Below are 144179 nucleotides of genomic sequence, written 5' to 3' on the forward strand. Positions count from 1 at the left end.
TGTCGTGCCATGAAAAAGAGATTCATGTTGTAAAGATTAATCTTATCTGGTTCCTGCTGATGGTAAGGAGGAGGTACTTGCTTTGCCCCCATTGGAGAGCTGCTGAGCTGAGGCTGCCCATTAGTGAACACAGCCTAGCGGTGTCGGACAACACTTATGGCAAGATCAAAGTGCTTTAGCGTGTTCAGAAATGGATGGCGAAGATTGATGGAGTAGGGAGAGGATGGCTTTTCATGTCACGATTAACTACAAATTAAAGACTCTAATTTAGACAAATGCAATGAAATGCAACAGCTAGTTGAGGAATCATGCTCCAATTGCAAAAGCAAATACTGCATGGATTTTATGAATCCATTTAATTTAAATTGAATCTTAATCCTCTTTAAAATATACTTATGTTGTGGTCACATAGGGCTTTAAAAAATTTGACACTACTAAAACCCTCTTAAAAGAAAACCTTTAGATTATTTTCTCTGTATACATGACCTGTTTTATCCAAGTTTCAGCACGCTTGCATATTTTTGCAAAAGGCTGAGAGGAATGGACAAAAACACTAATTTTGGATAAATAACGAGAGGCCCTTGTAAATTACAAAGCTTATAAAATGCTAACTAAGAATCACAAGTGATTAGAATTGTATATATACAATACGTCCAGTAAATTGTTGTTTAGAGTCACCGATTAGTTTTGTGACTTGTCTTTTTCACCAGAAATTTATAGTCTAATGACTTCTTTTCTTTTCTTGAATAAAGATCACTTGAATAAGTCATTGCACAACTAGTTAAAGAGTGCTATCTTAAAATTGCATTTTTCTCAAAATTCTTTCACCTCTGATCAAAACCTTAGTGCTTTGAGTTTTCTTTCTTTAAATTCACTCACAAAGCAACTTTTAAAATGCCAACAATATCAAAAATTGTTGCACCAAAAATACCACTACCCTGAATATCTCTCACTGAACCTCTTACTAAAAAATACGTCATTATTCATGTCTTCCAGTGCTTAAGGCAACATGCAAACAGCTGTACTCTAGGTTTATTGTCCATGTACATCTTTGTCAGAAGTTTAAAAAGTTAAGTGAGACAGTATGTTGTATCAAAATGTCAAATGACAAAAAAGTTCATTTCACACTGAAAATGTCTCTGTCTCTTTTAAGGAATACATCTAGAGTAGCTCAGGTGCATCCCTCCTGGATTCATGTGATCAAATCTGCCCTTCCTGAGAGGCACCAGCACAGGTTTTACAAAACTCAGTTCCAAATACAAGTAATTTCACAAAGGCATATTCTACTTTCTTCTCTAGCAACGTTAAGATTTTGGGAAACAGAAATTAAGTGGTTCAAAGGACCAAAAGGTAAAAGTCAAGACCCCTCTTGCTCTCTAACTCCAGACAATACTGTTAGCAGATGACAATGGCTCAATACAAGCAAGACCATTTAGAAATCACTGATGATCATGATTTGGATTGATAATTAAGATCAACAGGATATCAGCTACTGAGGAGTTAATTTTGCTCTTTTGTATTCTGAGCCAAAATGATCTGCTTTGGGATGGAGTCTCAAAGGTTCTGAAGCACAAACAAACAAACAATGTGAAAAAGGCGAACCACCAGGAGTCAGGAGATATTTCTGGGTCCAGCTGCTACCAAGTAGTTAGGCAGCCCTGGGCGAATCACATGCCCTGGCTGTGAAAAGGTTTTGCCAGTTCCACTGTTCTGTGATTCAAACAAACACTACTAGCCGGCTTAAGGTATCCTAAATCAGATTTTCCCTTTGCTTGTCATTTTCATGAAGGAGAAAAATAAACTTGGTATATATCATCAAATTTGATGATTTTATACTTTCCAGTGAGAGAACACATATTTAGTGGAAAATATTAAATCTATCTAAATCAATGCAAACTATCATGTGGTTCTACCACTGATTAATAATAGTAACTTTAATTACTGAGTAGGGTGGAAGAAGTATGTGACATACCATAGGAATTAACTACTATTTTACTTGGTTATACCATTATTTCAAAAGTATTAGTAACGTGAATTCAGGTCAGCTCTGTGGAGTGTAGCCACTCTGTCTCATCCAAAGGGTGTTACAGACCTCTCTATTCGTCTCTATTATAATTTTCAAAACATATAAAAACAAAGAAATCCAAACAAACAAAGAAGAGGCTTGATTATGATATGAGAGATTCTGCTGTTAATAAAGTTTGGGAAGGGCAACACTTAACATATTATATCACAGGCACTTGCTCCTTCACTGAAATGTTTAACAAAACTAGAAACTCAGCTGAACTGAGGCTAAAGACAACTGTGGACATCCTTCTTAGAACTTTTAAATAAATCGAAGAGTAATTTCAAATGGCTCCCTACCTCCCTCCCCAGTCCCGCCATTTCTCCAAATCTATCCTCAGACTCCAGCTGTGATGAACACAAGAGACTGTTGATTTGGGGAGGAAAGGCCTCACTTGGAACCAATTCTCCTTCACCCTGACTGACTTTTCCAGACTGCATCTTACTTATTATTCAAAGAGTAGGCTAAAGAGCCTGAGCCATTTGCATTCAGAAAGTGGCACTTGTATCAAAGGTTACACTGCAATGGTTTTTACACACTTTCCTCCAATATGTAAAAGCTAGCTCCAAGCCCCCCTCTCTCTGCTTAATTTATAACCTGTCATTAGAATACCTTTAAGCTTCCAAGAACCAATTTTTCAGCTGAAAATGACAAATGGCTCAGTTTTAGACACTCAACCTAGAAGACAGGATCCTTGAGCCACAAAAAATGTAATGGGCACTTTACGTAATTTTTAGTATATATGCTGAGAAATTAAAGGTAAAGTCTAGTTTTTCAATCTACTTAAGGAGTGAAATTCGGGTTAATGTTTTAAGAAGTTCCCCGTTATTTTCAGGTAATTATTTCTCTCTCACAAAAAAATCCAGTAACGTGATTGTACTATGCAAGGTTAGATCTACAGGTACAAATTATACACATGTATGTTTATGAACAGGTTTTGGACACACTCAAAAGTGAGGCCTTTTAAATGTCTGCCTCAAGAAACCTACAGAAATATTCTAAAGAGAGAGAGAGAGCATATCAACATTAACCTGTCATGTTTTTCAAGCACATGTGTTTCTGTTTCCCATTAATAACATTTTAGTTAAAATCAAACACCACACATTACAGCAAAACACTATAGTATGTAAAAACCTAACACAACACACCACAATACAATACAATACAATAATGGGGGAAATGGTATTGGATATATTTGTTACATTCTGAATCAAACCAATAGACTACTGTGTAAACAAAACGGTAAGGTAACACTTCAAAACAGACCGAACATTTATCCACCAAGAATGCCACAATAAGCCAGCAGTCCACTGTAGAGATTCACTCAGCATAATGGTTATTGGAAAATCACAAAGAATAGTGTGATAAATTACAAAATGTTATGGTGTTCTACCTAATAATTCAAATAAGATAGATAGATGGTAGTTGTTAGTTTTCTGTTGGTGTTTTAACATCTCCATTGATTGTTTGATGCTTTGGTTTTTATTCGAATTTGTTGGTTGGTATGTTTGTTTTGTTTAATATATTGACTGCACCACGCTTATTGTTGTGTTGGTAGAAGAGGACATACGTGAATATATATAGAAAGGCCATATGGAGGTTCTCACGGAGAGATTCTGATACTCCATAACTCTGTTGTTCAGAATTTCAACTGAAATGGAAGAGAAAAAAAGAGTGAGAAATATTGGAGGGTTATTGAAGTAGGGTCAGGATACTTGGTTCTTGTTCCAGTTCTGTGTGTGAACCATATGCCAAGATATTCCCCACTCTGAATCTATGAAAATTGAGCTGTTGGAAATGCTCACTAAGGAGTCACATAGCATGACAGTCTGATAGTCTATGGTTCTCACTGAGTGACAGTGTGGACAGTTGCCCTAAGTTAACAGAGATGCACTCCGTCGTTTAAGGCACTGTCTACACCGTGAACATCCACCCATCCGTCCACTTCCTCCAACAAGCATATATTGACAAAACATACTGGATTCCATTTTGAAATATGCAAATATTAAACAAACTTTAAACTTTTTATCTGTATGTTTTGGAGCCGTGCAGGAATAGCCTAAGTGCGAATTCTGGGTATACAGTATTTTACAAAATTACATTTTTGCACTCTGGAGAAATTTTCAACATCTGTTACATATTGCAATGATTATGATGTGCCCAATACCTCTAAATTTTCTAATGGAATCAAGTAAAAAAGAATCACTATTCCCAAACATGTTCTGTTGGAAAGTTAACTATATTTGACCACTTTTGTTTACCTTGATGTGAAGCAGCCCATGAGAATCAGGCAAGTGTTTACAAAGCCTATTATTCTCATGTTCGGTGCTATTCCCAAGTTGCCACTATCCCAAATGATACCCCTGAAAACTATTACAATATACAGCTACTTCAGTTATTCCGTGTACTCAAAGACGTCTTTTTTAAAACACTCCTTATGATTGAAGGGACCTGTTATCTAATGTACAGTTATCTATATGCTCTGTCCAGAACAGTTAGTCTTCTGGGCCTGTGTGTCCTCAGCAGGAGAGAAATGCTAGCCAGGTTCTGGGGAACTAGTCCATCAAGAGAACAGAACTGTTGCCTTCTTCAACCAAGTGAAACACTCCCGGTGTGAGAACTTCAAGCTTTCAGTGACTAATGGATGCAACTCAGAATCAGTGTATTTGTTTAATAACTCCCTATAATTATTAATTAAGATGCCTCAGAGTCTTGAGTGACTTTAAAAGTCACACGTTCCAAGTGAACAACTGCTCAAATTAAGTGTGTTGTAGTACAGGCTCTGGACCAGGCAAAGGAAATCAAAGGTGAAGGGGGAAAAATCTGAGAACAACAACAAAAATTACCAAAAAAAAAAAAGGTGCCATGATGTGAATGAAAATAATGATTGAATTACTAAATTATGTCACTCAAAATTGAAAACAGCTGGAGCAATTCTGCTAGACTTACATGGGAAGCAACACAGTGGCAGAATGTGAAAGCACTATCTTCCATAATGTCTTTAGAAAAAGCATACTGCCTACTGTCTTTAAGATAACCGTCTTAATCAAATTGTGACAAAATTACTTTGCTTTATTTCAATTAAAACAAAGCTAGAAAAACGTTAAAAGATTAAAATTCAAAATCCATCTGTGCCTTTGGCTAACCAATCATACCCCTTTAATAATGGGAAAACATCTGGGAATTTGTAAGCTCATTGGGAAAATACAATACCAGCTGTCATTTTCATATTAAAAAAATCACATATTTGCTGTCCATATTTCATTTTGGACAATTTAGAATGCTTAAATCAAGCTCTAAGTTATAAGCAATGCCTAGTAATGAAAATATTTACCAAAGTCTTTAGCAAATGCAACTGTGTAGATAAAAGATATAACCTACAAATATTATATTAATACTTAAAGAGACTTACTGTTCTACTGGTAACTTCTACATCTGTGAAAGAAACATGCTGCTATTCAGTTCATCTATTGATAATGGGGGTATCTATAGTAGTAAAAAAGATTTTAGATTAAAATAGTTTCTTGAGAGAATTCCGTTTATTTTGTTCACTGCTTGGACATGGTAATCAATAACCGTAACCAATTTCACAGAAAAATTTAGACATACTAACCATATCCAATAATAGTTAATTTTGCAAAAAGCACAGGTTAGAATGTGGTTTGTTTCCCCAATGGATTAATGCTCTGTGTCCTAAATGTTTATCATACTTGTAATTGAAACAGCAGTGGAACTTGCAGTCTTTAAGCGTGGTTACCACTTTAATAAGGCAAAATGGCCATAATATTATACAATAATTATTGTAAGTATCGCCTTATAATTTCAAGACTCACCCCAAATTCATAATTTGCCTTGTGACTCTGCCTGTAAAAACCTCAAGCAAATGAAAATTAAAACAACACAAGCACATCTAATGTCGGTATGAGAAGGAATTTCTGAAGTCATCACTGGGTAATGATAAGCATATCTGTGCCTTGGAAAGAAACGTGTTTTCTTTCTTTCCAGTAGATCTAAAGGTAAAGGTGATGATAGTACTAAGTGAAAGTTCAAACGCAATAACCAAAAATGGTAGTAAACTAAAATAAATTCTCCTCTCAACCAATGAAGAAACATTTAAAAAATATTTAGTATATACCTTTGAGGATTGGTGTGGTAGCAACAACTGTATATATAAGATGTCAAGAGTGACATCTGTAACCAATTAAAAAAAGAGAACACTCTGCTGATTCATCTCAGGATGAGCAGCAAAGCAGGAACATCCCTCTAGAATATACACAAAAAGAAAAATTCTAAATGTAACAACGGCTAAAGAAACACATAAGAATAGGGACTAATGTCTCTCACCAATCCCAAAAGCATATACTGTGCCTTACCAACACACCGTAGTTAGCTAGGTCTGAACAGGTGAAATAAATGGCCAAACCTGATTGCTTGCAGCTGTTGCAGCGAAGGGAACGCTGGTGGCGGATGGTGTTGCTGCAGACACAGTGGTAGGTGTAGCACCGTGCATCATGGGCACTTTCAGTAGGAAATCATGGAAGCAACACACGAGGGGGTGGAGCATTTACGTAACCATGACATAAACGATGGAATGGGGCGTGGCAGGTATCACAGCAACAAGCCATGTAACATCATCATGATGGAGACACCAGGGTGCAACATGCAATCACAGTCAGTGCAAAGCAACACAGCATGGAAGGGGGAAATATTTAAAAAGAGAAAAGGGGAAAGCCAATTATAGTTACCATTAAGGAAAATGGAATCATTCTCAACATTTAGTTAGTTTTTGAGCAGAATCACACTGTAGTTGACTTCAAGGGCCAAATTTTCAGAAGGGGTTACAATGGGTACCTATGACAAATCTGAGTTTACCAAGGCTATCTCTGTGGACAGCTAGTCAAGCAGAAATCGCTATGAACAGCTAGTCAAGCAGAAAAGTAACTGGGCTGCGCATTCAAAACGGGAGTAGGGAACTGTGAATTGGTGTTCGGGTTCGCTAACTCATGACAGACATGAGTGCTGTCACTGGATTTGCAGGTGCAAAGGAACGGTTATCTATATATATACTTACCTGATCTGTATACAAAAAGATCGTAGTTTGCTTGGTGGGTATGTGGTAGGGGAGCAGATAAAGAATACAGCGGACTATGCACGCAGGTTTTTCAGCACACCTCTGGCAAACCCCTTGGAAACTTAGGCTACTTATGAAACAACGTAGGCCATTTATTTATTGTTTCATAAATAGCCGACATTTCCAAGGGGTACTTCACGGTAAATATCCGACAAAATCTTGTCTTCACTGCAATATTACAGCAACAATGACTAGCAGCTGCAACATCTCTTTCAGGCTGATTTCTCTTTGCCTTTTCTAGTTTCTATGTCATTTTGAAAGCTTCTGGGATGCTTTCCTTATTGCTAGCTCATTTTGGATAGCAAGCCAAGGAATTAATGTGTGAATGGCACGTGTGCATATGTAATAATTTGCATCTATAATATATCGACTGAATTCAGATTTTCTGAAAGTCTACAGAGAAAGTGAATGGCCTGGACAGAGGAAAATCAACACATGCAACGTCACAGAAACCACAAATGTACCCCAAATGGTGATTAACAGAAACTCTGTAGTTATCTCTCCTGCTCATCTCTAGTTATCCATTACCTATCAACATCCCTTATTGTAGCACATGCCAATTCTAAAAACACTCTTGTTTTCCCTTTGGGGGCACAACAACTGTGCAGGAAGCAGCACCACTGAAGCATGCAGTTTGCATTCCTACACTGAGCTCTTAGGTGAAAGGACAAGGGAGCAGAGTCACAAAATGGGAAGACGGAGACACACTTCACGAACTTGCAGAAGTATGTTCTTCTAATCATATGCATATGATGCTTCTGTTAGTAGTTGTCATTTTGACTTTTTTGTTTTATCTTGATAAACCTGTTAGTTCCTTTTGGGCTCTGCATCCACTTTGGTTGACCAATGGGACGGAGGTCAAGCTGTTGCGAACTCTCAAAAAGGATAAAAGGAACTGGATTGATATGAGATGGTGGGGTGAGGTGGGATAATTCCTCCCTGTATGGAACAGAGCTATTTTCTCCTGGTCTGTTCCTGGTGCCCATGGAGACTATAGGAGCTGTGAACTCCCTAGGAGTTCTGAGAGGGAAACAAGTCACTTTCCTTGTCTTCTTCAGTGTTAGTGATGTACAAAATGGTTTCGAGATGGCTACCATATTGGATAGGTGGCTAATTAAAGGATCTGTGTGCAACTGGTTATTAAAAATCACATACCCCCAAAGAGTCATTTTGAAATGATTCTCTAGTGCCTGGTTTCCGTGCAGATGGCACTTCATCCTAGAACACTATAGAAATCATCACAAAACACTACAGAATGCTCTAGCTTTGCTTTTTTGCAACATCTGAGTATTGAATGATTTTGATCTTATGGATAACTTTTTTTTTGGAGGAATTGTTGTGTTGTACTTTACAAATTATACATTTAAAATATTTTAAATACTTTACAATTTCTTAGTAACAGATGTAAAGCTAAGAATAAAACTGCCCATTCTGGCTAGATAAGGAAATGTTTCAAAATATTTCAGCTACTATTTTTAGGGTGAAAATACAGAAATGGCAGGGTCGGTATTTGACCACAGTGGCAACCAACTGTGAGAGTGTAGGACTGTTGTGATTCCACAAAGACGTGTAACAGACAGCGCCATATTAAACCTTCAATACTCAGAAAATGTCCAGCCACATCATCCAGTTGTTTGTCTCTTTCATAGTCACAACAGAAAAACACTTTTTTTCAGACTGTAAAAAGTTGAGAATTTTTGTACAAAACCTACCAATACTTGAAGCGGGTACCATGCACAGTATTGGCCCTGTACACCATGCAGAAAAGCGTGAAAAGTAAAGAAAAGAGATATTTCATTATTAAAGCTTTACTGATAGAAATAATTTCTAACTAGAAAGATATTCTTAGCAATATTAATGAATCAGCACATGCATATACAGTAATCTCCCATGCTCACAATTACAGCTTAAGATCCCAAACCCAGGTAATCAAAGTAATTCTTGGATTCTTAGGTATAAAAATGAACATTAACTTTTCTTTAAAGGCATTAGCTCACTTAAATTACATATTTATTCTGGACGAATACATCCTAAGGGATTTTTATTATGAAAGGGAGAATTTTAATTTATTATACATACAACTTTCAAAATATGCACCAGGATCTGGCAGCTGGTGCCAATAAGTTCTACTTAGGGCACTAATCTATTATCATTGCTTTCTCCACCTCGCAACCAAGGACTTGACTGTGAACATATGGCAAATAGGCTTTTCATCAAGAGGGGGCTCTCAGCCTGACAAGTTTTTCTTTTGCTATTAATTAAGGGGAAAGGGATTCTTCTGACGTTTTTGCTTGTAAATCTAGATTTTAAATTAGCCAAATCCAGCCCAACAAGTCTAAAAATTGTGTTTTTAAATGATATCATGAAGAACTATTGTGGTCACTTAACTAGACAAAAGACTGGATTTTTATGGCTTCTTTCAAAATTAATTAACTGATTAATGTATCAGTTAACCAATGGGTTTCTTCAAGTCCAGGCATACAATACTATGTGCTTAGTATGTTTATAATTAACAAGGTTTCTAAGTTAATTTTTAAAGCATGTAACTTTCATTTAACAGTTTCCAAACTGGGGCATTTATGATTCTGACAAAAAAAAAAAAATCTACTACTGTACTCCCGGGGGTTAGTATTTTCAACTTATTCCTAAGAGACTATATGCTTGTTCTTAAAGTACTGAACCACTGGAAGAAAAGTAATTCCCCTCATATATGATATTTGTTTGACTTCAGCTCTTCTGCTTCTGGGCCTACATGAATGCTGGTTTGAGCCCATATCTGGTCATGGAAATAATTTCATTTTGCCAGCTACGAATCAACCAGCGGCATGTGGGATCTTCCCGGACCAGGGCTCGAACCCGTGTCCCCTGCACTGGCAGGTGGATTCTTAACCACTGCGCCACCAGGGAAGCCCCCTATGATATTTATTTGAAAAAATTATGGCTTAAATTTGTCTTTTCAATTTAGTGCAAAACTGTTATGCTATTAAATATAGTTGAATGTAGGAGGTAATAAAATATGCCACAAAGTGTCAGGAAAATGTGATAAACTGCTATATATTTTATATTAACTGGTTTAAGAGTTAGAGGCTAAAACTACCTGTTTTATATATATACTATACTGTATTATAAATGTAAGGGTAGTTTTATGATAACTATCTTTGGCATATCAAAGATACATGGGCTACCTGTTTTTGCAATGCTGAAGCTTGGAAACTTTTTTTTTTGAGGGCAGACCATTGTCTTTGAAAGTGATACCTAAGAATCAAGGAATTAGTTTGAGACTGAAACAAGTGAATCAAACATGAGAAGCAAAAATTAGGAAATGCTCAAAAGAAAAATGTTGACAGTGTGTCCTAGTTTGATTTCAAAACCATTAATTTTCAGGAATCATAGGAAAACAGTTTGTTCCATATACAAACAGATTGAGCATAACTGCCTTGTTTTATTTCTAACCACAATACCTGTTGATCGTTCTCACATAAATGCTCTTTGGAAGCTGGTGGGCCCTATATTCATTCGCAACATCAAGCAACTCATGGTGCCCAGAGCCCCGTTCTCACCTGCAGGGATAAATGCCGGCTGTGGGAGTTGCAGGTTAGTCAGAGCCTGCTGGCAGTGGAAAACACTGGGATTAAAGACCGGGGTGGCACCACTGGTCTTTTCAAGTGCCGATCTCTTTGGTATCAGTTGAAATGCACCAGGCTGCAGGGCCTGTGAGGGAAGGATGGATTAATAAATAGTATTAAGGAAAGTAAAATACGTACTCAAACCAAGCAAGCAGCAGTTAGATGAGGTCTGGCCTGGGAACCCTTTGCAAGGGTTGCCATCGAGCAAGGTAACCAACTTCAGAGATGAAGCCGTTGACTATATGAGTACATACTCAGTCCAAAACAGAAAATAAACATACAGGGGGGAAAAGAAGCTTTTCAACTTCACTAATTTAGACAAATTAATGAAGCTGAAAAGGACCTCATCATGTGGGCTGGATGTGACAGGATGCTGTTGACAGCAAATAATCATTTAAAATTAACATCTAAAGGATGCTCATCTACTAACCTATTAAAATGAGATTAGCAGAAGCAACAGATATAGCAGGAAAGAAATTTTTGCTAGTTAAAATTCCAATATAAATCTAGGAGATAAATGGTATGTAGGTGAAAAAACAGATGTCAGTAGATCAGAGTCTAAAGCTCCAAAATCCAAAATTCAATTTATACAAGGATTTCAGGTCCAAACCCTATAACTGTATATTTCCCAACTAACATGTAAGGAAAAAGCAAATGAATTAATCTGCTCCCACCACCTCACCCAGATACCATAGATAGTTAGCAAAATGTACGCAATTCTCATTTATAGAGACTTGCTGTGCATTTCGATATGTATTGTTTGCTTTGTTGTAAGGTTTAATTCTGAAAGCTCTTAGCGTTTTAAAATCCTCCTTCCATGTCTACAATTCTTTCAAAATCCCACTCTGCTTAAAATATAGAGTCAAAGCTCCCCCTGGATCAGATTCATTGGAGAAATTTGACATTACTTTACATTTTTTCCTCAGCAAATTGCACAGTACTTTAAAAACTTGTCCCGGCAACAACGATCGGGTATGCTCCAAATTCTTAAGGAGACGGGCACACTTATGCTGAGTATCTAGCCTTCCACAAGCCGAAAAGGGGCATGCCATGACCTCCTTATTCCTATGGATAAGAAGGCCTAATGGTATCTCTATTTTCATTTGGGAAATAAATATCACCCCTTCAAGTCTTTCCTTTTAAATGCATACAAGCTGCTTTCAGTAAAGTCAACCCGAGCTGTGCACATGAACACGAACAGGGTAAAAATCTCTGCTTCACAAAGCATTTCAACTCTGAATCCTTAAAACGTAGAAAGCTTAAATTTCTTCATGCAGCCTCCTCTGTTTAATCTTACCTCAAACAAATTCCTATGGGCCAGTGTTACTTTACCTTTAAGACGCCGCTCTGATCAGTCACTCAGAAAGGAATTCTATGTTGACGTTCAAAAGTACCAGTTGAAGACCTTACTATATATAGTATGTTTAACTCTCTACATGGAAATTTGGGGCTGACTTATATGCATTCTACCAAACACACCAAAATCATCAGAAATAGGCACATACATACGAAGGCCCCATGACTGAGCATTGGGCAGGTAGGTACACCATGGCACAGACATGGCATTCCTTGTACATCCCACGCATATGAGAGCCTTTATTTTTAGGGGGCCAACTGTATTCCTCTCCTTTACAATAGGGTATGTTGTTTCTGAACTCTCTGCCACCAACAGAAATAATCTAACAATTGGAGGCTTAAATTCTGCATTGAATATTCTGGATACCTTCCTATTTTCATAGCTTAAAATTCCCTCATTCAAAAGAATTTAAGACAAAAAATATTTGGTGAAGTCTTTTTTAACATTCATTAACAAATTCTGCTATCCAGATCAAGGCAGAAAATAAGTTTGTTCTATTTTGGTACTCAGCTCTTTCACAAAGTATTGGGTTCAGTTCTGAGAGAGCAGGGGTACTGAGAAAGAGAACAAGTCCAAATTTGGGGTATTTGGCTTAGAGAAAAGACATGAGAATCAGGCTCCTATGAAATAGGGATTGACATGTTTTGCAATAAACTAAGTGTAAGTTCCAGTTACAACAAGATAGATTTTAACTTAGTATGAGGAAAACCTTCTCAACAAATAGGGATGTCTGAAAATAAATGTATGTCTCTTATGAAAAGGAAAGGTCTCTGTCATGGGCTTCAGGGTCATGGAGGTGATTTTTTTCCCACAGCCGGGAAAAATGAGGTTTCCTCAGGGTTTTGTCCCTTACTGGGCTTATACCCTATTACATGAGGAAAGGCCCAGACTATAAAAGAAATGAATAGCCCACAGCCTATCAAAATAATTGACAGCTGTGACAAGCATAAGACATCATAATTCCTATTTTTTAACCTATCACACTATAGTGTTATGCAAATATTTTCCTACCTCCTACCTTTTCATGGTTAACTAGGACTAACTTTTCCCCCAAATTTACTTACTAGGGCAACTCAATAGCCACGCCTCTTCTCCAACCATGTAGAAATTTCCCCCCAGCCTTGGCTGGCTGCTGACTTGAAATCATTAACCTTTGGGAAATTAGAACCTATTTTCCACCCCATCCTCCAAGTCCTCTGTTTGTGAAAGGCATTAAGGATGTTACCCAGCAAAGTGCCCATCTAGGTGGCTCACGGGGCAGAAAGGCAACTTCCTGCCTTTTTATGATATTAAGGTTAGTTAGGCTATAAAAACCACTCCAAAATAATTTACTGTTTAAGTTGTATAATTTACTCTTTCTTAAAAAATGGGAGAAAAAGCACAGTAAGTTAAAATCATTAGGAAAGATTTTAAATAGTTATCTTTAGAAAATTTTAGTGAACTAGAATAAATAGGTTCTCTCTTTTCCAGCTTATAACCTGGGCAATTCATTTTAAGGTCCCCTCATGACTATCCAAGATCATGGTTCCAGGATATTAGACAAATTGAGGGACATATGAATCATTTATCCCCAAACAGTCGACGAGTCCTGGCCTGTTCTTACCATCGCAGTGGCAGCTGAATGGTTCATCTGGTGATGAGCTGCCTTGAGTTTGGCTTGCAAGTGCGGAGGAGGATGAAAGTACTTGCATTTCTCCCGGGAGCATCGACCTTTGATATAATCCATGCAGATGGTCACGGTATTATCACTTGCGTCAATCATGGAAACATCTGTAGGGTGAGCATAGCGGCAATCGCTCTCACCACGGGTACAATTTCCACGCTGAAATTCACGGCAAACCTTAAAGAAAAAAAAAATCACATTGATGCTTGGAAGGTGATTAGCTTTTATTTATTTTGCCAGTGAACGTATAAGAGCAACAGTATACATTCTTTTGTCATCTATTTAGGAAAACTTTTAAAAGCTGAAGGATAATGTCGAGCCATATTCACTATGAGATGTAAACCTAAACAAAATTCCTATTCCGAGGAAGAAAAAATCCAATCTTCCCAAAGGAAAAGTTTGTCTGCTTTCCTTACATTGAAATGCAAGTATTGTTGAAAACCAGTTTTTAATCCTCCACTTGATACACAGCCTAAAGTGTAATTAGCTAAGTTTGCAAGAGGGGGTTATTTTGTTAAGCTCCAAGATGTGTCTTTATCACACAGCAATGTGCTTTCTTTTTTTTAAATTAATTTATTTATTTTTGGCTGCGTTGGGTCTTCGTTGCTGCGCGGAGGCTTTCTCTAGTTGCGGCAAGCGGGGGCTACTCTTCGTTGCGGTGCGCGGGCTTCTCATTGCAGTGGCTTCTCTTGTTACGGAGCACGGGCTCTAGGTGCGCGGGCTTCAGTAGTTGTGGCACACAGGCTCAGTAGTTGTGGCTCGTGGGCTCTAGAGTGCAGGCTCAGTAGTTGTGGTGCACAGACTTAGTTGTTCCACGGCACGTGGGATCTTCCTGGACCAGGGCTTGAACCGTGTCCCCTGCATTGGCAGGCAGATTCTTAACCACTGCGCCACCAGGGAAGTCCTGCAATGTGCTTTTTACAAGCAGACTTGTGGACCATGACTAAAGGACATGCACAGATTCCAGTTCAATACATGGCAAGGCATTTAAGGAGATGCCAATGAAGCTGACTTTTTGATTATTCTAGCAAGTAGAGACTCATCAACGAATACAGTAATCCCACTCTGCAAAGCTGGAGTCCGGCTAAAAGGAGCATTCCCACCAGACTTTCTGTGCCATAGCAAAGGAGATGCACAGTCTGCAGCTGGGTACACTAAGACATTGTTTGACCTACTATACAACCGTGCACTTCATAACAGGGTAAAATTGCAGTAATAAAATGTCTAACATTTCTCTGAGGTTATATTCCATAAGCTTAAAATTCAGATGGGGGCTTCTCTGGTGGCGCAGTGGTTGAGAGTCTGCCTGCCAGTGCAGGGGACACGGGTTCGAGCCCTGGTCTGGGAAGATCCCACATGGCGCGGAGCGGCTGGGCCCGTGAGCCACAACTACTGAGCCTGCGCGTCTGGAGCCTGTGCTCCGCAACAAGAGAGGCCGCGATAATGAGAGGCCCGCACACCGCGATGAAGAGTGGCCCCACTTGCTGCAACTAGAGAAAGCCCTCGCACAGAAACGAAGACCCAACACAGCCATAAATAAATAAATAAATAAATAAAATTTAAAAAAAAATTCAGATGTACTCATTTAAAGCATTCGAAACATTGGGCTCTAAGAATGTTTATGCATAAGGTTAATATCTACCCTATAGGGATTTATATATTTCTACACAAATACCTCCAGTTTATCTGAACGCATCGGTTTTGGACCAGGAGGTCCTGGCAGTGGGAGAGGCGGGTTTCCAGAAATCAGCACAGGCGCGTTTGGTAAAAGTTCGGCAGGGACCAGGCCCATCCCAGGATGAGGTAAGTAGGGATTGAAAGCCATGGCAGGATTAGCTGCCAGGGATGGAGTCACAGGAAAAGAATTCTGTATGTTTAAAAGAGAAAAAAAGGTGTTAGAGGTCAATAGATTATTCCTATTATTACACAAGGAAGCATTCTTTCAAAAAGCTCAAGTCATATCAAAAGTTACCGTTGTATTTTCTGCTTTATTTTTAGTCTCATACTAATTCCCATATAGGAGGAGTTCCTTTTAAAACCACAAATCTCTTTGAGTAACAAATTTATTGGTAAGCTGATACGCCAAGCCACATAATTTTAACAGTCATGAGTTAAGTAAATTAAATCCCACTGATGGAGTCTGTTCCAAATGTGTTTTCTCTAGCACTTCCATTTTTACCTAAAAACCATGGCACCAACGATATCATATACGTGGGCAATCTGCCTCATCTCCTCACACAAGCATGGCCTTTGCACACAGACTTCAGGTTCTCCCCCTTCATCCCACCCTCCTCCTTCCCTTCCCCTTCCTCGCAGTACTGCTTGGCTCCAAAGCTGCTGATCCTACCATGGTTCCCAACTGCCCTACCAAACACTTGCTTCTTGGCCCACTATCAATTAAGGAAGAAAGCAAGAAGGGAGGAAGAAAGGGGTAGATTCTGAAAAGTGAGAGCTGTAAGAACTTCTTGCTGTCTACCTAAAATGAAATTAGTACGGTCATTTTTTTTAGAGGTCTTATTTTACAAATGAATCTGACTTGCCTAGCCTTGTCTTTATCTAAGGGATCAGATGATGTGCACAGTTTAAAAGGGGGCCCTAAAAATGCTACGAGAATCCCTATTAGGCAGGAAGAGATAACAGGATTATAAGGTACATACACTAGAGTATAACTTGTAAAGAAAAGTCTTGGAAATGCAAAGGAATCTTACTGGCTTTTCTATTTTTTTTTAATTAACAGGTTATTTTATTTGACTCAAATCTTATTGTAAACATCACAAAAAATGTTAATCTCCATAAATACTCAACCTTTATGGAGACAACAAAAAACTAATTTAGGCTAATTGAAAATAAATTCTGAACTGACAAATACATATAATGTATGGTAACACAGCATAGTTATAAACACTTCACCCTAGATGATACACAGTTTTGTTATTAATTCCCATTTAATCTAAATTGAAATTATTGAAAACTTTTAGTCAAATGTTTGCTTTTTCTTTTTTTTTTTGACATCTTTATTGGAGTATAATTGCTCTACATTGTTGTGTTAGTTTCTGCTGTATAACAAAGTGAATCAGCTATACACATACATATATCCCCATATCCCCTCCCTCTTGTGCCTCCCTCCCACCCTCCCTATCCCACCCCTCTAGGTAGTCCTGATCTCAAAGAGTTTCATATATGTACTGCCTTTATTATCTGTAACCACATAATTTATCACTTTACTGTGCTGTTTTCCAGTTTGTTCCCTATGTGGGTGTCTTTTCTTCTCAATGTGGTCATAATTTCTTTGATAGTTCTCTTGTCTCCCCTATAGTACCCAATATATAGTGAATGACCGATTGACTGATATAATCAATGACATAATTTAAACATAAATGTAAACATTTTAATGAATGAATAACAAATCATGGTTAAATATAGTACATTTCTAATAGTGACTTTATAAGGCAGGTAGCGCATTGTCATGCACCTGGTGATGTCTCATGTATTACTAATAGCATTGTTCTCTCTTGCTTTCTTTTTATCTCTTTCACTAAAAAAATAATCTGTTGCACTGCCAAGCTATGCCCACACCTTCTGCTAAATCACATTAATAGGAACAGCTCTAAATGCAGGTAGAATAGAAGTCTATGGAGTATGAAGTGAGGGGCGATCTATATTCATGACGCCACTCCCTAGTCGGACTTGAAACTTTCAATAGCACAGCCTTCTCCGTGAAACCCCTGTTATAAACCATATTCAGCTTGGAAGGAAGGACTTCCCCATTAGCACTCTACCTTAGATGAGTTTATCATTAGCTAACTGGCAAATTAGGAAGGGCAGAAAGAGCATGCCCCCTCCTCCCCAAACTGGCAAGACTCACCAGGGTTAAGTAGAGAAGGCATGGTGGCCAAGAGCTTTAAGAGGAAAGGGGTGACACCAGGTGGCAGGAAAGATGACGGGGCAGTCAGGGAGGTGCTTTAAGGTTTGAGGACAAAAGCCAAGGGCTGACCCAGCCTAACTAGCGCTGTGATGTAACAGGGTATAGGGACATGTCATACTTCTCATGGAATGAGATATGAAGATCCAGGAATTAGCTGATGTGATATTATTAAATATATTATTAAATATTAATATATTATTAAATATATATATAATTATATATATATATAAATATATATATATATATAATTAATATATTATTAAAGTCTTTATCAACTCGATGGTTCATGGTTGTCTCAAAATTAGCAAGAATCTCGAATGGTAAAAACTCTATATTTGAACCACACAATAGTACTCTTTGTTTTACTTCTTTTTCCTCTCTGACTTTCATAATAAAATTTTTACCATCCTATTCTCCTTGTTTTTGTCTTTTGCTCTGTTGCTTTTGCTTGTCACAGAACCAAGAAGAGCCATTATTACATTTTTTAAAAACTATTGAATTAAAAGGAAAACTTGCAGGTGAGTGAATTTTCCAGATTAAAAATCATTAATCACTAATAAATAACCAATCAATTAATAATATTTAAGAATAATGTACATGTAAGCAATGTTTCCTATTTATAATAGCTCTGAACTTCTGTATTTTTTCCTTCCTTTTTCGGGGGAAATTTCCTGGTTAACTTCTGCTTTCTTTAGAATATGTTTTAATCCTCTTAGGTTTGTTATATGTTGCAATTGTATGAAAACAAGCTGAAAATTAAAAGTCTATATAAATAGTGCAAGGGACTTGCTGAAAAAGTTTAGGGTTTGTAAGGTTATACTGTGCCATGTTTAGGTTTTAAAGTTAGTATTGTAGATTTTATAACCATTTTCCTCCTTGGTATAAACTTCATTCTATAACTCTGTTTATTGAGAAGAAGCAGGTGTTTTTATTCCCAACCCTCGGGCACAGGGAGGAACTCCTGAGTTTCTTATTTATTTTCAAATGGACATTTCTGTTTCTCACCACCACCTCTGCCCCAGGGTAACTACTCCATTTTCATGAATTTGAACATTCAACTTTTTTTAGTTTAGTTAACAGCCACCTGTTATATCAGGCAGCCTGCAAGTTCACACATTCAGTTTTAATAAGCAACTTTAATCCTTCCTATACCTGTATTGCAGCCTTTGATGTCAGTTGAGCTAACATGAACCAATTAGTGGGGTAATCTTAATTTTAAAGGAAAAGGTACCTAACAGGTTGAATCTGATTTCTATTTACAGCCTGAATGGTCTGGGCACTTAAATATGTTTCAGATATTCACTCAAACCTAAATTATTTCCTAAATATTTGAAAATATGAGAAAACTTTTCCTCCTAGAACAGGGGGTATGGATTTTCATCTTTCTCTGAGACTTATAAAACCAACAAGAATGATGGCGACAACTGACTATATGAATAAAAAGATCACCTAGACAATTATTTACCCTCAATGTCTCTTGCAGTATTAGCTGCTAGGGTAGGAATTCCCGTGAGCTACCAGTTACTTGCACAGTACCTAGGAACTATCAGGGCCTTAGGAAATGCTTTCTAAAATTTGGTGAATTGCCTCTAGAACAGTGGCACCTAATCTTTTTCGAGTCCTGAACTTCTCTGAGAGTCTGATGAGAGCTGTAGACCCTGTCCATGGAAAAATTCATATGTGCATAAACTGCATGTGATCTCAAGAAGTTCAAGGACCTCATGAAACTCACCCCTGGTGTGGGGTTATGGACGACTTACTGTTTAAGAGCTTGTGTTCTAGGGTAACGGTTGGAAAACCACAGCTCCTGAACCAAATCCAGCCTGCCCTGTTTTTGTATGGCCAGAATGGTAAGAGTGGTTTCTACATTTTTATTTTATTTTATTTTTTTAAATTTTATTTGAAGTATAGTTGATATACAATGTTGTGTTAGTTTCTGGTATACAGCAAAGTGATTCAGTATATATATATATATATATATATATATATATATATATATATACACACACACACATATATATATATATATATATATATATATATATATACATACTACTTTTTCATATTCTTTTCCATTATGGTTTATCATAGGATATTAAATATAGTTCCCTGTGCTATACAATAGGACCTCGTTGTTTATGCATTCTATACGTATTAGTTTGCATCTGCTAGTCCCAAACTCCCAGTTCAACCCCCCCATCCCTCCCCCCTGGCAACCACAAGTCTGTTCTCTATGTCTGTGAGTCTGTCTCTGTTTTGTAGATAAGTTCATTTGTGTCACATTTTGGATTCCACATATAAGTGATATCATATGGTATTTGTCTTTCTCTTTCTGACTTACTTCACTCAGTATGATAATCTCTAGGTCCATCCATGTTGCTGCAAATGGCATTAATTCATTCTTTTTTATGGCTGAGTAATATTCCATTGTATACATATACCACATCTTTATCCATTCATCCATTGATGGACATTTAGGTTGTTTCCCTGTCTTGGCTATTGTAAATAATGCTGCTATGAACATAGGGGTGCATGTATCTTGCCAAATTATAGTTTTGTCTGGATATATGCCCAGGAGTGGGATTGATGGATCATATAGAAACTCTATTTTGTAGTTTTTTGAGGAACCTCCATACTGTTCTCCATAGTGGTTGTACCAATTTACATTCCCACCAACAGTGTAGGAGGGTTCCCTTTTTTCCACACCCTCTCCAGCATTTGTTATTCTCTACCTTTTTAAATGGTTGAAAAAAAGTAAAAGATGAGTAATATTTCATAACACATGAAAATTATATGCAATTCGTGTTTCAGTGTCCATAAATAAATTCCACTGCACTCACTCGTAGACCTATATAACAAAAAGTGTGGATATCTGTTTTCTCTCTTGTTACAGAAGTATCTACATAATATCCTCAACTTTGTTTCTTGTCCCACAAAGCCTCAAATATTTATTAGTCGTTTAGAGAAATTTTTGCTGACCCTCATTCTACAGGATTCCAAAAAATAAAGCACTCCATCAATTTCTGAAGTAAAGCACTAATTATATAAAAATCTATTGGTGTGAATTTAATACTTGTAGCAAGATTCCATAAGTTGAAGAAGTTGGACTTTAGAAACACATACTAAAGTATTCACTAAAATGTTCTTTTATGTAGTTAGTAAAATTCATGTTCTTAACTATTTGTTTATAAAACAATAACTACTCAGTGACTAAGAATGGGGAGATAGATGGACTCCTGTAAAGGTAAAATTTTAGGAGCCACAACATTTTGGCCTTAAAGGATTCTGAAGCACCTTTGAATAATAATACAACTCAGTGAAAAATGATGCCTCAAATAAATATGTCTAGTTTACATATACATCTTAGTAACACTGATTTATTACTTAAAATGAGTTATTCCTCAAGCTAGTATAAAGAAATAAAAATTAAATATTATGCTAAATCCACCTCTGTATCTCCCCACAGTCTAGATCTATTTGTAGTTACTTGAATAATATCCAAGGTCAGTTACAATTATTGTTGGATGAATGCAAGACACGTAAGTCACTTAGGCTAATCCTGGCCTGAAGTCAACATCATAATTGAGGTCTCCTCTCTCTAAACTCCTGTCTAAAGGTGGACGACTAAACATTTTCTTTTATAGGATGGTAAACATTTGGTAACAATTTGTTGACTTGATTTTAATACCAGAAAAATAGCACTCTTAACTTTAGCACTCATAAGACCTTAATTTTATTACTCATTTACAAGCATTTATATAGTACAAAAGGAAGCCCCTTTCAGCGTCACCATGCATATTTCTATCCTTAGATAATCCCAAAGCACAATGAAATGTATCATTTTCGTTTCCATCAGACTTTAGTAGCTGTTCACAAGGAGCACAACTGAATCGTTTTTGTTTCTCAGTTTTTGCTTGGTCATCTCCACATTCTCTGAGCATTGTTCTAGGGGGACTGAAGTGGCCAAAAGGCACACTGCAGGAGGCCCACATAACCTCCAGGCTAGTTAATTGGTCCCTCAATAATTGAGAGTGAACTTTATAAACAGATGCAAGCTGATAGTGGTGTTTATGTACTAATCACACTTGTTAATGAATAAGTCACTGTGGCCCAAGAGAGAGCGAAGAAAAACAAATACATTCAAGGGTCAAAGTGAATAGTTATCCTCACCTAGACCTGGCTTTTCTGACCTTATTAATCATGGAAGTCTCCAAATAAGGGGAAGCATTGAAGGAAGACAGGTAGGGGAAGGGTCGATAGATTATTGTGCGTATAAAAGGTGTAAAGTATCGCAAGAAAGAGGGAACAAGTCATGGTTTGGATCTGCCTGTAGGTGGTGGGAGAAGCTGCAGAGCAGGTCAGGAATTATAATCCACAGCTGATTCCTAGAAGTAAGGATCTGGCAGAAGGGTAAATGACTTCTTCCTCAGATGGGTGAGGGGATTTTAACTTTGCTCCTGAGACGTGAACAAGAACTGCCCTAAAAATTATTTGTTGGTGAATCACTATGTAATAACAGTGACAATTCAATTAACTTTAGTATACCACTAGGAAAGAAAAAGTATTTAAAAAATCAAGTGGTTACCCAATTTTAACAACGGGTATGAAAAAAGGAAGGGTTTGGGGGGAGGGGGAAATGGCAAGAGCTGAGAAAAGCAAAGAACCCACAGGAAGCCTGGAGACTAGAGACATCTCAGTGCAAACCCAGGATAAATGGATGCAAAGGGTTATAATTATCAGAGGTTCAACAAAGCACCACCACCACCGCCACCAAAACAACAACACAAACTAAAACAAAACCTTGCATGGCTAATATAAAAATAACTCTACGGAGGAAAAAAGAAAGCCCAAAGCTATAAAAATACGTAGGATCAGGTACAAAGCAGAAACGAAGGGGATCACGAAAACATTAATCCACCATTTCACTACTGTTAGATCATATATTCCTAGAGGGTAGAGACTGTTGCTAATTCACCTTTTAATCCATCTCTTACTCTTATAAAATGCCTGGCCCAGAGTAGATGCTCAAGAAATATTTAGTGAATTGAGTCAAAAGGGATTCCTAAGCCATTGATTACTTTTAGGTTTACCAGTTAGAAAAATCCAAATCAAAAATCACAAAACAAAAGAAACACTCAGGGATCGAAAGTAGTGGCAGAGAGATTGAAAAATCCATCAGTTTTGGTCTCTACTGGGGAAAACTTTAAGCAGAAGGCCACTCCCAAACGGTCTATTGAAATGCTAAACAGTATGAGAAGCACAGGCTAAATCATCAGTATCAAAAGGTATCCAATGAAGAGTTCTGGGGAAAAAAAAAACGGTTTAGTGATACTACAGACTGAAATATGCAACTTCTTATTACAAAATGTGTGGTTCCAGGGGACAATTGAATTGCTTATGTTTCTGATAGCCACAGAATGGTTTAAGAGGGGAGACTGGGCGAAGAAGGTTTTCAAATAATATTTAGTACATCTATAAAGATTATTATGGCAGATTAGGATTATTTGGGGGAAAGATTATTATCAGGTGGGGAGGGCAACCACATTTTTTCACACTAGGTCTCCTGATGGCCCTCTCAGTGACAAACCACTGAACTCTACTGATCTGAGCAAGAGGATGGTGATAAGAAAAAAAAATATCATCCTCTCTAGGTGAGATTGCCAAGCATTGGCTTTGTTTCTCGTTGCTGTTGTGATTTTTTATCCTCCGTCAGGGAAAACGATTTTCACAGATCCTCCCAACTTCCTGCCTTCACCTCACTGGTAGCTGCTGGAGCTTAGACTGTGACCCTGAGCAGGAAAGCTAACGGGCCCACGTGGTCTCATTAGCACCAGCCCCTCACCAACTGAGCTAACCAGATCCAGAGGAGGACACAAAATGGGCTGAGAGGAGATTACATTTTAATTTATCTCCTGGGAATATATGAGGGAGGATAAAGGGAGAGTGTTGAGATTCGTTCCTATCGAAGAAACTGCGCACCGTAAAGATATCGTGTACAAACGCCCTCTGTTTGACAGCAAAAGTGTAGCATTTTCATTTCACTTTTTAAAAAAACAGACTGCACATTGTATATTAAGCCGAGCTGGGGCAAGGCAGCAAACCTCCAGCTGGTGTGATTTATTTTGCTTTACTCTAAAAGGAGCTTTAAGCGGTGTGACATGGCACAGCCTCGGGAAAGGACCTGAATAACTACTCTCCTTTGGACAAGTAATTGCAATCAGGAGTGAATCCAGGATCTGTGGGGCCCCAAGTTTAGGCCTTCAGAACAAAGGATACACAAATATCTTTGGCAAATTTTACCAACACATTGTAAACACATTGCTACGCCTCCTCCCAGGGCCCTGGCACGTCACCACGCAAATGAGGGGCCCTGAGCCTTCACTAACCTCAAGGTAAGCCTACACCTGGGAACAATTTGTGGAACAAATACATAATATTAGGTCTCAGTTGCTACATCTAAAAGTAAAATCTTTTCTAATTTTTTAGAAAACTTAGTAAAATCTTGATAAAATTTTGGGCTTGTAGCATGGTATCACTCCAAACACTCCTGCTCAACCTCAGTCAATGTGGAATTTCACATGATAATGACAGTCATAATTATGTTAAGAGCATATTAATCTTATAATTACATAATGCCTGTCATCCACTGACTTGAACATTTTGCAAAAAATCACTTTACAAAACACTGAATGTCACCACATCGAGATGAAAGACGTAGAGGTCGTCATTCATCGTTTCATGAGTAGGTAAACTGAGAAACTCACTGAAGAACCTTCATTAAAATTCACTGTAATTTCTGTACTGACCATGAGACTGCTAATCTGGAAAATGGACAGAATTTCCTTTTCCACTAAATCTACAAAATGTCTTGCTCACCTTTTTAATGATAATTTTTTAATAGAAGAGCCCTGACAACAGGGAGATAGCATATATACTTCAGTCAAACTAGTTTATGTGAGCTAGAAAAACTATAACTCTGGATGAATATGCAAAATGTAGAATGTATCTTGGTGAGGGAAGGATGTTATCCTTTCATCTTTAACTACAAAATCATTTAACATTTTCAAAAATTAAAAAGTAAATAAATATTTTGCAATTTTACTTCTATTCACTTAAATCTGTCCCGGTCCAAAGTTGCATAGAGTAATATAATATCTTAGAGGTCCTATTTAATTAAAGAAGAAAAACATTCAAAACACGGGAGCCTAAAAATACTGAAATTATTCACTAATTAGTATATCTCCCTTCCTCTTATCTACTGCAACTTCCTATTTTTCCCCATTTGGTCCTGAAGTGTTACATCACCTTCATTCCTTACTATATTAATGTCAGACAGACATATAAGCTTGTTTCTGAGAAATATATTTGGTAAATAGAATTGTAAAAATGATGCAAAAAGGTGGGGAGGGTCCAGACAGACATCAGATGATTCTATCTGTGATAAAGAAAAAGACTGAAGTCCCGTGTTTATAGCCTCTGTGGTTTGGAACACCATGACTTGGCCACAGGAATGCAAGTCATGAAAAGCATACAGCAGACCAGAGGACTTGGCACACCGTGATGGCTGATCCAGTAATCTCTGTATGAATCATCAGGTGAATACACCCGACTGGGTCAAGTTTACCTGCGTGTAAAGAACTGCTTCCATGTGAATCACCACATTCAAACAGAAAAGCAAAAGGAATTTACTAGATATAGACAGGTCTAGATTATACAAAATGTCTGAGCCAAAAATATTTTTAATAGCCTTATAACATCATATCCACCTTTTACATGCATATATTACATCCAGCAGTGAGAATCCTTCCTTGGAAATTTCTTTCTGTAATGAAGATTCCAAGTTGTGAAAAGACCTGAAATTTTGAAACATTAGCTTTGCTTGAGAGTTGGAATCCAATGTGTCTGCTTGCCCTAAAATCCTTCTCCAGTGCTCGTGTCTGCCTCTTAATCATGCCAAGGGGAGTTCTTAATCGTACAATTTTTTGCTGTGAACATCAGCAACTATCTCTCTTAAACTGCACTGAAAAATACTAGGGAGTCACACCCTTTGCCTCACTTGCTAAACTTCCTCAATAAAGCTACCAAGAGCTTTCTGAGGTGGAATTTTATATGTGCAAATGTCAATTCAGACCTGTTAGATACAGTGAACAAACTTGCCTGCTACAGCAAGCATTCCACCCAAATTGACTAGGTGTGGCTTTTATTCATTGTTCAGTCACACTGAACAGAATCTGTTCTCTGGCTACATTTAGGGTGACATCCCCTTTATCTGGGGGCTTATAATAAGCAAACCATACTCAATTTTCCAAAAGCAGATGTGCTCTTCTGGTATCCTAGGAACAGATCAAAGTGTGCTTTGTGGGAAGACCTGAGGTCCAAGGCAGTGATACCAAATGGGTCTTAATATGCAGCCAGACAAACAGCAGGACTGGAAATTTAAACAAAAGCTTGAATATTTTAGAGAAAAGAATCAGATGATCAGGGCGGGAGGGGGGTGCGGTTAGAAGGGATAGAGAGTTGTTTGGGGAGAGTAGGTACCAAGGAAATGAAGTAAAATTATACGTTACTTCCATAGTAAAATCAAGATCCATAATAAAGAACAGTTCTTTCAAGTCAGACTAGTAAATGTCACTTAAAATTGCTCACACTAGCTCAATTACAACACGCCCACAAGGCAGCTCTCTAGACCACAAAAGAAGATCATATCAAACATCTCGAGGTTAGCTTTTTGTACACATAGTAACTACAGAAATCAATCTTTTATCAGTTTATCACATCACAATAGCTATTGTTAAATAATCTACAAGGTAGAAAAGCAATTTCCAATTGTTCCCTGGGGTCTTCTAAGCAATGTCTTGGGTCTTGTGATATGCTATAAAATAAATTGTACTCCTGTGAGTCATATCAGTCATATTCTGCAGCCTGAAATTACCCTCACTGAAGAAAAAAGGGAAATGTATTCTATTATAGAAAGCATGGAGGATCAAATCAGAAAGCACAAGAGGCTGAAAAACTCAATGGATCTCTCATTGGACTCTAAAAAGCCACTCCCTAATCAATAATGCATGAAGGGTTGAGACTTGGCATGGAGATACTTGACTGGAGGCTGAAGGGAAGATGAATAGTCTGCCTTCTGTCTTTACCCCTATTTTACCCCAGGCCCTTGCTCTCTGATTCCCTGAAATAGGGTAGTTGACTGATGATGAAAAAATATATGCTCCAGCTGTATAGGAAATGCTGGGCTCAGGTGTGTGATAAAATCTAGCTCCTATTCTTTGCTCAGTCTGAAATTGGGACATCCCACAAGAGGCCAAGAGTAGTAATGGTGGGTAAAAGGCTCCCTTGCTTTATTCTCCATCTACTCACATTTTCTGGACTCACCAAGCATATTCATTTCTCTGCGGCTTTGTTCATACTATTCTCAGTATCTAGAACACTTTCTCTTCCTTATCCCTTCAGGAGTAAGGACAAACTGAAATACTTCAGTGTTTGAAAGCTAAGGACAGAGTTTGAAGGAGTTCAACCATGTAAAGTATTACTAAAGATCAAAGAGGAACTCCAGGGAGCTCACTGGTGACCTTCTGGGAACGAATTTATCAACGTAATTAATCAGCACTGAATTCCAAGGCAAATGTTTTTGGCAAATGAATAGCGTAAAACATGAAATCTATTTATTTTACTTAAAATTTTCTAGACATTCTGGAAAGAGTATCATGGTACAAAATTTTAGTGACTTGTCAATGCCCCAAGCACCTGTTTTTTGCATTATCTATAAAGATGTACCAATTAAGGGGTGCCCTATCTATACAGATGTCCTTGAATTCTGAGAAACAACTTTCTAATGAGATACACTTTGCTGAGAGCAGATTGACCTATTCCCACATTTTTGTTGCATCTAAATACTATATACATCTTTCAGTTTTCAGTGTGTTCATTATATAGTCACCAATGAAGTGGGTTACAAAAAAGAAAACATAAGCCTTTCAAATTAGTATCCGGATAATGGTTAAAAGGAAGTAGGCCAGCTGGAATTAGAATGAGACACCATGGAACTAAATTTGAGACCTGGAAGAATACAGTAGACAGGGACAGTTTTCAATTCCCCCTTAAAACTCTAAGACCAAACTACAACTTTTTATTTTAAGGTATCAGGACAAGATGAATTCTCCGTAGGACAAAATTACTTTTTAGGTGATCCATTTAAACTCACTGATCCACACAAATACTAGACATTGGTCTAGAATGACGCCAAAATATTATTAATTTCAGCAAAGGGAAACTGTGGCTAGATTAAGTTAAAACCCCCATCAACTACCTGGCCAGTATTCCTCAAGACTGTCAAGGTCATGGGAAACAGGGAAAGACTGAGAAATGGTCACAGACCAGAGGAGAGAGGGGAGACAGGATTCAAATAAATGCACTGTGGTATCCTGGATTGGACACTGGAACAGAAAGGGTACACTAATGGAAAATCTGGTGAAGTCTGAATAAAGTCTGGAGTTTAGTTAATAGTAATGTGTAAATGTCAGTTCCTTAGTTTTGACAAATATACCAGGAAATATAAGATATTAACAGTGGGAGAAACCAGGTGAGGGGTAATATGGGAACTCTCTGTACTATCTTTGCAACTTTTCTTTAAATCTAAAATTATTTTAAAATAAAAAGTCTATTAAAAAGTAACAACAAAACTACCATCAAAGAGCAAGGAAATTTGTTTGAATTAATATCCTAAAATTAAAAGGGTTACATGTAATAATAATCAAACCTCTTCCTCCTCTTAAAATGTCCTTGCTCCTTTATTAATAGTCTTCTATAAACTACATTCATGGTTCCTGCAACCCAGGTTTTAAATCCAACGCCCCTGATTGCTCCCTTCACGTGCACAGCAGCTCTGTAGTGTCAAGTAACCTATCAGCTTGCATCCTCAATCCTTTGGTGACTAACTTCCCAAAGGCCCTGCAAGGTTATTCCAATGTAGATATATATCCTTAAAAAATAAAAAACATACATATGCAATTTTGAAAAAGCAGCACTGTGACTTACATGTGATGACATTTGGGCATTTTGGAGCATAAGCTGCATCTGCTGGGCGAACATGGCTGCAGCAGTCTTTTGTTGAATCAGATTGTTCCGTCCATTAATTTCCAGCTGCGTTTTTAAATGCGGAGGAGGGTGAAGGTACTTGCAGTTCTCTCTAGCACACCGACCCTGAAAATGAAGGATTAGATGAATTTACATTAATATTTCTAAAAATCTGGTGTGGCTAAGAAAATAAGAAAAGTTGATTAATCTCTTAGCATATGCGATGTACTGTCGTAAGTGCTTTACTTGAATGAATGCATTCAGTCTTCATACAAGGCCCCTAAGACCGATACTCTCATAATCTTCACCTTCCAGGTGAGGAAACTGAGACTGAGAGAAGCTTGCACAGCTAACATGTGACAAAACCAGAACTAAAACCCAGTTAGTCTGATTCCAGAACTTATTCTCTTAGCCACTTTGCTCTGCTCTACTTTGATATGCATCAACTGATGTTTAAAATATAAAACATTAGGAATAGTGTATCATCATAACATTACAGATTTATATAAAAATTCCCCAACATGAGACATCATGCATGTTAAATACGATTTAGGGTGTGGATCTACATATACAATCAGGAAAACTGAGGGAAAATGTTGCATATATACACATAAATGTACCTTAAAACTTTTAGATCCATTATTCTGGACAATTTTGGCTCTAAAGTTCTTTTTCCTGAATCCATACAATGTGAGAAACATCCTGAAATCCACTGATATTTTGTTAATCAAAGAATAAATCTCTACCTTGGGGCTATGCTGTTCTGTAGATTCCAGAGGCACTGGCCCTGGATCACTTGGATAATTGAGACCAAAGCGTACCTGGGAGCGTCCGGTATTCGAATGTTTTATGGATGGTTTAAGCACTTCCAGACAGGATCATATGTCAGTCCTGTGGAACCAAACATGCGTTTGGTATTACCTAAATGCTGATATGGCTGATAATTATGGTGTTTACTATGTGGTAGCAAAGGATGTCACTGAACAGGTATTTATCACATTCTCAAATGTGACCTGTTGTGTTTGTTTAACTCTTGAGCACTGGGCAAAGCAGCTAATGATTCTCTCATTTGGATTACTAGGTCCGCCATAATCCTTTTAAGATAAGCACAACTGCAAGCCATTCTTTTTCCCACAGTTGCTAAGATCCTTTATAGCGCGTGAGCTTACTGGAGGGAGGGGTGGGGGAAAAAGGCAACTTTTTTTTGAACCCAAGAGCGCAAGTTGCTAGGCCACCCGAATTCCCAGGAGAAAGTCAGTTAGTTCATCAAGTGTTTTCAACACATGCTACGAATTTTCCCTATTTATGATGCCTTAACGGATTATATAATCACTTCTCCATATTTAGTTATCTTGTTATCAAAGCATTCCTATAATTTCACTGAGAATCAAGGTGTGTCCTTCAAAATTTTAGAGAGTTACCTATAAAGCAAAACCAGATGCACTGCAACTGCTCTTTTAAATATCACATCAGTGGGATGAGGTGGCTCTTTTATTTTACCTCCCCTGGCAGGAAGCTGAGTATAACTTAAAACATAGCTTGAGAAATCAAGGAAGTCACTATTGTCTTCCGTCAGGCTTGTCCTGTTGTTTCTCCACTTTGATCAAATTTTTAATCAAATTATTTATAAAATCAAATAATACCTTAGTTTCAATGTGCCTTTATATTTCTCTGGAAATCCTGGAAAAGGAAGAATTTACTTGTAGTAAGAGTTGAGGGTGGTATGAACCCAGTCTTCCTGAACTCATTAAGTAGCCTAGGAAACAGCTACATAATTTTAGCACATATAAGGACTATAAGGAAATCCTTATATGCGCTAAAAATTACGGTAATGGAGGGTTCCCCCCAGTAATGTCCCCCCTAAGAGAAAACATAAGCTTCTTTTTACACCTACTACAACCTGCATCAAAGCAAAGATAGTCACAAGGATTTTAGTTCCCAGATTCTCCACCCTCCACCCAGTATAACTGGGATTATCTGGCTCAGAATTAACAGCTCAGGGGAAGTAGTGACACTTGGTGGCTTCCAGAGCCAAGCATGGTAGTTTATACTTCCGGGGTTTCTCTTTTCCTCCCACACCCTAACATTAAAGATTTCCCCAAGGTACAGTCCTAAATCCTCTGCTCTCCTCCTTAATCTCTTTCCCCTGGAGAAATGAAGTGCTGGTAAAATTTCATCTCTCACTGCAATTGCTCAGATCTTAAATCTCTATCTCTACCTCTGACCCCTCTTCTGAATTTCAGGTCTTTTTATCACTAACTGCAGCTGCATTTGGAAATCCTGCCCCCTAACCAGGTCTAAACAACTTACTCCTGACCTTCCTTCTCCTTAGACTATCTTTCCTCTTGCTGCCTACTAGCATTTAGGACCATTGCTCCAATTCCCAGGCTTTGGGACAGTTGCATAGCAGCCCTGAAAAAAGAAACCAGGCACCTGCTGAGCAGGATTGCCTTAGGATCGCAAACCCACCTTGATAGCTTTCCCAGACAAGTGGCAAACACAACCATAAACATTTAAACAGAACACAATTTGTAACCCACTCCCTGCGCCCCCAAAATTAGATGAGGACTCTCTCTTACATTCAGGAATTCCAAACAATAGATCAGTTTTTAAAAAAAAAAAGGAAAAGGAATATCTTAGGATTTTTGCCATTTGTTACAGTTTAGAGTTTTAACGTCATTTACGCTGAATGTAATCAGAGAGGAGAGGAGAATGGAAGGGAGTGAGAGAACGTGGTGTATTTGGCACATTTCCTGCCAATCTACAGATAAAGAATTGCTACCTGCCTTTGTGCTGTTATGTTACTGTCCTTTATATATAATAACTTTTCTTAAGCTTTTTCTTGGGAAACGAATGACATTTTTACAAATCAAAAATGGTACACAGAAATAGAAAAAAAATTACACTTTAAAAATTACATCAAGTTAGGCTATAAAACTAAAGTATGGAATATGAGGCAGCATAAGATTTTAAAAAACTTATTCGTCTTAGTTATGAGATTTTACTTGATTTATAAAGCATTCTCTTTTGAATGACAGAATCCATAATTTAATTCTATAACAACGCAAATGCACAGCAACACTACCTTACCAGAGACTGCTTCTTATGTTAAAGAAAGCTTATAAAGAAAAAAAAAAAAACCCTGCATTTTCTATCCAAACAATAGATGAGAACAAATAATTTAACATCAATGTTATCTGTGGAACACAATATTTCAAAAGAAAGCCAAGCCCCTCAAGTTTTTTCAAAACGACTTTAGGACTCAGGATAATATATTTATATGCACAACACTTGGTGATAACAAATCTCCCCTGTATTCATTCTTCAAGAGGCCCAAACTTAATTATAGGCCAAAATACTTTAATTGGAGTTGGGGAGAGGGTGGCAAACTTTGTTCTTGACGTTTGCTAACATTTGCTTTTAGTCCTTGTAGGGGATTAAGGCTTTGGTAAGCATGTAGGAATGGGATGGGGTGGAGGTTGAGGAGGGATCTGCCCAGCACAGTATGTAATCACTTACTGTTTTTGTCCTTTGGAAAACCAGCGACTATGGAGTAGAAAGGTTCCAATGTTTTCCTGAGGCCAGCTAAGCACCCTGAATGGGCCACAAGACTCCCTATCACATCAGGTCTATAACAGCCCAGAAACCATCTTGGGCTGAAAAAAATCACCCATTGTGTTTCCCAAGCCAAGTCAATGGTGCCCAAGCCCTCCTTCTAGACCCACAGGTTCAGAGGTGCCATGTGCTCAGTGCAAAGTAGGAGACCATGTCATAAACGACTCTAAATGTCGTACCTGTGAAAACTGCCATCCACTGGTAGAGCTGGCTCTATCCTAAAAACAGCAGCTAAGGCTGGTCAAGACGTGTAAACCTCTCTCCCTCCCCTCCACAGACACACAAAATTAAAGCATTGAAGAGATTAGAGTGCAAGCTCATTTAGGCTCGCCTCAATTTCACTCCTTTTCCATTTCCTTTGGCCTTAAAAAACACATCATTCTCATTGGGTTTTTCACTGTGATACGGAGTCAGGAAAATAGCAAAGTGATTCAATGGGAAAGTGATTCTCTGCTGAAATAAGCACTACTATATCTATGAATCTTCCCGCTCCCCTTTCCCATCTACTCTCTTTGAAAAAGCACCCAAAAAGCAGCAGGGGAATAAATGACCAATGAAATTTCTGAAATATATCGGCATCAAAAAGTTGATGACAGACAAAGGAAAAAGTTGCAGAGCATTCATAAAACCTCCAAAATTCAATCTATTTCCTTTTTCCTACCTTCAGGCTTTTCACAAATGAGTACAAAGAGTACTTGACTGAAAGAGAAAAGTAGCATTGCAGAGATTCAAATCCCACCTAAGTCTTGGGAGTTATGAGAGTGAGAGTCTGTCAGAGACAAGACTTCCCAGGCACTTGGTGGTAGAAAACCCCTGTGAAGTGTACTTTTTTATGTTCATGAGAGAAAGCTCTACCATCCATCAGAATAAGAAAAGGACCCCAGGAAGCTGAAAATTACCCTTTGTCAGTCACCAGTATATTAACAGGAACAGCTGTTTGCAGAATGACTTGCTTCTTCAAATACATTAGGAATTATGGGGGGAAAAAAGCTCTCAAATACAGTGGTAACTGGATCACCTTTTCTAAGACATCTCACTGCTCTCCTAGACTATCAAGAGTTAAAAGTTAAATGTTAAATAAAGGCAATGAATAGATGATTTGATTTCTATGAAAAAAATTATTTCATTTTAATGATCACGTGTTAAATGAAATATCCTCTTGATTATACTGCCCCACTGAAACATACTTACATATGCATAGACATGGCTTCTCAGAGGAAGTAACAGTAATTTTAGAATTACAAATGACATGTAGTAGGTTGCCTGGTTCCTACAACCATCACGGACCTATTAAGGGCTAGGAACAATCTGAAATGGCTAAAAGTGAGGCAACATGAACATAAACTGAGCATTAGTCAGATATCAGTATACTAACGGCAAATTTCCCACTTTCTTCCTCTTAGAGTTCTGTCTTTATAAAAATGGATATCCTCCAGTATTGTAACATCTATGAATATTGATATATATGCACAAAAAGCATCCTTAAAATCTTGCATACAACTTTTAATTTAAATTTGGGATGCAGACAAAAAATCTTTTAAAAAAAGTCTTTATTAAACCATTTCCTGAGTTTACTGAAGGCAAAATTAATGAGCCAGCCAAGCACTCCCCCCACTGCAGTCGGCACTGCATCTCTGCTGAACTCTGCTTTCCTTTTTTTAAAATTTATTTTATTGAAGTATAGATGATTTACACTGTCGTGTTAATTTCTGCTGTACAGCAAAGCGACTCAGTTATACATATATACACATTCTTTTTCATACTCTTTTCCATTATGGTTTACCACAGGATATTGAATATAGTGCCCTGTGCTGTACAGTAGGACCTCGTTGTTTATCCATCCTACATATAGTTTGCATCTGCTAATCCCAAACTCATGAACTCTGCTTTCTTGACATCCCACATACACATATACAGGGCAATGACTTCGGTGCAAACCAGACACCAAGTCTGAAGAGGTAAGAAGCTGGAAGGAGGGCAGAAGAATTTTCTCGCCTATCTGCCTCAAGAAATCTTTCAGGGCTTCCCTGGTGGCGCAGTGGTTGAGAATCTGCCTGCCAATGCAGGGGACGCGGGTTCGAGCCCTGGTCTGGGAAGATCCCACATGCCGCGGAGCAACTAGGCCCGTGAGCCACAGTTGCTGAGCCTGCGCGTCTGGAGCCCGTGCTCCGCAACAAGAGAGGCCGCGATAGTGAGAGGCCCGCGCACCGCGATGAAGAGTGGCCCCCGCTTGCCGCAACTAGAGAAAGCCCTCGCACAGAAACGAAGACCCAACACAGCCATAAATAAATAAATAAATACTTTAAAAAAAAAAAAGAAATCTTTCAAATGGTGACCTCCAAAAGATGAAGGGAGGAATAGGCTCAACAATCACACCATTGTTCTCTGCAACAGCCCAATAAGATAACCTGATTACCAGAATGGGAACATTTAGGGCTGAACCGGATTGTAAGGAACATCGGTGCACCTTTATCTTACAGAGAAAGTGAAGGCCAAATTGATGAGGTGGCTTGTCCTAATTAACAAGCAGCTCAGTAAGGACAGAAGCCAAGTTTGCAGACTCTCACTACCCAATATGGATTTTCAGTTCAAATGACTCTTTCTCTGTAAAGATCTTCCTGAACCCCTCTCCCCACCCCACCCCCACTTCCCTCTCCCTCGTTCGTGTCTCCAGCCGCATCTTGTACTCCCTTCTATCATAGCACTTATCACTGTGTACATTGATACATAGTTTGCATGCCTATCTCCCCATTCCACTTTGAGTTTGTCTAAAGGCAGGACTATATCTTCCTCATCTTTGAACCTCCAGGGCTGTTTCTGTGCCTGGTGAAGAGTGACCACTCCATAAAAGTTTGCTGAATGAATGAATAAACTTTGTGAGAATAATTTTATAGGGCATCACACTAAGTCGGCCTTAGAGGCCTAATTGCTTCTCTTGCCATTTCCTTTCCTAAGTTCTTTCTTCTTCCTCCAAGAAGAGAACAAGAGGCAACACATGACTGAGGCTGTTCCTGGTTTTCTGTTGCAAGTGAACCGTTATTCTATTCAGCTCCAGAAAATAGCTAATTTGTAACAATTTTTTTTCTATGAATATATACTCTGGGGTGTGTGTGACCATCATGGCTGAAAAATCCTGGTAATTCAGTATAACTGAATCAGAAATGTTAGGAACCCATGAGGCACAGACACACAAACCCTGGTCTAATTCCCAGGGGTCTGTGGTCACAAGAACCCCCAGGATATAGGGGCCCACAGAGCTGAATAAAGGAACCTGCAGCAGATTCATATTTAATCAACACCTGGGCCTGCACAAGGGGAGCACTGCATTTCTAGGGTCAGCTTAGAATAAACTGCCTTCTCCAACTGCTCCATCCCCACCCTGCATTTCTCTAACCGGCTGCAAGTCAAATTCCCTGAAGCTACTGAGACAAAGGTGGAATACAAGGCTTCAGGATAATCACATCGGCTGGAGCTTTCTTGTGCATCTCTATTGCATACGCTGACTTCTTACAAGAAAAATGTTCCCGCTGTGCTTGAAGACCCATGTTCAGCTGCATTCACATTAAACATTTATTTTCAAATAATCATTAGCTTGAAATTTTTTTAAAGAGCAAATAACACCAAAAATCATAGTTGCTGGTCATAGTGAAACCAAGCCTGTCTCCCCAATACCCCGGATCTGCTTCCTGCCCACCCCCCAATTTTTCCCCTCTGGTCTAATCAAATACCTTCAACTGCTTGAGAAAAATATTAACTGGATATCTGTTCAATAATATGCTCCTCAGGAATGTATGATCTCTGTTTACAAAACAGCCAACCAGAATCAAATTAAAACCCAAAGACAATTGAAGCACACTGGTGCCGAGTTACCAAAAGTCAGAAGGCGTTTCCGATGCTAAGGATTCACGGAAGCTGTCTTCAAAGTAGCTGATGGCTGCCAACGTAAAATGTCATTAAAATACAGAAAAAAAGGAAAGAAAAAAAGAATGGCATTGAATTTGTTACTCCAAGAAATCAAATACACAAAATCATGCAACTTCAAGAAGCTACTTACTACATAGGCTTTGTTACGAAACAACATAAAGGGGTCTCTCCCTTGGCCCTTAGGCAGTCAAACCTCTGGCTCTCAGGGTTCCCGCGGCTTCCTTTTCCGGGCACCCCATCCAGTCACTAACCACAGCGATTTGGAACCAGGACAAAAAGGATGCCGGCTGCTTGCACCCTTTCTTCCCAGCTAGGGCTTCTGCCTGGGATCCTATCTAGGGTTGCCAGATTTATCAAATGGAAACACAGGACTCCCAATCAAGTTTGAATTTCAAATGAACAAGGACTAATTTTTTAGGATAAGTATGCCCCATACAAAATATTATCTGGCAACCCTCTCCCTATCTATTCTCCACCCTTGTGAGTTGAGCTAAATAAAGTCAAATCCTCAAAAACCCATTTTCCTCCCTTTACCTTAAGGTCAGAAGCAGCCCCCTCTACGGAATCAGCCCAGACTCTACTAGGCCTTCAGTTGCCCGGAGCAAAGCAGAAGACACTCTCAGCGCCAGCTTACCTGACCAGCTGCAAGGAATTTAAGGAAGTTGACTGTTGGAGAAAGCAATTTTTTATTCCCTGGCTCCTCCCACCAAAAGCTTCGCACGGCTCCCTACCCAGTCAGCCAGTCCGCTTTCCCAACCACCGTGCGTGGCGCAACAGTATATTCAAATGACTTTGATGCCTGCCTGCCGGAGCTCCTCCTTTAAACTGGGATGGGGGGAGGGCGTGGTGAGTGACCACCATGCCGAACTCCTGACTCTAAATTTATATACATTTTTTTGAACATATGAATTATTACAGGAAGATGAGGCTTTTATGTTTTTAAGGTTTTTGTTAGTGGGGGGAGGGAGAGGAGGGCAGGTTAACTTTAATTTCTTCAGTCCTGTCGGTGGCATACTCAAATTCAAGCAAAAGTCATCCATTAAAGCCCAGGAAAACATCTGCTTAAGTATTATGTTTCTACATGCACACATAAGATCGATGCAGATACATATTCAAAACCTGCAAAAAATGGCATGAATAGCCATTATTTGCATAGATGTCTTTTTCAGTCAACCCTTGATTACTCATATTAAAAGAGAGGGAGATGTAGAGGGGCATGGTTAATTCTAATGAACAAAATAATATATTCAGCAAAAATGGTAATGCATAACAGCCCCACATGACAGAACAGGTATATCACAGAAGTGGCAATGGTGAACATTTAGGAATCAGTTACTAGACACAATCCTGAATTTATTTTTTATTAAGATTGCAGTCTCCTTTGTTGGAATTATCAAAGAGTCAGAATTAGTAAGGTCAGAGAGAATGAAATTGTACTTCACTGGGGAAGCTTATATGTTATAGACAACATGTCATAGAAACATTAAATAGTAAAGCTGGAAAGGCTCTTAGAGATCCTTCAGTCTGTGTACCACAGACCGCTATTCCCAAGAGAGGAGCCTCAGAAACTGAGCTTCCTGGTGAAACACTTGTAAGGAATGGCACACTCTGTTCACCTCTTGGAGATTAACAGTCCGCCGGAGCATAGTAAAGGTTCCCTCTCACATGTCCTAGAGTAAAGAAACCTGCTGACTTTTGTTAACTGAAACACAGTTCAATCGCAGAAACCATGCCTCCTTTTTTTTTCCCATAAGATACCTTCTAACATATCTCGTTAGAGAATCCTTATGAAAATACTGATTTAATTCAACTCCCTCCTACTAAAGCTCAAAGCAAGCCCCATGGCATACAGTGAACTCCAAGGAACTGGATCGTCCGTTGAAATGACATTGAACATTCCTGCCCATACTCGGATCTCCGCACAGCTAACAAGATACAGATTTTTCCTATGATGGCTACAAAGAAAGATCCCACAGTCAGCTTCCCAGCGCTCCCTGCCAAAGTTGTAAGTTCTGCCAGAGCTTTCCAAATGGCTGCCGGGGCTTTCTTCTTTTGTTTGAATGCTTCAGTCAGGTAACTTCTGAAATCACAACTTCAAGCCTTCTCTGTCTAACTGGCTTTCCTACACTGTGACTTCTATCCCTTGAAACCATGCCAGTTACCTTAGGTTTTCCATGACTTAAGGGTCTCAAGAGAGTTTTAACGGCACTAAAACTTGGGAAGTAGGAATGTATTTGGCAATCCCTCCAATTCCTAAGGGTCTTAGTTGTGCACTAAACTTAAACCTTGCGGTTTCCACTTGGCAAAGTTAAATTTCCTGTCTCCAAGTAAAAAGAAAGTTTCAAAGAAGAATTAAATGTAGACAAATATCTTGCAAACTTAAGGGGAGTAAAAGGTGAGAAAGGCACTGATTATTGTTCAGATGTAAACAATTTATCTTTGCAACGCTCAGTATGCTGCTAAGAATAAATTAAATAATTACATCTCTAGAGCCAGCCATGTATCCCTCCACCCAGAGGTTATATAAAGGGCAGATACAGTTATTGATTTACCTCTGCATTTTTGAAATTAGAGGCACAGATAAAAATCAGTCTTTTTTTTTTGCTAGACATAAGTTTTCTTTCAGATAAAGAAATTTAAAAGCATGATACCAAATGGTTGTTTACAGGGTCTTGCTAAATTCATAAGTAGAAATCATGTTTCAAATGCCAGAGCCAAATGTATCCACTTTAAGCATTTTTCTCACAATCCTACCCAACTACCAAACTAATACCAAATATGCAATTTCCAAGCAGAAAAGTTTACTTGGTGACATGGACTGCATTAAAATGCTTTGAGGCATGGACTAGCTCTACATTTTGTTAATGATAAATATATTTTTATCACCAAAAGCCTTACTGAAACCTTTATGCTAACTTGTTATTAAAACTGTAGGCATTTTAGAGTATCAGACAAATCTCCAAAGAAAACTCCAAACTCCAAATGCACTGTGTATTTAAATAAAGTGGGTTTTTTTTTTAGCCAAGTGATTCTTTATTAGGCCAAGTTGCTGTTTGTTTTTGTTCTGACATAAAAGCAAGCAATTTATTGATATAAATTCTTTCTCTTTTAAAAATAAAGATCTATTTAGCCTGGCCTGAATATCTACCAAATATATTAAGTTTCATCCAAAATGTATTTCAGAGATGTGAACAGAACCGACAATGTTCTAGATGAAACTACCGAGACTACTTTTTAAAAAATATGTTTAAAAATGATCCTCTCTCAGTCTTACTTAGTAAATATAGCAACCTTGTTAAACTCACCTTCTGCTTTCAGTGAGCAGTTAATATTTGATGATGATGAAACTGTTCCTGGTATTTAAAGAACTAAACAAGGCCATCCACAAACAATGTAACTAGAAATGGGGTTGTTTAAAGAAGATAAAATGATAAATGGAAGTTTTACGTTTTAAAATAAATCAATCCCTCAACCATAAATGTCTCATATCTTTACAGAGAAAAAGTTGAAATATGACCCCTGCCAAAGAATGCCTATCTCCAAATCTAAAACAAAGTAAAGCAAAGGACAGCGAAAGTTAATTAGTTTTAAAAATCTATTAATTGTTCTCCGCAAGTCAGTTTAAGCAGCTAGAAGAGTTGGTGGGCGAACAGTGCACTTGTAAGGATGCAGTGTTTCTTAAAACCATAAACCCTCTATATTAAGCACAACAAGGTTTCTAAGGTCTAGTCACTGCCTTTTAATTAGTGGAATCCTTATTCTGGTGAGGGGAAAAATAGGAAAAATAAAACAAATCCCTAGCTTCATTGTGCCTTCCCTGAAAATCAGAATAAAATTAGAAAACTTCAGAAAACATGTCTTTCTGAAAAAAAAAAAAGAGCCCAGTTTATGTGTCTCTTATACAAAGTAAATCAAATTCCATTCTAGAAAAATATTTGATCAAGTGATACAGCGAAATAAACTAGGCCATGTAAAACATCAGTGTGCCAATATTTCACAGTTATTTTTCTACTAAAGATAACTGGAGCATTTAACTGGTTTTGTTTTGTTTCATGTTTTACAGACTCTAGTATATAAGGTCAAATGACCCTTCAGATGTGAACTAATTCTGACCATTTATGAGTGGGCTACAGAATAATTTTATCTACAGGTTTGGCTCATGTAACTTGGCATGTGATGATTGTTGACACACATTTAGAGACCACACTGAGGCCCTTGTAAAATTATATTTTCCATTAATATCATGAAAGTAGTCATAATGACACAACTCATTTGAGGGATTTATTGAACGCTGTGGTCAGGTTTGCATTTTTTTTCACATCATGACCACCTGAATAATAATAACAACTGACTTTATAGTAAGTATATTTACCACGTGCCAGACACTGTTCAAAGTGCTTTACACGCATTACCTCATATAGTCTTCACAATATAACCCTAGGAAGTCAGTGGTTTACTGAAGAACTGAGGCACAGAGAGGTGAAGAAACACGCTCAAGGTAACAGAACGAACGTCGCAGAGCTGTGATTTGAACCCAGGTGGTCTGAGTCTGCAGCTCACATTCCTAACTAGTACACTAATGCCTCACAACACCGTGGTGTGCTAACCTGAGGAATGAGCTCATTCAAATATTTCTAATTGTTGGGTCACTATTTTCCTTCTAAGATTATAATAAAGATTGCATACCAACTAGCCGTTAGGTATGTCCAGAAACTATTTAATAGATAAATGTATGCCAAGTGGGCTGTTTTGTTAAGTACCTGGGGATCTTAGGTGACTTGAAAACGAATAAGACAAGATAACTGAGTGTCCAATGTTTTTTACACCGCATCCACCTGAATAACTTTACTGTGTATTTACCATGTGCTGGGCACTGTTCAAAGTGCTTTAAACGGATTATGAAGTCTTTCATCCTAACCAAAGCAGAACAATTAGTACATATATCTCATCTCTTAGCACAGCTTTTTAGCAAATGTCTGCATGATAGAATTTTGCCAGTTGGTCTGGGAGAAGCAGTGTCCTGGAATCAGGAGTCCGGTTATGAGAGCTTAAGCACAAATGACCATGACCTGACAAAAGTAACAGTCCTGCAAAACCCCATGGACATAGAGAACAGATGGAAGTGGGGCTCAGTGAAAGGGTTGGTTGTGTGCCTTTTGTGACTATTATTATTACCACTCTAAAAGAAGAATCTTAAAAAAAAAAAAAATAACCACCACGGCAGTGCCATTTAGAAGCAGGTTTACTCAGACCATAAACGTCTGGGTGCTGTAGGTTCAACACTATGACAAAGCAGAGAAAATCCCAAACAATGACAAAAGATCAACCTTATCACAAAGAAGTACAAAGTGTTCGTCTGAAGCATTTCATTCCACAAAGAACACAGACAAATAAGAATTCACACACACCACACATACCACTTCACAAAAGACTACGCCACCAAAAGCTCAGTTTTAGTGGGGATTTGACTTAAATGACCAGAGAATGTATAAACTTTGAGATGGTGCAACATGGGGTGATGATTTGTGGGCCTGGGAACTAGGATTTGACTTTTTCAATGCTCCAACTCTGCCTGTGAGCAAGAGTTATGTTTATTTATTTTCTTTTCTATATTGTCAATTTATTTTTGGTTAAGTAAACATTATTCACAAAATAAGACGAAAGACTTCAAATGCAAATCAACATGTAAATGTATCAGGTAAACATATAAACATGATGTAAACATAACAATTCTATTCACTCTAACTTAGCATTCAGGTTTTTCCACAGCTTTTAAAAGACAAAATATTCTAGGTATTTGCTGATGATGTAGTAGGGAACCTAGATCTTATATAAGTGACTAGACAATTGAACGTGTAGAATCCAAAAGGGTACTTATACTTTTAAAGACAATTTGATAGGGAAAATAATAATGATAAATAAATCCAATGTTGAAATGAATCAGCTGTTTGGAATCAGGTTGCAGGCAGTTCATACTCTGACTTCTAACACATTTATTCCGAGACAAAGCAGGAATAAATCTAAATTTTTAATATGAATGCAGTATTTTACTAAATATGAATGCAGTACTTTATTAGGAAGAGGGCTAAACTGGGATTTAAGTGTCCTGGATTCTAATTACCTTTAGATCATGGCTAAATTATTTTCCAATTCTGTTAATCAGTTTTTCTAGGAATAATTCCTGCCCCTACATACTTCATAAGTACTTTGAAAGAATAAAGGGAAAAAGAGAAATTTAGTATGCTTTGGAAGTAAAATCAGTAAAAAAAATATTTATTTTCTTTATTAGTTAGTTAGAACTAAAATTGTTGCTGTGAATTAAGTATAAAAACTTCAATACATTACAAAGTATGTTTTACCATTTTACCTCCCCACAGAAGATAATGCATTATTATATGAGGAATCCTTGATTTTGTGAGTAATAAGATTATCATGTGCCTAGAGAGGGAATTTATATACAATGTTAGAAAACCAAGGACGCTTCTCTTCTTAGAACCAGATATTGTTATAGTTGCTGCTCCCACAGCTCAGTGGTAACAGTAGGTGAAAGAGCAGAGGATAAAGAAGCAGATCCAAGCTTTAATCTTATCCTTGCAAATAACTGAAAAGAGAAAGGAATTATTGCTCCCTTTACAATTGGCAATAAGCCAGTGCCTACTTAGAAGACCAGTTTATCTAGTCAAGAGGCACTTCTCTACCATCACAAGCTTCTTACTTTAAGATCTCACATAATGAAAATTCACTTTAGAATCATAATGAATAAAACATTCAAAGTAATCTCTATCATATGAAAAAGTTGGAAGTGTCACGTTTTTTGGTTGGTACTTTTTATATTTTAATTTTGCCAAAACTGCTGTTATATTTTATTTATAACACATATTAAAAGGATATAAAGAAATCAAGCAAGTCATTTTTTTCCTGGTAAGTTAGGAGGATACAGCAAAACAAGCTTTAGGCTATAAGAGAAGATGTTAATGGTGCTTAAAATACTAACAAGTAATTAATTATAGCAAAGGGATTTTGACTATTATTTATATAAGTTGGTAAAATAATAAAAATGAATCTCATTATAAAACTGTTTCTAAATATTTGAAGTTTTTCATTTTTCTAATTTTTCATCTCAACAGGCCCAACTGCTTAGAAGCCAAGATTGACTCATATAAATGTGAAACACGTTGGAACATACATACTTATATATTGAATATTCTTATTATACTGAATATATATTTCTATTGTAAAGAACTAATAATAAATATATATTATATATGTTATATACATATATAAGCCCTTTTTGTCCCCACACTTGCTGCATATAAAACTTTGAAAGTCCACTTGTGGCAGCTAGCAACACCTACAATAGACCTTTTGGGGTATAAAAAAGTCACTAATCCTTCCAAAGGGTTACAAGAGACAAGTGATTAAAATAATCTTTTTCTTCTTGGTTTCATACATTTACACACCAGTGTTATTCTTGCCCAGCTACCTGTGATGAGATGTGCCATGGGAAGTTTCTATGTGCTCCACAAAAAGAGGGTTCTGTGGCAAAAGAATTTTGAGCAATGTTGAGTGTAACAGAAGTAAACTGCTCTTTCGTGCAGTACGTCTCAGAGCCTTATCTCAGCTAATAAGCACTGTGGTGCTCCCTAGGGAGAGAAATATAATAAGTTTCCCAAAGATATATAAGTCTTCCAGAACAGATGTCATTTTCTTTCCACCAGATCTGAGTATAAACAATAAGCCAAGGATGACACCGTTTGAACAAAAGTGGGAAAAAAGGAAAAAGCATTGAGGGAGTAATACAGAGTGCTGAGAATTCTGAAACTGAGAAACATTATCTTTAGTTGATACTCTCTTGGACTGTTAGGGTTTTCTCTAAACCAGTGGTCCTCAAACTTGAGTGTTCATCAGAATCACCAGGAGGGCTTTTTGAAACACAGACTGTCAGAGCCACCTTCAAAGTTTCTGACTCAGCAGTTCTGGGTGGGGCCCAAGAATTTACATTTCTAACAAGTTCCCAGGTGAAGCTGGTGCTGCTAGTCAGCCAACAACACGTTCCCAACACTGTGGGAACGCTGTCTTATCGAACAATAGATTTAGCTATTTACTAAGCATTTTCTTATGTCGCTGATAATCAGTTTCTAAAAGGTCATATCGACGGGATTTTGATATCTTAATTCCACATCTCTGACCTCAGTAATGATGTTAGCAGTCGTATAAAAGAAGGCCAGTCCAGGTCACACAAAAAAAAGGATTGGACCTCTCAAGATTCTATTCTACTACTCCTAGGAAACACATTCATTTTCTGTTTACAAAGTAGTGCTATTAGTTATAAAGGTAAGTATATAAGAGCTCCGTATTACATGTTGCCTACATTTGCTCTACAAATCTCCCCAGAGTGTTTTTCAAAATGTTTGCTACGTACCCAAATTTAAGCAGATAAAGGATTTTCTAGTAAACTCTCCTCGGCTCTCCAATAAATTAATACCTTTACTCACTGCAGAAACCACACTCATTTGAAAGTACTACCTCTTCTCCTCACCCCCAAAAAAGACATCTGGATAAAAGACAAGCTCAAAGGAGGGAAATACTTTTCACATCAAATAAGCAAACAACCCAATGTTGACCACAGCATTTCAACATGGATAACCAAAAGGTGAAGTATTGATAGACTCCCAAACCTCAAAGCAAGCACCAAATACAAAGTTCATCCGTTGTACCCTGCAGTGATGCAGTAAGGAAACAGGACATCCCATACAACACTTTGTCCTTTTCATTGTGAAGAAAATAAATACCTGGCTAAGGAGTTCCAAGTATTTGTTATCCTTTCCTTTCTGATTAAGAATAGTCTCAGCAGTACTCGGGTTACTTCTGAGTATCACTGGCAGCCTATTTAAATCTGAAGCCCCCAGTTTGCAATACCATAATGCTTGCAATACATTGACACGTCTAAATGAAAAACACTCAAATAGCTTAATAAGCTGTAAATAAGAAATTCAGAAATAGAATTAGCCCCTTCCCTTGCCCTCTCACTAGTTATACAACTACATTCTTCCAAAAGGGCTTGGAAACAACTTACAAGAAAGACACACTTCCAAAAACACCATTGTCATGGGCCTAAAGAGTAAGAGTGATATAATGGGGAAGGTGGTGATAATTACATCAAAAACTTCAAAAATCTCGATAAGGTTAATCGCTTCAGCTGGGCCCTAAATGTAGCTCTGAGCTTTCTGGCAACCATTGTAAAGAGGAAAATGTATTGAACTGCATTGTTCTTATTGCTTGATAAAAGAAAGTACACTGGTTAATAAGCACCTCTCTGTAAAAAAGACTGCTGGATACTATGGAAGACAATGAATAGCGCAGGGAACCTGCCCACAAGGCGTTTGCCTATCTTATCTCTTCTGCAACTGCAGAGACCTGAGGAGTGTTGCTGAGAGGGGCTCTAGCACTTGACATTATGGGACAAAAATCAAAGGAAAACAGTGGGGTAGAAATCAAAGGTGACTAAACTAGGGGTCTAGAGGTGCTATTGAGGAGGAGGAGAAATTTGATGGGGAGAATGAGACGTCTCTGAGCCATAATTAATCACAGCTCTTCATTTTTGCTTCAAGGAAAGCCAAGGAGTTTATAATGGAGTTTATAATGTGTGATAAAAATGGCACAAATAACTCTCTCTCTGGCAGAGTCTCACTTTCTCTATCACCACCCCCCCCTTCATTAGTATGTTATTTTATTCATTACACTTTCATTCTGGTTTTGCTTCAAATACATTATTATTGGAGCTGAAGTATTTCAGAATGAAAAGCTTTTCTCAAATAGGTGTCTCCGAATTTCTTCTTTTTCCTCTACAATCTCCGGCATGGAAGTAATGTCACTTTTTTCCTTAAGTGTTTCTCTAGTGGGAGAATAGGAGATTTGGGGGAGGAATAGTGAAATATGATTAAATACATTTTAACAGTAATATTTCGTAGATGGAATAAATGTCATGTGCCACCGGAGTGAGGCCTTGAGAATTTGGGAAGAGTGAAAGAGGGTCTTGGTTTTGTCTTAGTTGTCAGTTGCCTATTAAAATATGCAAGTCACAATTATGGATATTATTGTAAACTATTAATGACATCAGCTGAATGCTGCTAAATACTTAAAACCATTTTAAGTTTCCTTCTTTGTTGAAACATTTTTCTAAAATGGTCCAGGTACTTTTCTTATTTTTGAAGTAGAGTCAGTTGCCCAAACCTGAATCACATCTCGATTACTAAGGATTGCACCCAAGGCCTCAGGATGTCTGTCCTGAAAAACAGAAATCACTATGCCAAATGGAGATGAAGATGGAGAGCGTATAAGAGATTGAGCTGACTGCACAAATACCAAGGTACAGCTCATAAGCCTAGAAATCCTTTTTTAAAATTCCATCTTGAAATTAGTTTCCCATTTCTTATTATTTTCCCATTTCTTTTAAAAAGCATATTGCTAGGTAAGTTTATTTTAAAATGTCAATGCACAGGCTCTCTCTCTAAGAATTTTTCTTTGCCTTTCTATGCTCAAACTCTTCAGACTTTTTAAATATCACTGTACATTCGAAGCAATCGTTATTGATTAAACTTTAAATATATATTTTTATTGGATTAGGCAGTCACCTTTTACACAAAACCCTTTTCTGCAGATTATGACCTGGTACTTGACTCAGAATGACCTTATTAGTGCTTATCATGCTTCCAAGAATACCTTTATTTGCAAGCTAGCCATTTGCTGTAAAATTCAATTTCAAACATTTTAAGGCAAAAAATGATGCTTGAATATTACTAGATTATCACACTAATTACTTTAAAATAATATGTAACAGTGGCCATTCAGTAAATTTTTAAAAAATCCACATAGAGGGTAAAAACACTCAAAATGCTAAATTTGGAGAGTATCCAAGGCGTTTGGCCAATGAACATTTCTATAATGCTAAGGGACAGAATTAAATTCACAAAAATCAGCAATCTGTAGGCCATGAAATCTAGGTTAAAATGTGGTTAAGTGAGGAAAGTTGGCACATGGGTGTATACAATTTTCATTCATATTTAGGTAAAAACTGAACTGGGAGTAGAAGTACAGATGCAGGTGGAGAGATGACTAGGCACCTTGCAGGGGAGCCCATATTGGTTCTCCCTCTGTCAAAGCGATTCAACAAGCTCATGTTTCATTCAGTGAACACTTTTCAAGCTCCCAATATGTACTACGTGTGCTAGGCACAAAAGCTGTGGTGGTGAACAAGACACCGTCTAATGTGAAACCAAAAAAAAGTATGACAAATCTTCATTTCAAATTCAATGAAATTGGATATTAAGGTGAACACAATAGCAGTAGGTGGAAGTAGTATTTCAACCAACCCCCTCTTACTTAACCATGTTGACTTGAGCAGCATCTTAACTGCATCACTGGCTTCTCCTTCCCACTGCCACCTCCTAATTCAAATTCTTATCATTTCATACCTTCAATATGAAGCTTTCTAAGCTTCAATAGCAGCTTTCTAAGAGGTCCCCCTGTGGCCAGTCTCTTTTGCTCTATCCATTCATCTTGCATAGGCTGATGATGCCATTTCTCTACTCAAAATTGTCAGATTCTTCAGAGCTACAAAATCAAGTTCAAGCTCCTCACTTCCTTTTAAGGCTACTCCTCTACCAACACAAGCTCTATGCTTCAGCCAGGCTGACTTAACACTCGACTCCCCAAATCCACACTACAGTTTTTTCCCCTCTGTCTTTGCTTAGGTTATCCTTTCTGCCTGGAATGTCTTCCTGTCTCTCCTTCCAAGAATATCTCACACGGTACCTCTCCCATGACTACTTCTTTAACCACCACAGCTGGATGTAATCCCAGCCCTCCCTCCCCCCTTGGACTCTTTTAGTGGTTCGTTTGTACCTGGCTTATGGCACATAACACAAGCAGCTTCATACTAAAAGGTCAGGCAGGGACCATATCTTCCATAACTTTGTATTCTGTGCAGTACTCTGCCCTGTGCCTAACAAGTAATAGTTTTCAATAAATGTTTGTTGAATGAATCATTTCTTTGGGGAATTGAATGTATATAGATAGAACTCTTAATGGATTTAACAGGACTTTCAGCATTAAATGACCCCTGACATTTATAAAATCCTTGTAGTAAACCACAAGCAATAGTCCTGCAAATTGAGTACTGCTGCTTGCTCTTGTATGAAGAGAAACAGAGGTAGGTAGGATTCTCATGACTTCCTCAAGGCCACACAAGGAGCCTTGGTTAGAGCTGTTATTACAAGTCAGCATTTTCTATGTTTATGCCACTTGCTGATACCATGCTTCACATCAAGCATTTCCATGGTTACATCTGTTGTTCACCCAAGAAAGAGGCATTTATCAAGACTACCTCTAAGGCCTCTATGGAAAATAAGACAGTATTCCAAAATATATACAATGGAATATTATTCAGCCATGAGAAAGAAGGAAATCCTGCCTTTTTTGGCAATATGCATGTACCTTGAAGGCCAGACACAGAAAGACAAATACTGCACAATTTCACTGATATGAGGAATCTAAAAAAGCTAAACTCATAGAAACAGAGTAGAATGGAGGTTACCAGGGACTGCGGGTGGGGAAAATGGACAGATGTGGTCAAAGGGTACAAACTTCCAGTTATAAGGTGAATATGTTATGGCAATCTAAGATACAGCATCGTGACTATAGTGAACAAAACTGTATTATATACTTGACAGTTGCTTAAGAGAGTAAGTCTTAAAACGTTCTTACCACAAAAAGAGCAATTATGTGAGGTGATAGAGGTGTTAACTAACCTTATTGTGGTCATCATTTCCCAATATATACTTGTATCAAATCATCACGTTGTACACCTTAAACTTACACAATGTTATATGTCAATTAAATCTCACTAAAGCTGGAAAAAATCCTTCCTCTAGTGGGGTACTAGCAGAATAAAAATGGACAATTTAAAAATTTTTTTCAGTTACTTGGAACTAAGTTAAGATTGAATTTGTTTCTATATAGAATGCTTTCCCGGCTAATAGAAAAAGCGAAATAACCAGGAAATGGCAAAAACAAACAAACAAACAAGAAAACTCTAGAGATTATGTTTTTACAAAAGTTGGAAAAAATTTAAGTTCGTTGAATAAAGTATGTGATAAATATAAACATTAACAACAGAAAAACAACTTCTGGGATAGGTATTTAGCAAATGTTTTAAAACCACACAGAGTTCTTAAACATATTGAACCTTCTCAAACGGTTACTTCAGGGTTACTATTTTTTCATAAATAGGATGAACAACAATTTTAAGGCACTATGACAATGTGATCTTAAAACAATGTCATCTTAAAAATATAGTCTCCAAAATGTATTTGGAATGGAATAAGAGATGATTGATACTATAATGCTGCCTACTCAATGTACCTAGACACATATAAAAGATGGGTTAAGAGTTAAAAGTCACAGAGAAAAAGGTTTTCTGTTTGCATTTCTGCATCCTAGAGACAGAAATTAGAACCTTAGTACTATCTAGTTAGCTGGCAAATCATGGCTGACACATAGGATATCTCTTACTTAGTTCAGGAAATTTGTCATATTTAACACATATCACTGTGGACTCTATGTTTTCAAGCTGTTGGATGGTTTTCAGTGTGGAAACTGCCTTCACTGTCCACTGTCTACCCACAAGAACGTGTGTAGGAGCAAAAGGCTAATCTCTTTTCTACAAATTCCCAGCGGGTAAATAAAGATCTGAATTTCAACAACAACAAAAAATATGTCCATTTACAATAGAAAAAAAAAAGTCCAATTGAAAGCATACATTGACATGCCTATGACCAAGCAACAGCCGCAAAAACCGAAGGATCGTATTGTCACATTTACTTCAGTAAGTAACAGAGTTTGACATGACACTAAGCCATATTATACAAGCTCATCAGGAATAATATTGGAAAAATAATTTACTCCAACTCTAGACAACATGGTTAAGCCCAAAGAGTGGAGATTATTTACAAAACAAAAGGTCGTAGACCAAATGGAATCATTTACTGACTTTTAAGAAAACAGTATCAAGAAAGACAGGAAAAAGCATGAGTTTAACTTCTCATTACGTCTAGCAGTAAAACTTGACCCTGTGGTGAGAACTGAAGGCACAGAAATAAAAACATTGAAAACCTAAGCAGGGTTGCAAATCTGGATTAGACAGCAACAGCAACAAAAACCATAAATTTAAGAAACCGAAGACTGATTACACAGTGGAGGAAACACAGAAAAAAAAAATGAAAAGATTATTTAGAGATAATGAGGAAAGAACAGATGGCTAAAATTCCCCTGGAATATATAACCCTGTAGGTCAACAATCAAGCGGCCGGCTGAGATAGAGGAAAACAAGGCAAACTTGGGGACTTTACAATCAGAAACCTAATCTGTAAGGGCAAAAACAGCAGTGAGTAAATGATGTTCTATGAATAAAGTCATGTTCCTAGAAGAACTAATTGCTATTTCCAGATGCACAGAAGTACCTTGTATCCACATTTCACAAAAACGTGAAGTAAAGAAAAAAACAATATTTATAATGACTTCATATAGCTATGTGACATGAGAGAATTATTATATGATCAAGTAAGATCAGACATCTATTTCCCTAACATGTAAAGAGCTTCTTCCACACAAAAGAGTTGACATATAGTAGACAGTTCTCAAACTTCAGATATTCAGATCTCTCGTACTAAATGGGGTTCCTGTGACAAAGGGTCCATCTTAATGGTACCAAATTGTGGTTGAAGAATACATCCCTGGCCATATCACAAGTCCTTTCTTACCAGGTAGCCAATTGCAGCCTTGGCTGCAAGGGGGAGAGAGAAATAATCTTGAGCTATGCTTCCATAAAGCAACATTTTAAATTCATTGGATTAGATTCCAAATTCTTTTACAAAACTGTATTTGACCCATAACAAGGCTGAGCTGCTACTGCAATGTTTTCAGTTAATCTGTGACAGGTACCTCGCTAGCTGGCCAGGACTTTGTACTAATGAGTATATCTATAACAGCATCAGACATCAAAGAGTTTCATGCAGTGAAGATATACATGATCCACAGCCCGTTACAATCCCCGATTCTGGCTAGCTAACTCAGCAATGCAGGGTTTGGAGAAAAGGATGGACGAGGGAGTAGAGACAGCTCCATGTTCTGACTCTTGGTGATTAAACAAAGCTTAGTATCACTAAGTTAGATAACGTGGTCTAAAAATAAAAACATCCTGCCTCTCTTCCTCCTTCCCTTCAAAATTAATAGCCCAAATGACTGTCAGAGAACTAAATACGAAACTTTAATTAAAGTCTTCATCTAAACACAATGTCATGAAACAATAAATGAGGGAGAGATTAGGAAAGGGAAAGGTGACTTTTCCCCCTTTTGAAGTAACAGAAAGTGAAGGAGAAACACAAAACGTTGAAAACAGGGCATCCCAATGTCACGTGGCACAGTCTGACATGATAAGCACTGGATACTTTTGGTTTAGTAAAACAATAGCCCAGTGTTTGCTTCGACAGCACATATTCTAAAATTGGAAAGATACAGAGAAGACTAGCATGGCTCCCGCACAAGGATGACACAAAAATTCGTGACGCGTTCCATATTTTTGAGCAGTATGTTTCTTCTCTTAGAATTAAATGAATGCTGCAAAGATCAAAAACAAACAAAACACAATGAGCCCAAATGATGTTTTCTCCATCTCCTTCACCACAGGAAAAAAGACTGAAATGATTAGAAGAACACTGAAGTTCTCAGGATCTTTTGATAACTGCTTATGTGACATTGGACAGGGACTCTCCCTCACTGGATCTCCAGTTTCCTATCTGTAAATGGTAACAATCTGAAATGAATGTTCTACATTCAAAATTTTTGATTTGCTAGGCTTGTGAAGCGCTGTTATGGGTATGAGTGCTTTCTTAACTATTTAAATTATCCAACCCATCTAGTTAGTTGACGTTAGTCCCAAGACCAGCCACTGCATGGATTTCAGAGTTTTCTCATTACCATACCCAAAGTTTAAAAAAAAGAAGAAAGAAAAATTAAAAGAAACAAAAGGACTTACCTGGTGGCACAGTGGTTAAGAATCCGCCTGCCAATGCAGGGGACACCGGTTCAAGCCCTGGTCTGGGAAGATCCCATATGCTGTGAAGCAAATAAGCCCGTGTGCCACAACTACTTAACTTGCGCTCTAGAGCTCATGAGCCACAACTACTGAAGCCCGCGTGCCTAGAGCCCGTACTCCGCAACAAGAGAAACCATGGCAATGAGAAGCCCGCGCACTGCAACCAAGAGTAGCCCCCGCTCGCCGCAACTAGGGAAAGTCCGCGCACAGCAACAAAGACCCAATGCAGCCAAAAATTTAATTAATTAATTAATTTAAAAGATTTTTAAAAAGAAACAATAATACTCCACTGTATTTCTGAGCATCAAAAGACAGGAGATGCATGTGCAAGACTAAGAAAGTTCTTTTTTAAATTATTATTTATTTATTTATTTATTTTTTGGTTGTGTTGGGTCTTCGTTTCTGTGCGAGGGCTTCCTCTAGTTGCAGCAAGCGGGGGCCACTCTTCATTGCGGTGCGCGGGCCTCTCACTATCGTGGCCTCTCGTTGCGGAGCACAGGCTCCAGACGCGCAGGCTCAGTAGTTGTGGCTCACGGGCCTAGTTGCTCCGCAGCATGTGGGATCCTCCCAGACCAGGGCTCGAACCCGTGTCTCCTGCATTAGCAGGCAGATTCTCAACCACTGCGCCACCAGGGAAGCCCGAAAGTTCTTTTTAAAACATTTAACTTTGAAATAATTTTAGACTTACAGAGAAATTACAAAAATAATACAGAGCGCCCCTGGAGACCCTTAACTCAGATTCCTGTAATGTCAATAACTTACATACCATATATAGCACAGTTATCAAAACCAGGAAATTATCTTTACTACAATACCATTAAGTAAACTAGAGACCTTATTTGAATTTCACCAATTTTCCCCCTAATGTCCTCTCTCTGCTCCAGTATCCAATCCAGGATCCCACATTGCATTTACTTGTCATGTTTATTTAGTCTCCTCCAATCTGTGACAGTTTCTCAGTCTTTCCTCATCTCTTGGTCCATTTTCTCCTCCCTCCCTTTCTTGATTGACAGTTAGTAGAGAAGTGTGTTACCTATCACTTCTAAGATGGACACTCCCACATTTTGACAGCTTGGATATTGGGATGACCCTTACCATCAATGGTATGTTGAGAAGATGTTGACTAAATGAAGAAGATATTTATCGATTTTCACAAGAGGAAAACTGATCACTTTACAGCAGAGAAACCCAGCAGACACCATCTTTATCAGGTGATTAAGGTTAACATGAGAGAGGAGATACATCAACATCAAGTACCCTCGAATATGACGCACATCATTTCTACGGTTTTCTTGCCAAAAATGCATGACCTCAGTCAAATCATGAGAATGCATTTGACAAACCCGAATTGAGAGGCATTCTACAAAATAACTGACCAGTACTCATCCAAAGTGTCAGGGTCATGAAAGACAAGGAAAGGCTGAGGAATGGTCACAGATTGGAGGAGACTAAATAAACATGACAAGTAAATGTAATGTGGGGTCCTGGAGCAGAGAAAGGACATTAGAGGGAAAATTGGTGAAATTCAAATAAGGTCTCTAGTTTACTTAATAGTATTGAACTAGAGTTATTTCCTGGTTTTGATAACTGTGCTATGTATGGTATGTAAGTTGTTGACATTACAGGAAGCTGGGTGAAGGGTATGCAGGAACTCCTTGTACTATTTTTGCAACTTTTCTGTAAGCCTAAAATGATTTCAAAATAAAAAGTTTAACAAGTGAGGCTGAGCTATCAATATGTATTTCATTGGGTACTGACTGTAATTCCATTCTTCTTTCAAAAGAGATTTTTGAAATGTCCAAAAGAGCATTGACTTTTACCGGTGAAAGATATGTCCTTTTTAAGGTCAATAATAGAAGATAGAGATCCTTAAGTAAAATGTTATTTTTCTTGAGTGTCAGGATGACAGGTGCTGTCTATGTATCTTTACAGTACAGGCAGACCCCTCTGATCAAGCTCATAAATGATTCTAAATCTTGCGTAATTCAGCAACCCTTGGGATTATGTTGCTAGTCTTCTGCTCCCAGTAAGTTTTCCCTTAGCAAACAGGGATGAGGTAAATATTCACTCAAAAATAATCAAATTTTAAACTGGTGAAAACTGCTGTGACTAGTGATACTAGTACAGAATATACTGGTAACTCAGGACAAATTGACCTACAAGGATAGATTCACATCCATATGTCTATAAAACCGGTTTCACTTGCCAAAATATTATTATGCTTGTGATCATATGTGATGCTTGAAGACATAGTATGGGGCTGTTTTGTGTGTTTTCCTCACCCAGTTCTCATCTTTTAGGAATGTATATGGGTTGACATGGCTGTCCTCTGACTATGCCTGCTGCTAAGGCCCTTGCCAGGAAATTTTTGTTACAAAACTACCCAAGGTGGTGAGTGCGGTGGGCAGATGTGATGGGTGTTGATCTTTCATAATTAAATAATGACAGCATTTATATCCTTCCTAGATAACAAGTGGCAGGTATCACAGTGCTTCAAGTATGGAGGAGAAGGTTTAAGACACATGAAATTGCTGAAGCAGAATACATGAAGATAATATTGGCTATGAAAACAATCACAGATTCTAGGTTGGTATTTTCAGTAATGATCTTTTGTTAAAGTCAAGGGACAGTCGCTAAAAATACCAACCGAGATCAACTGCAAACTGTAATATCAAGAAATTGGCACAGAATGGGTTAAGCAATACTTTGGAGAGAAAATCCGAAATAAATTGTGCCAAGCCGACTAGGCAATTGAGTCAAAAAACAGCTGCATATCAACATGATGCGAGACTCTTTTACGTAGCTGGAAATTAATCTATGGGCTGTGCTGTCTAGATCTCTATCTGAAGATGGTGCAAACTTCATCACTGAACACTCAACATTCATGAAGTGATGGGCACAGCACTTCAGCACAATGCACAATTAGCCATCAAGCTTGCCCTCCTTATTTTCATAACATTCCCTCATTATGAGGTGAGTATAGGATATTAACTATTGTGCCTATTATGAAGGCAAAGAACCATCACCATCTGGTAGAGTACCTAGCGCTAATGGAATCCTTATAAAAACAACAAAAACAAAAGCAGCTGCCCAAAACTCATCAAGTGATTGCTTCAGTTATTTAACCACTCATGGAAGAAGAAACAGTGCACAGATACATTTCAAAAGTGTTTCAATCACAGAAACTCAAAGTGGGTAGCAAATGCTGCAATAACCATCGAGGTATGTTATTTTGTTATTTGTGTATTATAGATATGATAGTAGTACAACCCACGTAGGTCAACTATTGTCAACTTGGTATGGTTTTCATGCTTATCATGGATAAGGAATAATATAAGAGAACTACAAAGCTTTTATGCAGACGTGGAACTGTGATGCATGTGCTACCTAAATGACTAATTAATTGTTTGAAAGGCACTGTATGTTTGAAATACTAAGATTTTCATGAAAATTTGAGAATGTAAGGATTATGTAAATCATCTTTATCTTGTGCGACTGGTCATCAAGATTTTAACATATCAAAAATTATTTTAAAAACACTGGGTGTACTGAGTAGACAGTGTATTTAAATAATTAAGTGGCTTATTACTATTCATTGGCCATTACCTATGTAGTCTCTGAATTAAACATTTTCCAAGCTTTAAAGTGGCAGTGCAGTATGCATTTTGTTAACAATCACGTTTCATATTACTTTTCTTCAAAATGTTTCCATTATGGCATTCTTTTGCCTTTAAATGGGAGAACTGATCTGAAGTATATCAATGATTAGTAATATCACACATCTCTTTCCGCCAGACACCTGAAAAGATAGAATTTACAAAGCCTGCAAGGAACTCTATATCTAAGAGTGAGCCATAAAAACAGTGATACTCAGCTTGAAGAACTAACATCACACTCATGGCAACTGGATGTGGGCATGGCCATTTGAAACATGAATGTGTAGTTTTAGATAATAAAACCCTAACTAAATAGAACTGTTTTGAAGAACTCCTAAAATAAGCATCTTAGTTAATAGTAAGAAGATAACTTTTCATTTAATTCACTTTTTTTTTTTTTTTTTTTTTGGCCCCGCTACACGGCTTGCAGGATCTTCCCCGACCAGGGATTGAACCCGGGGCCATGCAGTCAAAGCGCCGAGTCCTAACCACTGGACCGCCAGGGAAGTCCTTAATTCACTTTTATAGTGATACATGGCTTTTCATTTATGTTATCTCATTGGAATCTCCACAATAATCATGGAAGTTAGGTAGAGAAGAATTACCCATGCATTAGAGATGAAGCAACTCAAGCTCTGTCAGATTAAGTAGCTAAAGTCAAAAACAGTAGTGGGGCTGGGACTCCTGAAACAAGATTTGTAAAGTGACTAGTGCAGTGCTGGACCCTCTATATGAACTGGCCAAAAGACATCTCCTTTTTTCCCCCCTGAACTAGTCCAGTGCTCTTTTCCATTTAAGGCACTGCACAGTCCTTGATTTAAATAATACACAGAAGATTTAAATAATACATAAAATAATTGTAGATGAAACTTGAATGAAAATGAAATGAAGAAAACAGAATAAGCCCTTTAGTCATAATATCTGCTACAAAAAAGAGCAATTCAGACATTTTCAATGTTAGGAATTGCCATTATCTTTATAACTAGTTCCCATTCTTGAACTGGAATGGTCTGCAACAAAAACTAGCAACCACGAAATAAGCAAAAGTAACTACTTAAGTAGGATATCATGATAAAATGTTTTCTGAATAAATGATCACACGAAGGAATACATCTCTATTAGCCCATGCAGCCATAAATAAAAATGTTAATGAGCTAAAATTGGTCATGATGAGGATAAAACAATATCAAGAAATTGAAACGGTTATTAAGCTTAATTCATTTTAACATATTTTGAAAAAAAATCTCAAATGAATCATAGCAAATCTTACTAATTAAACCAGGAATCTATTACCATTTTTTACTCCTATGCTTTAATGTGTACATGTTTACGCTTAATTTAAGGATAACCATGGATAAAACATGAAAATCAGTGCATTTTTCATTCTGCAATCATATATGTTCTATTCTACATAGTATCTCACCTGTCCTCATATTTTGTTTATACTCATGTACATAATATTCAGGTTTGATGACCTTGGCAATAGAACTTTCCTTATAAAATGTGCTCACAAATATGAAATTGGTCAATCAGTTGCTCAGGAAGAAAATTACGTGAACCTAGTTTTGTAGCAATATGTTTAAGTTAAAGGTTCAAAATATACTTTAACTAAAAATATTCAAAATGCCATCATTTTCCTCCTGGATGGTGAGATTTTCACCTTATACTTTCTCTGTCTGACTTTATTTATCCTCTGATCGGTCCCTGCCAAGTGTATTTTGATAACATAGATAATAAGCTATATTTCAGTAAAGAACTTCTCTAAGTTATTTGAGGACTATGACCACTGTATTAAAATCTAAATAATACACACAGACGTAAAGTACAGCAAGGCTACAATTTCTCACTCCTACAAAAATTCTTGAATTTTTTTTTCTTTAAGTCTATCTATCTCGGTCAGTGAGCTTTGATGGGTGAGCTTTAGTCTGGCTTAGTTCTACAAAGTCTACATCCTGTCTTAAAAAACAAACAAACTTACTGCTTTCATGCTATTATTAACTTGACTAATGTCAAGGCACAACATATTTCAAAAAAAAACCATAGAAATCAACAAGTTTCAATTAAAAATGATGTGCATTTAGATGAGACTCACCTTTAAAGAATCAAAACAAGCCATCACACGACCATTTTCCACATGGCAAACTCTTGGCGGATGGGCAAACTTGCAATCTGCATCAGCTCGAGAGCAGGTTCCTCTCTGAAATTCTCTACAGACTTCCAAAGTCAGCCACTTGGTATCACGAACCAGGGCAACATTGACAGCCGTCATATTGAAAGCAAAGTTAAAATCAAGTGCACCCTCTCTACAACACTATTACTGCTGTTGTTGAAAGGTTAAAAATAAATTCAAGCTAAATGTGAAGAGATAACTGGTTGCTTTGGTGAAATGTTTCTTTGTTAGCACTTAAGTTTTCATTTAAGTCAAATTTGGTCTAGTCAAACAAAAAGCCCACTATAAAATAAAAATCGTATCAGAATAACTAAAAATCAGAGACCAACTCCTAAGAAGGCAGCCATCAAGGTTAAGATATTGAGTGCTTTATTTTTTTCCTCTGCTGAAGTTACTTCAAATAACGGGCAGAGTTTCAAAAGGATTCTGTGCTCTCCAGTTGATATTTTCAATTATTCTTGCAAAAAGCATATGCTGCTGGCTGCCTGTCAATGTGTGGAATGGTCTCAGGTCAAGGGGAGAAAAGTTTTTTTACCTATCTCTTGGCTTTAAAGATTAAGATTGGTAGGATGTTACAACTGCAATTTTTTTTTTTTTTTTTTTGCTGCAAAATCGGGAGGAGGAAAAATGACTATGAAAATTGAGAATCAAAGAAAAAAAGAATGAACGAGTTGCTGAGAATGAACTATAAGCACAGCAGGGTTTTTTTGGGGGGGCCGGGCGGGGAGAGGTGGCAGTGATGGTGGCAGGGAGAGGGGTTTATAAAGAGGCAGCTCAAAAGTGGAATCCAATCAGCAGAGTTTTCAGAAAAGGCACTTTCCAGAAACCTGCAAAAAATAAAATAAAATAAAATTAGCTAATATAACACAATGCTTCCGTTTTAAACTCTAGATTTGGAAAAGCAGTAACATATCCTCTTTAAAACAGGAAGCATCTAGATACTGACAGTGCAATATAGGACAGTCAGCCATTGTCAGTAAAAAGGGCATTTCCCAGTGTAGAACTGTACATAGTAAAAGGAAGCAACCACTTCGATTTACTGTTGAAATACAAGACTGGGCAACAACCCAATTAAAAAGAAAAAAAAGATTATTTCACTTTGGTCTGTTTGGGGGCAGAAATTCATTCAGGGGTCCACTGCACAGAAAAAGCCAGAGTCTGACATGTCAGCCCTTTATGTAGCCATGATCCACCTGTGTGTCTTCAGGTTTTAGAGGCTACCAAAGACCTGCCATTAAACTGGCTTTACTATGATCTGATCGAAGGCTTGATGATCTGCTCTCAAAATCCAGAAAACAGAAATTGCTAGGAAAATTTAAGATGCTCCAAGAGGTAACTGTGTATTTGAAATGTAATTGTTGATGATCACATAAAACAGTCATGACATAACTAGCTGCAGACCCACTGCAAATGAGGTAGGGGAGAGACTGTGAAATGTAAAATGTGTTTCAGATCAAGAAAGAAACCCTTTGAAAAGATGCTGGATTTTTTTTTCTGTGTATGCGCTATTAGTTCTTAGTCTTTATGAAGGGATATTGGAACAACTCAGAAGGAGGTTTCAGCATGGACAAATAAGTGAGACCGAAAGCACTGTTCATACACTGGTCATACATTAAATACTGTGCACCTTTAGGGTGTGTACTTTAAACCAGTGTCGACCAGCAACAATTTCTAGGAACTCAGCTGAGAAGATAGATTAAACGTTAATTTACTGGCATTATGCCATGAACACATACCAAAATAACAGGGATTTTCTAAAGCAAAAGTAAGCTCTGAGTATCAGACAAAGCAACTAATTGTTAACTTCATCAAAAAAGTAGAATTAAAGTTCTTGAAAACATTTCATTTACTTTTTTAAACAGTTTCTTCAATAATTTTACAGAATCTGAATTTTTGCTTTATCCTTTCCGCATTCAAGATGAAACTCAATATCACCTAATTTTTCAGATACCATTAGGAAATTAAGTATATAGAAAATTCATGCAGGCTTATCCATTTAAGAGCAAAACATGTGTTTCTCTAAGTCATTCTCCATGGAAATATTTCTAAAATGTATTATATGTAGCTTTGCCTTCTTAAAAAATACTGAACATAATTTGGCCTCTGGTTGAAGACTTGGGGGCATAAAATGCCCTGGGAAGTATTATAGTTCTCTTTCAGTGGCATATTGTTAATTGTCACTTCTACTGTCACTTCCTTTCCTGCCACAATATCTGCCATGGTGGATTGTCCAGCTCCTTTCTGGAATACATAATAGCCAATCATGAGTGTTGAGTAAGAGTTAGTTACTCACTGTATGAGGGGCCTGCGGGCAAAGTGCAGGGCTTTCATGCAGAAGGTCTGTGACTACTCTTACTGGTTTGGAAACCCTTTTGCAATATGTTCCATTCAGGACCACGTTCTAGAGGGTTAAGGTTGTCAGGTGAATGACCTCTAAAAATATTTAAAATATATATCTATTTTAAACAGCCAGATGGGGGAAATGCAAATGAAAATCACAATGTGATACCACTTCACACCAATTAGGATGGCTACAATAAAAAAGAAAAATTGGAGAAATTGAAACTATTGTACATTGCTGGTGGGAATGTAAAATAGTGCAGCTGCTGTGGCAGGCTAACAGTTCCTCAAAATGTTAAGCAGTTACCATATGACCTAGCAGTTCCATGCCTAGGTATATACCCAAAAAATTGAAAGCAGGATCTCGAAGACATATTTGTACACTCATGTTCATAGCAGCACTATTCACAATCGCCAAGAGGTAGAAACAACCCAAGGGGTTGAAAGGGAGAAAGGGGAGAAGGGGAGAAAATGGAGCAACTGCTGAATGTGTATGGGGTCTCCTTTGGGGGTGACGAAAATATTCTGGAATTAGACAGTGGTGATGGTTGCACAATTTTTTGAATATACCAAAGCCCATTCACTAAACTGTATACTTTAAATGAGTGAATTGGATAATATGTTAATTATATATCAATAAAGCTATTTTTTAAGTCTAAAGAGACATGACAACCAAAAAAAAAAAAAGCTTCATAAGTGATGGAATTGGCTACCCCAATCTTTTCTTTCTTAGATTCTTCTTAGACACACATTCTTCTAAGTAGCATTCCTAACTTGAATTTCAAGAGTAAATTCATTTCCACACCTGTATTATAGAAAGTACTCTAAAAGAGTATGTTCTGTGAGTTTGTAAGTTTATCTTTAAAGATATATTCAAATTTAATCCTATAACTAAATTACATGGGCTGCCTGAACACATTTAAAAGAAAAATAACAAAAAAGAAATATACATATGTAATGGGTTTTTTTCCTCAGAACATAAACAGTGAGTGAGGGTCTGGAGAAAGATTTTTCTACAGAGGTCTATCAAGTATAGAAACAAATAATAAATATTAAATTTGAATTTTAAACTTTTACAAATGAAAAAATACAAACAGGAATTGAACTCCGGCCATGCATTTTATGTAAGACGGGGAATGGGAGAAGGAATTTTCTTCATTTTTAAAATTGACCTGTAACCTCTGATGGGACCCTGGCCAGTTTCTCAAAACACTTCTAGCCAGCGCATATCTGCATGTCTTCCTTCAGACTGGAACTATTTTTGGAGCTGGCACAGAAGAAGCTAGGTGCAACAACTAAAAAGAGCTGGTGTGACAGTGGAGAGATGTTCTGTCCTGCCGCTCTGCTCGTCTCTGTATAAAAGACAGGGAGGGGGGGTCCATTTTAAAGATCAACTTTGTTTGGGGGACAATACAACTTTATCTTCACTACTTTAGACTTGAGTAATAGGAATACGAGTTTGCTTTTCATGATTTATAGCCCTCTAATGTAGAACATGAAAAGTTACCGTTTCTTAGTACATTTGTACTTGTATGGTATTTGCAGCTTGCAAGTGTTTTTATTTCATTGATCTTTGGAGCTCTAAAAAATACTCTAAAGCATGGGTGATAACCCAAAAAGACCAATGAAGGAAATGAAGCTCAAGGAAGCTAAATTACTTATCTGAAGTTACAAAGCCTTAAGTGGTAGAACCATGGCTCCAGGCAAGATCCTCTGACTCTAAATCTCATGCTTAGATCCTGGCAGAGAAATGTAGCAGTGATCATTTCTTATCTCTTATCTCTCTTGGGAATCTTAAACAACGAAAGCCAGTCATTTTTGTGTAGTACTTATGATTCCTTCTCAAAATTACGTTCATGCCTGTTGCAGTGCCATCTTCATAATATTCCTGAGTTGTGCTGCACCAACATTTATCCACATCCACTATATGCCAAGCACTGTTCTAGATGTGGAACAAGACTGATAAGGTCCCTGCTGTCGTAGAACTTCCTATGCTCATTTAAATAGAGAAGAAACCAAAGGCATAGCAAAGAGAAATGATTATGAGAGTTTATGAAGGGGTGGAAGCAGACTCTAGGTATTCTGATTCCAACACAGGTCTCTAATTCTCCCATGAATGGTACACCAAGCACTGTAACTTAACAATACTCTTAAACACACACTCAAACACTATTGCATAGAAACGAGTCACTAAAAGGAACACCCCAGAAATTACTCACACCAAGTCTTAGTGCTCTCCGGATTCCTCTTGAAGAGAGTACTACTGTTCCCATTTTACAGATGGAGAAACAGAGGTGGAGAAGGGTTAAGTCTTGGACAACTTCATGTAGCTACCCTCAAGCCATGGTTCAAACCCAGGCAGTCTGCGACCAGAGCCCACCTTCTTAGTCATGTCACGATACTGTGTCTCTCTTATGGCACGGATCACATTCTTATTATAGGCCCTTAAGTTTTCTCCCTTATCAGACTATAAATTCCATAAAAGTAGAGATCATGTCTTACTTAGTTTTGCTGACTCTATCTTCTCATTGGAAGTTAGAGCATTACAGCATTTCTCAGGATTCTTACTTCGAAAGGTCAAAGATTAAATGGTAACTTAACTCTTCCAAGCCAGGATTTTTGTTAGTTGAGCATCCTCTAGGCTGGCTGAGCTTTGGCCACCTCTGTCAGTTTCATATCTATCAGATCTGTAAAGTTGAGTATTTTCTCATAATTCTAGCTTTCAAATTGAAATGTTAATACCTGCGATTCTTGATATATAGAGCACTCAGTTTCCATAAAGAATAGTCTATTCCTGCTCTTTTGATAACAGCAAGATCTTATCTTGGATTTAGAGTAAAAATATGAGATAACCAAATGACTTCTCTCTATATCTTTGGATAGTAGGTTAATTTTTGGAATGTTTTTGCCCAAGAATCAGTGTGATGAAACTGAACTGGGAGTGGGGGTGAAGGAGATTTCACTTTGAGCCACAGGAAGAAACAAGAAACATCCCCAAAGTACATATTTTTCCTTGAAAATAAAAGAGTTATTTTTGAATTTTAATTAATGCTCCTTTATAAAAATTCTATATTAGATATAACATAAGGAAAATAAAAAACGTTTTTACTTTAAAAAAACAATCCCTTTTAAAAATCACATTTAAAAATACTTAGGAATAAACCTGACCAAGGAAGTTAAAAGACTTATATGCTGAGAACTCTAAAACATTGATAAAGGGAACTGAAGATGATTTAAAGAAATAGAAAGATATCCCATGCTCTTGGACTGGAAGAATTAATCTTGTTAAAATGACCATACTACCCAAAGAAATCTACAGATTTAATGTGATCCCTATCAAAATATCCATGACATTTTTCACAGAACTGGAACAAATAATCCTAAAATTCATATGGAACCATAAAAGACCCTAAATTGCCAAAGCAATCCTGAGGAAAAAGAACAAAGCAGGAGGCATCATGCTCCCTGACTTTAGGCTATACTATAAAGCTACAGTAATCAAAAAGCATGATATTGACACAAAAAACAGACATATGGATCAATGGAACAGAATAGAGCCCAGAAATGAACCGACACACCTACAGTCAATTCATTTTTGACAAAGGAGGCAAGAGTATACAATGGCGAGAAGACTGTCTCACTGCAGCACCATTTGCAACAGCCAAGACATGGAAACAATCCAAGTGCCCATCAACTGATGACTGGACAAAGAAAATGTGGTATATATATATATAATGGAATACTACTGAGCCATAAAAAAGAATGAAATATACCCATTTGCAGCAACACGGATGGACCCAGGGAATAGCATATTAAGTGAAATGTCAGACAGAGAAAGACAAATATCATATGATATCACTTATATGTGGAATCTAAAATATGATACAAATGAACTTCTTATTTACAAAACAGAACCAGACTCACAGACACAGAAAACAAACTTATGGTTACCAAAGGGGAAAGGGAGGGGGAGAGAGAAATTAGGAGTTTGGGGTTAGCAGATACAAACTACTATATATAAAACAGATAAACACAAGGTCCTACTGTATAGCATAGGGAACTATATTTAATATCTTATAGTAAGCTATAGTGGAAAAGAATATATATACACACACACCTGAATCACCTTGCTGTACACCAGAAACTAACACAACATTGTAAATCAGCTATACTTCAATTTAAAAAAAGTTTTTACTTTAAAATTACATACACACTAGATTCATTATTAAGTAGATTATCTATATTTTTAAGGATTCACACATTTTCTCATGGAATTGTTCTTGATGGTAAAACAAAATAAATAAATATTTTCTACTGATATAATGGAAATAGTACCTTGTTCCAGAGTGGCTTGCAAGGCCACTGCCAGCAGTTACTTTTATCCCACTTTTTCTTACACTTTCCTCGTCTCCTCCTTTCTTTTGCTTTCCCTTCACAAGCCAGCACATAACATAGAAACATTGCCAGTGCCTGGTCCAGAAGATCACAAAGATGCTCTTTGGCACCTAAAGCAATATCTGAAGAGGCATTTCTTTAAATGTATTTATCGACCTCCGGAATAAAAAATGAAAACAATGTTTTCTTTCTTTCCATTTTAAGCTTTCCTTACATCTGTATTACCACAAGGAATTCCTTGTGGCCGTTTATTTTGGCTCTACGAATATATGACACCCCTGCTACACGCTGCTTGAACTGGCAGGCTGACAAGGCTTAAAAGCTTTCAAGTTTTCTAATTTGCTTCAAGTTCTATTTCCCTCACATGTTTAGCTTAGTGGTCCACCAATCCAGTTCTTTAAGGCATATGAGAGGTCCTCAGCACTGCAGATGGAAGCCATGATTTCACAAGCATCCTATAGAAAACTGAGTTTTATGTCTGAAAAAAATAAGTGTGAAAATAAGGACATTTCACCTATGTGCAGAACTTTTTCATTAAGCTTTTCTTTTAAGCTTCATTGAATTTTTTTCACAGTATTCCCAGGGTAACAAATTTAATACATCTTTTACAAAAAGCAGGTAAATCAAGTTATTCTATTTCATAAAACAATTAAAAGACCCACCTCAGTGCATATATATGGTCATCAAAAGAAAAAAAACAGGTGCTACACTGTCTCTTTCAAACTTAGCTCTAGCAACAAATGTGATTGGTTTTGTTAGTCAGAGGAGTTCATCTTTTTTTTAAAAAAAAAGATATATCTCTTTTAAAATAATATATGAAATTATGAGAACTTGCTAATAAATTCCATTTAAATATTTTAAACTAATCCAATTTAATATAAAAACAACCTAAAACCTGGATTCTGCACACAGTTGTTATCAAACAACACTGGTTAATTGCTTGCTTATGTCCATGGGACAGAAATCCTAGAGCCATTAAAAGATCACCAAAAAACTGGATTTAAAATTGAAGACAGTAGGAACTTAACATATTTGGCAATTTAAGTCCTATAATGCTCAAGCATTTGAGATGAGAGAAATACAAAATGTCACAAGACATTGCATTTAATATATGCAGGGTGATTTTGCTGAAGATTCATTCAACAAATATTTATTGGGCATCTAATATGACCTAGGCACTGATCTAGGTGCTGCGGATGCAAGGTTGAACAAAATTAAATCCCGGTCCTGAGAATCATACATTCAGTTGGTTGGCCACGAATGGGGATGGGGGGGGTGGCAAAAATAAATAAAAAATCATATCCATCATTCATTTTATCCATTTAACAAATACCTATTATGATTCTCTAAAATTCAAGCAAATGAGGTCTTTAAAAATGTTCATGTGGAATAACAAATGTTGGTGAGGATGTGGAGAAAAGGGAACCCTTGTACACTGTTAATGGGAATGTAAATTGGTACAGCCACTATGGAGAACAGTATGGAGGTTCCTTAAAAAACTAAAAATAGAACTACCATACGACCCAGCAATCCCACTACTGGGCATATACCCTGAGAAAACCGTAATTCAAAAAGAGTCATGTACCAAAATGTTCATTGCAGCTCTATTTACAATAGCCAGGACATAGAAGCAACCTAAGTGTCCATCAACAGATGAATGGATAAAGAAGATATAGTATACAATATGCAATGGAATACTACTCAGCCATTAAAAAGAATGAAATGTTGCCATTTGCAACAACATGGATGGACTTAAAGGGTATTATGCTTGCTGAAATAAGTCAGAGAAAGATAAATACTGTATGTTATCACTTATATGCGGAATTTAAAAAATAAGACACACTAGTGAATGTATCAAAAAAGAAATAGACTCACAGATATATAGAACAAACTAGTGGTTGCCAGTGGGGAGAGGAAAGGCGGGAGGGGCAAGATAAGGGTAGGGGATTAAGAAGTACAAACTATTATGTATAAAATAAGCTACAAGGATATATTGTACAGCACAGGGAATATAGTCAATATTTTATAATATCTATAAGCGGAGTATAATCTTTTAAAAATTGTGAATCACTTGTTGTATACCTGAAACTTTTATAATATCGTAAATCAGCTATATCTCAATAAATAAATAAATAAATAAAAATGAAAATGTTCGTGTGGGAAAGTGTCAGTTAATCAACAAACATTTATTGTGTCCACCAACAATATGCACAGACTTGTGTCACATGCTTCTGGGGAACCAGACGAGCTTTAAAACACTGCCTGTGTACTCAAGAAAACTCTTTTGAGTTGGGGAGACAAGAACAACATAATATGAAATAAAAGCAAACAATGTAGACAATTAAGAGCAAAATTCAGTAACATTAACAACAAATGCGATGAGAGTTCTGAGAAGAGGATGTCACTCAGGCCTGAAGTTGTCAAGGGAGTTTTCCAAGAGGAGAAAGTGGAGCTGGGCCTTAAAGAATGATAAGGACCTAGGTGACGGTGGAGGGGCAGAGAGACTTCCTGGAAAGAGGAACAGCACAAATGGGGATGAGATGAGAAGATTAGGTATCAGGTATTTGTAGGATGGTGAGCAGACATGGGCGGGCTAGGATGGCAGGTTCATACTGTGGAAGAGAAATCATGTGTGGGTTGTTTCTGAAGATCCTTGAAAATGGCTCAAGGACTGTAATGTTTATTATAGAAATAGGAGCCGCTCTCAAGGATTTTAAGCAGAGTAGAAACTTAGTGGCCATAAATGCAGTATGGTAACAATGATCTGCCCTTGCAAAATTGTTTTATTTAAGGAGCCCACAACACACAATCAGAGCGAAGTTTACGCATCTGACATACTCTGGAAGAACAAAAGATGAGAGAGAAGTGGGTGGACGTCAGAGTGTTTCTCTAGTTCACAGGCTCTGTGAGGACAGGACAGGCAGTGATTCAAGTCAGGCTGCCATGAAAAGTGGGTAAAGAAACAAATTGAAAAGTGCAGCTTCTTGCTTTCATTTTGCTAATTACACATTTATCAATGACCCCCATCATTAAGGACACATAACTGTATTCCTATTTTACGAAGTGACTCAAATGTTTTTCAGTCTTACTCTCTGCCAGGTAAATTCCTTTTAAAAATGTAGTTGAAATTTCAGCAAGAATTTCTTTTTTTCAGTTAGATTTTGCTACAGAACAAGCTCATGCCAGGAGTTAAATTTAGATAGCAACTTTTTGGCTGTAATGGCATCCTGTAAATTCCTGCTACAGGACTTTAACCAGCACCCCAGTGGCTGGAAAGTGTTCATGCTCCTCCCAAAGTACATACTGAATTGAACTCAATTCAATTTTCAGGGCCAATTTACTCACTGATAAGATTTGGTTGAACATTCACTATTCACCAACACACACACACACACATTGGAAAACAATCATTAGAAGCTATCAAAAAATGTTTATTTATCCTTTAAATACTTATGAACAGCTCAAGTAACTCTCTAGTCAAATTTGTGAGTCACATAAGTATGACTATTTGTCAGAGAGGTAAACTAAAGTAGCATCTAAGTGATTTGATCATGTAAAGGGATTCATCACTGTATCTAGTAAGCATCCAGTGAGGGCTTCCTTACCTGACTTCATCACTGGTATTATGCCCAATAAATTCAGATTCTCAGTCTCAGTACAAAGCCTCCAATCCTTATTAGGAGCACTTATAAGACTAGTAAAAGGATAGAGGAAAAAAGTTTTATGGCTAAAAAAGTTGGGAGAGGACCAAAGGTACCCTGATTTCAAGGACCAAGTAATTTAATACATCAATGCCAAAAGTTCTAGTAAGACTTGAAGGGAGTTTTCTGGGAAAGTAAATTTCTTAAGCAAGTATACACAAGAGTTCTATCCTCTATGTCTGAAGTTACTGTTGCTAGAGGCATTATTTCACATTCATATTATACACGACTGTGACTTATATCTGTAAGGTAACTGCCTAGAGTTAATTGGAAAGCTGGGTGCTTTAGTAAAGAATTATTCATCAAGAAAAAAAAGGGAGAGGACTCAAAATCAGAAATAAAAGAGTAGATATTACAACTGATGTCACAGAAATACAAAGGATTATGAGACTACTATGAGGAATTATATGCTAACAAATTGGACAATCTAGAAATACTGGATAAATTCCTAGAAACATACTACCTACTAAGTCCAAATCATGATGAAATAGAAAACCAGAACAGACCAATAACAAATAAGGTGATCAAATCAGTAATCAAAAGCCTCCCAACAAACAAAAGTCCAGGACCAGATGGCTTCACTGGTGAATTCTACCAAACATTCAAAGAATTAATATCAATCCTTCTCAAACTCTTCCAAAAAAATAGAAGAGAATGGAACTCTTCCAAACTCCTTTTACAAGGCCTGCATTACCCTGATATCAAAACCAGTCAAAAATGCCACAACAGGACTTCCCTGGTGGCACAGTGGTTAAGAATCCGCCTGCCAATGCAGGGGACATGGGTTCGAGCCCTGGTCCAGGAAGATCCCACATGTCGTGGAGCAACTAAGCCCGTGCGCCACAACTACTGAAGACCTGCGTTCTAGAGCCCACGTGCCACAACTACTGAAGCCTGTGCGCCTAGAGCCCGTGCTCCGCAACAAGAGAAGCCACCGCAATGAGAAGCCTGCACACCACAACAAAGAGTAGCCCCCGCCCACCGCAACTACAGAAAGCCCACACGCAGCAACATAGACCCAACGCAACCAAAAATAAATAAATAAATAAATTTAAAAATGCCACAAGGAAAGAAAATTACAGGCCAATTTCCCTGATGAACACAGATACAAAAATTCTCAACAAAATATCAGGAAACTGAATTCAACAATATATTAAAAGGTTCATACTCCAAGATCAAGTGGGATTTATTCCAGGGATGGAAAGATGGTTCAGCATCTGCAAATCAGTCAATGTGGTACACAACATTAACAAAATGAAGGATAAAAATCATATGATCATCTCAACAAATGCAGAAAAAGCATTTGACAAAATTCAACACCCATTTATGATAAAAACTCTCAACAAAGTGGGTAGAGAGGAACACAGTAAAGACCATATATAACAAGCCCACAGCTAACATCATACTCAATGGTTGAAAGCTTAAAGCTTTTCTGCTAATATCAGGAGCCAGACAAGGATGCCCATTTTCAGAAACTTTTATTCAACATAGTATTGGGAATCCTATCCAGAGCAATTATGCAAGAAAAAGAAATAAAAGAAATCCAAATTGGATGGGAAGAAGTAAAACTCACTATTTGCAGATGACATGATATTACATATAGAAAACTCTAAAGATTCCATCAGAAAACTCCTGAAACAAATAAGTGAATTCAGTAAAGTTGCAGGATACAGAATCAATACACAAAAGTCTGCTGTGTTTCTATACACTAATAATGAAGTATCAGAAAGAGAAATTAAGAAAACAATCCTAAAGTAGCAGGATACAAAATTAATGCACAGAAATCTCTTGCATTCCTATACACTAATGATGAAAAATCTGAAAGTGAAATTAAGAAAGCACTGCCATTTACCATTGCAACAAAAAGAATAAAATACCTAGGAATAAACCTACTTAAGGAGACAAAAGACCTGTAGGCAGAAAATTATAAGACACTGATGAGAGAAATTACATATGATACAAATAGATGGAGAGATATACCATGTTCTTGGATTGGAAGAATCAACATTGTGAAAATGATTCTACTCCCCAAAGCAATCTACAGATTCAATGCAATCCTTATCAAACTACCACTGGCACTTTTCACAGAACTAGAACAAAAAATTTCACAATTCGTATGGAAACAAAAAAGACCCCGAATAGCCAAAGCAATCTTGAGAAAGAAAAACGGAGCTGACGGAATCAGGCTCCCTGACTTCAGACTATACTACAAAGCTACAGTAATCAAGACAGTATGGTACTGGCACAAAAACAGAAATATAGATCAATGGAACAGGATAGAAAGCCCAGAGATAAACCCACGCACATATGGTCACCTTATCTTTGATAAGGAGGCAAGAATATACAGTGGAGAAAAGACAGCCTCTTCAATAAGTGGTGCTGGGAAAACTGGACAGCTACATGTAAAAGAATGAAATTAGAACACTCCCTAACGCCATACACAAAAATAAACTCAAAATGGATTAAAGACCTAAATGTAAGGCCAGACACCATCAAACTCTTAGAGAAAAACATAGGCAGAACACTCTATGACATAAATCACAGCAAGATCCTTTTTGACCCACCTCCTAGAGAAATGGAAAGAAAAACAAAAATAAACAAATGGGACCTAATGAAACTTAAAAGCTTTTGCACAGCAAAGGAAACCATAAACAAGACGAAAAGACAGCCCTCAGAATGGGAGAAAATAGTTGCAAATGAAGCAACTGACAAAGGATTAATCTCCAAAATTTACAAGCAACTCATGCAGCTCAATATCAAAAAAAAAACAACCCAATCCAAAAATGGGCAGAAGTCCTAAATAGACATTTCTCCAAAGAAGATATACAGATTGCCAACAAACACATGAAAGAACGCTCAACATCATTTATCATTAGAGAAATACAAATCAAAACTACAATGAGATATCACCTCACACCGGTCAGAATGGCCATCATCAAAAATCTACAAACAATAAATGCTGGAGAGGGTGTGGAGAAAAGGGAACCCTCTTGCACTGTGGGTGGGAATGTAAATTGATACAGCCACTATGGAGAACAGTATGGAGGTTCCTTAAAAAACTAAAAATAGAACTACCATACAACCCAGCAATCCCACTACTGGGCATATACCCTGAGAAAACCATAATTCAAACAGAGTCATGTACCAAAATGTTCATTGCAGCTCTATTTACAATAGCCAGGACATGGAAGCAACCTAAGTATCTATCAACAGATGAATGGATAAAGAAGATGTGGCCCATATATACAATGGAATATTACTCAGCCATAAAAAGGAACGAAACTGAGTTATTTGTAGTGAGGTGGATGGACCTAGAGTCTGTCATACAGAGTGAAATAAGTCAGAAAGAGAAAAACAAATACTGTATGCTAACACCTATATATGGAATCTAAAAAAAAAAAATGGTCAGAAGAACCTAGGAGCAAGATGGGAATGAAGATGCAGACCTACTAGAGAATGGACTTGAGGATACAGGGAGGGGGAAGCATAAGCTGGGACAAAGTGAGAGAGTGGCATGGACATATATACACTTCCAAACGTTAAGATAGATAGCTAGTGGGAAGCAGCCACATAGCACATGGAGATCAGCTCGGTACTTTGTGAGCACCTAGAGGGGTGGGATAGGGAGGGTGGGAGGGAGGGAGATGCAAGAGGGAAGAGATATGGGGACATATGTATATGTATAACTAATTCACTTTGTTATAAAGCAAAAACTAACACACCATGGCAAAGCAATTATACTCCAATAAAGATGTTAAAAAAAAAAAGAAAACAATCCTATTTACCATTGCATCAAAAAGAAAATACCTTGGAATAAATTTAACCAAGGAGCTAAAAGACCTATATATTGAAAACTATAAGACATTAATGAAAGAAATTGAAGAAGACAGAAATAAATGAAAAGATATTCTGTGCACATGGATTGAAAGAATTAATATTGTTAAAACATCCATACTAGCCAAAGCAATATAAAGGTTCAATACAATCCCTACCAAAATTCCAATGAGATTTTTTACAAAAATAGAAAAACAGTCCTAAAATTTATATGGAACCATAAAAGACCCCAAATAGCCAAAGCAATCTTGAGAAAGAACAAAGCTGGAGGCACCACACCGTGGTCCTTAATTTCAAACTATATTACAAAGCTATAGTAAGTAATGGTATTGGCATAAAAACAGATACATAGATCAATGGAACAGAATAGACAGCCCATCAATAAACCCACTCATATATGGTCAGTTAATTTATGACTAAAGAAGCCAAGAATGTACAGTGAGGAAAGGATAGTGTCTTCAATAAACAGTGTTGGGAAAATTGGACAGCCACATGCAAAATAACGAAACTAAACCACTATCTTACACCACACACAAAAATTAACTCAAAATGGATTAAAGATGTGAGTATAAGACCTGAAACCATAAAACTCCTAGAAGAAAACATAGGTGGTAATAAGCCCCTTGACATAGGTCCTGGCAATGATTTTTTTGAATCTGACACCAAAAATGAACGCAACAAAAGCAAAAATAAACAAGTAGGACTACCTCGAAATAAAAAGCTTCTGCACAGCAATACATCGAAATAAAAAGCTTCTGCACAGCAAAGGAAACCACCAATGGAATAAAAAGGCAACCTACTGAATGGGAGGAAATATTTGCAAATCTGATAAAGGGCTAATATCCAAAATATATAAAGAACTCATACAATTCAATAGCAAAAAACCCCCAAATAATCTGATTTTAAAATGTACAGAAGATATGAATAGACATTTTTCCAAAGAGGATATACTGATGGCCAACAGATACATGAAAAGATGCTCTACAACATTAACCATCAGAGAAACCACAATGAGATACCACCTCACACCAGTCAGAATGGCTATTATCAAAAAGACTAGAAATAACAAATGTTGGTGAGGATGTGGAGAAAAGGGAATCCTAGTGCACTGTTGGTGGGAATGTAAATTGGTACAGACACCATGAAAACCAGTATGGAGGTTTTTCAAAAAATTAAAAATAGAACTACCATATGATACAGCAATCCCACTTCTGGGTATTTATTCAAAGACAACGAAAACACTAATTTGAAAAGATATATGCACCTCCGTGTTCACTGCAGCATTATTTACAGTAGCCAAGGTATGGAAACAACCCAAGTGTCCATGGATGGATGAATGGATAAAGAAATTGTGATATATATGTATATATAATGGAATATTATCAGCCATAAAAATGAATGAAATCTTCCCATTTGTGACAACATGGATGGACCTTGAGGGCTTTATGGTAAGTGAAATAAGTCAGACAGAGAAAGACAAATACCATATGGTTTCTCTTACATGTGGGAAAAAAATACACACACACACACACACACACACACACACACACATAAAATCCAAGTGTTCATACATATAGAGAACAGATTGGTGGCTGCCAGAGGTGGGGGATGGGAGTGGGAGAAATGGGTGAATATTTTTGTTTGTTTAAATAAATTGAATTTTAAAAAAAGAATTAGGAGTGAAGAGTTCGGAGCACAGACAGGTCAGAATCTTAAGTTCTACATTTCACACTAGCCTGAGAGTATCCTTAACAGCCTCTAAAATAAGAATTCCATTTTTCTCTTGATATTTCAGAGTGATTTATACTGGATTGGAAATTATGGGTGTTTCTTTATAGAAAAATTTAGAGAAAATGTAAAATAGGCTGTCTTTTTAACATCTTTTAACTGAATTTTGGACAAGTAGTCAATGCCCTTGTTAACACTAAAGAAAGGTGTGTAACTATAATACTGTCATTATAAAGTTGTCTTCCTGGCCCAGACAGAATAGTTCTCTTCTATCGTTCAGTCAATCTCAACAAGTCTCAAAGGAAAGATTACAAAACCCCCAAAGCAGAGGGGAGCCAGGAAGAAGATTGCTCTAATTGTACCATGAAAATGGAAAGCAACACCTAAACCCTGAAATGTAATACTCATCTTCTATAAGAACAATTCTGTGAAATCTATCAATTTCAACTCTGGTTTGCCTCAATAAATGGGGAAATAACTTATGTTCCTACTTCTGTAAGGTGTATAATTTAAATCCAGATTTCAGATTTTAAAAAGGAAGGTATAGAAAAATCAAGCCCACATCAAATATGAAAATACCCCAAATAACTGTAAATGTGGTCACAGCAGAATTATCAAAGCCAAGGCTTCCCTGGTGGTGCAGTGGTTAAGAATCCGCCTGCCAATGCAGGGGACACGGGTTCGATCCCTGGTCTGGGAAGATCCCGCATGCCGCGGAGCAACTAAGCCTGTGCGCCACAACTACTGAGCCTGAGCTCTAGAGCCCGCGAGCCACAACTCCTGAAGCCAGTGCTCCTAGAGCCCGTGCTCCGCAACAAGAGAAGCCACTGCAATGAGAAGCCCGTGCACCGCAACAAAGAGTAGCCCCCGCTCGCCGCAACTAGAGAAAGCCCGCGCGCAGCAACAAAGACCCAACTCAGCCAAAAATAAATAAATAAAATAAATACATAAAATAAAAAGAATTATCAAAGCCAGTGAGGAGCAAAGTAACCTATTGATTACTTCAACCTTGAACAGTGGCCCAGAAAGGTTCATCTACTTGGCTAAAATGCCTGAAACTGTTAGTGTACACATGAAGAGCGCATGGTCCGATTTCATCATATCTGATATCTTGTCCATCTGCGGTCAGAATGGGTGGGCAGATTCCCAAAGTTTAACCCAATTGTCCTAATTCATTTAGTTTCTTTCACTGACAACACATATCCATGTTTGAGCTTAATTCCTGGCTATGGATGAATTTCACATTGCTGAAAACCAGAAGGGCACTCTCTGAAGCTTTGAATTCCTGGGGAAAGGCAGTCCCTTGCCACTGATATAAGGATTTATTGACCCCTGTGAGTCTGTGTCTTCCATTAATTTCAGTGCAACTGCCTTGACACCCTCTTGCAGTTTCAGAGAACACCACCTTCTTTACACACATGATTTTGTCCCAACTGCCTCTCTACTGTAGACAAACTTTAGACTACTTTTCTACGATGGTCTACCTGGTCTTCTTTAATTTCTTCTTTAATTTAACCTTTTAGAATCAGACTCAGTTTACCTGCTTATAACCATCTGACTGACCCTCCTGGCCACAGTCTGTTGCTAGCCAAAACATATGATCTGGCATATTTCTCCTGCTAACCAAATGTTTGGTTTTGGCTTCTCTTTTCCTATTTCTACCTATGAGAGTCCATTTCTCCTGCTATCCTCTGTGGTCAGGATAAACATACATACCAACTATTCCATTAAGAATATTCTCTATATCAATTTCGAATCAATTGAGACACTGGGAATTTTATTGAGTAAAAATTCCAAAAGTGAGTTTAGGGTTCACAAAATAACCACTAAAACACAATAAGAAGGATAAATTTGCTTTGCTGAGCAGATTTAATGATGTATTCTAAAGTGGTATCTTAGTTATTAAACAACTGGTATTTCTAGAGGTTAATAATACTTAACATTTATGGAGCTCGTATTCTGTGCCAGACACTGTGTTAAGAGTTTTATATTCATTATCTCATTCAATCATCCCAATACTCTATGAAGTAGATAATATTAAGGAGCAATGTTAAAGTCTAATTTCAAAACAAAATCTGTCACAAATCTCAGTTCCAGACTTGTCACCAAATAGTGGTATTGAGTTTTTCAATATTTAAAGTTCTCAGATGTCAAAATAATAGAGCTATGGGCACTAATTAAAAAATCTCCAGTTTCTCAATTTTCTTCCCAGCTTCCTGTAATTACAATATGAAAGCTCATTACTTCCTATCCATGGAAGCCAGAGGATCCTGAATTGCTTATAATTTTTTGAATATATCTTTTCATGCATGTCTGGCAAATAAGTTAGAAAATGCTTGACACATTGGGTTTAAAATCACCCATTCAAAAGAACATGTGGTCCAGAAATCTGGCATCCAGCTGGCAGAAGGGAAGCGTAAAAGCCTTTGGGCATACTAAATCCCTCCCCCAATAATAAAACTCTCTACAAAAAAAAAATGGTTATCCAAATCGAAGTGAAAACTTTGAACCAAGATTGAGAAATTATGAAAAAACTGTGAAGCTATAACACTACAGCAAAGTAGCCAGCACCTATTAAAGCTCTCTCTGTTGCTAATTTGTAAGCTTGTTATATCAAAACCTGGAGTATGCAAATCAAAAGGAGAAGACAAAATAAAAATGATTTCTCCACATGAGGATTTCACGACATGATCTGAGTAAGAGCCTGAAAAGAAAGCAGGATTTGAAAATAAAACTCAAGGAAAATGCTGAAGTCAAACCAGCAAGGAAGTCTGTACACTAAGGTAAGCACCAACATATATGGAAAACAGGAAAATACCTATAGATAAGAATCATTCAAAAAATCAACTCATTTTTAAATGGCCAAGCAAAAAAGGAGGAGGAGGAGAAGGAGGAGAAGGAGTAATGGCTTAAATATTGGATTAAAGAGAGCATTTACATTTATACTCAGGTGAATGGAATCCCATTAAAACTGATAAAATTCTATACTGTAGTTACCATGTTGTGTTCATCAATTTAAAATCATGTGAGTATACCTTTTAGAAATGATGAGGAAATTAGGTTAACATGATATCATCTATATCACCAAGTACTGAATGACTAAAATGATTAAATTGGACTGCCATATAATTCAATATATCAGTGAAGGAAACCAAAATGCCTTGATTCTATCTTAAGTAACAGTATATCTCACAAAAGATCATGAAGTTCTCAGCATAATAGAAACTTCTTCAACTCACACTGACATAAAACTGAACTTAAATTCCGAGGGTCCAAATATGGATGATATCATCAATCACATGTACTTGTTCCACTAAAACCACTCAAGCCTCAAGGAACAAAACAACTTTCACATTAGTAATCACTGAAACAATACAGCTTGGGTTATTAGGTTTGTCAAAAGTCAAACAAGACTCGTTCATCAAAGGATAAAGACTTTAAGAACGCTAGAGTTGCAAGTAATCCTGAAAGATCAAATCTAGCTCATTACCTTCAGGCAAGTAAATGAAGGACTCTAAACCATTCAGGTAGATGGCTCATATCCAGTTATTGAATACATATTGATAGTAGTTCTCCATAATATCTCTTTCATAAATACATTCTTCAAACAAACATTTATTAAGGACTAACTTCGGGGCCACATAACTAGATGTCAAGGGTATAAACACAGATAAGCCACAGCTCCTCGTGTTTGCATTTTATTTTCAAAATTTCAAACAAATTTGGAAAAGATAATCTTAGTGGATAGATGACATGATTTCAGGAATCCAGATGTTATATAACTTTCATTTTAAAAAACCTTATGTTTAGGCCCACAAGGTTACTGATGAATAGGCCAAACCATAATATCCTCAGGAACTCATTCACTCCATGTGTGACCATGTTTCTCAGGAATCTTCCCATTATCTCTCTTTTTTTAAAAAAATAAATTTATTTATTTTTGGCTGTGTTGGGTCTTCGTTGCTGTGCACGGGCTTTCTCTAGTTGCAGCAAGCGGGGGCTATTCTTTGTTGCGGTGTGCGGGCTTCTCATTGCAGTGGCTTCTCTTGTTGTGGAGCATGGGCTCTAGGGGCACAGGCTTCAGTAGTTGTGGCATGCGGGCTCAGTAGTTGTGGCTCGCGGGATTAGTTGCTCCGCAGCATGTGGGATCTTCCCGGACCAGGGCTCGAACCAGGCGGATTCTTAACCACTGTGTCACCAGGGAAGCCCTTCCCATTATCTCTTGAGCTGCAATTCTGTCTCTCCCACAAACATGCATGCAACTTTTCTACAGTTCAGCTCTGCCTCTCTCTCAAGGAAGGCTTCCTAAGCCTTCATTGCTGGAATATCTTCCAAATGATTCCTCCTCTTCCTCACTCTCAATCACTCCTGCACTCACTACAAGATGGCTTCCATCTCCACCATTCTATTAAAACTGTTCTACATTCTACAACTGCATTCAAGAACAATGCTAATTTGAATTAAACATTGCTAGAACTGTAGGTATGTTCACTGTTACCTTCCCTAGCACAGTACCTAGCACAACTAGGTTCTCAATAAGTGTTAGCTGAGTTGAAAATTATATAAATAATAGAGGTGGCAGTAGGCATAAGATAGTAGTTACTCATTAAAAAATCTTTGAATTGTCAGTCATGTGTAGGTAAGAGTCCATATATTTACAAAAATGTCTTTTTTCCTTCATTCATCCTCCAAATATGTATTAAGTACTATATACAAGGCACTGGACATGGTTCCTCTTCTCATGGACTTTAGTAGTCTAGCAAACTATAATTGTGATGCCACACACTTAATAAACCTGTTTATAGAAAGAAGAGTATAACATGATTTTTTTCAATGTATCTATTTTATGGTAGAATAGAATTATAGAATGTGCTTCTTTAGAAAGGGAGAAATCTTACTTTTTCCTCTAGGGGCAGCTTCTCACCTCTACCAAGAAGAAGGCATCACCGGGTGCTCAAACAGAACTCTCCGCCACAAGCCTATTTTGTCATAGTTGTGTAGCTATTTCTGTGAACCACTTTTGTGCAGGACCTAGCCTGGTACCTGACGCTTAATAGGCTCTCAATCCATTTATTTTCATTGCACAGATGAGAAAACTAAGGCTCAGGGAAGTGAAGAAAGGCTAGTTGTTCTGTACTGTATGAAATGAGCTTTAGAATCACAAAGACCTGGATTTGACCCTTGGTCAAGATATTTAACCTCAGCATCTCAGTTTCCTTGCAGGATTAAATCATAGGACAGATGTGAAAATCCCTGGTGTGAGGTAGGCACTCCATAAATCCAAGATCCAGGTTAACGACATAGAACTGGTTTTAGACATGGTAGGCCAGTTGTTAGGAATTTAAAGAAAGTGAAAAATATATAAATGAGCAAATTATGGTATTTATTTGATGTTTTAGGCTTGAGCCAAAGCAAACATTTAAATAAATTCAGTGTAGGAGAGTGCAAAGGACCTAGATGGAAAAAAGTAGAGCTTCCCTAGGGACAGAAAACAGAGCTGATGTAACAGCATCCTTAGAGACTGGAGTAGAACTTTCCCGGATATTAGCAACATCAGTTAACTAAATCGGAAAAAGTTTTATATAATCAAAATAAAGGTATAGTGCTTCAAGGTGGCAAAAACAAACAGTAAATGAAAGATCTTTAAGCAGTACCTTTTCCAGACCTTTAAAAAGGAAACTTAATTTTAAATAAGTCTCATGAAAAATTGGAAACTTTAAACAGCTAGGTACTAATTTATGAGAATGAAGAAGAGAAAAAAATTACATGACCCAGCTTAAAAAATAAATTTAAAAAAACCCTAAAAGATATCCCATCATTGCATAGTGGTTGAGAATAGGATTTTGGAACAAGAAGCCCTTGTTCATAATCTTACCTCTTACCAGTTGAAAGACCTTGGGCAAGTTATCTAAATCATCTGTACTTCAGTTTCCTCATCCATAAAATGGTGTCAAAGACAGTATCAATCTCACAGGGTTGGATTGTAGATTAAAGTGTGTTAATATTTATAAAGCACTCTGAAGAGTGCTTGGCACTAAAAAGTGCTTCTGAAATAAATCATCAGAATTCATTTTGTTCAATATGGAAATAGGAATCTCACAAACCTCATCCCATGACTACAATGACTAAAAATAATTTTTTAATGTTTTGCTATGTATTTACTCTGAAGCCATCAAGTTCCTTATCTAAATACTTAGGAAATGAGGAACTTTGGAGATGAACAATATAAAGGCAAGCAGTTGACTTGTTCTCTGTTTCTCCAGAAGGATCTAGGGGTGAAAATATAGAGTATAGAGAGAGACACATGTTAGCTCAACACAGTGAAGGACCAGCTCAGAGCTTGAGCTGTCCAACAGTGCATTGACCTGCTTCGCTAGGTGGTGTGCTCCTCTGCACTGGGTTTCTATCACACTGCATGGGAAGTTGGACTAGAAACATCAAAATCACCATACGAGGCTAAGATGCCATGAGTCAGTAACTTTTTATCAGAGAGAGGAAGTGCATTGCTAACTTGTAGGCTATGTGCATAGCACTGCATTTGGTCTTTGAGCGACAAAAAAAATGCATATAAGATAGATTCTCTTCCCTCAAGGAGTTTATAATCTATTTGAGGAGACAACCTCACCTCTCCAAATTATTAGAGGTAGCATACGACTAAGTTCTGAATGTCCCTTGCTTTATAACCACAAACTCCTAGAAATACAGAGACAAGCTGTGCCCTCTTAGAATACTCTCTCTTATCCAAAGGTAATATTTCTTGTAAATCAGAATGACTGTGTCTATGTGAATGAAAGAAATAAGCACCCCAGGGTTCCTGTTTTCCTTTAGTGTGAATATGAAAGTGTTATATCTACCAGTGTCTCCCAAATGTGAAGCACTGCCTTGATAGCAGCAGGTCCAGGCAATGCAGGAAAGGAGAGGAGAAAGAGTGAACCTATACATTTTTATAATGCATAAAAATCTGTGCTTTTTATTGGTAGTTGAGTTGTTTAGTCATGAACTCAAGCAGACCTGAAGCTAAGATACATTCCCCACATTTTTGCTTTAATACGAGCCTGAGTCACAGACTCACAATGTGGGCAATGATGATCTACAGGCCAATTCCTTCATTTTCCAGACAAGATAACAGGACTATAAATGATAAATCACTTGGTCACAGTTACAAGAAAGTTAGTGACACAGCCAGCACAGGAGCTCAGTTCTAACAACCAAAATTGAATACTTTGTTCTACATCTTGGAGAAGTTTTAATATCTTTCTTTCTTTCTTTCTTTCTTTCTTTCTTTCTTTCTTTCTTTCTTTCTTTCTTTCTTTCTTTCTGTTTCTCTGTCTGTCTCTCTCTCTCTCTCTGTGTCTCTCTCTCCTCCCTTCTTCCTTTCCTCCATCAGTATCATTCTCTCTCTCTCTCTTCTTTCTCTTCATATTTAAACTCTTAATTTTCACAGCATGAGAACACATGTGATCATAAGAACTGAAGCCACTATGTCTCTACTTAAAACCATTTTATTTATTGAAAGGGAAGTTGAAATAAATGCTTTCAAAGGTTCAGAAGAAATAGAGTAATGGCGTCTTTTTACAAAGCAGACTATAAAACTGCCAGGAACTTGCTAGGGAAGTTAATAGATAATCTTTACTATTTGATGCAAATTAGCTTTTAAAACAATCCAAGCATCAAAGTCCAAAGGAAAGCAGGAGTTAGAATTAGTGACAGTGGCTGGCAGCTAGCTGGTGGAAGAGAGACCACCACGGGATTTCTCAGAGACCAAACGAAGTTACAGCCACTTATCTACATGTGTATATTATACTGCTGGAAACCAATGCATGAAGGGAGGGAAGGGTGCACGCACTCGGGCTGTGTGTGTTTGTGTGTGTGTGTGTGTGTGTGTGTGTGTGTGTGTTGTTGGGGTAAGGGATAGAATCTTATGACTGCTGGCTAAAAAGGGGCTAAACCTAGTGAGACTGTACTGAATACATGACATGGTTCTTTCCTATATAAAAAGTGCCAGGAAATAATACTTCACCTGAGACCTAAAGAAATCAGACCTTCGTCATTTAGGGCAACTAGAACTAGCAGCAAAGCAATTAACTAGGGCAGTAGAAGAGAAAGCTATAAGCAGAAAGCCTACGGGAAGCTGTATAAAGGCATATAGCCTAAAGCATCTTAATACACAAAGTTAAAAGAAAGAGAAAAATTCTCCCTAAAGGAAAAAACCAAAGAAAGCATATGAGGTTATTAATAACAAAGTTTGATGGGAGAAAGGTACTCATAGTCATGCACTTTCATTTCCTTAAATATTACTAAAAATGGTGTATCAACCTGTCTATAATAGGTAACTGATGGAATATTTATACTGACCATTTTAATAATTAATTTTCATTGAAAAAAATCTGATTCACTTGTGTACTATAAACCTATTCTCGCTGTTATTCACGCGTGGGAAGCCCAGATGGTTACAATTTACAAACAGGCACGACCTAGTGGCAGCTAACAGAATTGCAAGCATAGTGGCTTGCCTGCATAAGGCTAGCTGTACAAGCATAATTTAGGAAGAAATATGTAATATCTCAAAAATGTCACCAAATAACTAAGGCCATGCCTTTACAATAACTGCTTTTCTCACTTTGGTAGTATTTAAAATACATTCATATTATTACAGCTGAATCAATTGCACAGCAATTGCTATCAATGGATAAGATTTAGAAAATGAGTGGATTTCTCATTCATAATCAAACAAACATGATCTGTATAGATGGTAAATTAAACAAAGGTCCAGCCATCACTGTACCTAAAAAGAGGTTGGCTGAAATTTTTTTAAGGGATAAGAGGAGAATAATCTGGCATTAGATTGTGAACATAAAAAAATGGCTGCATGAGAAGAAATAGCTTTTCTTCATCAGTTTTATGAAAAGATAAAGCACGCTATTGTCCAAAATCTATAGCTCATATAAAATAGATTCAATTAATAAAAACATTGGGGGATCCTTTTTATTTTTTTATTTGTTTATTTATTTATTTACTTACTTATTTTTGGCTGCATTGGGTCTTCGTTGCTGTGCATGGGCTTTCTCTAGTTGTGGCGAGCGGGGGCTACTCTGTTGCGGTGCGCGGGCTTCTCACTGCGGTGGCTTGTCTTGTTGCGGAGCACGGGCTCTAGGCGCGCAGGCTTCAGTAGTTGTGGCTCGCGGGCTCTAGAGCACAGGCTCAGTAGTTGTGGCGCACGGGCTTAGTTGCTCCGCGGCATGTGGGATCTTCCCGGACCAGGGCTCGAATCTGTGTCCCCTGCATTGGCAGGCGGATTCTTAACCACTGCGCCACCAGGGAAGTCCTGGGTGATCCTTTTTAAAAGTCATGGTTACTAGAAACCACTTTGGTAGAAATCTTTTCAATACATGCCCTCTTTTTTTTTTTTTTTTTTTTTGCTTTTGGTCTTAATAAACAACATACAGTAAACCCAACTAAATCTTTCTTTCATTACTAGAGATATTATAATGGCTAAAGGCCAGCATTCCTGGACATCAATTCTTCTCAAGGTTAATAGAAGCTGTTGGGGTTTGGCTTGAATATGAATTGACCTTAGGCTACAACACAGGTAGTTTTTTTTCTTATAATCTCTGGTAAATTCATATTTTATTTCTCCTAATGACCAAATGCAGATAAAATTCTTATTGACTGTGGGTTTCAGACAGTTGAGTTCCATTTAACAGTTCACTGTATTTCACAAAATGTATCAACAACCCTCAGTAAAAGGAAAATGATGATCTTACAATGTAAATTCAGAATTAAATATATCTTATAATGCTAGCTAAAATCAAGAAAATCTGCTCCTTACAATTGCAAAGGTTGATAACATAAAGAATGGAAGAACATTCAATTTTCGCATCTAGTAGGAACTAGAAATGAGACTTAAACCTGAGAAAACAACTCATTCCATATTCCATTTCTTTACCAGGTTATTCATACCAATAGAAAAATCAGGAAAACGATTAGTAATAAGTGGAATAGTGCTGTACCTGCTAAAGATGGTGTACTGTGTTTGCTATCCAAATACACCAGTTATGCTAAGCAGAGGTAAGAAGAGCATGCTTTAAAAACTATCTGATGCAACAGAAATGCCGTTTCCTAAAAGCAGATGTAAGCTGAAATGATAAAACAGGATCAAAAAAGAAAAGGGAAGGGAGTAATGCAGAAAAAAGGGAGCTAAAACAGACTTTTTAGTGCTGAGTGCATAGTAGGTTTTCACAAATACATGTTAGCGTAAAAATCGAATTCTAACATAGAGCCGATCAAAAAGCCTCCCTCGAGTAAATTACTTTGAGTATATATATTCACACCTAGAAAACTCTATTTAGGGCACATCTTGTAAACTACTATGTATTTATTTTGTTATGATAGCAGTAACTCTTTTAAATAAATTAGAATATTTGTTGCTCATTATACTGTGAATGATACAAAGCTGAACTTAACTTTGAAAGCTCTGCTTCTGAAGAAAATGCATGCGGTTTTCCGCTAAGCACACACAAGCGACATTTCCATCTGTATGGCATTCTTTTCAGGAGATTACTCCCTCTAACACAGGGTAGCACGAGCATTCCATCCACACAGAACTTGAAAATCCTTGCATAAGCAAAGTGTTACTGTTATTTGGAAAAACGTCCACTGGCAAACTGAAACTCAAAAAACATTGTAAAGTGTTCATCTTTATTCTACTTTTAGCCCACATTTCTATTTCTAAACAATGAACAAATATTTTGGAGTGTGTATGATACTGATGAAAGAAAATAATTTTCCCTCCAGATACAAATGCATATTTATAAAAAAAAAAGGTGCACATGCAAAAATTCAGTGGTGATACCAGTTTTAGACTCTTTTTCACCAGGCTGCCTTACACTACTATTAGTGAGAAAATAATTCTTCAATTATATTTCATTGAAAAAGAGGACACAGAAGATTGATATTCTGTATTCTTTCCCCCCAACAAAGAAACTCTATGAAGTTGGAAGTGCTTAAACTGAAAGCAGCTACCTCTTTATGATAATGATTCTGGTCCCAAAGTAATTTTCTCAATGCTATAATTTCTATCACAAATGATTTTTATTAATATTGCTGGCCCATCAGATACTACAAAAGTCCATAAGTTCACATTAGGGTCTTGTTACAATAACACCTCATTTATTGGAACACTATCGGGCAAGGAGGTATTCAATAAAATTGGGATTTCAAAAAACAAAACTCTTAAACATGAATATTTGTCTCATCATCGATCTGGAGACAAATCTTTCTGAAATGTTTTTAAAATTTTGTTGCTTCCTTAGACATAAGATAGTAAAAAAAATAAAAGTTATACTTTTTCTGATAATTCTAGGTGATCATTACAAAGAAACATTAGTCATGCCTTGAAGGAAATGTTGAGCACTTTTTAAATGTCCCAAATGCCTGTGTGCTTGGAATCCTTATGCCTACTTTTATAGTCTGTCTTCCTCCTCACTGGCAAGTGTTTATTAGCTGTGACTTCAAGAGAACAACTGCCTCTGTTACCTGCCCTACAAACACACTGATTAAATTTTCTGTTTTACAAAACCAGATTCAGTCAAAGAAAACATAGCAGACAACTGCTCTGTGTAAGGTGTTAACTCAAACATGCTAGATTTGTGTCTTGAAATACAAATGACGTGGGCTCTGGAATGCTCTTAGGGAGCGCTTGGGGGCTTCTCTACGAGGACAGTTCAAAAGCTTTAGGATCTGGCTTTCATGAGATCTCAAGTGTCTGTTTAGAAGCTGAGGTCTGGAAGTAGTGCCCCATCTCTTTATGGGACATGACTCTTCTCTCAGAATGCTAGTTAGCATTTAAGATGCAACTGGGAGGAAACAGTCCATGAAAAGACCGTGAAGGTCTTAGAGCTCCAATGGCATGGGTGGTGGGAAAGGGATAGATCTCACAATTGGCTATGAGCCAAGAATGATATCCAAAATATTAAACAACACTTCTAGCATGGGCACAAGCCAAGCAGGACTGATGCTACTCTGCTAGGAATTGCCTTCCCCCCCCGTCGAATCATGGGGGTGACCAGGAAGTGAGCAGTGGAAAGCGTGCTCTGGTCAGTGCCTATTTACCAACCAATAAGGAATTATTCCAATAAATATTTCAGTAAGATATGCCCATACGGATGTATACTGCTGGACCATCACACTGATACTTTGTGCTAGGTGCTTGCTAACACATGCCACATGCTCAGATCCCTTGACATTACATGCACAGTGTAAAGGGATGTACAAAAGCTTGTTGGAACTTAAGTTGTTGAGCGAGAGGGAGGCTTAGATTTTCCAGGAAGCCAACTAAGAGAAAGCATAGTTTGGATTCCTAGGGAGAGACAGAGCCCTCCTTAAATCTAAAATATGACTAAAAGGCATGCCAATGATTAGGAAATACAAGGGAACTGGTTATTGCTGCTTCTGTTTATTTATCTTAGTACAAGCTTTGGAGAGTTAGTCACTTGAACACATGATGATTTCTAGAGATAATTACAGTAGGTTATAAAGACTACTTGTTGGTAAATTTCTAAGCCCAACTTAACTGCTTACATATTTTATTTAAAGGAACTTCAGATTAAAAATTGATAATGACCATACATGTGAAAGCTATAATTAACCCATTTACATATTGCTACTGAGGAAGCTTTCTTGGTGGGTACAATATTAATATGTTTCCATTTAATGACAAAGATAAAATTGTAATCTAAGTATAATGATGAGGACATTGCAACAACTTGGTCCATAAAGGCTGAAAGAACAAAGTGGATTTCCCCTGGACCCTGGATGAGCTGCACTTAGTATAGCATCTAGTCCCAGCAGTCTTCTGTTTTCTGTGCCAAACTGGCTCCCTCACTCCTTCCTGTCATTTTCAGCATTTTTTCATGTGCTTAATCCCGAAAAAGACTATATCATCATTGTACTAGAAATAATAAATGTGACATAATATAGAAAGATGAAAGGCTAACAATAATGTGAACTAAGGAAAAACAGTAATCTCGATGTTAGTTTATTATTATTCTAAATGACTCTGTATTTGTCAATTGTTTTGGCCAAGTAGAATTCCAAAACACTGCCAAAAACCTTAATCAGCAGTAGGAGACTGAAAGTCACCACTAAATTCTGGCCCCTAGACAGCATATTGGCCAATGATGCTAGTGGCTGACTAAAAAAATGCCCATGTAAATCACAAGACTGGCAAACAGAATGGCATCAATGCAGTCAAGAAATGTAAATCCAACTCTGTTGTATGCTTTATTTCTTGGGGATTTTAAACTACACATCAAACATTCTAACAGCATTGATCCCTTAGCACGAGATAGTGCGTGAGCTACGGAAATTGTATCAAGATAACTGACAGGAGATAGTCACGTAATTTATTGTAAAACACTGTGGCCTTGTAAAAGGAGCAGAAAGGAATGTCAAAGTTGACCTCTCATTTCCAAGCAGAGATAATAGAGAACCTACTTGGCTTTTGGTGTGAAAAGACTCAAAGGAATATAGACTCTGTGTAAGAGAAAAGTTCACATCAATTTCCAATGATTTGAATTTCATTTAAAGGTGAGTGTGTATGATTTATGAAAAACAGAGTAATAAAGCATGAAATTTCAGATGAATTAAAAATATAATAACAGGAAATATGCACACTGTGTTTACTACGTGCCTGGCACTAACCTTAGCATTTTCATGTACATTACTTTATTTACTGCTCATAACAATCCTATGAAGTAGATACCAGCATTTTCCCCATTTTATAGATGAGGAAACTGAGATACTGAAAGACTAAGTAATTTGGTCCAAGGTCATACAGTGGATGAGTGGAAGAGCCGGGTCAAATTCAGGCATGCTCTAGAATGCTTGCTGTCAGTCACTACTCTGTACTGCCTCCCACGGGCACAAAAGTGAACAAGCATAACCTAAAATTTAAAGGCTTATTCCTAGGTATATATTTTGGCACAGAATGAATCCCAGTACTTTTAAGTTCTATTAAGATATAATATGATTTCTGGAGGTGCCTAGCAATACTAACAACAGCTCTACTTAAGTTTTATTTACAAATGAAATATGTAATTGCATTGCATTCATAGATTTAATGTCAAAATACATGGCATTTGGTAGATTAGAAAAATGCAGTTTAACTTCTTCTTGGTAAAAAGTGAGTGCCTTCTTATTGGATGTGCTCCAGTGCAGGGGAGAATGCCTCAGATGGGATATGCATATCAGATGAGTGGATGAATGAGATCCAGACACAGAACCATACTCAGGGTTTCAGCATCCCCATCAAACACGTCTGGCCATCTCCATCTCAACACTTGTCACACTATAGTGGAACCCTTGCTTATCTGTCTGCTCGACTGTCAGCTCCTCAAGGGCATGTGTTATTCATCTTCAGTGTCTGCTCAATACCTCATATATACTAAGTTCCTAACAAATACTTGCTAAACCAATGTAAGTAGTGAACATCTGCTATATGGAAGACATTGTGCTGGTGGGAAAACAAAGATTTGGTCCACATGCAGGGTAGCAAGGCAAAGTGCCCAGTATATGGCGGGACCAGTACAGGAGGCACCCCAAAGAACAGAAATGGTCAGCGTGAGTCTTTATGTAAGAAATCAACTTTCCCCATAAAGGTTACAGAATAAGTGGGAATCCCAACATGTCCCAATCCATTGCTTCTCTTTGAAAGGAGATCAACAACCCCCTTCCACTTCTAACAATTCATAGTTCTATAACTTAGAAGTGTATTGCAAAGTCTGCAGCATCTGGTCATTCCAGATGTTTACTTCCTTCGAGCAGCACTGTCTTTATCCAGTGCTCCGTCCTAGATCACTAATACATAATGAAAGAGACAAGCAGCAAACTCAGGTTCCCAATGAAGCCTTTTTTATGTTTCCATAATATAGCCACAGGGGTTATAAACATAGACTATGGAGTTAGAGAGTTAAGTTCAAGTTTGGACGCTGCTGTTTACTAGCAGAATGTCTTTGGGCATGCTACCTAATCTCTCTGAGCCTGAGGTTCCCCATCTGTAAGAAGGAGATAAATAATAACACCGACCTCACAGGGTTGCAATGAGGATGAGATGAGATAATATGTGTAAAGTGCTTATCACAGTGCCTGGCACAAAGTCAGTAGCTGTTTCCATTAGAAAAGAGTACAAAATTACATCACCTCTTCCTATCACTTCTTAATATGGTCTTAATATTCATTTTATTTTCCTTTTTTCTCCCTAGTAAATTGTTCTAGAGTTAGGCCTTCTCTGCAACTAAAAACTGGTTATCAATTAATGTTATGTTTAAAGAAAAAGGTATGATTGTTTTATTTTAGGTCAGATATTACATGGGAAGATATACTTGAAAAAGATCCAAAGATACTACATATCTATAATACAACCACAATCTACTACAGAACTCAGGTTTAAATAGAAGTTAAAACTGTTCCTGTGTGCGTTTGTGTGAATATGTGTTGGGGGGGGGAGGCATTTAGTATGTAGGATACCCTATTATAAACTCCTAATAAACACGTAACCTGTAAATATGCTTTTCAAACAAAAAGAAGATACACTAAGATATTTTATTGTTGAGGCAATTTTCCAAGGTTGTACATATAGTGATTTCCTGGTCAAAGGCTGCTTTGGAGGGGTGCCAGGGTTGATATGCTGTAGAAAATCAACTGCAAAAATCACACATAGCTGGTGTACCTAATTTTTCTCCATGCATTTTTTTCAGATTCGCTTTTTTCATATGAATTTGTGTAGCTTGTTGACTGGAGTCAAGATAAATTGCCCCCTTTCCCCTTTTTCTATCTACTGCTCTGCACATATAAGACTACAGTTTTCAATTTGAATATTGGAAGAATCAAATTCCTTCCAAGAAAAGAGGCTACAGACCTTTGGGTGTCAATACGGATATTTAGGAACATTAATGTTGTTCCAGGAACTGAGGCTAAAGGGCCAAACGCAAGCTTACCTTTTGAGATAAGAGGGAGCTCCGATGATGAACAGACACAAGAGAAATCGAATAGAATTGGAATCTGAAGAAATGAGTAACTACCTCTCAAAGTCGGCAAGTCCTTTCAATTAAAAAAAAAAAAAAAGACAGCAAGTCCGACAAAACCAGACTTCCTTTGCTTTGAAAAAGACAAGGTACTTGGCATCCTAAAGTAAATTAAATGTTTCTCGCAACTTAATGCAGCTGGGCAGAAGTGGGCAGAAAAGCAAAGGCTTTTACTGAAAAGCCATTTTAAGAGAGGTCTGTTTGGAAATACTCTCTCATCACTCACTTTTGTCTTGTTGCTGGAATTTTTCCACTTGAAGCTCGACAAACAAGTCGTTAATCATACACGCAAACACACAGACACGCACAAAGATAATGCAGTAAAGACTTTGAGAAAAAATACATTTTCTATATGTATTTTAATTTTAATTATTTAAATCATTAATTATTAAACATTCAAATGAGTGTTAATAATTTTGATTAGTTAATTTCAATGTGTAAAGCTTGTTGTTAAAAAACATAATTTCACTGAGCACTGGGGTTGTTATTATTGATACTATACAAACCCCAAAAGAATCCATTTGCAAATTCAATGTCTTTACTGAATCCAATAAATAATTGTAATAATTATCAACCAGAGAGCAGACCCTGGCAGAGGAGCTGGGATGCCTGAGAGGTATAGTTAATTGGTAACACGGAACACAGCCTTTGAAGAGATATCAGATTAAATTAGTTCGTTAAGAGATGCATAGAGTTCACAACTTGATTACCAAGCTGTCTGATTCTCTCAAAACAATAGCCTTAATTGAAACCAACCATATAAACTTGCCTTCGTTTGCAATTCTTCCAATTATCAAGCAAAGAGTTGAAAATTGTTGATCACAGATTTAATCAGCCCATTCAGGCTATTATTTCAAGTTTGGATCTGCTGCCTATTTTTACCTGAACAAAGTAAAATATACTCTCAGTAACTTAAATGTGAAACCATTTGGTGTGCTTCTCTATTTAGGATAGTACAGAAATCTATTTTCTCCAGTACAAAGTGGTAAGGAAGAAGTTGAAACTACAAATCATAAACAAGAAATTAAAGGCAAATTCTTCATAGTCATTTTAGAATTACACTTAACATTTCCCCTGCAGTAGGGGGAATCTTTTAATCTAAGTTACTGCTGACTTTGTGCAGTGTGTTCTCTTGGCAGGAAGATGTTATTAAACCATTTTGATTCCTGTTGATGGAGTAGTCTTAAATTCTTATCAACAAGTCATGTTTGCACAGTAATTTGAAATGTAGCACAAAAAACCAAAAGCTGAAAAAAATTATATACATATACACACCCACTCATATATGTATGTATATATGTATACATATATATGTGTGTGTGTATATATATGTATGTGTGTGTGTGTGTGTGTGTGTGTGTGTGTATATATATATATATAGTTTGGGGGGGAAGAGGGAATGTAGCTTTAGTACAATTTAATCCTCAGAATATGGTATTCATTTTAACCATCAATTCCCAGGCATTCCACCTAAGAAACCCTTTTTTTCTTCCTGGAATATATGGCAAAATAAACACAGTTTAGGAAATCCTGATTTAGATAATTAGTACTTTTATAATAACTTCAAAGATTTAAGTTTTTCAACATGTCACAAAATTTGCATCATCTTCTCTATAGAGTAAAAAGCATTTTCAGAACCTCAAAGCAGCAACCATTTCTGTTTGACTAGAATCAAACATCACCCTAGACATTATATACGAGGCTTACATTAGAGATATCTGTACCAATAATCATCAGCTTCTAATAAAGGAAGAACAAAATATGTTCAAGAAGAAAGAACTGGGATAGTGATTAAAATGAGGGGAATTGAATCTGGACCCAAGGTTTATTTTTTAAATTACATGTTAAAATATAAAATCCACAAAAAACTGAAGTTGCCAGATGTGACCCAGGGAAGCTGCTGCACATGTTAAAATTTCTAACTTGATGAAGGACTGACACTGAATCTTAGTCTAAAGGGAAATCATAGAGTAAAAGTCCATCCTTGGCAGTTATATTGGAATCCTTATTATTTTTTATAGCTTTTCTCACCTTCTCTTTTGTTTTCATTGAGCCTGACCTATAGAAAGATGCCAGTCACATTTTCACTAATTCAGTAGCACTGACTTGTCTCTAAAGCCATTTAAAAACAGTCCTATCTATTATTTTGGGTGAATTCCACTGTCTTTTTTTTTTTTTTTTTTTTTGTCCAAACCTATCCCAGTTCTTTAATGACAAGCTTAATCCTTTACCTTAAGGGCAAAAAGAATAAACACCAGAGCTCTTCACAGATTACTTAATCAGACTGCACAAATAATGCTGTGCATATTAACCAAGACGCTGGGCAAGTAATATAGGCACTCGATGCATATTTGCTGATTTACAGACATTTCTACACTTGATGAGTAAAGATAGGATGAAAGCTCTGCTTCACCTCTGCGTCCCTGTCAGCACATCTAAGTCACTCCTACCCTAAAAACAGCAACAAAACTCTTCCTTCCCTTGATCCTACTTCCTTGTTAAGTTCCAACATTTCTCATCGTTAATCATCAACTATCTCAAAAAAGCAATCACCACGACTTTCATTTCCCAACTGTTCATTTACTCCTCAACCCTCCGTAAACTGGTTTCTGGTCTCTAAAAAGTCACCAACGACCTTTTAAATACCAAAACAAGTGGCCTCAACTTACATAATTCCTTTGATATTTGTTGATTTCCCGCCCCCCACCCCTAGAAACTTTCTTTCTCCTTTGCTTCTGTGGCACAGAGAGATTCCTCCCCTGATGCTCTCCTTGGGGTGCCCTGGCCACTCCTAGGGGTAAAAGACTGACTCGCAAGGTTTTGCTCTGTTATTTTCTCTGCATTTTAGACAAGTTTAATCCAACTTTGTTCTAGGTTTTGCTACATAGCTGTTTCAGCAGCACTTTCACTCAACATCGTTTCACACTCCTGACGCCTTACTCTTCATCCTGTTATCTCCCACCTGACTGCAGCACCATCCACCAGATAGCTAAACCAGTCATTTGTTCTATCAAGATGATTAAGAGATTAATGTTGGCTTGACTGAAAAGGAAATAAATGTCTTCACTGATAGAAGAGGCAGGCCATGGGTCATGAGATGGTCCCCAAATAATGAAGAGAATATGACTAGACAAAGAAGAAATGATTTTGTGTTTGTGGGGTTGTATTAAAAAGTGAGCAAAGAGCTGAAGGTGCAATTTTTAGCCTGATATCTACTGATGCCAAAGAGAGTACTTGCCTGGCTAGAACCAACTGCATTTCATAGCTAGAGGAAATGTTGTCATAACAATAATGAAAGCACCTAGCAGAGCATCTGGCTACAGTAACTATTCGATAAATGTCAGTTGACTCTAAACATCTATTATAGGACGTTCTTATTGGGTGTGAAAATGGGGGTTCAAATTTTATTCCTATATATAAACTCCTGCCTACAGATATTAAGATTGGAGGCGAAGGTGGTAATAAGCACTGCCACCCAAGAACTCCAAGAGCCAATGTCACCCTGTCTGGGCCTGCCAGCATAAGAAGGTGTCAAGGGAAGTCTCAGGCCTCTGACATCTCACGTGGTTAAGTTCTATACCAGTATTCACACCCAGCAAGTCAGAAACAGACCCTTAACGACACAAAAGCAATGGTTGTTGATTCTACTTTCTGACTTCTTATTACCTAAGTTCTGTCCTGCTCTAGGCAGCTAAAAATTTGAAGACTCCGAAGTCTGCATGTGTGCTTCACAACACTCCTTCTACAGGGATTCAAGGAAACCCAGCTTATTTTCACTTAAGAACAAACCAACCAACCAACCTCTCATTTCAAGAGGGGTTTGTTTTGTTTTGTTTGAATTATTACCCAACATGAGGAACAACAGGAACCAGAGCTCCTGTCCTGGAGCTGAGATGACCAGGCTTTTGTTTTTCTTATGTCCAATCGTTGCAGGCTTCCTGAAAGCACTAATGGTGGTGATTCTTGGAACCAAGAGGTTTTCCTCACTTATCAGTTAGGAAAAACTCTGCCAACAGCAATACCAACATCTTAATTTTCTTTTGGCCAATAGGGTCCCACGAAAATGAGGAATATGGTAAAAGGAATTATCCAAGCAAAAGACTAGCAAATCTAGCATCTCTTTCTTTCTTTCCATCTTCCTTCTTCATTCTAGAAGACAGTTTGCCCTCACAGTCTCATTGCCTTCTGAGGGAAATTTTCATTCAAAATAAACTCACCTGCCGAAGGTCTTGTGTTCCATGTATACCTTGAAGTTTTAAATGAAATTTGACAGATGTGTTACACAAGGGATCATAATATTTCACAGACTGAGAAAAGCTAGGATGATGTGTGAAATGAATGACAGCTTGGGGTTTAGTTGGATTTAGCACACCTTCTTCCATAGCTTTTTCTTATCACTATTAATTTGCCAAGTATTCACAAAAAAGACCCACAGGGCTAAAGTGAAAAAAGTAGCTAAGTGTTCATCAACAGATGAAAGGATAAAGAGGATGTGATATGTATACACACACACACACACACACACACACACACAAAATGGAATACTACTCAGCCACAAAAAAAGAATGACATAATGCCATCTGCAGCAACATGGACGGACCTAGAGATTATCATACTGAGTGAGGTAAGTCAGACAGATAAACACAAATACCATATGATATCACTTATATGTGGAATCTAAAAAAATGATACAAATGACCTTATTTACAAAACAGAAACGACTTCAAAAACAAACTTATGGTTACCAAAGGGGAGGGATAAATTACGAGTTTCGGATTAACATATACACACTACTATATATAAAATAGATAACCAACAAGGACCTACTGTATAGCATGGGAACTGTATTCAATATTTTGTAATAACCTACAGGGGAAGGGAATCTGAAAATATATATATATATATATATACACACATACATATATATATATACACATATATCTCACTTTGCTGTACACCCAAAACTAATACAACATTGTAAATCAACTATACTTCAATAAAATTTAAAAATAAAAATAAATACATATATTGGAATACGACTCAGCCATAAGAAAGAATGATATTTTGCCATTTGCAACAACATGAATGGACTTGGAGGGCATTATGCTAAGGGAAATAAGTCAGACAGAGAAAGACAAATACCGTATAATATCACTTATGTGTGGAATCTAAAAAGTACAACAAACTAGTGAATATAACAAAAAAGAGGCAGACTCACAGATACAGAGAACAAACTAGTGGCTACCAGTGGGGAGGTGAGGGGCAATATAAGGGTGAGGGAGTGGGAAGTATTGGGTATAAGAAAGGCTCAAGGATGTACTGTACAACACAAGGAATATAGCCAATATTTTGTAATAACTGTAAATGGAGTGTAACCTTTAAAATTGTATAAAAAATTTAAAAATTTTAAAAAGTAGCTGACACCCCAAACCAATGACTAATTTTGTTTGCCCAAAACATACAAACAACCACATGCTTGTTGCAACTGAAAATCCTGAATAACTCACACTTAAACTGCCCACATATTATTCTACCTACTCTACGCTACTAAAATGTTGTTTATGGTGAAACAGATGCTATAGGCAGAGTTATCCTGTGGCCTAAAAACATACATATTAGTGCTCTCTAAACAGCTTTAACAAACAGAATAAGAAATAGTTAAAACCTGTCGCTCCAAAGATCGGGAAATGCATGCAGATTAATCCATCATTTTTTAGTTTTTATCATCATGAATAGAGTAATGCATGGAACGTTTTTGTCAGTGATGGTATAACACTTTATTATAGTGCTTAATTTGTTTTACATCCCATTTAATAAATTGATTGCTAATTACACAACCATTAGATGTGTAAGCCTTTCTCTATTCTTAACAAGTTTTAAATATGGTATATCTGAAGAGGGAGATAAGAACTCATTTACAATTGACAGAATTTAGTTACCAACTGATTACAGCTGAGACTGTATTTTATTTCCAGAGCAGTAACTTAAGTTTAACATTTAAATGTCTGCGATGAAAAGCCTAATTTCATTTCAAATTCTCCGTGTGGAGAAAGCAGCAGTGCATTAAGGCTCTGAAAGATGTCCACAGTGGAAGACCTTTGGGAATGAAGTCAGCATGTTCAGCCATAAAAGAGATTTCATGGCACTGGCAGAGAACTGGAGATGGGGGTGGGTGGGTAAGGACAAGATCCTTATGATCGTACGTACTGGAGAGATGCAACAGTACCCCAGAAGGCAATATTTTCCTCCCCCTCACAATGATCTAATTCAAAGGAATATGCACAAATTGTCCAGATTTCTAAGGTGGTCTCCAGTCTCTTAATGGATTATACTCAGTACCTCATGTGAGTAAATCTTTTTTTTTTTCCTACTGCTGGGCTTAATTCTCATCAGAACAAAAAAGTAATTAGAAAGGCTATGTGACTACCATTGTCTTTATTTGTGTAATCATTCCCATCAATATCCTAGGTATATTTAACAGACTCTTGGATTATGCCTCCCATCCACAGTTTTAAAATTCATTTTAATGTGTGCCTTTGTTCATTGCAGAAGAAAATAGCCACCCACAGGTTTTCTTCCAACACATGGTAAATGTGTACATTTATATTTATTTAAAAATCAGCTTTCCTCTCTCTTGATATGACCATTTTCGATTTGTAAAAACCAAAACCAATTTTTGAACTCATTAAACTCATCTTATATTAATGTGGGCTTTTTTCTACATTTAAATTTTTTAACTATTCTTTTGCTGCTACAAGTGCCTCACACCCAGCCATCCCAAGATTTTTAGCTATTGTTGTTGTTTTTCTAAGATGTCCTTTTTTGTCTTCTGTTCCTAGCTAGCATTATTTTCTGTGTCTCATGGTCTATCAATATCACTTGGTAAATACATAATACTTACATAAAGTGTATACCCTCAGGACTACAACATATCATAGACGTTAAATCTTACAGCATTCCTACAGCAATATGCCTCACTTCTCAGTTTGAAAAACAGACACACAACTGTGAAGGTACTTAACCAACATCATTCAGTATGTCAGCACCCAAGCCCCCAGTATCCCTTGACCACTTTCCCTTCAGAAAAAAGAGGAAAAAACATTTCTGACCTGGTTTGAAATAACATCTACTAAAACATTGACTTTTAAACCGTTTCAACAGCAACAAATAGTAAGAAATACATTTTACATCCTAACTAAGTATGTATGTGCATAGATCTGAAATAAGTCTCACAAAAAAATATCTAAGCTTACTACATGATATATTCCGATGTTTTCTTGCTATATATTTTATTCAATTTTGTTTAAAAGTAATGTTAGTCATAACCTACTAAACAGACTTCATTATGCACTAATGACTTATTGCCCACCACTTGAAGACTACACTGATAGAACAGACTTTTCACACGCCACAAGGTAATGGTATTGGCTTCACTTATAGTAGGGTAAATCTTCATTAATTTTGAGGCCACTAGTACAGACTGTGGTAACTGAATCCGAACCAGCTTGAAATATATTTTGGGATAACCTACAAAGAAAGGGTTTGCTAAACAAAACATGATGTCAAGAAGATGGAAGGGGTACTTAAACTCCTAGAACAAGATACTTCTAAGGTTTCTGGATCATTATTTAAATGCAGCTGTGTTGCTAATTACAAATGTGTGTTAATTCAGGTTATAGGACATCTACTCAGAAGAACCTTATTTGTTCTTAATCCAAAACATTTTGTAAATCAGAATATTGTCTTTAATCTGAGCTCGCAGAATTTTAGTGTATCTTAACATTCAAATCCAAGAATGCTCAAAATAATAAAATCATGTTTTCAAACTTTTTTTTAGTTCATCCAAGTCATTTCTTTGTTTATAAATGTGCTCGAGGCCTCATCTAATAATAACAACAGTAACTGGTATACAGTTCATTTGTCGTGTTTTAAACTTTGGAAAACTTTTATTTTTTGAACTGGTTATGACCAGCAATCTTTGGATTACTGACTATTTAAAAAGCATGTAATGACATTTTCCAGACCCAAAAATGAAACTTAATATTTGGTTTGTGCCGCCTGTGACAGATTTCTCAATCCCATGAAGAAACCCAGGTGTCTGGCCTATTATGATGGCCCGTATTTTAGAGGTCCAGTCTACCCCTGCCATTCCCCCACCAAATTTGGTAGATATGAAAGAAAATTTCAAGGTAAAGGACCAAGCCAAGTTCTGAAGTCAGGGTGTCCCACAACCTCCCTTATGTGGAGGTATCTATTAAAGAACTTATTAGAATGGATGTTTATCCTTTATAAACATTTAACATTTTAGCAAATTGAAGGCTTAGGAAGCTAAGGGAGCAAAGGACAGGCCAGGAAGTCAGTAATTCCTGGATGTGAACCTAATCTCGTTCCTATTCTGTTTTTGCTCTAAATCAATGCCAAATTCTTCACACCTCAGCTGCTTTATAGCAGGCAAGAATTATGCTGCGGACAAAACTGTTTCCTGGGAATGTCTTAGGTTAAATGGTTAATATTACAGCCCTCAAAGGTGCTTCCACAAGAGGCAAAGCATTCTTCATACATATTATTTACCTTTTCTTTATATTAGGGAATTGAAACGGAATATCGGTGTCCTGCTAAACTGACCTTGAAAAGAGATCATTCTTTCCATCCCTAAATTCTTGCCCACTTTGGCAATGATCAGTTATTCAACCAATTAGGAAATTCAATCATGTGATCTTAAAGGTTTTTAAGGTAGCTGTTAACACCTGTGAGTTGACTATTTTCAGGCAGCTAATACTTGGCAAGTTCAGGGCCCTTATCTTTATTTGTCCCCTCTCCACTGGGTCATCAACCTAAAGGAAATGCCCTCCTCACGCACGTCTTGATTTGGCACCCTGTGGGAAAGTCAGTTGGTCCCTGTCATGAAAAGAAGCTCCGTTCTTCATACCACAAGGCAGCACATCCGTATCTAGTTCTGCCGGCGCTGCTTTGGGCTCTTCAAAAGGCAGACTGCGTTTTCACTTTCTCCTCACCACTTCGTGATAAAAGCGCCCTGGTCCCTTAGTGGCATTTAATGAATGGTCCTCTCTCCCTGGATTTGGACTGTTGGCCTTTCCGACCAGTCATTAACTGGCAGGAAATGCCCTTCTCAGCAATCACTATTGTGTAAATAGAGCTATAAACTTTCAAAGGCCCATGCAACCCCAGACCCTAAAGCTGCACGTGTGTGTGTGGTGGTGGGGGGACTCTTGATTGTAAAAGCACTGCCTTCCAAATTAAACTCAAACCACATGATAGTCCATAAAATATACAAAACATGCAGTCCAGTGACAGATTTATCGTGGCCCTACAGAATAAAGCCAAAAAAAATCTCTATACAGAAAACACTGCTACTTTTGACCCAAGTAGCCCCCAAACAGGAAGTTAAAAGCAAATCAGCCAGCTGTGGCCTCACTAAGTTATGAAGGAGACCAGCGCAAACGGCATTTCCTGTCATTGCTTGTCACCATTTCTCAGTACCTCCGTCTGAACTGTTTTCATAGGTGGCTAAAAATATTATGGAAATTTATTTGGGGATAGATGGAAGGGCAATGAGGAGGGCTATTAGAGGATCTAAGCTTGCAAGTGAAAAATGTAACTTTTCCAAAAAATTTTCCTTAGCACAGGTCATACAACCAGTCACTTGAACTTCTGCACTTTTAATGAATACAGGAATAACAGACCACATTAGGAAAAGTAAAAGTGCTCAGAATCAGACATTAGATAGCTTAGATGTTTCCTGTTAATTTTGGGTTTATTTTCAGAACCACAATTTGCATGCATCTGATTAGTAAGAGAGAACCGCAGACTACAATATCCCAGAGAAGAGGAACTAGCTTCGTAAATTTGGTTTCTCTCTCACTCTGACTCTCTGTCTCTTTCTCTCTCTCACCAGCCCACAACATGACTTGTGCAACTTCAAAGTATGTGCATGTATGAGAGCTCTCTAAGGGAATCACATTTTAGATCCTTTGTTATTATCACCACACTCTTCACAACATACGGAGGTATTCCCTTCTTTTTCTAGCACTGTGAAATGCCAAGCCCTGTGTCACATTTCTCCAGCCTGTCAACTTCTCAGTCACAAAAGAGCTTTGGAGGGGAAGTTTCAGTTGGAAAGTACAAGCATTTTGCCCTCGTATTATTGCTACAGTATGTCCGAATGAGTCCCCCAGCAAAACCAGGTTTATCTCTCTGAGGAAGAGGATTAATAAATGGTAGCAGGGCAGCTAGTTGGCCAAAGTCCCGCCAAACTCTAATGTCTTTCTCAAAAAATGCCTTCCCTTGGGGAGCCTGTCAATCTGATTCCAGCCCAGACCCTGGCTTCAGAAAGCCGCAGAGCGCTTATTGACATTGCCCCTGTCTGTGGCTCAGGCCACTGCTATAGGCATTCATGAAACAGATCAGATTACAGGGCACCTCCTCGACCACGCCCCCCCCCATGTTTTTCTGCATTTGAAGCCCTTAGAAATAAAATGTGACCCTATAATCTGTACTATTTTTCACTTCATACTTCTGGGTGAGCTAATAAGGTTTTTCTTCGTGCTATCCAATTACTTAGGAAAAATGCTGACATCAACGACTTGGGAGTTTACATTTTTCTCAAAATCACTTCTGAAAAGAATCCACTCCTCTTCTTTGGAATCCTCATCTATCACAGATAGCAAGAATTTGGGGAAACATCAACGTGTTCTTTAACAAAATAGCACCCACAATCGGGCCATTTATTGAATGCCTGCTTTTCAGAGGACAAACGCAAACTCCAGTTGGGTGCTGAGGTGAAATGTGATCTCCGCCACTGTGCCATGCCTCTGGTTGAGCGTGTTTCTATACGTTTTAAATAGAACTCAGAAAAACCACTATATAGTACATGAATCCAATCATAATAAAGCAGCCACCTTAACATTAGGTGACAATCTCAGTTTCTCAGTTTGTAAAGCAAAAAACTGAGGAATTACACTATGGGATATATGCCCAAGCTAATATTGTACATGGTGCTTTTGTTCTGCTTTGTTTTGTTTTCCCGCGTGAAGGTTGAAGACTAAAAACAAAAAGTGAAATGCAAGCTCTCTGGTTCTTTCACTCTCATTTTTTGCTAACAGGCCACCCTCCCCCAAAAAAAACACCCCCTTGTTTGGTTTCTTCATGCTGCTATATAAGGAGAGACTACAAAAGCTGTACCTAAAGACTGATGGTCCTCCGGGCACAAAAGATGATTGTGGTGGATCTGAAACGGCAGCTCTTGTCTCTTCCACTGTGTGGACCTTGCTTTCTGGACACAGTAAAAAGAGGCGCTATTCATACCTGTATCTTGGTAAATAAAAACCTATGCAAATTCACCCTCTAAATGGGCAATCAGTGTTTGACTGAAAATGAGACAGCTCTCAGTGTCCTTTTTGGGTTTTGTCTGACTTCATCACTTTCTAAACTATACATGACATGAGGCAACTGAGTCACGGTATTTCTGATTTTGTTCCTTTTTTTATCTGGTGAAATGATTTGAAGGACTGTTTCTGTATAACTTCTTGTTGCAGACTGATTTCTCCGGGATGTGCTGGAGGTATACTAAATGCAACTACAGGTGACAGAAAAAGAGCAACTGGCTTTCAGGCTACTCCTCGAGGTCTCAGCCCAAAGGTTGCCATTGCTTGCTTTTCCCTGGACTTGTGAGAGAGCTGTTATCAACGCCTCCAGCAGGATATTCTGTTTGTTGTTGTGTTATTTTGTCAATAAAAAATAGATAATGCTACCTGAAATCACCCGGAAGGCTGTTCATAAAATAAAAGAACAAGTTAGAAAGACTATTCTCCCATTTACTTAACCAAGTGTTACTGAGAGCCTACTATGTGCCAGGCACTGGTGATATGAGGTAAGGAGACCCAGGAACTTGCCTAATAAGGAGTTACTCATACATTCAAGGAAACCTGAATAAGCCTTAGAAACCATTTTCAGATTTCCACACCAGTTGTGGGCAATGCCAAGAAGCTCGAGATTCAAAAAATAACTGTTGGGGACAATTTTAAGCTAATTTGAGTGATCCACACTGGAAAACAAGATCCAGCAAACTGTCAGTCTCTAGGATGCCCCCACGGCCTAAGGAGATCACAGAGCCTGCCGGAAGTCTAATACCAACCTCCTGCAATTCTGTCCAGACTGCCTTTCTCAATTGGAGGCCCTTTACTTCTGAGGCCCTCAAGTTCACCCACTGCGTGGGCATAAAACAAACTCCTGCCTAACGTCAGAAACAAAGCACTCCTTCTACTCATGAGCCAACTTAATGCTGATGGAGGAAGGACTTGAGAGTGGACATAATATTTTAACAAGCGTGCCTAATTGATTCCTAAATCTTTCATCGGTCTCCTTTTTACCCCTTAACACTTTGTTCTCATGGCTATTATAAAGAATTCTGGGGTTACTATGCTTGAGTTTCTTGAAAAGGATCATATACATATAGAGGGAGAAAAATATATATATATATACGTGTGTGACATACGTATGTGAATATACACAACATACATGTTATATACAATGTACATGTTATATACATTCATATGTATATTCACTTACATATATATATACACACACACACACGTGCTTAAATCAAGCTTCCTTTCATTTCTGTTTCCTCTTGAGTTGTGATCAATGTATCCTTTCTCTGAAAGTTAACTGACTGAAGTTGAACATACAGAGCCTCGGAGAGCAATCATGTAATACAAGCATTTATTATGAATGCTTTTAAAAAAAGAAACTTTTTTTCTTTCATTCTTAGAGTCAGAGGATTGCTGTAAAAATAGGTATTTTTCCCATAATCTTCCAGGAATAAATCAATGCACGGCTGTATAAATTGTCCTAAAATGAAGACTAATTTGCACATGTGTGCACATGTGTGTGCTTTCATGTGCCCAGACAACTTGGGAGTACCTTTATTTCTCAAATAAAAATAAGGTCCCTCTTCCCAGATTGCATTATTTCTCCATCACTCTTTTAAAAACACTGTCACTCTATTTAAAACCAAGTAGAAGTAAATGATGGTTTTATATTGTCTTTACTAGAATGATCTGGAAAAAAAAACTTTTCTGATCCCTTTTAGGTCACATGGATGTCATTAACACCTGGTAATGTAACTGATAACTTATTTATTCTAATTCTCGGAGTTGCCTCTCCAACATTGTCATTTGGCTGTCTTGAGGCAATATATAACCATTCAGGAAGAGCAGAATGCCACAGACCATCTGGATTCCTTAAGATCTAAAAGCCTACATTAATACAGATTTAATTGCTTTCTTTTGGATCATAATTTGTATTTGTTTGTTTTGGGTTGGTTGGCAATTAAACTACTTGCTCCCAAACAGTTTATTCTCTTAGAGGAAAAAGGCCCACTTCATTTTATCTGAGGCATGGGTTTCTTTCTATTTTCTGAATCGAGAACTGCGTCACACGTAGGGAGAGGCAGAAAAATCCCCCAGAGAAACAAAACTTCTGATTTCTACTTTCTTGACATCACATACATTTATAATGGGAGAAAAATCCATTTGTTCACCCTACTAGACATTGTTATAAGAAAACTCAACTGTATGGAAGCACCTTAACGAAGTCAAGGGGAGTGGAGCTTGACTGCTCTTTCAGACACCTGATAGTTTTAACATGGCAGTGACCATTATCTAACTTTAATTACAGGATCAAATTACTTGTCAAACACAGACTGTAATTTATTCTTGTCTGCTAGGCCCCAATCCCTGTTTGTAATCCTATCAGACGACGTGATTTATTTCAAAACAGAACAATTCTGCCACCTTCCTGAATTGACTGTGCTGTTAAGCAGGATAAATGTACATTTTTCGGAAGTTAAATCTTCATCACGTTAGGGTTTCTCACTCTCCTCTTTCCTTCCCTTCCGTCTCGCATATAAAGGCAGTTGGGTGGAGAACAAAATTGTGCTTCCAACTACGCTGTCAGCATCTGAACAGCAGCCCACATATGGCCACTGTTCCAGCACGTGCAGTACTGTACAGCCTCCAAAGACAAAACCTTTCTTCCCCAGGCTGCTGGGATTACTTTTTCATATGGTAGAGCTGGGCAGATAATAATACACCTACTGGTCAGAAGGATGAATTACACAAGTGCCTAGCATTGCGGTGAGAAGCAAGAGAACCCATGAGGCAAATAAAATGCAAGCAGTTAGGGGAATGCTGTTCTAAATTACTTCAAATTTTGAGGTTCTTGCCAGCTCACAAAAAACAGAAAATCTTCTGTTTAAATTAAAAGCTGTGCACAAAATCTGCTCCTCTGTGAGTTTACCGACTACTCATTTTTCTTTTTAACTCGACATTTATTAAGCACCTAATTTGTGCAAAGCATTGCTTAGGTAAAAGGCAGGTTCAGGAGATTACCAAAGAGAATTCGGATACCAGCTCAGAATCATAGGTTTCATCCCCCTTAAAAAGCAGCTGTTGTGAAATGCCTTGAGTGGACAGTTGAGGGGAAAAAGGGACTTTATAATAGTCCTGGGAATCATTATGAGGGCTTAAAGCAGCGAAGGAAATTAGAGAAATGAAGTAGCTCTTCGAAATAGAGCGAAACATTCAGTCACCACCCCTAGCCCAGCACTATATCAATTCTCTCTCAAAATATTTTTTTTTCTGACAAACTCCTTCACTTGTTTTCACTCAAGGTCTCCAATCTCATCACTATGTGAAGCCACAGAATGTTTAACTGGCAAAATGTCTTCCTAATGTCTCTGACACTAGTTCAGCTTGTCTGTTCTGGGCCCAAGGTTTAGCACCCCCCTGGCACCCCCTTTTTAAGGATGCATTTGGTCCAAAGTCATTCAGCAACAAGGCAGCACATGAGGAAGCAAAGCTTCATGAGCTGGAATCTAAGGATGTAATCACTAAAAATGGGGGAAGTTGCTTTTGGTCACCCCTGCTCTCTTGCAAAAATGCAAGTATCTATTTCTCTACCTGCAGGAGGAACTCTCCTTTCAGATGTGAAGCAATGAACTGCCCCAAACACTTCTCCCAACAATAATCTGGAAAACGGATTACATAGTAACTCCACTGCAAACAGTTCAGTTCTTTTTAGGCACACTACAGCACCTGGGCAGCAAAACTGCACCATTTCTAATAAGTGCAAAACAATCTCTTTTCCCCCGCCACTCCCCAGAAGCTTGCTTAATTTAACAACAGGAGAATCTGCCAGCCAAGTAGCTTCTACTGCTTTGGGAGAAGTCAAAAGTGGACAGAGGTAGAATAGTATCAGCTGGGCTATGGGCAGAAGCCCTTTTAGGCTGTGTTTAGGGAAGTTTCAATAAATATGAAAGCATCCCCCCAAAGTATTACATATTGAGAAACATTTTTAAAACAACTTTTAAAAGTATTTAAACATTAAGGCTTCCCTGCTGGTGCAGTGGTTAAGAATCCGCCTGCCAATGCAGGAGACACAGGTTCGAGCCCTGGTGCGGGAAGATCCCACATGCCACGGAGCAACTAAGCCCGTGCACCACAACTACTGAGCCTGTGCTCTAGAGCCCGCGAGCCACAACTACTGAAGCCCGCACACCTAGAGCCCGAGCTCCGCAACAAGAGAAGCCACTGCAATGAGAAGCCCATGCACCGCAACGAAGAGTAGCCCCTGCTCGCTGCAACTAGAGAAAGCCCGTGCCCAGCAACAAAGACTCAACTCAGCCAAAAATAAATAAATAAATAAATAAATTTATTTTAAAAACCCATTAAGGACTAGATTTTCATAGGCAAAATGGAAAATGTGAATGTAACTAGAAAAATCTGAGGTCTCTGTTAAGCTTCATTGACAATATGCCTTTCATCAAAGGGAAAAAAAACCTCAGGTCCATTGTATTAAACACCGATGTCTAGTCTTTTGTACAGCTATTTCAACAGTCTACTTTCCAACCATTATATCAGTAACCACCCAAAGACATTAAACCAGGGAGTCAACAGAGCGAAAAATTATCAACCATTTCAAAATTAAATCTTGCAATAGTTTTGTTTTAATTGATGGTTTCCCATGAACTCAATACATGTGTAGCGTTAGGCTGTGGGGATCCATGCCCAAGTTCATAAACACTAGCATTTAAGGAACACCTAAGAAAAAAGAACTTTCGGAAAACACACTACCTTAATTACAGCAACAATAAATTCACCCTCACTGTTGTATCAATCTATACCAATCAATAGTCAGTAGACAGAAAAACACACAGTAGGTCTACTAATGATAAAACTACACAATTGAATCACCTGAATGTTAACTTGGGTTGCTCGTCTTGATTTAATTTCATTTTCTGACCATAAGAGCTATTTGTGTGAACGCTAAAAATTAAAGTTACCTTTTCAATAGTCTCCTAAAATCTACCTTCAGGCCCTTCAGATGCCGGTAGTAAAAGCAAGCTGCCCAAATGTGTTGATCCAGAGCGGGAAGAGACACGGCTCAGCATGAAAGCTGGGGCACTGCCCACGATATCGCATGGCCACGGGGAAATGAGTGGCTAGAAGCATTTGCTGATAATATGCCATGCAAGTTCCTTTAAATTACAAAATATATATTATATATATGTTATATATACAATATATATAAAGGAAGAAGTAAAAAGAAAGGAAAAAAAGAAAGAAGGAAGCAGAACAATAAGAAAGATCAAAGCCCTAAAATTGCAAAAAGTTGCAGGATTACTTTTCCTTCTCTTTGCCATTTTGAAAAATAAAGTTTAAAAGGCATTCGATTTCGTCGGCGTCCTAGGAAGGCAGCCACGCTCACCAACCCCAACTCCTCGCCAGCCTTACCTTCGGCTGCTACTGCGAACCCAGAGCCTAAGGGGTCCCGCTCTCAGCGGCAGCGGCGGGGGCAGCGGCAGCGACAGCGGCACATGCCATCTGTTAGCGGCAGAAGCAAAAGCAGCGCTGCGCGAGGTGGCCCCGGTGCCGGGAGAGCCTCTAGCAGGGGTGGATACTCAATGCCGCCATTTTAAAGCGAGGCTCCTGAAATCATTAGATATAAGCAAATTAAAGCCCGCCCCACCTACAGAACTTCAGGGCTGGGACGGGCAACCCGGCTCCGAGTCGGCCGCGGTGGGGTATAAAATGGCAAGCGAGAGACACGCACACGGGGACTCGCGGACGGAGGCGACAATCCCTCGGATCCCCTCTTCCCCCCACCCCCGTGCTTTGGCGAGCCTCCTTTCGGGCCCAGAGGCCAGAAGATTTTCTTTTACTCGACTACTTCGGGGCCCTTCCCCGGGGCCGGCGGGCGGGCCGGGGAACAGCGCGGAACCCGGGCCGGCCCTCCCCGCGCCTCCCTAGCGCTTGGTTTAGTCCACTTGGAGCACACCTAGAGCTCCCCGGCTCCCCAGCGGCAGGCGGGCGTGGGGCTCCGGGCCGGGCGAGCGGCTGCCATGGCAACCCCGGTCCAAACCCCGCCCGGCCGCAGCCAAAGGCGTGCCCTCCGCCGGCCGGCCCCCGGCAGCGCCCGCCGACCCAGCGGCCCAGGCCCCTGCGGCGGGCAGGCCCTCGCCGTGCCCCGCGCCCGGCACACGCGCGGCGCGCCGAGGGCACGGTGCCGGCGAGGGGGCTTCGGGCGCCCCAACGGCAACTCCCGCCAAACTCCGCCGGGCAGTGGAGTGGCGCGCGGGCGCTCCCGGGCTGCGAGGCGGCGCGCTGCCGCCCTCGGCCGCCCGGCCCCGCCCCGCCCCGCCCGGCCAGGTAGCGTGGCACACCCCGCACCGGCCCCGCCGCCGCCTACGCCTACCTCACCTGGCCCAGCGCGCGCCGCTCCCAGCCCCGGACGCGTGGGAATGGGGCTGCGTGCTGCCCCCGCTCCCGCGCCCAGGCCGGGACTCTCTGTCCTCCGCCTCCTTCTCGCTGCTCCCGGAGACCGCCAAAAAGTCGCGCGCCGGATCCCGCTCTGAGTGCGGGCACTTTCTTCCTGTAGGGCGCTGTTCCGTCGCCAAATATATTCTTTGTGTGGTTCGTTCATTCGTGCACGGTTCTCCCGGAGCGAAGCGCGGGCTTTATTCTCAGGGGGTGTGGCGCCTTTTCCCCCCAACCCGCCGGCCCAGCCCCCGCTGCAAAGGCTTTTTGTCATTTCATTGTTAAGGGAAGGGGAGGGGGGACAAATCATAAGGCTCAGGTTTTACAAAAGCGAGAACAAACAGAGCTTGCACACAGCCCCGGAGGGGGCGGGGGAGGGAGGCAGCAAAGTTTCTAGAGCTGCAGGAACAGAAGTGCCAACGAGAAATTGTTGTGTGGTTCAAAGCTGTACTTTTATAGTCACTTCGGATACAGGTAAGGTGAAATAGGTAATTCCAAAAATGACCTTAGTCAATAAATATGTCTGCCCACTGAAGGCAAAAAAAAAAAAAAATATATATATATATATATATATATATATATATATATATATACTCACCAGTACTCACCAGCTGCCTTCCTGGGTCCTGTCCCTTCTATAAATCCTTTATTTCCCTTTAAGACGCTAACCTCAGAAAGGGAATCTTTGATCTGTGCGAATAGTTCCCCCTCTTTAACGGAGTTTGAAGGGTAGGAGGAGCCCTAAGGTAGGGTACCAGATACTTTTGAATGACAAATGGACAAAGCAAATGCAATTATATATTTTGACTTAAAATAATGTACATCTGGATAGCTAAATTACAAGTTTCGATTTAATGCAAGTGTAATAGGAACACCAGCTGTCCCTTAATTGGAGCCCCACAATAATAAACGCATGCTTTTATTTAATATTAGGAGGACAGTTGTAGCTGAAAACACACACATATGCAGGATCCTCAGTGACAAGCTCATAGCAATTCATGGGCTGCTTTCCTGCAATGAACTGCTTCACCCCAGTACAGAGTTCTACATGCTCTGCAGAAAGTGCAAAAACATCGCAGGAGATATTTAAGCAGCAGTGAGATAGAAGAGTGGAGTGAATTCTCAGGCTCATTGCGTTTTAAAAAATTCTGCCCGACTGATCCAAATAGAATTCTCCAGCTAATATTAGGCAAGAAATCAATCACTGTTAAATGTGGGATAATAGGAGCAGGATCATAATGGTTGGAAGGAGAACACTGGCACAAACTGCTCTTTAAATAATTGAGAAAAACCCTCTGTGGCATCTGACAAACACTGTGAAAGTTATCAGGACAACGTGCAGGGGCGGTGTCTGATAGGTTTGTAATACTGGGTAGAATCCTAGCATAAGTCAAACAGAAGGCAGGAGTTTCTAGTTATCTGAAAAAAAGGGAAAAAAGACACTTTCATTCCTAACCACCTTTCCCCACCTCCCTTCCAACTTGCCAAATGACCTGCCCTACTCTAAAAGTCAAAGTTGGCTGACATATAGGAAATGGCTTTTGCAGTCCAGGAACTGCCATAGCTAAAAGTAAGAGGTGTTGGCTACCACAGTAGGCTGGAGAGAAGGGCAAGGCTGAATTATATAACTTTATACCCAATGATCCAACAAATGAGGAACTGTTATCACAGTGAGTCAACAAGGGAGTCTTTATGCTAAACATAACTTGGGTCAACACCGGTTCCCTTACCTCTGCCCACCGTGGCAAACCACATCTCCTGTGGGACACTCTGGCTTTCCCTAATCCCACACAAGCTGGCTTGATTTTATTGTTATTGCATGGCTGAAATAATTGTTTTATCGTAAATTTCAGGTCACAAGTAGGTCAGTTTGCTGGTTCTCGACATAGCACAGCTTCAACACTGTCTCCTGCTGGAAATTTCTGACCAGTGAAAGTTGCAAATGAGATTTTATTATTCTCTCTTTTCCACACTGAAGGGGAGAACAACCTTATAAACAAATTTGAGCCTGGTAAATTGTCCTCCTTGAATCCAGGGTGGTGTGACAAATGAAGCCAGGCACATTTCCATGCCACCAGATCATTAGGGAGTGTTTTCAAAGGCAGTAGGAAATTGCTGTCCCCTCCCCTCAGCATTTTAAAAGGGCCCATTTGCTCTCTGGGGTAGACTCACCTTGGAATTAGTTTCCACTTTAGTGGAGTGGGTAGAGCTAGACAACGTTTTCTTTTCTTCTCTTTTCCTTCGGTGTGATTGGGGGCACGACCCAGGAAAAATCAAGTTGTGTACTCGCTGATCCACTAGATGAGTTCTTAAAACAATGTATGTGCATTATAGTCTCTGAATAACTTACACTTCTCTCGTTGCATTTTGGGCTAGCCTCAGAACCACTGCTCCTAATGGATCTTCAAAGGTCAGTGCTTCACATTACTTGGATTTAAATTTTCACTCCTGTCCCTCTCCCTGCAGCCAGTCAAATAGAGCAGGTAAGCAAACATTTAAATACGCTTAGGGAATGTACTCTCCGTTATGTCTTAACACACATACAGATGTAAAGCTAAGACTGTAGGTAAGGATGTAGCAGCCTCTCAAGTGGCCTGTTCTTCCAATAAATCTAATTAACTTGGATGGATGCAGGAAAGAATTCTAAAAGTTATGTAATGGTTTAGTAACAAAAGGATTATTGTAATCCACCACCAAACAAATGTTGCTGTGTTTTTAAAGATGATGAAAAGTAAAACTCTCTCAGATATCAGTGCCCCATGGTTTTGAGGGATTTTTGAACTCTCAACTTATTCTACCAGAATTATGTTTTTACTCCTCTGCGAAGGCACATAACTCATTTATTATTCTTTTTCAAAGATGGTCAACTGATGCTACAGTATTGGACATGCGGGCAGGGTCGTGCTATGCACAAAAATGTGAAGCACCTCCTTTCTCTTTTGAACCTGTGGAATTATTGTCACCACCTAATGTCATTAGCAAATAGTCCTGTTTGCTGCTGCTGTTCTAGCAATGGCTCCACAGCCTGCAGCCCCACGACACCATTTGTGGCCACTCCATACAGAAGCCTCTGGCTATTTAAGGGTGGTTGAAGGGCTATAGACACTGATTATTCATCCATTTCTGACAAGCCTTTTCCATTTTCCATTCAGAGCTGGGAATTGGGGGGTTGGGGTTCACACAAAGGTTCTGATTAGATAAACAGGAAAAAAAGACAGCAGACTCTCGTTGTTAAAAAGGTTTAGACAGTCAAATAAATGTCAGCTTCCAAGGTAACCCCTTTGTAAAATGATGCAGACTGTACTTCTTACAGAAGGAGTGATGAGGCCATCCAATAACTAGTTGCATCCTGAAATCATTGCAAACATAGATAATAACTAGATCAGCATTCTCAGGTTGCAAAGAAAATTTCTGAAATTCATATTTTTCTTTCACTTGGACAAAACTGTCAGAATTATCTGAATACGTTCTAATAAACGCAGAAGAAAACAGGAGAAATATTAAAGAATCACACGCTCCAAAACACACCCAGGCCAGATGGATTTATAAGGTGATTTTCTTCCCCAAGCCTTTGAAGGATATGTTATACAAATTATCCTTGAGTACTGAAACGTATGGTATATTTCTTAAAATTCTCTTCAGAGGGAAATGTGGTAAGAATGATACAGATAAAAATGATACAAAAACGTAAGAATAGATTCAAAAGATAAGAATGATATAAAAAAGAAAAACATGGCTTATTATCACTTAGGCATATGATCTTTATAATAGCAGCCACTTACTATGGAACTACTCCATGCCAGCCACTGCACTAAGCATTTTTCACAAGTTAGCTCATTTGATCCTCACGGTAATCTCTATAAGGTAAATATCATTATGTCCCCATGTTAAGAACAGGAAAGTGAGGCTCATCCAAAGTAACGAAGTAGCAAAGCTATTAAGTGGCAGAACCAGGATTCAAAGTTAGTTGTCTCTGATGACAGGGCCCATGCTTTTAATTACTACCCAGTACTGAATTAAGTGATTATGGGGTCCAGTTGGATTTGAACTCAGACACTTGCTATGCCATACTGCCTCTCACTGATATGGGCATTTTAATCAAAATGATGCCAATAAAATATAGAAACTTACTAAAATAATTTTAAGCCTTGATCAAATATTGTTTATCCCAGAAATGTAAAGATGATTTAGTCAAAAATATCAATATTATGGAAAAATGTATGGTCATCTCAGTAAATGCCAAAAAGGCATTTGAACCGTATGCTAACACATTTATATGGAATCTAAAAAAAAAAAAATGGTTCTGACGAACCTAGGGGCAGGACAGAAATAAAGACGAAGATGTAGAGAATGGACTTGAGGACACAGGGAGGCGGAAGGGTAAGCTGGGACGAAGTGAGAGAGTGGCATGGACATATATGCACTACCAAATGTAAAAGAGATAGCTAGTGGGAAGCAGCCGCATAGCACAGGGAGATCAGCTCGGTGCTTTGTGACCACCTAGAGGGGTGGGATAGGGAGGGTGGGAGGGAGATGCAAGAGGGAGGAGATATGGGAACATATGTACATGTATAGCTGATTCACTTTGTTATAAAGCAGAAACTAACACACCATTGTAAAGCAATTATACTCCAATAAAGATGTTAAAAAAAAAGGCGTTTGATAAAATCCAACTCCTTATTATAGTTGACATCTTTTAAATATAGGAATAGTGAACTACCTCTTTAACATGATAAAGGATGATAAAGAATTAATCTGCCTATTAGAAAAACAAAGTCATTTCCTATAAACTGAACCTAAATAAGGGAGCTTTTATTCATGTATAAGCTTAGTGTTTCTGGAAATTCTTGTTTTGGTAATAAGGTATGAAAATAAATTAGAAGTAAATATTGGAAAGGAAGAAATTAAAGATAGAGAATTTTTAGATAACATTAGTATATACCTAGAAAAGCCACAGAACTAACTTCAAGTGATTAGACAAAACTACAGAGTTCAGCACATTAAAATATTTATCAGTAAGGCAAAAAGGAGAAAAGGTAACTCATTTCAATAAAGCAAAAACACTAAAGTATTTGGAAATAAGTGTGAGAAAAAGAAATAATATGAAAACTTAATGGCAGAAATAAAAATATGGATAAATGTAAAGTCATGCTACATTTCTGAATGGGAAGACCGATAGTGTGAAGCTAATACTTCTTCACAGATTGATTTATAGATGTAGACAATTCAAATGAAACTATCTCTTATTTCAAAAAAGATACCACATTCATTTGTAGTAACAATCGTGCATGACTATCCTAGAGAAACAAAAGTCTAAAAGAATTATCAAATATTAGAATGTGCTATAAATTAACACTAGTTGAAATGTCAGAATTCAGATGCAAGTCAGAACTATCGATCAGTGAACACGAAAAGTTGAGACCACGAAAAGGCTCTAATAAATGTAAGAATTGAATGTGTGATGAACAAAGCATAACAAAACAATGGGAAAGTACCCATTATGAAGTAAATTCACCTGGGGTAACTGGTCATGGATATGGAGAGGAATTAACATAAGGCTTTATCTCTTACCATATATAATGGTTCTTTCTACATGAAATAAAAAATTAAGCATTTAAAGAAAATTTTAAAAATTAGGAATTGACTAGAGTATTTAACTTAACTATAGGAATTTTTAAAGTTTTGAAGTAATAAACACTGCAAAGAAAAGACTGGTCAGAGAGTACAACATAATACAAAAATGTAAAACCATTATGGAAACTAAGATTAAATGGTGCAAATGCTAGGAAGATCATAGATATATGACTAGCATCTAAACTGTAGACAGAGGTGCTATACAGGCACAAGACAATTATCAGATCCCCAAGGGATAAATGGTCAAGGAACATCATCACCCTAGAAGAAATCTATATTGTTCTAACTAGGAGACACCATTTGATACTGAATTTAATTGCCCCAAATAACAATTTATAAAACCCAATACTTTACAGGCTTCGGAAGAATAGGCTCATTCAAGTTGCTGATGGCCTTGCAAATTGGGTCAACAGTCATAGAAATGTTCATAGTCCTCGAACTAGGAATCCCAATCCTGGGAAGTTACTCTAAGGTAATAATTCAACAGAAGAAGAAAAAATCAGCCTTAGTTTGAATACCAAAAGCCTGAAACAACCTAACTATCCAAGAATAGGGGAATGATTGAGCTATTTATTATATATTAATACAACGAGATTATTTAAGCACTGTAAAAAAACAAAAAATTGTACAGGAAATAACATTAATAGAAGGTTACACTGCAAGATGAGATTTTCACTTTAATTGTATCCATGAGTATTCATAAGGATAATGATCAGGAGAGCCCAAAGATTTATATCTAGGTTTTTAAAAAGCTAATAAAACTGGGGAAATTTTAAAAATTTTATTATTTTGGCAAGCTAATAAAAACACTATTAAATTGGAGAAATATTTGACTTCTATTTCAAATAAGCTGCTTCTATTTTTCTCACCTTCTGCCATTTCTTTCTGTCTTTCCCTGCATTTCTCAATGTCTGTTCTTTTACCTTCTATGAATATTTCTCTGGCCCTCTGTCTCTTTCTTCATTTCTCTCTATTTCAACTCTCTCTCTTTTTCTCTTCTATCACCCCCTTTACTCCACCTTTTTTCTTTTTATTCTCCTTAGCTTTTTTTGTGCCTCTGCTCTTGGAATGGTTAAAATAAGAGACAGCAATGGATTATATTTGTTTTACCTGTTGAAGTAAACATTGTTTTTGTTCATTTTAAAAGTGAAGGCGACAAATTCATTAGGTTTGAATTCCTTTTTAAAAAGGCATGCAAATTGAATTGTCTTTTAATGATGTATGCATGACCAAGGCCAAATCAAATGCTTCTACAAGATCTTAAACGATGTCAAGTGGAAAACACTCCATATCATAATTTCATTAGATTTATCACCACAGCAAGAACAATAAACATAAACATGAAAGATTTACATTCACATGTATAGGAAGCCCTTGCTATTCCAATTTTCAAGGTTTCAAATATCTAACTTTTAGTCATGCTAAAACATGCTCTAACCTCCATGCAACATGTTGATACAATAATTGCAATCTCATTGCATTTTGCATTCGTGATATTGTGAATAAAATATCCTTATGAACTGGTACCCTTAATCATGGAACCTGAGATGATACTGAATGATAATGAACAAATGCAGAGAATGGGCAAGAAGCTAAAAAATATCTATTGGTAATATAGTAACCTTGGACAAGTTATTTAATCTCTCTCAATTTCCTCATAAATAAAATCCATATAATTCCTGAACCTTCCTTGTAGCATATACTGTAGTATTAAATATGACAAAGGGGGACTTCCCTGGTGGTGCAGTGGTTAAGAATCCGCCTGCCAATGCAGGGGACACAGGTTCGAGCCCTGGTCCGAGAAGATCCCACATGCTGCGGAGCAACTAAGCCCGTGCACCACAACTACGGAAGCCCGTGCGCCTAGAGCCTGTGCTCCACAACAAGAGAAGCCACCACAATGAGAAGCCCGCACACCGCAACGAAGAGTAGACCCCGCTAGCCACAACTAGAGAAAGCCCATGGGGAGCAACGAGGACCCAACACAGCCAAAAATAAATAGATAAATAAATGTATAATATGACAAAGGTTTGAAAGCCCTTACAGGGCCTGGAACATAGTAGGTGCTCCATCAGTGAAAGAAGGTGGACGCCACTGCAGGTTTGGAGGCATAGTGTGCACATTGGCTTAGAGGCAGGAATGCAGAGGGCTTGTCAGGGACAGTGAAGAGGCTGGCTTGGCTATAGTCATACTGGAGGCTTTATTTGGCACAACTTCCTTTTACTTTTAGAAAATAGGATTAGTCACACTTCAAGGGATCCTTATCAAACCTTCAGAGCAGCCACCAGGTTTAAGCATTCCTTCCCTTTTTGGAGTGGACTGGGGAAGGGTGGGCTTGAGAGGCAGTTCCTTGTCAGCCTTGTGCAACACAGAAAGGAAGAAAGTGATATCAGCCCCAGAGTAACTCAGGCTCCTACTAGCAAGGTCAGAGTGCCAGATAAGTGACCTGTCTCTGCCCTGCCAAAGGGGGGGGCATGGCATGAGAATGTGTGCCTCAATGGTGGGTCTCTATGAGCCAGTGACTATGTCTGGTCCATCGGCTGATGCTATTCAGAAAGGGGGAACTTGAATTTGGGATGCTGATGGGTATAATACGATGATTAAAGGCATGGATCCTACAGCCCCACTGCCTGTGTTCACTTACTAGGAGTGTGACCTTAAGCAAGTCACTTCCCCTCTCTGTGCCTCAATTCTTTTTTAAAAACTGGAGACAGTGATAGTACCTACTTCATGGGGTTTGTGGTGAGAATTAAATAAGACAACATATGTAAAGCACTTAGAATGCTGCCTACCAGATCATGAGTGCTGGCTATTTTTATCCATGGACAAATAGCTCATTTCTCAGCTTCTCTTGCAATCAGGAGAATTTTCTTCCTGGGTCCAGAGAGGACACATCCCAAATACAAAAGAAGAGGATCATCGGTTTTTCCCTTTAAATCACACTTGGGTGGGGCCTATTAAAAGCCATAAGACAGTGGCATTGGCACCAGGGAGATTTTGTAAATGGCCATGGAAATCAGACGAAGGCTAATCCTGAAAGCCTGGGTTGGAGGGGGCATTCTCTCCCTCCCCAGTCTGCAGTGAGACCTGAAATTTCCTGCCATCATGCCATAATGTCTTCAAAACCCCCTCTCGAAATGAACAAATTACCCAGGAAGAATAACACACTAACCTGTTAGCTTGATGAACACTTTAGCACAGGTTACTTTTATCAGATTTTTTAGCTCCTGGAAGCTGGCCCCTGAAGCCAGCAGATGAAGGATGGCTAAATGGTGCTGGGAGGGAAGAAAGAGGGAAAAGGAATCTGGAAGCAGCCTGAGGGCTGCTGAGGGCTAAAGCTGGACAAATCCAATGTCTGCATGGGCCCCTGGATGGAGCATAGAACTCCCTGACCCCTACGGTCTTCCCTACTCCCTTTATCCTCTTTTATTTTCCTTTTCTCTATTTTTTTTTTGTGTGTGTGTACCATACATCACATAGCACAGGGCCAGGCACACAATCAACAGATATTTATGAAGTACCTGCTGAGCAAATAAGTGCCTATAGTGGAGAGAAGTCTCCAATTGCTGCAGGGATGTGCTATCTTGAACACAATTAGTTATGGTTCTATAACTACTGACTAGGAGGGCTTATATTCTGGAGGTTTACCTTCTCCATACTGTGAGGCAGACACTTGAGGCTGGGAACTAACATGTACTTACTAAGAGAGTACTCAAAACACAAGTGGGATATAGTGATGGGCTCGAGAATCAAGCAGGGGTAGAAGATCCAAGAAGAAAGGCAGTACGCATTCAAGAAAATACCAAGTCAGGATTCCTTCCAAGAACCAGGAAAAGGCTGAGTTTCCAAGAGAGAGGAAATTAAGAAAAGCATTTCCTCCTCAGTAAAAATGAGAATAATAACAGTGCCTACTTCCTCGAATTATTATAAGGCTTAAATGAGTTACAAAGCACTTACAACTGTGCCTGCCACATATGGAATGTTACATGAGTGTATGTGAAATAAATAAAATAAGCTTGCCCATGGTTATGTGACTAGTATGAGAAAGAGGCAGGACTTGAGCCCAGGTCCAAAACCTTCAGTCCTAGCACAATTCTTAACTCCTCCATGGAACCCAAATCTTACTTTTCTTCAAGGACTCCTTGAAGTCCTAAATCCCCCAGAAAACTTTCCCTGGCCACTCCCTACTTTGATTTACAGCTTAATACTCAGTGACAGACTGTTTGCCTAATGATTTGGGGTATTTTCCTGCACGTATCTTGTTTTCCAAACTAGCTTATACAGCTCTTCTTAAGGATTTGACTTACCTCTTTTTATGCCACAAAGTGCCTAGCATTTCTCTGTGTTTTGAATTGAAATCTTGCCCACAGCTCTTGAGACGAGTGGTGGTCTTACAAAGTTTTGAGTGAGACAAGTGTATTGCAGGTCATAATGGTTCAGGATCCTTTGGTGTATGAAGCACACATTTTCCACATCTGCCCATTCGTTTTCACAGTTTTGGTTTCACTCTAACCAATGGATGTAGAAATGATACTATGGTTTCTAACCTATTCAATATAAAGTTTTAGCATGCCTTTTCTGTGGGATTTTTAAATGATTTTCTCAGTTGTTATCATTTTAAAGCATTTGCTGAAGTGTAGTTAATAAGAGATAGAGACAGAGAAACAGAGAAGCAATATGGTACCACCAAAGTTCCAGTAAAAACATAATTTTCTGTGTTATCCCTTTCCAGGCATATGGCACTGAGTCATAAGAAATAATAGCAATGGAAAATGGCCAAATGCACACTGGTGTACTTGAGCTAAGTACAAAAGGAGATATAGAGTTATTTTTAAGATACAATCTATTTCTAAAGTGCTTTCTGAGCCTTAAAGGTACTGTACAGTCATATCTCTGAAAGAAAAGAGAAATGTACCTAAGTTCTAAAAACACTTGCTGAGACAATAAATGAATGTGCTCGATTTCCCTGATCAGAAACCTTCATTCCAGTTTGATGCAAGCCATAAATGAAATGACTTGGTTGATTATAAGTCAATCCCCCATGAACATTTGTTTACATCTGAAAACCACTACACATAATTGCTGTCTCCGCTCAGGGGAGGCCCAGCTGGGATTACAAGAAGTGTTGCAAGGTTCTACTGAGGTGTTATCACCAGTTACGGCATGAATCTGGCACCACATGTCCACGCTGTCTGTCTTGGCAGCTGGTTCCATCAGTCTCCCTCCTTCACACAAGTAAAATTAGCCAAAAAGACAGCAGAAGTCTTGGGAAAGAGAACATAGAGCAGTAAATAACATTCAGATCAGGCATGCCCTCTTTGCTCCTGAGACATAGTCTGAGGCACAGTCTGTAACACAGTAGTTACCATGTTCTTTCAAAAAGCCAGTGATAGTACGTTTTCATTGTCAAAGAGAAGGACTTGGAGAAAAGTCAAGATCAAGGATATACCATAAATATTGATTTCCCAGAAAAATTAAAATTGACAGTTTTTCTTAATCATCTTTTTTACCTTTTATTATTGTGAAAGCAGTACAGGTTTGTTTTTTTAAAAGAAAAACAACTTATTGAGTTATGTTTGACATAATAAGCTGGATGTACTTAATGTATACAAATTGATGAGTTTGGGGATAATTATATATCCATGAGACCAACACCACCATCAAGGCCATAAACATATGCATCACTTCCTTAAGTTTCCTCTTTATTTTTTATTGTTGTTGTTGTTTGGTGGTAAGAACACTTACTATAAATCTACCTTCTTAGCAGAACTTATTTTTCTCACAAGCTTTGTACCCTTTAATTATCACCTCCCCATTTCCCTCTCCCCACAGGCCCTGGAAACCACCATTCTACTCTCTGCTTCAATGAGATTCAATATTTTACATTCCACACATAAGTGAGATCATACAGTATTTGTCTTTCTCTGTCTGACTTATTTCACTTAGCATAGTTCCCTCAAGGTCCATCCATGTTGTAGCAAATGGCAGGATCTCCTTCTTTCTCCTGGTTCAATAATATTCCCTCAAATATGTATGCCACCTCTTCTTTATTCATTCATTCATTGATGGACATTTAGGTTGTTTCCATATCTTGGCTATTGTGGATAATGCTACAATGAACATGGGGATGCATATATCTCTTCAAGATGTTAATTTCATTTCCTTTGGATGTTTACCCAGAAATTGGATTGCTGGATCATGGTAGTTCTTTTTTAAATTTTTTGAGAAACCTTCATACTGCTTGCCGTAGTGATGGTACCAACTTATGTTCCCACTGACAGTGCACAAAGGTTGCCTTTGTTCCACATCCTCATCAATACTTGTTATCTTTTGTTGTTGTTTTTATTGTTGCTTTAATAATAGAACATCCTAACAGGTGAAGGTTTTGATTTTCATTACCTTGATGATTACTGATGTTGAGCACCTTTTCATATATCGTTGGCCATTTGTATGTCTTTTTTAGAGAAATGTCTACTCAGGTCTTTTGAGCATTTTTAAATCAGGTTATTTGTATTTTTTTGCTATTGAGTTGTATGAATTCCTTGTATATTTTGGATATTAACCTATCATCAGATGTATTGTTGGTAAATATTTTCTCCCATTGCATAAATTTTCCTTCACTTTATTGATTGTTTCCTTTGCTTTGCAGAAGCTTTTTGTTTGAGGCAATCTCACTTGTTTATTTTTGCTTTTTTTGCTTTTGGTTTCATACCTAAAAATCATTGCCAAGACCATGTGAAGGAGCTTTCTTCCTATGTTTTCTTCTAGGAGTTTTACAGTTTGGGGTCTTAAGTCTTTCATTCATTTTGAGTTGATTTTAGTGTACTGTATAAGATAAGGGTCCAATTTCATTCTTTTGCATGTGGATATCTAGTTTTCAAAACAACATTTATTGGAGAGACTATCCTTTCCCAGTTGTGCATTGTTGGTACCCTTATTGAAAATTCATTGATCATGTATGTGGGTATTTATTTCTGGGCTCTTTATTCTGTTTCATTGCTCTATATGTCTGTTTTGAATGCCAGTGCCATATTGTTTTGATTACTATAGCTTTGTAATGTAATTTAAAATCAGTATGTGTGATGCCTCCAGCATTGTTCTTCCTGCTTAAGATTGCTTTGGATACTCAAGAAATTTTGTGGTTTCATACTAATTTTAGGATTGCTTTTTCTATTCTGTTAAAAGTGCCATTGGAATTTTGATAGAGATTGTGTTGAATCTATAGAACACTTTGGGTAGTATGGACATTTTAACAATATTAATTCTTCTGTTCCACGAGCATGGGATATCTTTCCATTTATTCATGTCTATTTTAATTTCTTTCATCAATGTTTTATAATTTTCAGTGTACAGATCTTTTACCTCCTTGGTTAAACTTATTCCTAAATATTTTATTGTTTTGGTGCTATTGCAAATGGGATTGTTTTCTTAACTTATTTTTCAGATAGTTTATTGTTAGTGTATAGAAATGCAACTGACTGTTGTATGTTGACTTCGTATCCTGCAGTTTTACTGAATTCATTTATTAGTTCTAATAGTTCTTTGGTGGAGTCTTTAGGGTTTTCTAATATAAGATCATGTCATATGCAAACAGGTAATTTTAATTCTTCCTTTCCAATTTGGATGCCTTTTATTTTTTTTCTTGACTAATTGTTTGGCTAGGACTTCCAATACTATGTTGCATAGAAGTATTGAGAGTAGGCATCCTCATGTTGTTCCTGATCTTAGAGGAAAAGTGCTTTTAGCTTTTTGCTATTGAGTATGATTTGGCTGTGGGCTTGTCACATATAGCCTTTATGTTCAGGTATACTCCTTTTGTATCTAAATTGTTGAGAATTTTTTTTTTTAATCATGAAAGGGTGTTGCATTTCTCACATGCTTTTTCTGCATTTATTGAGATGCTCATATGATTTTTATTCTTCATTTTTTTAATGTGGTGTATCACCTTAATTGATTTGTGGATGTTGGACCATCCTTGCATCCCAGGAATAAATCCAACTTGTTTATGATGTATGATTCTTTTAATGTGCTGTTGAATTTGACTTGCTTATATTCTGTAGAGGATTCTTTGCATCTATGTTCATTAAGGATATTGATCTGAAATTTTGTATTCTTGTAGTGTCCTTGTTTAGCTTTGGTGTCACGGTAATGATGGCCTTGTAAAATGAGTTTGGAAGTGTTCCCCCCTCTTCAATTTTTTGGAAAAGTTTGAGAAGGATTGGATTAATTCTTCTTTAAATGTTTGATAGAATTCATTGGTGAAGCCATCTGGCCCTGGGTTTTCTTTGTTGGAAGGTTTTTGATTACTGATTCAATCTTTTTACTTTTTATGTTATTGGTCTGTTCAGAGTTTCTATTTCTTCATGATTCAGTCTTGGCAAATTGTATGTTTCTAGGAATATATCCATTTCTTCTAGGTTGTCCAACTTGTTGGCATATAATTGTTCATAGTAGTCTCTTATGATCCTTTGTACTTCTGTTTTATAAGTTGTAGTGTGTCTTCTTTCATTTATAATTTCATTTATTTGAGTCCTCTCTTTTTTTTCTTAGTTTAGCTGAAGGTTTGACAATTTTGCTTCTCTTTCTGAAAAAAACCAACCCCTTTCATTTCATTGATGTTTTCTAATATTTTTCTAATCTCTACTTCATTTATTTTTGCTCTATAATTGTTATCGCCTCTCTTCTGATAAATTTGGGATTAGTTTGTTCATCTTTTTCTAGTTCCTTGAGGTGTAAAGTTAGGTTGTAAATTTAGATCTTTCTTTTTTCTTCATATAGGCATTTTTCACTATAAACTTCCCTCTTAGAACTGCTTTTGCTGCATCCCATAAGTTTTGTTATGTTGTGTTTCCATTTTCATTTGTGTCATGGTATTTTTTTAATCTTCTTTTTGATTTCTTCTTTGACCCTTTGGATGTTCAGGAGTGTGTTGCTAAATTTCTACATATTTATGAATCTAATCATTTTTATTGGAAAAAAATTAGTCTATTCCATTTGAATGTGGAATGATTATGGGAGATTAACATGTAACTGCTTCTTTATTAACAAATTTGAATTTAAAATAAACTTGTTTAATGTCTGTAAATTAGGGATATAATATTATATACCTCAAGGGTAGTTGTGAGGATCAAATGAGTTTACAACTTTTAGAAGTTGTAGAACACTGTAAGCACGTGGAAAGCCCTATGTAAGTGTTTGCCATATAAATAGAAAAATAAAATCTGAGAAGAAAAAACTAATAAACATCGTAATCTTTCATTTTTTTTACAGCTGGCATTCACATGTAAATGACAGTATGTAAAAAAGGATTTTTGTGGTACAGCATTCCTCTCATTGCCTAGCTATACAATATAGATGCATGACATATTCAATTCCATATTTTACACACATGCTTTTATTTTCTATTTGTAATGTGACCTAAAAGACGTTAAATCTTGCCTTGAGAGTCTGTATCATTGCCTCCAGCACTACCGATTTATTATATATTCCATATTCTTAGAAAAATCATCAACCATCTTATTCCCTCTGATATATGCATTTTATCTCTAAAAGGGATATGGGCCTATTTCACAAATATGCTTCGGAAAGAGTTGAGCTAATTATTCCTTACCCTTGTCTTTATTATTAACAAGTAATGATAAAAACAGGTTAACAGATTGGTTCTGTTGTTGCTGTTATTTTTCTTAATGTTCATACCTTGTGAAACAAAACCCTCTGATGAAGCCTTAATTAAAAAGAGTCTCTTGAACTTGGTCATGTAAGTAACTTGAGTAACATTTCCAGAAGGTGGCACAGTTGGGGAATGAGGTGTTTAGATTAAAGTAGAAGAAAGGAAGACTCTTCTCCCTTTATGGAGTAAAGTTGCTCCCTACTGATCCTACCCCAGCAGAGTGGACTCCTCTTCACTTCCAGATGAGGGTGGCATGTGCACTAATTGGTCTAAGCTCTCAGCTATGGATGTTTAGAAATACAACTCTTTACCAACCCTAAGACTTTGCTCTTATAACTATGCCATCACCCCTGGTGACAGCTCACTTAGAAAGAGATTTATGAAGATCCAAAATCTAGGCTGTCTTGGGTAGATCTGGCTGAGCAGAATAAGCCCGTGGAGAGGTAAAAGGAAGAAGAGGTAAAAGGAGAGGAAGTACTGAATCTTCCCTCTAATCATTCTCTCTAGCATCCTATGTTCCACAGGAGACTATAATTTTGTTTCTGTGTAGTTCTTTCAGTGAGTGGTTCAGGTATCCTCAAGTATGTATAGGAAGAAGGCCAAAACTTGCTATCACTGTGCTGACGTGTGACACCAACAAGGCTTTAGGCAGCTCATCTCCCTTCTCCAGGCTTTGTTTTCTTCATCAGTAATGGTGTCACCTGCTCTTTGGATTATTATTATGTTTTAAACTTAGTTTGGCAAGAGTGATCATTCTCCCTAGGCTACAACTCTTTCTGAGCAGGGACAATGTCTTGCTTATATTTGGATCACTGTCACCTTGAATGTAGTGAGCGTTTTAAAATGTTTGGTGAATAAATGAATGGAAGAAAGAACAAATTAAAGAACAAAAGAATAGTGAAAAGGGTTGGACTAGATATCTTCTGAGAGCTCCCCATGACAGGTTGACTCAATACCTCCCCACACCAATGAAAACCAAATTTTGTATGGGTCCAAGAATAGATAACAGAATGATTCAGAAGAACATAGGAAATTATAGGTGAGTTCATTAAATCTTTCATATTCCTTTTGCTGTCTCCCCCAATTCCCACCCCCACTCTTTGTCCCCTTCATCCTAAAGGCTAAGATTTGCTTTCCTATTTTCTAAGGCAAACAGAGAAAAAAAATTGACATTTGCACTTCTCCACTGGCCTGTGTCACTGTTTATTCAAAAAGAAAAAACCACTTTCTAGTGCCTTAAAGACAGTCCATGTATGATGCAATATGTCTTTGGTAAATGCAGCCCTTTTTATACTAATCTGAACCCTTTCCCCCAGGTGCACAAAAACCCATAATGTGCCACAACCAGCAGAAGAAAGCCACAGAATCCCTTCGGTTCCAAAACCCTTGATGGCTGCAATTAGCATATGTGAACTATTTCTAAGCAGCTTCAACCTTTCCCCCCTGTGTGGGAAGACTTAGGCAGCCAGCTTTGGAACGCAGGCAGTGCTTCCCCAGATTTTACCTGCAATGGAAACTTCTGCCAGTTGCTTGAAGGTTCTAGTTGCCTCGGTGACAATTAAGTGAGAGTATGACTATAATACTGTTTAGACCTTTACGTTTTACACTAAGGTCAGGGGAAAAGGCAACTTTTAAAATGGCATATACTTAAGTTGTACATTTATCAAAGTTTTTTTTCTTATATACTTCTGGTATTATGTGAAATTGAAAAGCTCCACACACTCAAGTAAAATAGAAGACCTCATAATGCAGGTGATTTTGAGAGAGAGAGAGAAGGGAAATGTGGAGATATCAAAGGACTGCTGGTTTCTCTTAATGCTGTTTCCAAGAAACAATTCCTTTAATGGACCTAGAAAGGAAGACCAAGGAGGACAGTATGAGGAAAGGCAGTGGAATTTAAATCTATGGTTCATAATAATGTGTAAGGAATGACTAAGGCTTAGATCAAAGCCCAGAAGGAAAAGAGCAGTCCATCCTTGGCAGTAAAAGTCACAAGTCAAAATGTAAATTAGCGGTGGCCCTCTCTGGACAGTACCATCCCTCTGTATGGCTCTTTCTCTTTTAAGGAAATATATGCCACAGAGCAAACTCGAATCGCTAGTGGACATTCTTAAAGGAGTAGCCGTGTGCTCCTTTGCTGCATAATGGTTCAGGAACTGAGTCTCCTGACTGTGTCACTGCATAATATAATAGAAAAACCCAAAGCTGGCAACCCAGGGTTTGTAGCTTCTAAGAACCCTAACCAAGTCTAATTTCTATATGCTCGCACTTTGCAGACAAAGCATTAGAAGGAGAGGCATCAGGGCTTCTTCATAGGAGTATGAAAATCTGGTGACCCTCAGGAAAGGCACTGAAAGTTTCTCTCCTTCTCTTCGTCCCACTCCTTCTGTGCCATGTGCTGTGTGTAAGTGGGCTGCATGCCCTGCCACCAAGAGTTGGCTGCATTTCAGTGGCAAAGAAGATGCCACAGAGCTGTGACTACTCCTTACTGCTTCTGAATATGATTTCTCCTGAATCCCATTACGTATTTTTCAGCATGTTTCAGTCACTGGACCCTTAAAGTCCTTTTCCACACAGTGACCACCCAGCATTAAAAGGATGTTGAAAATTGCCAATTACATTTGTTGCTCAGTCCTGAACTGAGTTCACTGTTCCTACTAGCGTGGTATAATCTGCATGCAAGCAGATTTTTTATCTTTGGAAGATTTGGAGTAAGTTACCTAAATTTTGAGATTCCTCAATCCAATCAACAGAGGTTCTTCATTAGGATGTTTCCTACATCAGCAGGACATTCAGTTCATTCTTCATTTTGATCCAATGCCTACTAAGGGGACTGAAGAGGCTATGTGTTATTTAAGTAGGCATCAGCGAACAGGCTTATCCCCTACCCTGTAATGACCACTGCCTGCCTAAAAAGCAATGAGACTACTGTGTTTCAGTAAAACTCTCAGTATTTAAAACATCCAAGTGACTTTTGTCTTTCAAAAGTAACCTCATCAATGCCAGTATTTCATATTTTGGAACACTTCTTGGGGGAAATGCCTTTGGAACCAGTATCTGAGTCATACAAGAAAAGCACACTTATTCCTTCAGATCCACACCTAATCATTAAACAAATACAGCATTACCCAGTTTGATCCACCCCCCAATTTCTCATAAGACTTGGCTTTCAAAGACTGTATGCCCTTTCCAAAGATTAAATCTATTCTCAAAAGACCAAATTTTTATACCACTAAGAGTCATAAGAATAGGCCCTGAAGGCAGTTCCCAAAATAGTGGGTCAAAATAGTGGGAACCCCAGAATCCTACTGGAATAAATGCGTGGTCCCAAAGGGGCAACCTTTATTTCTATGTTTAAAATATAGAATGTTATTTAAATAATGAGGAAGGGGTAAGAAACCTCAATTTAAAGTGGATTAAAAAAATCTTGGCTCCCTCATTTCTAAAGACAAAAGTTGGGGTTAAAAACATTGATTTCAAAGGGCTACTGTGATAAATAAATGAGATAGATGGATCCATTTTGTAGACCCCAAAGTAGACATTTAGGAATAAGATGGATGTGTATGTAGACAAGTAAGCATAAGTATTTATACATAAAATCAAATCTATTGTATTCCTGTCTTATATCCATAAGGGAAACATGAGGAAGAGTTGAAGAGCATAGAAATGAAAGGAATGAGCATTTGAGTTTAGATAGATTAAAAGAGTAGAAAGGTGAATGTAGTTTAAAAGTAGAATAGGGAGGCTTGAAATTTACTAATGATTCACTTTTCCTATCTTAATGCCAAATGGCACTATTTAAAAAAAAGGTTAAACCCTTGAAGAAGAGAGGACTACATTTAAATATAATGAAAAAGGAATTCTCAGTAACTGCTAATGGTGCCTAATTACTCCCAAATTGACTTAGGATTTCTTATTCTTCTTATACTGGTATTTCAATACAAAACACATTTAACCAAAGGAAGCTAAATGAATGGAGTAGCTTAATTTTAGTTCATTTGAACAAAATTTTTCTGGATGAATTTCCTTTTCAGAAATATAACACTTGATGCCACTCAAGACCCTTAAAATAAAGAGTAGAATACAGAATTTATCACAGATCTTTGAGTGAATGATTTGTTTTTAATACTTTTCTTTTCCTTTCCAAATTATACACTCAAAGAATCACGAGGATATTTCTCAAGTTAAACTCAACTCTAAGTATATTGGTGGTAGGTAAAAACTCAATTAATTGGAACTCAACCAATTAGAACTCTCAAGTTACTGGAATGTTACTGTTATTAACTTGTACTCAGAGAGAAGCAAGTAACAAAAAACAAATGAAAGTCAGCCAATTTAGTTAACAAATACTCCCAAATCTTCTGGAACAGAGGGTCTCTTAGTCTTATATTGAGCCCCAGTTTTCTACAATTTTCCTATGATAGCTATATAAGAAAATAAAGAAAGCAATAAAGGTTTATGAAACACTTTCTGTGTGCCCATCTCTGTGGTCTGGCCCTGGCTAACATTTTATACTTATTCCTTCACATATCCTCTCTTCCATTCATCCTGAACATCTGCCATTTCGTTTAATCTTGACAATAACTTTGTTTTAAAAAGTCACATATTTTAATTTTACAGATGAGGAAACTAAGGCTTAGTGATGTTAAGTAACTTGTCCAAGGCCATGAAGTTAAGTCACTTGTCCAAGTTCACATAGTTAGTAGTAATAGGCCTGGTATTTGAATCCAGGTTAGTTACACACCATAGCACATATTTGAATGATGACCCTTGAACATTGTAAAATCCTCAACCAGCATAAAAATATTGTATTGGCATTCATTAGTACCTCTGTCCTGAGTGGCCTATGAAAGTAAATTTATATACGTAAGAAATATTTTCAGCAAAAAATGAAATTAAAACGGCCTTCCATTTAAACTTCAGTTAACTATGGTTTCTTCTAATTCTAAAATTCCGAGTTAAAAGAAAAACGTCCATCAATTAACAAAATAAAGTTATTCATATGGAGTAAGTGCCCATACGATCACAATGCAATAATATTAGACATTAATAACAAAATTCTCTCAAAACTTGATACTTAGGAACATATTTAAATGTCCTTACAGAATGAGTCAAGAAGTAACATCAACAGAAATGACAGACTGGGGGCCTCTGAAATTTCTTTCCTAAAAACAATGAAAAAACTGGCAAAAACTTTCAGAAACAACTTTTTCAGAACTCTGGATAGCTGAAAGCCTTTGTTAATTTCCAGAGTTCTGTAAAAAGATATACCATACAAATGATAAGAGAGAGCTAGAATGGCTATGCTAATACCAGACAAAATGGACTTTAAGACAAAAATTGTTAATGGAAAAAGGGGGACATTTCATAATGATATATGAGTTGATACTTCAAGAAGATATAACAATTATATATTTAGGCACCTAACAACAGAAGACACCTAACAGTCCTAAGATACATAAAGCAAACTGACAGAACTGAAGGGAGAAATTGGTCAATAATAACAGTTGGAGACTTCAGTGCCCCACTTGCAATCATGGATAGATAGATCAATAGAACAATAATGGATAGATCAACAAGGAAATAGAAGAACTGAACAACACTAAGCCAACTAAACCTAACAGACATCTATAGAACATGTCACCCAACTACAGCAGAACAAACATTCTTCTCAAGAATTCAGGGAATATTCTCTAGTATAGACCATGTGGCAAACCATAAAACAAGTCTCAATAAATTCAAAAGGATTGAAATCATACAAAATACATCCTTCAACAACAATGGAGTGAAAGTAGAAATCAATAACAGAAGAGAATTTGGGAAAGCCACATATATGTAAACATTTAACAACACACACTACATAAACAATGGGTCAGAGAAGAAAACAAAAGAGAAAGTATATTGCTATGAATGTAAATGAAAACACAACAAACAAAAACTTATAGAATGCAGCAAAAGCTAAGTTTAAAGTGTAATTTATAACTATAAACACCTTATTAAAAAAACAAGAAAGACCTAATATAAATAACCCAGACTTCCAACCTAAGAAACTAGAAGAAGACGAGCAAACGAAACCTAAAGTATGCAAAATGAATGAAATACTAAAAATTAGAGCAGAAATTAATGAAATGGAGAATAGAAAAATAATAGAGAAAATCAACAAAACCAAAAGTTGGTTTTTGCAGTGACAGAGAAAACTGGCAAAAGTTTAGCTAGATTGACCAAGAAAAAAAGAGAGAAGACTAAAGTTACTAAACTCAGGGTTAAAAGAGAGATATTACTACCAATCTTACAGAAATAAAAAGGATTATTACACAAGGGTACTATGAACAATTGCAGGACAATAAATTAAATAACATGGAAAAGGACACCAACTACAGAAAGTGACTTAAAAAGAAGTAGAGAATCTGAGTAGACCTATATCAAATAAATAGATTGAATTAGTAATTTTAAAAATACTACAAAGAAAAGCACAGTCCCAAGTAGCTTCACTGGTGAAATCTCCCAAATGTTTAAATCAGAATCACCAATACTTCACAGAGTTTTCCAAAATATCATAGAAGACAGTACACTTCTCAACTCATTCTATGAAGCCAGTTATTACCCTGCTAACAAAGCCAGGCAAAGACATTGTAAGAAAAGAAAACTATAAAGCAGTATCTCAAAAGTTTTGTTTCCATATGAGAAAGGAAGAGAGGAAGAAAAGTGAGAAAACAGGACTCCTTCATACAAAGGACAAGTACCATACTGGACCACTCACCCATCTACTTCATTCTCAGGTGACTTCTATGATTTAAAATTACAGTGTTATTCAGGTTAACTTCTGTGTATTGAACATGCAGTATGAGCCAGGCCTAGAGCTACAAGGAGGAATACAGCAGTTCCTGGCCTCTAGGAACTCATAGTTCGGTGAGGGTGACAGGCACATTAATGAGTAATTACCCAACAATGGAATTAGGGCTTTAATAGATGTGTGAACAAAGTGCTGTAGGTTGGGGCCAGAAAACGGAGGGACTTAACTGCATCACAAAGGGTTTGTACTTTGTCCAGCAGAGAGTCCTTGCTTTGTGAGCAGGGAAGTGACAAGGTCAAATAAATGTTCTTAAAAATCTGGTGGCTTTGTGTGGTAGGGACAAGGATATGGGAGAAATTATAAGAAAGAAAATACTTAGGAGACTAATTAATTCTGACATATGACAAGAAGGGTTTGAAATAAAATAGTGATGGTAGTAAGTGAAATAAAAGAACATATAGCATTGTCTGTTATTTCAATGGAAGAATTGGAATCAACAGGGCTTGGTGGTTGAGGGGTTGGGAAGGACAAGGCAAGAATGGTTTTGTGTCTATGTAACTGACAGTGTGGTGGTGCCATTGATAGAAATGGAAAGTTTATGAGAGGAGAATATTTTTATTGGGGTATAGTTGTTTTACAATGTTGTGTTAGTTTCTACTGTACAGCAAAGTGGGGTTCCCTGTGCTATACAGCAGGCTCTTATTAGTTATCTATTTTATACATATTAGTGTATATATGTCAATCCCAATCTCCCAATTCATCCCACCACCACCACCACCACCCCCTTTCCCCCCCTTGGTGTCCATACATTTGTTCTTTACATCTGTGTCTCTATTTCTGCCTTGCAAACCAGTTCATCTGTATCATTTTTCTAGATTCCACATATATGCGTTAATATACGGTATTTGTTTATCTCTTTCTCACTTACTTCACTCTGTATGACAGTCTCTAGGTCCACCCACATCTCTACAAATAACCCAATTTCGTTCCTTTTTATGGCTGAGTAATATTCCATTGTATATATGTACCACATCTTCTTTATCTGTTAGTCTGTCGTACCATTCTACTTTCTGTTTCTGCGAGTATGACTTTTGGAGATTCCACGTATAAGTGATGTCATATAGTATTGAATATTTGTCTTGCTCTCTTTTTTGTATTTCATTTAGCACAATGCCCTCAAGTTCCATCCATGTTGTCACAAATGTCAGGACTTCCTTCTTAAGGCTGAATAATATTCCTGTGTGTGTGTGTGTGTGTGTGTGTGCGCGCGCGCGTGTGTGTGTATGTGTGTAACATTTTCTGTATTCATTCATCCATTAATGGGCACTTAGTTTGTTTCCACATCTTGGCTATTGTAAATAATGCAATAAACATGGGAGTGTAGATATCTCTTCGATATCCTGTTTTCATTTCCTTTGGATATATAACTAGAAGTGAGATTGCTAGATCATATGATAGTGCTATTTTTAATTTTTTGAGGAGCCTCCATACTGTTTTCCATAGTGGCTACACCAATTTACATTCCCACCAATGGTGCACAAGGGTTCCCTTTTCTCCACATCCTTTTTAACACTTGTTATCTCTTGTCTTTTTGATGATAACTATTCTAACAGGTGTGAGGTTATATATCATTATGGTTTAGATTTGCATTTCCCTAATGATTAGTGATGTTGAGCACCTTTTCATGCACCTGTTGGTCATTTTCACATCTTCTTTAGAAAAAATGTATATTCAGCTCCTATGTTTATTTTTAATTGGGTTATTTGTTTTTTTGTTATTGAATTGTATGAGTTGTTTATATGTTTTGAATATTAACCCCTTATAAGATATATCATTTGCAGGTATTTTCTCCCATTCCAGAGATTATCTTTCATTTTATTGTTTCCTTTGCTGTTCAGAAGATTTTTAGTTCAATGTAATCCCATTTGTTTATTTTTGCTTTTTTTTTTTTTTTTTTTTTGCTTTTGGTGTCATATTAAAAAATTACTGCCAAGACCAATGTCAAGGAGCTTTTCCCCTATGTTTTCTTCTAGAAGTTTTATGGTTTCAGGTCTTACAGTTAAGTCTTTAATCAATTTCAAGTTAATTTTTGTGAATGTGTAAGATAGGGGTCCAATTTCACTTTTTGCATGTGGTTATCTAGTTTTCCCAACACCACTTATTGAAGAGACTGTCTTTTCCCCATTGAGTATTCTTAGTTATCATGTCAAATGTTAGCTGACTGTAAAAGTTGGGGCTCATTTCTGGACTCTTGATTCTGTCTCATTGGTCTTTGTGTCTATTTTTATGCCAGTCCCATACTGTTTTGATTAGTTAGCTTTGTAGAACAGTTTGAATCAGGAAGTGTGATGCCTCCAGCTTTATCCTTCTTTCTCAAGATTGCTGTGACTATTCAGGAACTTTTGTGGTTCCACACAAATTTTAAGATTGTTTCTGCTATTCCTGTGAAAAATACCATTGGAATTTTGATAGGAATTGCATTGAATCGATAAATAGCTTTGGGTAATATGGACATTTTAACAGTATTCATTCTTCTGATCCATGAACACAGGATATCTTTCCATTTGTCTGTGCCTTCTTCAATTTCTTTCATCAGAGACTTGTAGTTTTCAGTGTAGAGATATTTCACCTCCTTAGTTAAATTTATTCCAAAGTATCTTATTGTTTTTGATGTTATTGTGAATGGGATTGTTCTCTTGTTTTCTTTTTCAGATAGTTCATTGATAGTGTATAGAAATGCAACTGATTTCTGTATGTTGATTTTATATCCTGTAATTTTATTGAATTATTGATTGGTTCTAACAATTTTTTGGTTGAGTTCTTAGGATTTTCTATGTAGAAGATCATATCATCTGCAAATGAAAATAATTTTACTTCTTCCTTTCTGATTTGGATTCCTTTTATTTCATTATCTTGCCTGATTATCCAGTACTATGTGGAATAAAGATGATGTAAGTAGGCCCCTAGTCCTGTTCCTGAACTTAGAACAAAAGCTTTCAACCTTTCACCATTGAGTATGATGTTAGCTGTGGGCTTGTCATATAGGGCTTTATTGTGTTGAGGTTATGTTCCATCTATACCCAATTTGTTGAGAGTTTTTATCATGAAAGGATATATTTTGTCAAGTGTTTTCTCTGCATCCATTGAGATGATCATGTGATTTTATCTTTCATTCTATTAATGTTGTGTATCACATTTACTGATTTGCAAAAGTTGAACCATCCCTGCATCCCAGGGATAAATCCTACTTGATCATGGTGTGTGATCCTTTTAATGTGCTGTTGAATTAGGTTTGTTAATATTTTGTTGAGAATTTTTGCATCTATATTCTTCAGGGATATTGGTCTGTAGCTTTCTTTTTTCTTGTAGTCACCTTATCTGGCTTTGGTAGTAGGGTAATGCTGGCCTTGTAAAATGAGTTTGGGAGTGTTCCTTAACAGGAAATTATTTCAGCATTTCCTAATTATTGCCCTCTGTTCTTCCAATTATGGTGCTGAAGAAAAAAGAACAGATGGATAGGCATTGAGAGGAAACATTAAGTACCAGGAGAAATCAGATCTAAGAAATTAACTTCTCAACCAAGCAAGGACAATGCTGAATTGACTGAGCATTATTATTTTGCTCCCAGCAGTGAAATATTCAAATTACTCCTTAAAGGTAAAAAAAATCAAATCAGAAAATAGAACAATCTATTCATATATTTTAAAGGGAAAAGAGCAGCTCCTCTTGGGTCAAAGGAGAAATAATTATTTGGAAAGCTATAGCTGTGTTGCTACCTATAGTCATGTTTTCTTGGTGCAAATATAATAATAGTGATTGGTAATAATAATGATAGTAATGATCATTATTTGAGTTATTATTATGTGCTAGGAATGCTGCTAAAAAGATTTTCATTTAATTTTCACAATAACCCAATGAAGTAATTATTAAGACCCCCCTTCCCTTTTACAGAGGAGGAAAGTAAATCTTAAATAATCAAATGACATATCCAAAGTCACATAGCTTCTAAGTAGCAGAGCTGGGTCAGGAACCCAAGCAGTCCACTTGCAACAACATGGATGGACCTTGAGGGCATTATGCTAAGTGAAATAAGTCAGACAGAGAAAGACAAATACTATATGATCTCACTTATATATGAAATCTTAAAAAAGTAAACAAAGAAACAAACTCATAGAAACTCAGAAAAAGATTTGTGGTCACTAGAGGCAGGGGGTAGGGATAGGCAGAATTGGATGAAGGTGGTCAAAAGGCATAAACTTCCAGTTATGAGATAAGTAAGTACTAGGAGGGAGGTAGTGTACAACATGATGACTATAGCTAACACTGCTATATGATAAATAGGATTGCTAAGAGAGTAAATCCTAAGAGTTATCATCACTCATTACAATATATATTTTTTCTTTTTCTTTCTTTTTTTTTGGTATTTATATGAGATGACGGATGTTAACTAAATTTACTGTGGTAAACATTTCACTATATATGTAAGTCAAATCATTATGCTATATACCCTAATCTTATACAGTGCTGCATGTCAATAATATTTCAATAAAACTAGGGAAAAAAACCCCAGGCAGTCAATCCTAGAGTTTGCACTGGGGATACAATTGTAAGCCAGCACTGACATGGCCCCTGCCCTCATGTGACGCAAACTGAGAAAAGTTCTGAGAAGGAAGTGTGCCAGTGACCTGAGATTGTACATACGAGGAACCTGACTGGTCTAGGGAATCAAGATTTCACTGCATTAAAATCTGAAGTGTGAGCAAATGCTAAATAAGCAAACATGGTGCAAGGCAGGGACATGTTCGGGGAGAACATTCCAAAAAGAAGGATTAGCCCAGGCAGAGGAAAAGCCCTGTGGCTACAGTACATCCCAATAACAACAATGGTGACGTCGATGATGCCAAAAATGGTTGTTGTGGCTGGAATATAGTGAGCATAAGAAAGTATGATCACACCAAAATCAGAGAGGTGAGCAGAGTTCAGCTCGTGTAAGGTCTTACAGGTAAAGAATTGGGATTTACTTTAAGGTGGTGATTATGAACTGCGATTTTGCACACTCCTCTGCCCCAAAGGATATTTGGCAATGTCCGGAATCATTTTTGGTCATCACAACTGGGGGTGGGCTGCTACTGACATCTAGTGATTAGAAGTCAGGGATGCTGCTAAACATCTTACCATGCACAAGACAACCCCCTACAACAGAGAGTTTTTGGCCTGAAATAGAAATAGTGCTGAGGTGAGAAACCCTGTTCTAAGGGTAATGGGAAACTATCGAAGAGTTTTAAGTAGACAACTGGTCAAATCTTTTCTGTATTTTAAGACTGATGTCTTATATCTGATGTCAGTGTGGAAAAATGATGGTGGAGAGATACTACTGGATATAGGTAAACTAATTACGAGGCTTTTGTAGAATTCCAGGCAAAAGATGACTAAAGAATTGCCTATGTTTAGAAGTGGTAGCAGAGAAAAGTGAAAGGATTCAACTTCTACTTTAAAAGTAGGTACTAGAGGACTTGCTGAAGGATAAAATGGAGGTGGGTGCAGAAGGAAAACGAGGAATCAAAGATGATACCCACATTTCTGGCTTTAACTGATGGGTGGTTGGATGGAGTTATGATTAAGGGAGAAAAAGAAGATTGAGGGAAGCAAAATGTGGAGGGAGAGATGACTTCAATTTTGATGATGGTAGTTTTGAAGTTCCTGTTTAATATATAAACGAAGACATCAAGAAAAGAGATAGGGCTTTCCTGGTGGCGCAGTGGTTGAGAGTCTGCCTGCCAATGCAGGGGACACAGGTTCGAGCCCTGGTCTGGGAAGTTCCCACATGCCGCGGAGCGACTGGACCCGTGAGCCACAATTGCTGAGCCTGCGTGTCTGGAGCCTGTGCTCCACAACAAGAGAGGCCGCGATAGTGAGAGACCTGCGCACCGCGATGAAGAGTGGCCCCCCACTTGCCGCAACTAGAGAAAGCCCTCGCACAGAAACGAAGACCCAACACAGCCATAAATAAATAAATAAATAAATAAATAAATAAATAAAATTAAAAAAAAAGAAAATAAATATATGAGTTTGGAGCTCAGAGAAATCTATGGTGGAGAGATATATTCACGAACTGGAAAAGTCTGGAATGTCTGGGGGCAAGTCTTTACCTTCTGAAAAGAGTGTCATGAAAAGATATTGTTGCTCTCTCCTCAAAACTGTCTCTTGGTATCACAACTGTGTCATAGGGCTTACAGAGCATCACTTTTCTTATATTCTGTAAACCAATATTCATGTTACTTAAATGAAAACCAAGCAGTTATCATTTCCATAAATCATGAAGTGTCAAAGATGAACACAATTGTATGGGTATACCATTTCACACTTGAAGCTAATAAAGTTCTTGTAGATTGGGCATCTTAGGTTTAATTGTCTGCCTATCACTCTAGAGTTCAATTCAAATCACTGTATCTAGAATGCTAGGGTATGAGGCACAATTTGCCAAAGCAAAGTCCTATGTTGCTCCAGATTTCACTACATTAATTGATCAGTGAATCTGTCTGCCTCTCTCCACATCTACTGCCATCATGCTGGGGCAAACTACCAGCAACTCTCTCCTGGACTTCTGCAACAGGCTCATATTTGGTCTCCTTGTACTCAATCCATTCTTCAGATAGCTGCCAACATTGATTATTCAAAAACATAAATTAAAGCTCATTACTTAAGTCCTTAAATTTTTTCTAGAAACTTCCCATGGCACTTGTAGTACAATCAAAATCATCACCAAGGCTTTGTATCATGTATAACTTGCCTACCTCTCCATTATCTCGTACACTCTCCCCATGCTCACCATGTTCCAGACACACTATTCTTGTATAGGCCTATTTTGCTCTTGCCTCAGGATCTTAGCACTTGCTGTTACCCCTACTTGGGCTGTTCTTTCCCCAAATATTCACATAGCAGGTCTTAGTCATCCCCTCAGAGAGGGCCATCTCTGACTACATTTACTTAGCTGTGTAGCATTGGGTAAACTGTTCACTTTTCTAAGCCTCGGTATCCTCATCAAGGAAATGAAGGTAAAGAGAGTTCTTATCAAGAAAGATGGAAATTTTAATAAATGGTTCTGAGAAAACTGGTTAGCCATTTGGAAAAAGAATAAAACTGGATCCATATTTTAAACTAAGTGTAAACATAAATTCTATATGGATGAGAGATCTAAATGTAAAAAACGAAAGCAAACAAATCCTAGAAAAAAACATGGGTGAATTCCTCTTTAACCTGGGTGTGGGGAAAGGCTTTTTAATTATGGCTTAAAATGAAGAGGCAATAAAAGAAAAAATTGATAAGTTGGATTACATTAAAAAATTTATGCATGTAAACAACAACCCTCCATCACAATCAAGATCAAAAGGCAACTGAGAAAAACTGGGAAAAAATATTTGCTACACATATCATAAACAAAGGGCTGATATCCCTAACATATTAAAAAATTCTTAAAAATTGAAAGAAAAGGCTGAAGACCTGTTAGAAAAATGGGCAAATGACATGAACAGAAAATTACCCCCAGATTTTTATAATGGCCCTTAAACATATGAAGAGATATTCAATTTCCATCATGACAGAGCAATGGAAAGTAAAATTACACTTGAATACCGTTTCTCATGTACGAGATTGGCAAAAACTAAAAAGTATAAAAAATGACGCTGTTGGTGAGGCTCTGAGTAAGCTGGCATTCTGATGCATTGCTGGTTGTAATGAAAATTGGTACAGCTCTTCTGGAGGGGAATTTGGCAATAGTTAACAAAGCTGCATGTGCAGTTGCTTTTTGACCTAGCAAGTCCCCTCTACCTTGAAGATTCACTTCCACCAATAGAAAAATAGATATTCACGAGGTTATTCATTGCAGCATTGTTTATAATTGCAAAATATTGTAGCAGTTGAATAAACCATGGTGCCTCCATACAGTGGAGTACTATGCAGTTTTGTAAAATAAAATTTTTTGGAAGAGAATGAAGACGATCTCTATGAACTGATAGTGTTAGGTGAAAAAAGCAAAGTGTAAAACAGCATTGCAGTGTGCTACATTTTGTTTAAGGAAGAAGGGGAAATAAGAAAATGTACAGGAAACTGGTCATTTATGCAAAAGACACAGGAAGAACAGGCTTTCCAGGCAGGGTGGGCCGGGAACTACCCTCAGCCTTGGCTCTGAATTAATTCCCCCCATCCGGGTGGTAGCACGGGAACCCTCCACACAGTTCTGGCTTTTTTCGGGAGGCTGTCAGCTCCACCCACCCACCTCTCAGCTCCCGCACTGTTGGCCGCACAGCTTCCAGGTGTCTGCTCCTCTGGTGAGATGGGGTTGGGAGATGCTCTCCTCAGCTCCTTGCCTGAGTGGGCAAGTCAGGTGCTAGGACCGGCAGAAATCCTCGTTTGACGGTCCCCCTGAGTTCCCTGGTAAGAGTGCTGCAGCTCAGCGGAGCGGCTGCTAGGGACTACTGCTCGGGTGCTGCAGAAAGCCTTCTGGGAATCTGACATGTTATCACTTTGGGACCGTTGGCCAGCTGCTCCTGACTTGGCCACATGAAGGCTCAGACTGTCCCAGTATCTGAACTGAAGATAACCAACACTATTAGCATATCTCTCACCACCATGAATGCAAGGTATTTCAATGAAGAGTATCAGGAGGACATCTACAAATCCAAGATAGGCATGTGCAAGTTCTGAGGAATGGTGGAATAACCCAATGGATCTGGGTGACCTTTGGAGATAGCTGAGACAGAGCTAAAACAGGGCAGTGGCTGACACCCAACTCATAACCCATCGTCTCCAGCTGTGCGGCAGACAGGGTCTTGGTGCTCTGGCCGGCTGTCAGGCCTGAGCCTCTGAGGTGGGAGAGCCGAATTCAGAACACTGGTCCACCAGACACCTCCTGGCCCCACGTAACATCAATCGGCAAGAGCTCTCCCAGAGATCTCCATCTCAACGCTAAGACCCAGCCTCACTCAATGACCAGCAAGCTCCAGTGCTGAACAACCCATGCCAAACAACTAGCAAGACAGCAACACAACTCCACTCATTAGCAGACAGGCTGCCTAAAATCATAATAAGTTCACAGACACCCCAAAGCACACCACCAGACGTGGTCCTGCCCACCAGAAAGACAAGATCCAGCCTCATCCACCAGAACACAGGCACCAGTCCCCTCCACCAAGAAGCCTACACAACCCACTGAACCAACGTTACTCACTGGGGGCAGACACCAAAAACAACGGGAACTATGAACTTGCAGCCTGGGAAAAGGAGACCTCAAACACAGTAAGTTAAGCAAAATGAGAAGACAGAGAAATACACAGCAGATGAAGGAGCAAGGTAAAAACCCAACAGACCAAACAAATGAAGAGGAAATAGGTAGTCTACCTGAAAAATAATTCAGAGGAATGATAGTAAAGATGATCCAAAATCATGAAAATAGAATGGAGAAAATAAAAGAAACGTTTAACAAGGACCTAGAAGAACTAAAGAGCAAACAAACAATGATGAACAACACAAAAGATGAAATGAAAAATTCTCTAGAAGGAATCAATAGCAGAATAACTGAGGCAGAAGAACAGATATGTGACCTGGAAGATAAAATAGTGGAAATAACTACCACAGAGCAGAATAAATAAAAAAGAATGAAAAGAATTGAGAACAGTCTGAGAGACCTCTGGGACAACATTAAACACACCAACATTCGAACTATAAGGGTCCCAGAAGAAGAAAAGAAAAAGAAAGGGACTGAGAAAATATTTGAAGGGATTACAGTTGAAAATTTCCCTAATATGGAAAAGGAAATAGTCAATCAAGTCCAGGAAGCACAGAGAGTCCCATACAGGATAAATCCAAGGAGAAACAAGCCAAGGCACATATAAATCAAACTATCAAATATTAAATACAAACAAAAAACTATTAAAAGCAGCAAGGGAAAAGTAACAAATAACATACAAGGGAATCCTTATAGGTTAACAGCTGATCTTTCAGCAGAAACTCTGCAAGCCACAAGGGTGTGGCAAGACATATTTAAAGTGATGAAAGGGAAAAACCTACAACCAAGATTACTCTACCCAGCAAGAATCTCATTCAGATTTGATGGAGAAATTAAAATCTTTAAAGACAAGCAAAAGCTAAGAGAATTCAGCGTCACCAAACCAGCTTTACAACAAATGCTAAAGGAACTTCTCTAGGCAGGAAACACAAGAGAAGGGAAAGACCTACAATAACAAACACAAAACAATTAAGAAAATGGTAATAGGAACATAAATATCGATAATTACCTTAAAGGTAAATGGATTAAATGCTCCAACCAAAAGACATAGACTGGCTGAATGGATACATAAACAAGACCCATATATATGCTGTCTACAAGAGACCCACTTCAGACCTAGGGACACATACAGACTGAAAGTGAGGGGATAGAAAAAGATATCCCATGCAAATGGAAATCAAAAGAAACCTGGAGTAGCAATTCTCATAGCAGACAAAATAGACTTTAAAATAAAGAATATTACAAGAGGCAAAGAAGGACACTACATAATGACCAAGGGGTCAATCCAAGAAGATATAACAATTGTAAATATTTATGCACCCAACATAGGAGCACTTCAATACATAAGGCAAATGCTAACAGCCATGAAAGGGGAAATCGATAGTAACACAATCATAGTAGGGGACTTTAACACCCCACTTTCACCAATGGACAGATCATCCAAAATGAAAATAAATAAGGAAACATAAACTTTAAATGACACATTAAACAAGATGGACTTAATTGATATTTATAGGACATTCCATCCAAAAACAACAGAATACACTGTCTTCTCAAGTGCTCATGGAACATTCTCCAGGACAGATCATATCTTGGGTCACAAATCAAGCCTCGGTAAATTTAAGAAAATTGAAATCGTATCAAGTATCTTTTCCGACCACAACACTGTAAGACTAGATATCAATTCAGGAAAAAAACTATAAAGAGTACAAACACATGGAGGCTAAACAATACACTACTAAATCACCAAGAGATCACTGAAGAAATCAAAGTGGAAATCAAAAACTACCTAGAAACAAATAACAATGAAAATATGACGACCCAAAACCTATGGGATACAGCAAAAGCAGTTCTAAGAGGGAAGTTTATAGCAATACAATCCTACCACAAGAAACAAGAAAAATCTCAAATAAACAACCTAACCTTACACCTAAAGCAAATAGAGAAAGAGGAACAAAAAAACCTCAGAGTTAGCAGAAGGAAAGAAATCATAAAGATCAGATCAGAAATAAATGAAAAAGAAATGAAGGAAACGATAGCAAAGATCAATAAAACTAAAAGCTGGTTCTTTGAGAAGATAAACAAAATTGATAAACCATTAGCCAGACTCATCAGGAAAAAAAGGGAAAAGACTCAAATCAATAGAATTAGAAATGAAAAAGGAGAAGAAAGAACTGACACTGCAGAAATACAAAGGATCATGAAAGATTACTACAAACAACTATATGCCAATAAAATGGACAACCTGGAAGAAATGGACAAATTCTTAGAAAAACACAACCTTCCGAGACTTAACCAGGAAGAAATAGAAAATATAAACAGACCAATCATAAGCACTGAAATTGAGACTGTGATTAAAAATCTTCCAACACACAAAAGCCCAGGACCAGATGGCTTCACAGGCGAATTCTATCAAACATTTAGAGAAGAGCTAACACCTATCCTTCTCAAACTCTTCCACAATATAGCAGAGAGAGGAACACTCCCAAACTCATTCTACGAGGCCACCATCACGCTGATACCAAAACCAGACAAAGATGTCACAAAAAAAGAAAACTACAGGCCAATATCACTGATGAATATAGATGCAAAAATCCTAAGCAGAACACTAGCAAACAGAATCCACCAGCACATTAAAAGGATACTACACCCTGATCAAGTGGGGTTTATCTGAGGAATGCAAGGATTCTTCAATATACATAAATCAATCAATGTGATAAACCATATTAACAAATTGAAGGAGAAAAACCATAGGGTCATCTCAATAGATGCAGAAAAAGTTTTCAACAAAATTCAACACCCATTTATGATAAAAACCTTCCAGAAAGTAGGCATAGAGGGAACTTACATCAACATAATAAAGGCCATATATGACAAACCCGCAGCCAACATTGTCCTCAATGGTGAAAAACTGAAACCATTGCCTCTAAGATCAGGAACAAGACAAGGTTGCCCACTCTCACCACTATTATTCAACATAGTTCTGGAAGCCTTAGCCATAGCAATCAGAGAAGAAAAAAGAAATAAAAGGAATCCAAATAGGAAAATAAGAAGTAAAACTGTCAGTGTTTGCAGATGACATGATACTATACATAGAGAATCCTAAAGATGTTACCAGAAAACTACTAGTCTAATCAATGAATTTGGTAAAGTAGCAGGATACAAAATTAATACACAGAAATCTCTTGCATTCTTATACATTAATGATGAAAAATCTGAAAGAGAAATTAAGGAAACACTTCCATTTACCATTGCAACAAAAAGAATAAAATACCTAGGAATAAACCTACCTAAGGAGACAAAACACCTGTATGCAGAAAACTATAAGACACTGATGAAAGAAATTAAAGATGATACAAACAGATGGAGAGATATACCATGTTCTTGGACTGGAAGAATCAACATTGTGAAAATGACTCTAGTACCCAAAGCAATCTACAGATTCAGTGCAATCTCTATTAAACTACCAAAGGCATTTTTCACAAAACTATAACAAAAAATTTCACAATTTGTATGGAAACACAAAAGACCCCAAATAGCCAAAGTAATCTTGAGAAAGAAAATCGGAGCTGGAGGAATCAGGCTCTCTTTCTTCAGATTATACTACAAGGCTGCAGAAATCAAGACAGTGTGGTACTGGAACAAAAAACAGAAATATAGGTAATGGAACAGGATAGAAAGCCCAGAGATAAACCCACACACATGGTCACCTTATCTTTGATAAAGGAGGCAAGAATATACAATGGAGAAAAGACAGTCTCTTCAATAAGTGGTGCTGGGAAAACTGGACAGGTACATGTAAAAGAATGAAATTAGAACACTCCCTAACGCCATACACAAAAATAAACTCAAAATGGATTAAAGACCTAAATGTAAGGCCAGACACCATCAAACTCCTAGAGGAAAACATAGGCAGAACACTCTATGACATAAATCACAGCAAGATGCTTTTTGACCCACCTCCTAGAGAAATGGAAAGAAAAACAAAAATAAACAAATGGGACCTAATGAAACTTAAAAGCTTTTGCACAGCAAAGGACACCATAAACAAGACGAAAAGACAACCCTCAGAATGGGAGAAAATAGTTGCAAATGAAGCAACTGACAAAGGATTAATCTCCAAAATTTACAAGCAGCTCATGCAATTCAATATCAAAGAAACAAACAACCCAATCTAAAAATGGGCAGAAGATCTAAATAGACATTTCTCCAAAGAAGATATACAGATTGCCAACAAACAGATGAAAAAATGCTCAACATCACTAATCATTAGAGAAATGCAAATCAAAACTACAATGAGGTATCACCTCACACCAGTCAGAATGGCCATCATCAAAAAATCTACAAACAATAAATGCTGGAGAGGGTGTGGAGAAAAGGCAACCCTCTTGCACTGTTGGTGGGAATGTAAATTGATACAGCCACTATGGAGAACAGTATGGAGGTTCCTTAAAAAACTAAAAATAGAACTACCATATGACCCAGCAATCCCACTACTGGGCATATACCCTGAGA

At 37.8% G+C, this 144179-nt stretch overlaps 1 protein-coding gene and 1 non-coding gene across 14 annotated transcripts; one reads left to right on the plus strand and one right to left on the minus strand.

Annotated features, from left to right (window-relative positions):
• Positions 1 to 3236: 3236 nt before the first annotated feature.
• MBNL3 (muscleblind like splicing regulator 3) lies at positions 3237 to 108914 on the minus strand. 13 transcript variants are annotated; one of them, XM_061179224.1, is made up of 10 exons: positions 107262 to 107615; positions 58290 to 59194; positions 28811 to 28975; positions 15518 to 15709; positions 13783 to 14019; positions 10757 to 10907; positions 8909 to 8944; positions 6489 to 6583; positions 5478 to 5551; positions 3633 to 3716 (listed from the first exon to the last, which is right to left on the minus strand). In XM_061179224.1, the coding sequence occupies exons 2-9, from the start codon at positions 58464 to 58466 to the stop codon at positions 5495 to 5497; spliced, it is 1110 nt and encodes a 369-aa protein (XP_061035207.1). In that variant the 5' UTR covers positions 58467 to 59194; positions 107262 to 107615; the 3' UTR covers positions 3633 to 3716; positions 5478 to 5494. The 13 variants fall into 13 exon arrangements, with proteins under 13 accessions (XP_061035200.1, XP_061035201.1, XP_061035207.1 ...); XM_061179214.1 differs by lacking the exons at positions 8909 to 8944; positions 107262 to 107615 and adding an exon at positions 108893 to 108914; XM_061179211.1 differs by lacking the exons at positions 8909 to 8944; positions 107262 to 107615 and adding an exon at positions 108228 to 108294.
• Positions 51921 to 52027, plus strand: LOC133082862 (U6 spliceosomal RNA). Its single transcript, XR_009699077.1, has one exon. It is a non-coding gene; the product is annotated as a U6 spliceosomal RNA (small nuclear RNA).
• Positions 108915 to 144179: the final 35265 nt, after the last annotated feature.

Source organism: Eubalaena glacialis, chromosome X (genome assembly GCF_028564815.1).
Source record: "Eubalaena glacialis isolate mEubGla1 chromosome X, mEubGla1.1.hap2.+ XY, whole genome shotgun sequence".
Classification (NCBI taxonomy): Eukaryota; Metazoa; Chordata; class Mammalia; order Artiodactyla; family Balaenidae; genus Eubalaena; species Eubalaena glacialis.

Coding starts and splice junctions, on each gene's coding strand:
- MBNL3 (XM_061179224.1), bottom strand. CDS start 58,466: ATGACGGCTGTCAATGTTGCCCTGGTTCGTGATACCAAGTGGCTGACT. Junction 14,020..15,517: donor TGCGTTCAGATAAACTGGAG/GTATTTGTGTAG, acceptor TTTTTCTTTAAG/GTTTGCCGTGAATTTCAGCG. Junction 8,945..10,756: donor GCCGGCATTTATCCCTGCAG/GTGAGAACGGGG, acceptor CATGGTGTACAG/GGCCAATACTGTGCATGGTA.